General features: G+C 44.0%; 1 protein-coding gene across 3 annotated transcripts; it reads left to right on the top strand.

Moving 5' to 3' along the window:
• The first annotated feature begins 28,276 nt into the window (after positions 1-28,276).
• DVL3 (dishevelled segment polarity protein 3) lies at positions 28,277-141,252 on the top strand. 3 transcript variants are annotated; one of them, XM_069726978.1, is made up of 16 exons: positions 28,277-28,770; positions 63,926-63,995; positions 64,967-65,088; positions 93,522-93,628; positions 115,711-115,846; positions 122,499-122,592; positions 123,195-123,264; positions 123,363-123,502; positions 123,617-123,693; positions 126,813-126,880; positions 133,947-134,096; positions 134,396-134,527; positions 134,705-134,872; positions 135,821-136,033; positions 139,364-139,759; positions 140,158-141,252. In XM_069726978.1, the coding sequence occupies exons 1-16, from the start codon at positions 28,610-28,612 to the stop codon at positions 140,187-140,189; spliced, it is 2,136 nt and encodes a 711-aa protein (XP_069583079.1). In that variant the 5' UTR covers positions 28,277-28,609; the 3' UTR covers positions 140,190-141,252. The 3 variants fall into 3 exon arrangements, with proteins under 3 accessions (XP_069583079.1, XP_069583080.1, XP_069583081.1); XM_069726979.1 differs by lacking the exon at positions 140,158-141,252 and having other exon boundaries at positions 139,364-139,934; XM_069726980.1 differs by lacking the exons at positions 28,277-28,770; positions 63,926-63,995; positions 64,967-65,088; positions 93,522-93,628 and adding an exon at positions 107,160-107,444.
• The last annotated feature ends 2,927 nt before the right edge of the window (positions 141,253-144,179 follow it).

Below are 144,179 nucleotides of genomic sequence, written 5' to 3'. Positions count from 1 at the left end.
TTCATAGATGTGGGCGATCCGATACCCTTTTTCTATAGCCATCTCGAGCTCTATAGTGCACCAGGTGCCTGTCAGCGCCCGTTCTTCATCACTGTGGGCACAAATATCTGCCTGGGAATTTGCAGTGCATGTGTAGCAAAGGGGAAACATTAATTTTTTGTTGAGTTTTACCGGTAGAACTGGAAAAAATAAATCTCTCGGTGGATAGACCTTGACTCTAGCAATGCCAAAGTATTTTTTAATGAATCCAAAATTGTCGTAGATGATGTCTGGATGACCTACAGGGTATGTTTTAGTTTTGTTTACAAAGGGGTACAGACTGGTGAAATCGTAGTAATGTAAAGTCTCCCCTTCTCCCAGATGGTGATAGAGCTTAATGGCGTTAGTTCGCCCGCCATAAAGCGCATCACGGGGGTCTAAAGGAACGGGGAATTCCATCTGGCGGAGAAATGCTTGAAGATTAGAATCATTTTCAACCATTTCATTCCACTCATGCTCCCACATCAGTCTTACTGTGTACCCGCAGCACTGTAAGTAACGCTTTTTAGCTAAAAAGGTGTAATATAACTGGCCGTAGGACGTACTTGTGACCTTATTCGTGTCATTCTCATTATAGCACACGGGACACCCGTGGTAAAAACAACCCTGAAATTCAAAGGCTATGTGCTGGCCGCTAACATAGGCATAACCATCTAGAAAATACTTCCCGACCTGTTTTTCACCGCCTCTCAAAGCGTGCTGTATGTCGATGTTCTCGGAGTGGGCTACATACATGAGCCACTGTATAGCAGGTGTCGAGTAGCGCTTTTTTGCCTTGTGATAATTATCACCAGGTAAAATGGCGATTGTCTTTTTTGGAAGAAATTTAAACCGGTACATTGTCATACACACCGAGGCCAGGGTGATGAGCTGAAAAGGATCAACACATCTGCTCACTACAATCCTCTGCTTTTGTCGCTTACAGTATTTTTAACATTTTTCTGCGTCATCTGCATAATACGCTCTCTATAGATCTCGCAGGCGTGTCTCAAAATTTCAACATCTTGTTTGCAATAAGATTTTAGCTCGGCCTTGAAGTCAAAAGTTGTATTTACCTGGGCCTCATACCACTCCAGGAACTCTACCTTCTCACCAGGTGACATGTACTCCACCCCATAATATTTTACATCAGGTATGGGGCCTACATAATTTTGGTTTTCTCTTGTATTGAAAAAGTGTGGAAAATGCCCTTTGCCGCCTGAAAAGCCCATGGCCTGTGGTAATTTACTGAGCTTCATGGGGATAAAATTTAGAGAGTCTATGAACCTTATAGACAAATCGGGTAGCGACACACACAAGAGACGGCCACCTTGGGTTATCAACTGTACTTGTAGTTTTTCAGAAATCAGTTCCTTAACAATAAAGTATGCGTCGTATCTTCCACCATTGTGGGCAATAAATGTATGATCTGAAAATTTACCGCTTGTAAAGAACTGTACAAAGTCATGTGTACAGGTATCACCCTCAAACTCCCAGGAGGGATGGCCATACAGCGTTGTAGCATAAATGTAATTTGGGACGTGTGTGCCTGTCTCCTGCATACATTCAAAATCATAAAAGATATAACAATCTGTCTCATCCTGTGCTACATACTTCCGCATGTAACAAAGATGGGCATCGAATTTATTTATATGGCTGCGACATACAGGACACCGCAAACCATTACATTTATGCTCTGTTTCGCTATTTCTGGGAACAAAAAGGTTGCATTTATCACAAAATGTTTTAAGTCTGCAGAATGCCGGGTCGCCTAATCAAAATTGTTTGTGATAATCTAAGCACACGCTCGAGCGGCAATAAACTCGGCAAACAGGACATCTGGGTTGGTGGTCGGCCCTGCTTTCTACGCAATTCTCTCTCTGACAGGCTTTACAAAAATACTGGCAGGAGTGTTTGTTTTTGTGGTGAAACACTGAATTGCAGAGCTCACAAAAGTAATTAGCCCCGATAAAACCCTTCATATTTTTGATACCGTAGTAGTGATTATCATGGAACAATATGAATACTGTTTTGCCATTAGGTGTATAACCGCTCTGAAAGTAACGCCAATCGCCCTGACTATAGTACAGTACTTTAATGGTGACCCCCAAATATTTTTCAAATGCAGGGATGTCGCTAAAACTCACTAATTGATCATCAGGGATGCCCAGTGCTGTGTGTATGTTTTTAGAGCGGCTCAGTAAAACACCATCAGTGACATCCGTGTCGTCCATCAGGGCGCACACACTAGCAGCCAAACACAGATTTGTCGTGTAATTGTTAAAATCATACAGCCATTGTCTCTTTTGTTTAATGATCTGACTGCAAGCTATAGATTTCAAGCGTCTTTTTACACCACCGCGTCGGTTTTTAATGATGGTGATGACTAGCTTTAGCGAATTGGTTGTTATGCATTCATTGTTACTTTGAAGTGCGCTGGCAACAGCATTTAAAAAAGATTCGGAATTAAAATCTTCACGGGTTTGTTTTGTAGTGAAAATAGGGTCTAAAGTATCGCCGGCATCAAACCTTAACTGTACAAAGTCGCCAGGTTCAATGTCCCTGATGATTCTATCCAGTAATGCCTGAATACCTTCATGAACAATATTCAAGCCCTCTTCAAATGATCGTACACGCTCCAAATTTACAAATCTAAAATGATCTGTATGTATATGGCCGTTGAAATTGCGGAGGGCCCTTTCATGATGATGGATGTGTTGCAAAAATACTGTATGATCGGGGCGCCGCACATTACCAGCAGCGGCAGCGTCTGAGGCTTGTGAATTTTGTGTAGATGCATGTGCGGCATCTGCAGAGCTGCCTGGGCTATGTGAGTGCTGTTCTGGCTCTTGTGACGACGGCAGGGGTGTCTGTAGAGGCACTGCAGGACACATGCCACCACGACGCCTCCTAGAGCATAGCGCCCGTCTAGCGCTGACCAACAATTTTAGAGCCCTCTTTATAACTCTAGCCCTATTATACCTGGGTAGTGTTAGTTTAGGTGGTTTATGCATGCCGTCGCCGACCATATTTAGTCATAATGGGGTCGCTGTAGTTGTTATCTCGCCATCCAGTAGCAGGCTCCAGAGTGCGTATAGTTTGGACTTATTAGCCTGTGTTGGGCTTTGTGTTGATAATAATTTTTCAAAAGTATCACAAAAAAACATTATTTTGGGGACCCATAGTTTGTAGCGTAAGTAGCGGACGAAGTGTTCCTGAAACACAAGCATTTCAGCGGGGCCCCAGCTGCGGGATTCATGCGGCAGATCTGTAGCTGGCACATGAATCCTTGGCTTTTTACACACCTTAAGCTCTTTACACACCTTAACATCCACCGGTAGCGCCCTCTTTGGCCGTTTCTTAACATTAACAGAGTTAGATACACAGACATGAGATGGGCCGCCCAAATTAGAGGCTCCTGAGGGACCGGGCCCAGAGGCATTAGTAGGTACAGTTAGACATGTCGCTTTCGGTTGCATAGTGTGGGGCATACTTATAATGAGCGGTTCTACGGATGATTGCTTACCATCAGCGAGCTGATCAATCTCGCGATCATGCTCTTTATGAGTCATCGTGGCTGTGGCACCCACGGCGCATGATGTGGTTGGTGGCTCTGTAATATGCTTTGTTTTTCGCTTATGTTTTCGGGGTGCCTCGACCACTTCTGGATATAGTAGCGCGGGGTCATTCACACGGTTGGTCGATGGCTGTTCGGTACTTGAATGGAGTATTTCACGATGGTACGCCGGTACAGTGTTTCCTGCGTCCTGCACCACGCAGATCGGTGATAGCGGAGATGTTCTAACAGCTCCATTAGCCGTCTGTATTGCCGTCCACACTGGTGCTGCGCCATTCTCGGTGATCTGTAGCGGCTGTAGAGGTGCTGGAGGTGTTTTTCTCATGACTTTGCGTTTAGCTGCAGGAAAGATTATACATGTGTCAGATATGTGCGAGACCACCGCAGGTCGCTGCGCGTAGCTGCATGAAAGATTATACATGTGTCAGATATGTGTGGGCCCTGGATCTCAATGGTGAAGCACGTGTATCATTGATTGTACAGAGACTGTGCATGTATACCAAAATATACACTTACGGACTAGCGATGTGTGGTGAATGATTGCCGTGGCGTCTTCTGTAGCTTCTGCGAGGCTCTCCATTAGCTGCGGTATATTCTCTTTTGTGAAAATTCTTCTAGGCTTCAGTTTACAAGCTATAAATAAAGATATAGGACTTAGTAGAGGCGTGGTGGATTTTCTCAGAGCGGTTGTGCGAAAACACGTTTTCATATGATTCTTACCTTTTCCTTTCTTGCCCGCCGGTCCGAGCTGTTTTTTAGGGGCTCTAGAAACAGGGCTGTTTCTCGGTGTGGGGGTCTGGTACATCAGTTCCTCAACAGTCATCTGATTGTGTTCCGAGGTGGTTGGTTCTGGAAACATGTCGACATCTGTAAAGAATTAATATATATATTTACACGTCTAAATACTTAAAAGCTATATACACACACACACACACACACACATACACGCAGACACACAACGCACCTATGATGTCCTGAGTCAAATCCCACACAGCAGCGTCACCTGCATTAGTGTTACTACACTCAGCTCCAGGTGTATCACACTCCAGAGTACGCACGCTGAAGCTGTTTAAAAACTCATCGGGAATGTTCCTGATAAAGTCATCTACATCATCGGTAATGTTCCTGGTAAATTCATCTACATTATCGGGGATGTTCCTGATAAATTCATCTTAAACAAGAAAGAATAAACAATATAAAGATAATATATAAAAACAGTCCTTACTTAGAATGGGACACTAGCAGATACATGTATATAAATCTTGAAACATACCTATTACCGAATCCTCAGCTTGGCTGGAAAAAGCCGAAAAATTTTGGGATTCCATCTAAAATAAATTATCTGTGTAAATTTTTTGTGCAATCTATATTAACCACACAACACCACTCATCAAACTCATTTATATACCCCAACAAATAAAACTGTGTCCCGTGTATAAATATGCTTATACTAAGCAAATCATGGGTAATACGGCTAAGTCTTTCTATATTAATTATGCGCCACAAATATGGTTTATGCAGTAAAACTATATTATACAGCGCCACTAAATATGCCGCTACTGTATAAATATGACTATAAATATGTCTATGTTAAACAAAACACAGGTAGTAAGTAAGCGCTGCATACGCTAGTTAGGGCGTATTAACAGTTATTAACTACTGTATTACATAAATTATGTTATAATAGCGGCCCGCGGATAAGTCTTTCTATATTAATTATGGCCCACAAATATGGTTTATGCAGTAAAACTAAATATGCATCTAGCCTCCAGTATAACACTAACTTATTAAACAAATAACATCCTTAATTATGGTTTTAGAGATGCATAGTTAAATATAATTAAGCATTTGCGAATAATAAGACAACTGTCTTATATGCTTACATTTAGAATAGCTCTGCTTTTTAGTCTAGTCTGGCTTCTGGTGGCTGTCTGTTGTACTTAGTGGTACATCCAGCTGTATTTATCCTGAGTGTCAGAAAATAACTCACCTGTTAACACCCAGAAACACACCCAGTTACGCCCCATCACACGCCTTCTGTTAACACCCAGAACACAACCATACATGCAATTAATGCATGCATTAACTCACGCATGATATAGCCGGATTAAAACAGGAATTTTTATACATCTGAATTTCTGAAAGAAACAGGCTGTTGATTAACGAGCCACAATCATTTTAATCAATCATGACGTCTAAATCGTATGATGCCATATTAGAAAAACAATATTTTACAAGCAAGGCTCCCGGATCATTCTCTGGTATTGACAAATTATTTAGAGCTGCAAGAGAGCGCGGGATAAAGAAATCTGATGTGATTGCTTGGTTGAATAAGCAAGACACCTACACGCTACACAAGCCTGCTAGAAAACGCTTTTTGACAAATAAAATTTACGTCTCGGCCATTGATGCGCAGTGGCAGGCGGATCTCGTAAGTTTAATTGACTATTCAAGGGAAAATGATAATGTCAAATACATCCTGACGGTGATTGATGTTCTATCGAGATACGCATGGTGCGTGGCCTTGACAAACAAGACAGGCGCTAGTGTCGCCAGATCGTTCGAATTAATATTTCAAAATGATAAGCGCATACCGAAGAAACTGCAGACGGATCGCGGCAAAGAATTTATAAATTCATCACTCAAGCAACTATGTAATACGCATAATATTCATCACTTTTTTTTACAAACAATGATGTAAAAGCCGCTATGGTCGAGCGTTTTAATCGCTCATTAAAAACCCGTACGTGGCGCTATCTTACGCATCATAATACCTTTAGGTATATTGATATTTTACCGGATTTGCTGCATAGCTACAACCATACGTACCACTCAATGATCCGCTGTAGTCCCGCGTCTGTGTCAGAGAGAAACGTCATGCAAATCTGGCGCAATATTTACAGTTCTACTATTACTAATAAACCGATTAAACCGTCTTTAACGGTTGGCTCTCATGTCAGAATATCACGCTATAAGGGGCCGTTCTGTAAGGGCTATGAGAAGACGTACAGCGAAGAGATTTTTTTAATTACCGCCGTCTCCAATAAATTTCATAAGCCCCTTTATAAAATCAGTGATTTAGCCGGGGAGGCTGTAGAGGGGTCATTTTATAAGGAAGAGCTGCAAAAAATACCTATGGATGAGGATCATGTCTACAGAGTAGAAAAAATTTTGAGAAAAAAACGTGTCAGGGGTGTGAGTCACTGCTTTGTCAAATGGCTGGGCTACCCCGAAAAATTCAATAGTTGGATCCCGGCCTCGGAGTTGGCAGATATATAACCATGGAAGCGGGCTCGTTTTTCGTGACATTACCCAGTAATTCGTCAATTAAAATCTACCCTGAAAACACAATATCGGAGTACAATACCAAGTTAGCGCGGGCCGTTCATCTTTCAGCAGATTATGAGGTGGCGTTAACGGAAATACAGTACCCCCATACGTGGAACACGTTTGATGCTTTTGAAGGGAGCTTCTACGCGGCTAAACACGGCGAACCGTTAGTACAGTATCACATAAAATCAGGATTTTACTCGTCCATTTCTAAGCTAGTTGGCGCGGTCAATGCCCGAATAGAAGCGCTGTATTTATCTACGCCTGCCTACAGAATACGGTATGATGAGCTACGCCGCGAGGTGATCCTGCCCGACCCAGCCCCTATACAGTTTGCTCTGGGTACTAAGCTAAAATTTATTTTCGGACTGCAGACCGTCGATGACTACCCCGTTGCTTTAATGCCGTGGAATCGCCGCTTTTACCCCGATTCAAAGGCTGGTTTTTATTCGCTTTTTGTATACACTGATATAATTCAACATCAACTTGTAGGTGACAGTTACGTTCAACTGCTACGAACCGTAGAAGTTAGCGGCGATGATAATGATATTGTCACGGTGCGCTATTCACGACCCGATTACATACCGCTGTGCAAGCAACACTTTGACTCCATAAACATTACAGTCATGTCGGATCAGGGCACGCCGGTTAAATTCAGATACGGCAAGTGTATAGTGTGATTACATTTTAGACCTCGCCAGCATTGACACGATAAAATGCTGTCTCAAAGGGTGTATGGAGATCCTGCTGTTTATGCCCGCTACTATACTGCACAGTCGGGGCACGGGCTAGAGGGATTCCGCGGGAGCGAGTACATGTATGGCTCTGGCCTGGCAGGGCTATTTAAAGGCTTATTTCGTCGCGCCGTGCCGCTTTTCAGAAAATGCTTAGAATTAGTAAAACCACACGTTCGGACGGCTGCCCGGAACATCGCTGCAGATGCCGTGACATCAGCATCGACTGCCCTTATGAAAAGGATAAATACACCAACCCAGCAAGACGGCTCTGGGATAATCTATGTCGCTAAAAAAGCCCAAAAAAGAAAGAGGCGCGTTTGCCCTCCTTTACCGCCGATGCTCATGAATAAAACTACATCCAAGAGACGACCCCGCCAGAAACGAGTTACACGCTCTGCGGACGACATCTTCTAATCAGTTATCATGGCTTTCCTGCATGACGCTTCTGTAGAGTGCGCAAAATCTGAACTGGATATTTTTGCCGTACCACCGACTCAAACAAGTATCGAGAAATCTCTATTTTCAGAAGTACAGCCGGTTGCTGCTCTATCAGACAATGGACCGTTGGAGTTTTACATATCTGGTAGCGGCGATTATTATTATGATCTGAACAACACGCTGCTGTACATAAGCTGTCGCATCGTGAAGCAGGATAATACGGCCATCGCCGATGGTGCGCGTGTGGCGCTCATAAACTACCCTCTAGCCACTCTTTTTAACCAGGTCGAAATTACTCTGGGAGACCGACTTATCTCACAATCGGACAATCTCTACAGCTATAGAGCGTACATAGAGACCCTTTTAAATTACAGTTCACAGACGCTGGCATCACAATTTACAGCCGGTTTGTTCTATAAAGACACTGCGGGGCATCATAATGACAGGCGCCTGGATGGCGCAAATGCGGGATTTATCAAAAGAGCCAGTGCTGCTTCTCGCTCAAAACCCATCGACCTTTTGGGACCCATTTTTGGGGATATATTTAACCAGCCAAAGTTAATATTGAACGGCCTTGACCTTAAGGTTAAGCTGTCAAGAAATAAGGATACTTTCTGCCTCATGTCCGCAGAAGCCGAGCCGCTGAAGGTGCAAATCTCGCAGGCGGCTCTCTATGTGAAAAGAGTGCAGGTATCTCCGGCTGTCCGAATCGGCCACAGCCAGGCCCTCCTAGCCGCAACAGCCAAGTACGCTGTTGACCGAACATGCCTGAAAGTGTACAGCATCGCCGCATGGACCCCGATCACGAACCACGAGAACCTCTTCCTAGGACAGATACCAAAAACTGTTATATTGGGGTTTGTAGATAATGAGGCCTTCAGCGGTTCTTATACAAAAAAACCCCTGGACTTTCACCACTACCACGTCAACCACGCGGCATTATATCTGGATGGTCAGCAGATACCCGCGAGGCCTTATAATCCTAATTTTAATGCTGATTTAGCCATCAGAGAATATATGGCGCTTGCCCATATATCGGGCAAGCAAAAGGCTGATTGTGCCATGGCGATAGATCGTGAAGAATTTATGGCTGGCTTCACGCTATTTGCTTTTGATTTATCGCCTGATCAAGAGCCTGGAGGCCATTTCTCGCTCATTAAAACAGGTAATCTGCGTGCTGAAGTCCGCTTTGCGCTAGCAACACCCCACACGATAAATATGATTGTCTTTGCAGTCAACCACACCATTCTGGAAATTAATAACAGGCGAGAGATCTTGTACGATTTTAATTAAGCAACGATGGACAGTCTGCAGCTTACAGTTGTAGCGCGGTCCGATAATTATACAGACCGCATATTCGCCGGTGTGTTTCCGTGTGATTTGCTTCCGGAAGAAAGAGTGACTCAGAGACCTGCGGCATATATTGTGAATACAGACCCGGCGAAACAAGCTGGTCGCCACTGGATATTAATCGTACTCTGCGACGATAAGACGGGCATATTTTTTGACAGTTACGGCTTCCGTGCGGACAATATTATCTTTCCACGTGCTTTTGTGACATTCCTGAACAAGAATTGTTATTCTTATTGTTATCAGAGCGCGCAAATTCAGGATTTGTATAGCCGTGTATGCGGTCATTATTGCATATATGTATTATACCATTTAGCGCGAGGCTTTCCATTTAAGAAGGTTTTACAACATTTCACGTCTGACTTGCAGAATAATGATCGAATCGTATCAGATTTTGTGACATCAAGATTTTCAGGCTCATCCCTTTGTTCAGCGCGTTGTTATCAGATTCCGCAAAGATGCATTTGTCAGCATCATGCTGTTAGTTAACTTAAAATTTGAGATGCTGTTTTATTGTGAGAAATAAAATCTTTTTACATTTTTTACAATATCGTGTCTTTTGTTTTATATTCGTATAAAACACACCGCTTCTTACTTGCTTGTGTTGTAACATTGGGGCATATTATATATATATATATATATATATATATATATATATATATATATATATATAGGCACAAAAGAGAAAATCTGGTACACTGTGAATAAACACAGCTTACAGAACAAAAACAAATGACCTAGGTGTTATAAACCACTGACCCGCAGATAACCCTACATAACCCTACAGGTACAAAAGAGAAAATCTGTCTTTTCTGTTTGTGAAAATAAGGTGACCGTCATTTAGTTAATGCTCAGTAGAGACACAAATAACTTTTCTACTTGTGTAAATAAGGGGACCAGCATTTAGTTAATGGTCAGTAGAGACACAAATAACTTTTCTGTTTGTGTAAATAAGGGGACCAGCATTTAGTTAATGGTCAGTAGAGACACAAATAACTTTTCTGTTTGTGTAAATAAGGGGACCAGCATTTAGTTAATGGTCAGTAGAGACACAAATAACTTTTCTGTTTGTGTAAATAAGGGGACTAGCATTTAGTTAATGGTCAGTAGAGACACAAATAAACAGCTTGGTGTGTTATAAAGCAAAAGTTCTGCACTATATGTGTAAAGCATATTATATATATATATATATATATATATAAAGGACCCCTCACAAATAAACAGCTTGGTGTGTTATAAAACAAAAGTTCTGCACTATATGTGTACACTGTGAATAAAACACAGCTTACAGAATCAAGCTCGAACATCTAATATAAAACAAATACGGGGAATAATATCAAACTGCAACAAATTAAAATATATCAAACTATATCAAAAGGGGAAATCAAACAAGGAGGGACAGCTGGATACCAGCCGTCAGACAAGGGGAGGGGAGGGGTTACACACTTTGATACACTTTGATAGGGGCGGGGCACCTGTCAGATTGAGTTTGACGAATCATCTGGATTATACACTACTGAGGTATACAGGAATATATAATATATCAAAACAACAAAATAAATAAATCTCCCAAAGTGACACCAACAAGTTGCTCACAGTATAATATACTGACAAGATAAGTATGATAAAATGGAATTTACCCTATTCTTTGGCCAAGCTACACCTAAATTTCAGAATAGTCTTAAAATGAGTAAACTAAGCAAAATAAAGGTAAGTATAGTCATGGCAACCATCCCAATAAAATGAGTAGTCCATAACAGCAATACATAAGTGCTCATAGAAGAATAGACCATGAGTAAAGAGTGACTACCTGTATGAATGATGCCAGGAAAGCAAAAGAGGTCAGGCTGGATAAGAATATTGTCCCCCACCCCAACGCACCTTTTACCTTTTGATTATTTAGAGGGTGTCTGACCTGACATTCTGCAATTATCAAAATGTCTGATAAATGCACTTCAGTTGTAGTAATGAATGAAGGTGATGTTTTTTTCCATTAATCAAATTCTCTCTGATACCAATACATATATCCCACTTAAGTGTGATCCGACCACCTGTTATGTCAATAATAATTGGTGAGGGTTATGGGGTGCTGGGAATAACTCTATATCTATAGTACGAATTATCCTTTCTATCTAATATATAAAGCTGAAGGTGTATATGTGTGTGTATGTCCGGGATTGGCATCTGAACCGTCGCAGCTACAGCCACAAAATTTTGCACAGTCACACGTCTGGACCCCGAGAGCGTCATAGGCTATGTTGTGAGGTGAAATTTTAACCCCGCGCTTTCCAATTCACCAAATAATTTTGCCCCTATCTACATAATGGGGAAAAAGTGAAATGAAAAGTGTTGGAGGCAAATTGACAGCTGCCAGATGTGAACAAGGGGGACTTAAAGAATGAGAGCGATGGTGCCAAAGAGTGTATACCGTACAGTTGCTAAGGTGGGGCCCCGACATGGGATACTCACCACACACGGGGATATGAACACACACACAAAATGCGCCACACACTACCACGTGCTTGAACACATATACCACCCTCAGCACACATTTCACCACACATACACCAACCTCGCCACATAAAAGTCGAAACACAAAAGTCGCCGCTCAAAACTCGCCACGCGCAAAACTCGCCACATGCAAAACTAGGCTCACGCAAAACTTGCACCCGTGGAAAAATTGCCACATGCACAAAAGTTGCATTACATGCAAAAGTTGCCTCAAACAAAACTTGCACATACTCAAAAGGCACCACACATAAAACTCGCCACGCGCAAAACTCGCCATGCACAAAACTTGCTGCACACAACTTGCTACACTAACCTGTCACATGCAACTCGACACACAAAAAGTTGCTACACGCATGTCGCCACACAAAACTCATCTCACAAAAGTCGTCACATGCATGTCGCCACACGCAACTCAACACACACAACTTGACAAACGAAACTCGCCCTAAAACACACACAAGTCTGGTATTATCCTTCAAAAATAAAAATCTGATTAATAAGCAGACAAACTACAAGAGCAACAAATGTACCATATAGGAAACACGCCAGCTGTCAGTCACATGACCTGTCTATTATGTGTATGTGTGAGCTAATATATATTGCCAGGGGGAGGGCTTCCTGTTGGCTGGGGATTTATCAGGCTGCCAATTTAGCTTACAAATACTGAGGTAAAAATACTGACCAAATAATGTGTGAACGAGGTCTAATACAGGAGGAGATGACATACAGATATATACTATGAACAGGGGAGATAACACACAGGTATATACTATATACAGGAGAGATGACACACAGGTATATACTATATAGAGGAGGAGATGACATACAGGTACATACTATATACAGGAGGAGATGACATACAGGTATATACTATATACAAGAGGAGATGACACACAGGTATATACTATATACAGGAGCAGATGACCTACAGGTATATACTATATACAGATGACCTACAGGTATATACTATATACAGGAGGAGATGACCTACAGGTATATTCTATATATAGGAGGAGATGACATACAGGTATATACAGGAGGAGATGACACACAGATATATACTATATACAGGGGAGATGACATACAGGTATATACTAGATATAGGAGGAGATGACATACAGGTATATACTATATACAGGGGAGATGAGACACAGCAGGTATATACTATATACAGGGGAGATGACATACAGTGTTATGCTGTGCTATCAGGCAACACAGTGTGCAGAAATCAGCGCACATACAGTGATATGGCAATAACCCAAAAACAATAGAACAAGCTCTGAGACGTGGAATCTCTGCAGACTGCAATACCTGAACCTATCCTCACACAACTAAAAGCAGCAGTGGATTGCGCCTAACACTACCTATGCAACTCGGCACTGCCTGAGGAGCTGACTAGCCTGAAGATAGAAATACAAGCCTGACTTGCCTCAGAGAAATACCCCAAAGGAATAGGCAGCCCCCCACATATAATGACTGTTAGCAAGATGAAAAGACAAAACGTAGGAATGAAATAGATTCAGCAAAGTGAGGCCCGATATTCTAGACAGAGCGAGGATAGCAAAGAGAACTATGCAGTCTACAAAAAACCCTAAAGCAAAACCACGCAAAGGGGGGCAAAAAGACCCACCGTGCCGAACTAACGGCACGGCGGTGCACCCTTTGCGTCTCAGAGCTTCCAGCAAAAGAGAATAGCACAGCTGGACAGAAAAAACGGAAACAAAAACAAAGTAACACTTATCTAGCAGAGCAGCAGGCCACAGGAAAGATGCAGTAGCTCAGATCCAACACTGGAACATTGACAAGGAGCAAGGAAGACAGACTCAGGTGGAGTTAAATAGCAAGGCAGCCAACGAGCTCACCAAAACACCTGAGGGAGGAAGCCCAGAGGCTGCAATACCACTTGTGACCACAGGAGTGAATTCAGCCACAGAATTCACAACAGTACCCCCCCCTTGAGGAGGGGTCACCGAACCCTCACCAGAACCTTCAGGCCGACCAGGATGAGCCACATGAAAGGCACGAACAAGATCTGGGGCATGGACATCAGAGGCAAAAACCCAGGAATTATCCTCCTGAGCATAACCCTTCCATTTGACCAGATACTGGAGTTTCCGTCTAGAGACACGAGAATCCAAAATTTTCTCCACAATATACTCCAATTCCCCCTCCACCAAAACAGGGGCAGGAGGCTCCACAGATGGAACCATAGGTGCCACGTATCTTCTCAACAACGACCTATGGAATACATTATGTATGGAAAAGGAGTCTGGGAGGGTCAGACGAAAAGACACCGGATTGAGAATCTCAGAAATCCTATACGGACCAATAAAACGAGGTTTAAATTTAGGAGAGGAAACCTTCATAGGAATATGACGAGAAGATAACCAAACCAGATCCCCAACACGAAGTCGGGGACCCACACGGCGTTTACGATTAGCGAAAAGCTAAGCCTTCTCCTGGGACAAGGTCAAATTGTCCACTACCTGAGTCCAGATCTGCTGCAACCTGTCCACCACAGAATCCACACCAGGACAGTCCGAAGACTCAACCTGTCCTGAAGAGAAACGAGGATGGAACCCAGAATTGCAGAAAAATGGAGAGACCAAGGTAGCCGAGCTGGCCCGATTATTAAGGGCGATCTCAGCCAACGGCAAAAATGACACCCAATCATCCTGGTCAGCAGAAACAAAACATCTCAGATATGTTTCCAAGGTCTGATTGGTTCGTTCGGTCTGGCCATTAGTCTGAGGATGGAAGGCCGAGGAAAAAGATAGGTCAATGCCCATCCTACCACAAAAGGCTCGCCAGAACCTCGAGACAAACTGGGAACCTCTGTCAGAAACAATATTCTCAGGAATGCCATGCAAACGAACCACATGCTGGAAGAACAAAGGCACCAAATCAGAGGAGGAAGGCAATTTAACCAAGGGCACCAGATGGACCATTTTAGAAAAGCGATCACAGACCACCCAAATGACCGACATCTTTTGAGAAACGGGAAGGTCAGAAATGAAATCCATCGAAATATGTGTCCAAGGCCTCTTCGGGACCGGCAAGGGCAAAAGCAACCCACTGGCACGTGAACAACAGGGCTTAGCCCTAGCACAAATCCCACAGGACTGCACAAAAGCACGCACATCCCGTGACAGAGATGGCCACCAGAAGGATCTAGCCACTAACTCTCTGGTACCAAAGATTCCTGGATGACCAGCCAGCACCGAACAATGAAGTTCAGAGATAACTTTACTAGTCCACCTATCAGGGACGAACAGTTTCTCGGCCGGACAACGATCAGGTTTATTAGCCTGAAATTTCTGCAACACTCTCCGCAAATCAGGAGAGATGGCAGACACAATGACTCCTTCCTTGAGGATACTCGCCGGCTCAGATAACCCCGGAGAGTCGGCCACAAAACTCCTAGACAGAGCATCCGCCTTCACATTTTTAGAGCCCGGAAGGTACGAAATCACAAAATCAAAACGAGCAAAAAATAACGACCAACGGGCCTGTCTAGGATTCAAGCGCTTGGCAGACTCGAGATAAGTAAGATTCTTATGATCAGTCAATACCACCATGCGATGCTTAGCTCCCTCAAGCCAATGACGCCACTCCTCGAATGCCCACTTCATGGCCAGCAACTCTCGGTTGCCCACATCATAATTACGCTCAGCAGCAGAAAATTTCCTGGAAAAGAAAGCACATGGTTTCAACACTGAGCAACCAGAACCTATCTGTGACAAAACCGCCCCTGCTCCAATCTCAGAAGCATCAACCTCGACCTGGAACGGAAGAGAAACATCTGGTTGACACAACACAGGGGCACAGCAAAAACGACGCTTCAACTCCTGAAAAGCTTCCACGGCAGCAGAAGACCAATTAACCAAATCAGCACCCTTCTTGGTCAAATCGGTCAATGGTCTGGCAATGCTAGAAAAATTACAGATGAAGCGACGATAAAAATTAGCAAAGCCCAGGAATTTCTGCAGACTTTTCAGAGATGTCCGCTGAGTCCAATCCTGGATGGCCTGGACCTTAACCGGATCCATCTCGATAGTAGAAGGGGAAAAGATGAACCCCAAAAATGAAACTTTCTGCACACCGAAGAGGCACTTTGATCCCTTCACGAACAAGGAATTAGCACGCAGTACCTGGAAAACCATTCTGACTTGCTTCACATGAGACTCCCAATCATCAGAGAAGATCAAAATGTCATCCAAGTAAACAATCAGGAATTTATCCAGATACTCACGGAAAATGTCATGCACAAAAGACTGAAAAACAGATGGAGCATTGGCAAGTCCGAACGGCATCACCAGATACTCAAAATGACCCTCGGGCGTATTAAATGCCGTTTTCCATTCATCTCCCTGCCTGATTCTCACCAGATTATACGCACCACGAAGATCAATCTTAGTAAACCAACTAGCCCCCTTAATCCGAGCAAACAAGTCAGATATCAATGGCAAGGGATACTGAAACTTAACAGTGATCTTATTAAGAAGGCGGTAATCAATACACGGTCTTAGCGAACCATCCTTTTTGGCTACAAAAAAGAACCCTGCTCCCAATGGTGATGACGATGGGCGAATATGTCCCTTCTCCAGGGATTCTTTCACATAACTGCGCATAGCGGTGTGTTCAGGCACGGACAAATTAAATAAACGACCCTTAGGGAATTTACTACCAGGAATCAAATTGATAGCACAATCACAATTCCTATGCGGAGGTAGGGCATCAGACTTGGGCTCTTCAAATACATCCTGAAAGTCAGACAAGAACTCTGGGATGTCAGAAGGAATGGATGACGAAATAGACAAAAATGGAACATCACCATGTACTCCCTGACAACCCCAGCTGGTTACCGACATAGAGTTCCAATCTAATACTGGATTATGGGTTTGTAGCCATGGCAACCCCAACACGACCACATCATGCAGATTATGTAGCACCAGAAAGCGAATAACTTCCTGATGTGCAGGAGCCATGCACATGGTCAGCTGGGTCCAGTACTGAGGCTTATTCTTGGCCAAAGGTGTAGCATCAATTCCTCTCAACGGAATAGGACACCGCAAAGGCTCCAAGAAAAACCCACAACGTTTAGCATAATCCAAATCCATCAGATTCAGGGCAGCGCCTGAATCCACAAACGCCATGACAGAATACGATGACAAAGAGCATATCAAGGTAATGGACAGAAGGAATTTGGACTGTACAGTACCAATGACGGCAGAGCTATCGAACCGCCTAGTGCGCTTAGGACAATTAGAAATAGCATGAGTGGAATCACCACAGTAGAAACACAGCCTGTTCAGACGTCTGTGTTCTAGCCGTTCAACTTTAGTCATAGTCCTGTCGCACTGCATAGGCTCAGGTTTACTCTCAGACAATACCGCCAGATGGTGCACAGATTTACGCTCGCGCAAGCGACGACCGATCTGAATGGCCAAGGACATAGACTCATTCAAACCAGCAGGCATAGGAAATCCCACCATGACATCCTTAAGAGCTTCAGAGAGACCCTTTCTGAACCAAGCCGCCAGTGCAGATTCATTCCACAGAGTGAGTACTGACCACTTCCTAAATTTCTGACAATATACTTCTACATCATCCTGACCCTGGCATAAAGCCAGCAAATTTTTCTCAGCCTGATCCACTGAATTAGGCTCATCGTAAAGCAATCCAAGCGCCTGGAAAAACGCATCAACATTACTCAATGCAGGGTCTCCTGGCGCAAGAGAAAACGCCCAGTCCTGTGGGTCGCCGCGCAAAAAAGAAATAATAATCAAAACCTGTTGAATAGGATTACCAGAAGAATGAGGTTTCAAGGCCAGAAATAGCTTACAATTATTTTTGAAGCTCAGGAACTTAGTTCTGTCACCAAAAAACAAATCAGGAATAGGAATTCTTGGTTCTAGCATAGATTTCTGATCAATAGTATCTTGAATCTTTTGTACATTTATAACGAGATTATCCATTGAGGAGCACAGAGCCTGAATATCCATGTCCACAGCTGTGTCCTGAAGCACTCTAATGTCTAGGGGAAAAAAAAAAAAACTGAAGACAGAGCTGAGGGAAAAAAAAAAAAAATGATGTCAGGACTTCTTTTTTCCCTCTATTGAGAATCATTGGTATGGCTCCTTGTACTGTTATGCTGTGCTATCAGGCAGCACAGTGTGCAGAAATCAGCGCACATACAGTGATATGGCAATAACCCAAAAACAATAGAACAAGCTCTGAGACGTGGAATCTCTGCAGACTGCAATACCTGAACCTATCCTCACACAACTAAAAGCAGCAGTGGATTGCGCCTAACACTACCTATGCAACTCGGCACTGCCTGAGGAGCTGACTAGCCTGAAGATAGAAATACAAGCCTGACTTGCCTCAGAGAAATACCCCAAAGGAATAGGCAGCCCCCCACATATAATGACTGTTAGCAAGATGAAAAGACAAAACGTAGGAATGAAATAGATTCAGCAAAGTGAGGCCCGATATTCTAGACAGAGCGAGGATAGCAAAGAGAACTATGCAGTCTACAAAAAACCCTAAAGCAAAACCACGCAAAGGGGGGCAAAAAGACCCACCGTGCCGAACTAACGGCACGGCGGTGCACCCTTTGCGTCTCAGAGCTTCCAGCAAAAGAGAATAGCACAGCTGGACAGAAAAAACGGAAACAAAAACAAAGTAACACTTATCTAGCAGAGCAGCAGGCCACAGGAAAGATGCAGTAGCTCAGATCCAACACTGGAACATTGACAAGGAGCAAGGAAGACAGACTCAGGTGGAGTTAAATAGCAAGGCAGCCAACGAGCTCACCAAAACACCTGAGGGAGGAAGCCCAGAGGCTGCAATACCACTTGTGACCACAGGAGTGAATTCAGCCACAGAATTCACAACAATACAGGTATATACTATATACAGGGGAGACAACACAGCAGGTATATACTATATACAGGGGAGATGACATACAGGTATAAACTATATACAGGAGATGACATACAGGTGTATACTATATATAAGGGAGATGACAAACATGTATATACTGAGGTGAAAATGAGAGGTGTGAGGTGAAAATGAAAAGGTGTGAGTGCAAAATGAGAGGACTAAGGGAAAATAGTGGAGTGATCGGAAAATGACAGATGTGAGGTCGAAATGACAAGTGTTAGGGGGAATGAGAGGTGTGAGGGAGAAAATGAGAGATGTGATGGGGAAAATGAGAGATGTGATGGGGAAAATGAGAGCCGTGATGGGAAAATAAGAGAAGTGAGGTGCTATAACTAAACACAGATATTTACTATGCCCAGGCAACGCCGGGCTCTTCAGCTAGTAAATCAATAAAATGGTACACAAGATATATAGATGATATACTTCTAGCATGTAATGATCAGGTTTCCAATATATCCCTCTTCCTAGATTATTTGAACATCAATAACTCTAAATTTCGATTCACAACTTTCTTCAATCATGAGTCTATGTTTTTGGACCTGACAGGCAAGCCTGGTTTTTCAATTACCAGCAGCACCTACAGGAAGAAAACTGCAGCAAACACCATGCTGCCCGCTCAAAATATTCCATACCCCACACACAACAAAATCTATTTTGATTCTTGAGATTATCAGAGCTAAAATAAATTGTAGTGTTTCGGGGGTTTTCCATGAAGAATCATATGCTATTCAACAGCAGCTAAAAAATAGAAATTATCCCATGTGGTACTTAAGACGAGCAAAAAACAAACTAAATTCTAAAACTCGACAAGAACTGATGGTTTCATCCTCCACAAATCCAACCAGTTCAAATATAGTCAACCGCAATTTGCATATTATCAGAGATGCTATTTTTAGGGATTCCATACTACAAGATTGTGTAAGTATTAATTCACCATGAGATACTCTATATGTAAATAAGAGTCCCAGACCTAGATACTTTTGAGAGATAAAACTATATTGTTTTATTGATGCAAAACATTAAAACATGATACAAAAAAGGTGCTAGATTGAACCAAATGAGGGAGTGTGGTGTCCTGAGGAAACCTACAAACTACACCACACATGTAAAATAGCCAAATATGTAGTAATAATAAGTTCAAGAGACATGCATACTAACAATAAGCATACTAAGAGATAGGGTATTGCTCTAGATACATTTTCTTGGCCGCCAAAAAGCAGTGCACTCTAATCTGTATACAAAGACAATGCCACAGTTGTGTCTCAATTAGTCCTGCACATATAAACAAAGGTACAAAGATGTGATGTATTCCTAAATAATAATATTGGCTAGTACATACCAATAGGTGGATAAGTGAGGATACCCGGACGTCCCTCTGCTCCGACTTGCGTTTCGCTCTGCTTCTACGGGAGGCGTGTCAGGGCAGGGGGGAAGCCAGTTTAAATAGTGCAACGGAGAATTCCTTTGGATAAGTAATTAAGACAAAACCAAATAATGGCGGCATAGCTGTGTCACAGGTCCTATGCCTATGATCTACCAAAAAAGCGTAGCTGCGCATGCGTAGTAGGAAGGTCCTGCATAAGATGATATACATCCTAGAACCACGCATGCGCCCATAATAGAAATAGCTATGCACCTAGAAGCTCTAAAGTCATGTGACCGCCGAGAGCTTACTGCGCATGTACAATTGGAAGGTCCTGGGTAGAGATGAACTGAATAAAACAGCGCATGCGCCCAGAAATCGGAAACACTGCGCAGATGTTAAAGATCCTCAACCTATTAAAACGGATCACATGATCGGCATATATACGCTATGTATAGGTACATGTTAATAATAGGGAGCATATTATGACGCATGCGTCCGCCAGTATAGACCTGCATAATGAAACGAGAGGGACCGCAAGCGGTCATGTGCGCTGACACATCAGGGCAATATGACCCAATATATCAACAACACATTCGACCACCATTGATCCCTCTGGCAAGTCTAAGGCTTACACATGCGCACTACTCCTGGGGAAGGGAAGGATGAATATCTAACTAAGTGGAATGTGTTGATAACTATTAACATATGCATGACTTACTCAGAGATACTAAGTCATGACTCAAAAAAGTGTAAAAAAGAACCTAATAACTAAAGAAAGTGTCACCCACATAAATATAAAGTGTTATAAATGGGGATCCCGTGCCACCTAATACTACAGCTGTTAGACCATTACTAACAAAAATCGATATATAATAAAAAGTGACAAATTGTTCACTAGTTTAAATAAAGTGCATTAGTGCTTGCATAATACATAATACTACCCACCAGGCTCATATGTGGGTGCAATGAACCAATACAAAAATATAAAATACAAAAATATATCCCTAAAAAATTTTTTTCACAAATATAATTTAATGACATGTATATAAACAATAAATAAATAATCACACCTAAAATATGTAATAAACATAGCAGGAAACAAAACCACCCCAGCATAGTCCCCCTAAAAACTGCCATAACCCAATATGGTTACAAAAAAGGGGGAATGTTTCAGCCAATAAGGCCCCTTCTAATCCATTATTTTGTCTTCTCCAATTGTGGAATGGAACTCTGCGTATTCTGAATCCAGTCCTGAATTAGGCACCATGAAGAAAATAAGGAAGTTAGAGATAAATACACTAAAATACAAAGAAGAAAGAGAAAATTAATAAAACCAGCACAATGGTATGTATATTAAATATAAAATTTTTGGTAGATCATAGGTATAGGACCTGCGACACAGCTATGCCGCCATTATTTGGTTTTGTCTTAATTACTTATCCAATGGAATTCTCCGTTGCACTATTTAAACCAGCTTCCCCCCTGCCCTGACACGCCTCCCGTAGAAGCAGAGCGAAACGCGCGTCGGGGCAGAGGGACATCCGGGTACCCTCACCTATCCACCTATTGGTATGTACTAGCCAATGTTATTACTTAGGAATACATCTTTGTATGATGACCTAATGTTATCAAATACTTTGTAGCACCTTTGGATTCAAAATCATTACTATACCCCTGGATAAAATCGTTGAGGGGTGTAGTTTTCCAAAATAGGGTCAGTTGTGGGGGGTTTCTGCTGTTTGGGACCCTGCAAATGTGACATGTCGCCCGCAATCTTTTTCAGCCAATTTGTGTTCCAAAATTCAAGTATTGCTCCTTCTGTTCCGAACCCGGCCGTTTGTCCAAACAGAACTTTTTGACTACATGTGGGGTATCGCCATGCTCATAAATTGGGTAACAAACTGGGGGTCCACTTTTTGGTGTTATCTCTTACAAAAGTGAGAAATTTGAGGCTAAAGCAAGATTTTTGTTAAATCTTGCCTTGCGCAGGCGTGTACTATGGAGGACAGAGAATGAACTTCAATCCAATATTGCAGCCAGCATGCAGCCAGCGGGTAAGGAAAGGGTGAATCAAACACCCAAAACCCCCGCCTCCATGGCTGAAGATTGTTCCCTTCAAATTCAGGTGACAGTGTCCCTTTAACTAATTTTAAAAGCAGAAACCTGCTAATGCAGCTGTGCTCCTGCCTGTAAAACCCCGTGGAATGAATGGAATGTAGGTCAATGACCTGTAGTTACCTTCAGCCGCGGTGATGCGCCCTCTGCTGGATGTCCTCATATGAACTCAAGCCTGGGAACTTTTCAGAATATTTTCCCACGCTCGAGTTCATATGAGGACATCCAGCAGAGGGCGCATCACCGCAACTGAAGGTAACTACAGGTCATTGACCTACATTCCATTCATTTATCAGGGTTTTACAGCCAGGAGCACAGCTGCATTAGCAGAGCTCCTGGGTGTAAAATTAGTCAACCCCTTCAGATGGATTTACAGCGTGGGACGAGACTGATCGCCGGAAGGTATGGGATATTGTTGTTTTTTTTTATTTTACCTTTTTTACAGAACGAGGGTCTTCAGGTGGATTACCAGGATAATAAAATATTACAACAACCTGTGTCTTTATTTCATTAAAAGACTTTGTAATAATGTGTGTGTGTTTTATTAACCATTTCCTACTATTGGATTAATAATGGATAGGTGTCATAATTGACGCCTCTCCATTATTTATCTGGCTTAATGTCACCTTACAATCGCAAGGTGACATTAACCGTTCATTACCCCACATCCCACCACTACACGGGAATGGGAAGAGAGTGGCCAAGTGCCAGAATAGGCGCATCTTCCAGATGTGCCTTTTCTTGGGTGGCTGGGGGCAGATGTTTTAAGCCGGGGGGGGGGGAGCAATAACCATGGACCCTCTCCAGGCTATTAATATCTGCCCTCAGTCACTGGCTTTACCACTATGGCGGAGAAAATTGCGCGGGAGCCCACGTCAATTTTTTTTCCGTGATTTAACCCTTAAAGTTAATAGCTAGAGCGCCCAAATTTTGCACATACACACTACTAACATTAGTAGTGTGGAATATGCAAAAAAAAGGGGATATGAGATGGTTTACTATATGTAAACTATGTCTCATATCATGTCGGGTTTGGGAAGGAGATAGCAAAAGCCGGCAATTGAATTACTGGCTTTTAAGCCATCTAGCGCTGTATTAAATAAAAAAAAAATATATATATATATAGGTGTCTCCCTGACATATATATATATACAGTCCATAGATGAGAAGAAATAAGGGCACTCACCAATCTTCACAGGATTCGATACTTTATTGACAAAATCTTCACATAAAAATCATGGCCGGAACCTACAGCGGTACAGCTTGTGTGAGCAGGGGAGCGTCTGGACGACGGCCGTTTCGCGCTGTGCCTGCGCTTCTACGGGTCCCTTTTTTTTTATTTATTTATTTATTTTTTTTACCTGCTCACACTCCAAGAAATAGCTGTCCACATCTTCACGGCCTGCTTGTAATCCCACTAAGGGCAGTGAAGCTGCTGTGTCCATATGTTCCATTTATTTTACAGATCGTATTATGCACAGTCTATAGGTAAATGCCTCAAGCGTGCTCACCTCGTGAAAAAACCATACAAATAAGTCCAAATAAAGAAAAATTACGGGTGGCACAGCTTGTCCACAGCATAGAGTCTCCACCGATATAGACAGCGTGCTGATCAGACACAAAGAACCACAGCTATCGACCTCCTGACTCGGGTGCTCCTTTTACAAGAAAACCATATAGTCCATAGATGACCGGGACCCGTAGAAGCGCAGGCACAGCGCGAAACGGCCGTCGTCCAGACGCTCCCCTGCTCACACAAGCTGTACCGCTGTAGGTTCCGGCCATGATTTTTATGTGAAGATTTTGTCAATAAAGTATCGAATCCTGTGAAGATTGGTGAGTGCCCTTATTTCTTCTCATCTATGGACTATATGGTTTTCTTGTAAAAGGAGCACCCGAGTCAGGAGGTCGATAGCTGTGGTTCTTTGTGTCTGATCAGCACGCTGTCTATATCGGTGGAGACTCTATGCTGTGGACAAGCTGTGCCACCCGTAATTTTTCTTTATTTGGACTTATATATATATATACAGTGGGGCAAAAAAGTATTTAGTCAGTCAGCAATAGTGCAAGTTCCACCACTTAAAAAGATGAGAGGCGTCTGTAATTTACATCATAGGTAGACCTCAACTATGGGAGACAAACTGAGAAAAAAAAATCCAGAAAATCACATTGTCTGTTTTTTTATCATTTTTTTGCATATTATGGTGGAAAATAAGTATTTGGTCAGAAACAAACAATCAAGATTTCTGGCTCTCACAGACCTGTAACTTCTCCTATAAGAGTCTCCTCTTTCCTCCACTCATTACCTGTAGTAATGGCACCTGTTTAAACTTGTTATCAGTATAAAAAGACACCTGTGCACACCCTCAAACAGTCTGACTCCAAACTCCACTATGGTGAAGACCAAAGAGCTGTCAAAGGACACCAGAAACAAAATTGTAGCCCTGCACCAGGCTGGGAAGACTGAATCTGCAATAGCCAACCAGCTTGGAGTGAAGAAATCAACAGTGGGAGCAATAATTAGAAAATGGAAGACATACAAGACCACTGATAATCTCCCTCGATCTGGGGCTCCACGCAAAATCCCACCCCGTGGGGTCAGAATGATCACAAAAATGGTGAGCAAAAATCCCAGAACCACGCGGGGGGACCTAGTGAATGAACTGCAGAGAGCTGGGACCAATGTAACAAGGCCTACCATAAGTAACACACTACGCCACCATGGACTCAGATCCTGCAGTGCCAGACATGTCCCACTGCTTAAGCCAGTACATGTCCGGGCCCGTCTGAAGTTTGCTAGAGAGCATTTGGATGATCCAGAGGAGTTTTGGGAGAATGTCCTATGGTCTGATGAAACCAAACTGGAACTGTTTGGTAGAAACACAACTTGTCGTGTTTGGAGGAAAAAGAATACTGAGTTGCATCCATCAAACACCATACCTACTGTAAAGCATGGTGGTGGAAACATCATGCTTTGGGGCTGTTTCTCTGCAAATGGGCCAGGACGACTGATCCGGGTACATGAAAGAATGAATGGGGCCATGTATCGTGAGATTTTGATTGCAAACCTCCTTCCATCAGCAAGGGCATTGAAAATGAAACGTGGCTGGGTCTTTCAACATGACAATGATCCAAAGCACACCACCAGGTCAACGAAGGAGTGGCTTCGTAAGAAGCATTTCAAGGTCCTGGAGTGGCCTAGCCAGTCTCCAGATCTCAACCCTATAGAAAACCTTTGGAGGGAGTTGAAAGTCCGTGTTGCCCAGCGACAGACCCAAAACATCACTGCTCTAGAGGAGATCTGCATGGAGCAATGGGCCAACATACCAACAACAGTGTGTGGCAACCTTGTGAAGACTTACAGAAAACGTTTGACCTCTGTCATTGCCAACAAAGGATATATTACAAAGTATTGAGATGAAATTTTGTTTCTGACCAAATACTTATTTTCCACCATAATATGCAAATAAAATGTTAAAAAAAAACAGACAATGTGATTTTCTGGATTTTTTTTTCTCAGTTTGTTTCCCATAGTTGAGGTCTACCTATGATGTAAATTACAGACGCCTCTCATCTTTTTAAGTGGTGGAACTTGCACTATTGCTGACTGACTAAATACTTTTTTGCTCCACTGTATATATACCTATTCTATGTGTACAGTATATATCTGCTCTAATCTAACCTGTCAGTGTGATTTTAGTGTACACCGCGCTGAATTGCTGGCTTTTCAAAGGACACCGGTGCATAAAAATCGGACAGCACTCGCATGGTGCGAGTGCTGTGCATTTTTCTCTCGCACCCATTGACTTGCATTGGTGAGTCTCGTCCGAGAATCGCAGCAATACGCAGCCTGCTGCGATTTTTTTTCTCAGTCCGATTTTGGAGAAAAAAATCGCAAATGGAATGTCACCTATTGAATAACATTGGTCCGAGTGCAATCCGATTTTTTATCGGATTGCACTCGTCCGTTTTCCTCACAAGTGGAAAAGAGGCCTTAGATAAAATACTTGAGGGTGTAGTTTCCAAAATGGGGTCAGTTGTGGAAGGTTTCTGCTGTTTAGGCACTGTAGGAACCCTGCATATGCAACAGCTTTCAGCTAAATTTGTGTTCCAAAATTTAAATATTGCTCCTTCAGCTCCTGCCTGGGATTCAGAGGGCTCTGCTGACGACACGTCAACAGAGCAGAGGCGCTTTTCCGCTCCACACACTGGGTAGGACTTCTGAGGTCATTCTGATTGAGATCTGGATACCCGCTACCTAACTGGGGGAGCCGGCTGTCACGCAGAATGACCTCAGAAGTCCCGACGGGTCAGCGGAGGCAGTGGAATCCCCGGCAGGAGCAGTCTGTGACCTCTCTGTGTCGGGGAAGAACGGCAGCGGACACAACAGACCGGTAAGTTATTATTATTATTATACATTTTTACAGCGCCATTTATTCCATGGCGCTTTACATGTGACTACGGGGCAAATATAGACAAATACATTAAACATTAAAGTTGACTTAAGTAGACTTCTTATGTCTACCGAGCTGTAAGAAAGTGTCAGTTTACAATGGATGAAACTTGGATGGATCTCTGGCGTCCAATGTTTGTCTTCCATTTTTTAGTTTTATACAGATCCTCATATACTTTAATGGCCTACGGTTGAGGATAGGAAATGCTCGGAGACACGGACCCGTTTTTTAAAACTGATGTGTGTGTGAGGGTATGTGCACACGCTGCGATTTTGCTGCGGATCCAGTTTCCCATGCGTTTACAGTATAATGTAAACCTATTGGAAACTAAATCTGCAGTCCACCTGCTCCAATAGAAAACTGCAGGTGTAAACCCGCAGCGGAATCCGCAGTAGAAACTGCGCTACATCCGCAGCCCTCACAGATACGGGTGCACATACCCTCTGGGTTCACACAAGCATAGAAAAAAAATCAGGTTCATCCAGAAAAGTAGGACGATCTTTTTCTCACTCCTCATCTGTCATTATATCCACTTTTTCAGCAGCAGATATTAACAATTTACAGAAACATTTAGTTTCCAGTGTTCTAGAGCTGCACTGTATCTGTACTAATCGCATGCTAGGCTGCGGTTCCGCACTGCACTCACTGAATGGGCGATTCTTAGGCTATGTTCACACTTTGCGGATTTTGCTGCGGATCCGCAGCAGTTTCCCATGAGTTTACATTACAATGTAAACATATGGGAAACAAAAAACGCAGTGCACATGCTGCAGAAAAAAACGTGCGGAAACGCTGCGGATTACATTCCGCAGCATGTCACTTCTTTTCTGCGGATTTTCACCTGCTCCAATAGGAAACTGCAGATGAAAATCCGCAGAAGAAACCGCAGTAAAAACCGCGATAAATCCGCAGTAAAAACCACGACGGGTTTTCACTGCGGATTTTGGAATTCTGCTGCGGAAAAATCCGCAGTGGAATCCGCAAAGTGTGAACATAGCCTAATATGATAATGCTGCGATTCTTCTCACGCACATTTTTTGTCCATCAAAAAAATTGCTTATCTGCACTACCCCATTGAATAACATGCTCGCACCAAAACTATGGCTGTGTAGAGCGCATGTGTGCCCGCAGCCCTAGTGGCAGAATGCTACACGCCCACTCTGCAGTTACTACACTGTCTGCATAGGTTGTGCCGCACAGGAATAGGACAGCGCCTCGGCCATGACCGGCTGAACACCCCGCTGTACATTACGAAGCCATTGCAACAACAACCGCCAAGCGGCCAAAGACTAGACTAATGAAGTAATCTGTCCGCGGACGGATATCCGGCGCTACATCAGGTCACATGATAAGGGGCGTGACCGGCGTCTTCAGATGGCACCTCAGCGCATGCGCACGAAGCAGCTGGCTCCGGACTCTTCCACGCATGCTCAGTGTTCCAGAGACGGACACCGAGTGACAGAAACACACCGATAACCCGGCCGGGAACTGGTACCGAGCGACTAAACAGCGGCCGGTGTGCTCGCACTGGGAGCGGCGGAGTCCTCGGAGTGTGGCGGCCGTGTGCTGTAGTGGGACTGCTCGGTGTGGGGCAGGGGCTGACAGGCCACACACTAAAGTGTTTCTTAGTGCCCCCACCCCGCTCCGCTGTGTCCCTGCTCCCCCGACATCTCCCCCTATGGCCCCCCGTGTATGACAGCCCCTGGGGCCGGGCCCCGGACCGCGTCCTCCGCTCCTGAGCTCCTGTCTCCCCGGCCGGATCACCATGGGGGAGACCAAGGTTATTTACCATCTGGACGAGCAGGAGACGCCGTATTTGGTGAAGCTGCCGGTGCCGTCTGACCGGGTGACGCTCGGAGACTTCAAGGGGGTGCTGAACAAGCCCAACTACAAGTTCTTCTTCAAGTCTATGGACGATGATTTCGGGTGAGTGTGAGGACTACTGCGCCCATCGTCCTCATGGTGGGGATTGTTCTCCCCTGTACCCGGGCCTGTAGGGCGGTGATTATTGCTCTTCACTGCAATTAGGAGAGGAGAATGTGCCCCGTTCACACGGTCAGTATATCAGGAGAGGAGCAATCAGAGGCAATAGACCCCCATCACCACCTCTGTATTCATCACCCACTCCTGGTATTGGCTTACACACACTGACCCCCCCAGAAGACCATCTATTAGAGCATCCCACCCACTTATCCCGACCAGAAAAACTAAAACGACGTCTCCCTACACCTGCGCCTGAGACGTCCCGGGGGCACGGCATCTTGAGCCGGCATGAGAACCAGTCCAAACAGAGGAGCCATCAGCGCTCCGTCCTCCTAGAATCATACTTCATTGGAAATCCGTACAAAAGTGACGGTAAGATCTCCAAAGCATCTGATGCGTCTCGGAATACGATTCCTTCCTGGTAGAAGTCACCTGTGACTAAGGAGTTGTGTTCCGAAACGCGTCGGATGGTTTGATGATCTCGCCGTGATTTTTGCACATGGAATTCCATTAAAGTATGGATTGTAGGAGGACGGAGCGCCAACGTTTCTTCTGTTGCATCACACACTATTTTTACTAACCGTTTTCTTTAAGACTACTATCCACCCTCCCCCCAAGCTATCAATTCCAAACCCAATTTTTGGGTGGTTATCCCCAATGGGGTTTCCTATGTGTGATCTTGGTGATATCTACATCACACCTGGTATTTTCCATTTTACTCTCATTGAGCCTATTAATCGGCCTTTGTCCTCCCTTAGAACTGCCGTTCTTTGGGTTCCTTTTTCGATATTTGGTAATGTCCATGGGCATTTATAATATTGCGATGCTTTTGTTATTTGAAGTCTTCTCCTCTGGGGAGCCAGTGATATGTAGGACAAGACAAAAAAAGAATGCAGCCCCTCTTGTTGCTGGCTGGAGTCATTGTCCTGGAGGATTAGGGAATGATAACATGGCAGGGCAGACATGGTGTCTGATGTTCTACACTCATGGTAGGCGCTGTGGACCCGGCTTCCCTGTATACAATGGCTCAGCTCTAGGGCTATTTGCCTCTTCCGTGCCTCCTTGAAGCTCTGCCCAGACCTTTTGTCTGCCAGAGAGAGAACAGAGCTACAGAAGCGAGTGCTGCGGTGACAGCAGAGTTTAGGGAAAGTAACCAGATGTAAACAGTGGTAATAGATGGGCAGTATAATAAGAGGCTGGCCGGAGGGGCAGGATACTGTATCGAGTCAGTCCTCGCTGGCAGCCTGGATCATAACTGGAACAATAATCGGTGCATTCTGCTGTTCACCCTGATCTGTTGTCAGATCACCCTGGGAAGTGACGCTCGCCTTGTGTTATATTTCATAGCACTTTTGGATCAAGTTTCCAGCACTCCTTACTTTGCATTAGTAAACGAATGATTTTTCATTTGTAATTTTTTTTTTTTTTTCCGTGAAACTCCCTCCCTCCAGGATTATATTACCCAGCAATGTGTTTTTACTGGTTTGGGTTTGTAGTGAAGTTCAAAAGCAGCAGTCTGTCCTCGTCCTGTAATTCCCAGGTGCTCGGAGCGTGTCCGGAGCTGCAGGTAGCTCTCGGTACTTGTTTGAGGATTAAAGCGTTACTAGTACATGATGCTGTTACTTAGCAAGTCTACAATGCCCTACAATAGGAGTCGGAAAATTAGTCATTAACGGTGGTTTTAATTTGACATGATGACTTTAATGATGCATGTTTATAGTGACCAGTTTTGCTAAAATATCTAAGTGTTAGGCTATGTGCACACGTTCAGGATTTTTCACGTTTTTGCCGCTATTTAATGCATTGGGAAGCTCTGGAGAAAAACGCATGCGGATTTCTTGCAGAAAATGTCTGGTTTTATTCAGGAACTTTCTGCAAGAAATCCTGACGTGTGCACATAGCCTTATAATTTATATTGTCTGCTCAGAAAAGGGCCTCAAGAGCCATAGAAAATGTGTGTATTGCATACAGTGGCTTTTGAAAGTATTCACCTCCCTTGGCATTTTTCATGTTTTCATGTCCTGGAATTTCAGGGTTTTTTATTTATTTTTTTTTCGAGGGTTTGCATGAGTTCATGTGAAGAACATGCCTATAACTGCGAACATTTGGCCTTCTTTTTATTGTGAAGCAAACAATAGGACAAAATAACTGAAAACTGCAGTGTACAAAAGTATTCACCCCCCCCCCCCCCCAAACCTGTACTTTGTAGAGCCTCCTTTTGTGTCATTTACAGCTGCAAGCTTTGGATAAGTCGCCATGAGCTTTCCACATCTTGCCACAGGGATTTTTGTCCATTCCTAAAGGCAAAACTACTCCAGCTCCATCACGTTAGATGGTTTCCTCTGGTGAACAGCAGTCTTCAAGTTTGGTCACAGATTCTCCATTGGATTAAGGTCTGGGCTTTGACTAGGCCACTCCATAAAATTTACATGTTTCCCCTTAAACCACTTGTGTTGCTTTACGGTATGCTCTGGGTTATTGTCTTGTTGGAAGGTGAACCTTTGTCCCTGTCTGAAATCACTGGCAAACAGGTTTTGTGCACAAATTTCCTTGTATTTTGCACCATCCTTTTTCCCTTCGACTTGGACCATTTTCCCTGTCCCTGCTGCCCCACAGCATGATGATGCTGCCACCTCCATATTTCACTGTGGGGATGGTGTTCTTGGGGTGATGAGCCATGTTGGTTTGGTGCCAGACATAACATTTACCTTGGACTCTATGGAGTGTACGGCTTAGGGCAGAGACAGACTGCCGTATAACTCGTGCGACGATCGCATTGCACTGCATGGACTGGCCTGGCACCTCTCATGACCTGAGCAAGACAGTGTGACGTATCTCTATGCAGATGTCAATCTCAGGTCAGGAGAGCCGACAGCCAGTACCAGGTTCACGATGCGATTCTCCCACGAGAAATACGGCAGTCAGTCTCTGCCCTAATGTGATCATATGTACTGATACTCCAGTCTCTGCTTTTGAACTCTGCAGCTACTTCAGGGTTACCTTTTGGTCTCTGTGCTGCCTCTCTGATATTAATGCCCTCCTTGCCTGAGCTGAGCGTTTTAGTGGGCGGCCCTCTTGTCAGGTTTGTTGTAGTGCCATAAACAAAAACCCACTGGTGTTTGTTACTAAAATTGAGTTTTAGCACTTGTTTGGTTGTCAACTACCACCTGTTATCAAAAGATATTAACCTCTTAATGACCGCCAATACGCCTTTTAAGGGCGGCAGTTTAGGGTTTTTAAACTACAGTGCAACTGTTTAACGGCGCTGAGGTTTAAATATATAGCGCTGCCCCCCCGCCTCAGAGTCGGAACTTCTACGGGGTCTCGGCTACCTGGGGTAGCGGAGACCACAGAGAACATGAGTCTGATCAGTTTTTACCGACCCCAGGGTTACAATCGCTGTTATTAGCAGTATAATGGCGAACACAAAAAAAAAAGTCAGATGTGATCACACATCAGAGGAAAGAAAAATAGGTTTTCCCGATCACCCCCATGGTACCTCTGGTGTCCAGGCATCCCCCTATGAAGTCCCCTGGGCCACCGCTGGCGGCGTCTTCTTCTGGGAGGAAATGGCGGGCGCATGCGTAATGCGCCCGCTGAAAACTGCCGGACGGCACCTGGCAACAATAGGAAATTTTTCCTATTGGTTCATTTTGATCATCAAAATAAAAGAATATATAGTAAATAAAACACCCCTTTATCACCCCTTAGTCAGGGAACAATAATAAAAATAAAAATAAAATTTCCATTTTTCCATTCGGGTTAGAGTTGGGTTAAAGTTGGTGGTTTGGGGTTAGGATGGAGTTAGAATTGAGGGGTTTCCAATGTTTAGGCACATCAGGGGGTCTTCAAATGTGACATGGCGCCACCATTGATTCCAGCCAATTTTGCGTTCAAAAAGTCAAATGGCGCTCCTTCCCTTCTGAGCTCTGCCATGCACCCAAACAGGGGTTTACCCCCACATATGGGGTATCTGTGTACTCGGGACAAATTGCACAACAACTTTTTTGGGTCTAATTTCTCATGTTACCCTTCTGAAAATAAAAATTTGAGGGTGAAAATATCATTTTTGTGGAAAAAATGATTTATTTTAACAGCTCTACGTTATAAACTTCTGTGAAGCACTTTGGGGGTTCAAAGTGCTCATCACACATCTAGATAAGTTCCTTGGGGGGTCTAGTTTCCATCTCAAGGAGAATCACAAGGAAATGGACAGCATGTGACTTAAATAGCAGTGTCGGAGCAAAGGGTCTGAATACTTATGACCATGTGATATTTCAGTTTTTCTTTTTTAATAAATTTGCAAAAAATACATTTGTTTTTTTTTTCAGTCAAGATGGTGTGCAGAGTGTACATTAATGAGGAAAAAAAAGAACTTTTTTGAATTTACCAAGTGGCTGCAATGAAACAGAGTGAAAAATTTAAAGGGGTTGAATACTTTCCGTACCCACTGTATATACGGTAACTAAATCTTTATCACATCAGCACTGGATTTGTGATGCCAGAAGAGACAAAAAAGCCACTATTAACCCCTTTCAGATATCCGACGTACTATCCTGTCCATGTGCGCTGGACCCGTATGACCATGGACGGGATAGTACGTCGAGGCCGAAAGGCCGTGCACACTGGTGGTGGGGCCGGATGTGATCGCGTTGTTCTGAGGTTCTCCTTGCCCGCATACCCCTGGATCCAATTCCTGCAGGGAGGTGGCTTGTCAGCGCCTCCTGAGAAGCCTCCTACACTGCCTGTCAGATCACTGATCCTACACAGTGCTGTGCAAAGTGTCAGATCAGCGATCTGACTTAATACAGTGGTGTCCCACCTTGGGACAATGTAAAAAAAAGTTTAAAAAAAAAATTATACTATGTACAAATATTTTTTTAATTCCTAAATAAAGAAAAAAAATGTTCCAATAAATACATTTATTTAAGTAAATAAATAAAAACAATAAAAGTACACATGTATAGTATCGCCGCGTCCGTAACGACCCGACCTATAAAACTGTCCCACTAGTTAACCCCTTCAGTGAAAAAATAAATAAAAAAACAAGGCAAAAAACAACGCTTTATCATACCGCCGAACAAAAAGTGGAATAACACGCGATCAAAAAGACAGATATAAATAACCATGATACCGCTGAAAACGTCATATTGTCCCGCAAAAAACGAGCCGCCATACAGCATCATCAGCGAAAAAATAAAAAAGTTATAGTCCTGAGAATAAAGCGATGCAAAAATAATGTTTTTCTATAAAATAGTTTATATCGTATAAAAGCACCAAAACATAAAAAAATGATATAAATGAGGTATCGCTGTAATCGTATTGACCCGAAGAATAAAACTGTTTTATCAATTTTACCAAACGAGGAACGGTATAAACGCCTCCCCCAAAAGAAATTCATGAATAGCTGGTTTTTGGTCATTCTGCCTCACAAAAATCGTAATAAAAAGCGATCAAAAAATGTCACGTGCCCGAAAATGTTACCAATAAAAACGTCAACTCGTCCCGCAAAAAACAAGACCTCACATGACTCTGTGGACCAAAATATGGAAAAATTATAGCTCTCAAAATGTGGTAACGCAAAAAATATTTTTTTGCAATAAAAAGCGTCTTTCAGTGTGTGACGGCTGCCAATCATAAAAATCCGCTAAAAAACCCGCTATAAAAGTAAATCAAACCCCCCTTCATCACCCCCTTAGTTAGGGAAAAATTAAAAAAAATGTATTTATTTCCATTTTCCCATTAGGGTTGGGGCTAAAGTTAGGGTTGGGGCTAAAGTTAGGGTTGGGGCTAAAGTTACGGTTAAGGTTTAGATTACATTTACAGTTGGGGTTAGGGTTAGGGGTGTGTCAGGGTTAGAGGTGTGGTTAGGGTTACCATTGGGATTAGGGTTAGGGGTGTGTTTGGATTAGGGTTTCAGTTATAATTGGGGGGGTTTACACTGTTTAGGCACATCAGGGGCTCTCCAAACACGACATGGCGTCCGATCTCAATTCCAGCAAATTCTGCGTTGAAAAAGTAAAACAGTGCTCCTTCCCTTCAGAGCTCTCCCGTGTGCCCAAACAGGGTTTACCCCAACATATGGGGTATCGGCATACTGAGGACAAATAGGACAACTTTTCGGGTCCAATTTCTCCTGTTACCCTTGGGAAAATACAAAACTGGGGGCTAAAAAATAATTTTTGTGGGAAAAAAAAGGATTTTTTATTTTCACGGCTCTGCGTTATAAACTGTAGTGAAACACTTGGGGGTTAAAAGCTCACAACACATCTAGATGAGTTCCTTAGGGGGTCTAGTTTCCAAAATGGTGTCACTTGTGGGGAGTTTCTACTGTTTAGGTACACTAGGGGCTCTGCAAACGCAATGTGACACCTGCAGACCATTCCATCTAAGTCTGCATTCCAAATGGAGCTCCTTCCCTTCCGAGCCCTCCCATGCGCCCAAACAGTGGTTCCTCCCCACATATGGGGTATCAGCGCACTCAGGACAAATTGGACAACAAATTTTGGGGTCCAATTTCTCCTGTTACCCTCGGGAAAATACAAAACTGGGGGCTAAAAAATAATTTTTGTGGGAAAAAAATGTTGTTTTATTTTTACGGCTCTGCATTATAAACTTCTGTGAAGCCCTTGGTGGGTCAAAGCGCTCAAAACACATCTAGATAAATTCCTTAGAGGGTCTACTTTCCAAAATGGTGTCACTTGTGGGGGGTTTCAATGTTTAGGCACATCAGTGGCTCTCCAAACGCAACATGGCGTCCCATCTCAATTCCTGTCAATTTTGCATTGAAAAGTCAAACGGCGCTCCTTCCCTTCCGAGCTCTCCCATGCGCCCAAACAGTGGTTTACCCCCACATATGGGGTATCAGCGTACTCAGGACAAATTGTACAACAACTTTTGGGGTCCATTTTCTCCTGTTACCCTTGGTAAAATAAAACAAATTGGAGCTGAAGTAAATTTTTTGTGAAAAAGTTAAATGTTCATTTTTATTTAAACATTCCAAAAATTCCTGTGAAGCACCAGAAGGGTTAATAAACTTCTTGAATATGGTTTTGAGCACCTCAAGGGGTGCAGTTTTTAGAATGGTGTCACACTTGGGTATTTTCTATCATATAGACCCCTCAAAATGACTTCAAATGAGATGTGGTCCCTAAAAAAAAAAAAAAAATGGTGTTGTAAAAATGAGAAATTGCTGGTCAACTTTTAACCCTTATAACTCCCTAACAAAAAAAAATTTTTGGTTCCAAAATTGTGCTGATGTAAAGTAAACATGTGGGAAATGTTACTTAAGTATTTTGTGTGACATATCTCTGTGATTTAATTACATAAAAATTCAAAGTTGGAAAATTGCGAAATTTTCATAATTTTCGCCAAATTTCCGTTTTTTTCACATACAAACGCAGGTACTATCAAAGAATTTTTACCACTATCATGAAGTACAATATGTCCAGAGAAAACAATCTCAGAATCACTGGGATCCGTTGAAGCGTTCCAGAGTTATAACCTCATAAAGGGACAGTGGTCAGAATTGTAAAAATTGGCCCGGTCATTAACTAGCAAACCACCCTTGGGGGTAAAGGGGTTAAGGGCAGAAAAATTCAAAGTTGGAAAATTGCGAAATTATCAAAATTTTTGCTAAATTTCCATTTTTTTTTTTTTTTTTTTTTAAACAAATAAACGCAAGTCATATGAAAGAAATTTTACCACGATCATTAAGTACAATATGTCATGAGAAAACGGTCAGAATCGCCGGGATCCATGGAATCGCTCCAGAGTTATTACCTCATAAAGGGACAGTGGTCAGAATTTTACAAATTGCTCCGGTCATTAACGTGCAAACCACCCTTTGGGGTTAAAGGAGTTGACCAGGACTATTTGATGACCAATCTTCAGGCTAGGTCCTCTATATCATGGTGCCAGGGGTCTGGCACACCCATAATCTGCTTTTACTAGGTCCTGTGGCCGCTTGATGTACACTAAAACTGTCCATTGTGAAGTGTCTGCTGTTAGTACCGGAGTTCAGGTCTTATTCACTTGGATTAGAGATGAGCTGCAGTAACTAATTATGGCTGCTGTACAATGAACGGAGCTTCATACACATCAATTTCCTAGGGGCCGCCTGCTGATTGGTGGGGCTGCTGGAGGCTCAACAATCTGACATTGACGAATGCTAAGGGTAGGTCATCAGTATCTCAGTTCTGGGAATCCTTTAAATCTAAAGTTATAGTCTTCATGCACCTTATTGATGAGCAATGAATCCTCCGTACTACATTAACATGAACTGTTTTGATTAGCGGCACCTAGGAGTTTCATTTGGGGTCAAAAAGAAATGATTTACATGAAAGCTTCTTTTGATCGACCCCCTGTGACATAACTTCCGTCAGTGAAGCAAAGAGCTGCTGGGGCATGGTAGTCTAGTGAGATTTGGGTATTTTAAGGGGTTTTTACACATATAACTTTTTTGCCTATTTGCTTCTTGTAGGTGAATATGGTGACCTGAGTTGTTACTCACCCTCCTCTACTCCAGCTGTGCCAATCCACCAATGGTCCTGACTTTTTGTTTGTTTTTTAAACCTCAGCAGTGACTTCACAACTACAGGTTATAAGACCTCTGGGTTCAGCTGTGATGCTTAGGTAAGACAGGGATTGTGAGTAAACGGCCCATGCACAAACACCTTAGTAAATAAATAAATTAAAAAAACGCAAGCAAGTGTTTTTAATGCAGTTTCAAATTTTTTTTATTTTTTTTTTTTGCCAGAAACTCCATTTTAAAAATTTCTGAATGAGACCCTACTGGACCTCTCTGCTGCAGGAGAAATGACTTCTCCGGCTTCCCCTTGGCATGTACATACTGTAAGATTGGACTGTGGTTGCCCAAAAAAAGCAGATGCCCCTTTTGCTGGTGTTTTTTATATAGTAGTATAGGGCAAAACATTTTATAAACCGCATCAGACCTGACTGGATTTCATAAAGTCCTGTAGATAGCTTTTTATTTTTTTTTTCCGTTCCATATAGGTCAAATTTAAATTGCATTTCTATGAACCAGTATGTGAATTAGTTCCTAAAAACGGGGCCTAATTGGGACCTCAGTTTATTAGCAAGAGTGTGGGGGCATCTACAAAAAACAAAGGGCTCATATAGCTCACTAAAATATTACATATGTCGCTAAATGATGTTTGTTTGTTTTTTTGCCCTATGTGCAATTTGCCCTGAAGTAGCCAATGTTTTTAAAATAATATTTCTTTACCCATTGAGTACTCAAAGGTTCTGAAGTGATTGACAACACTGGTCAAAATGTCGTAACCACATTATTTGCAGGAAGGGACTGTTGGACTGCTGAACAGTTTTGTAAAATCTTGAAAACCTCTTTAAATATGATCAGCATGTAGGAGGTGGTATTTTAAGAGTTATCAAAATTGAGGTGACTGGAGATAAAGAATGACAATTGAAATACTTCACAGTGCTGCATACTGGCTGTATAAAAATAAAATTGTTACATCTTGAGGAAATCCTACGTATGGTAAGTGACCTATCCTTTCACTTCTGGTTATCAAGAAGTAAAAATATTTTTCTTTTATTTTTTTCATAGTTTGTTACTGTTATTTCCATACATACATTATATCAATAGACGTGTTCATGGTATGCAAATGGTAAAAAAAAAAATGGAAACAATTTTCAACACTTTATTCATTGTAGAGTATAAGCACCATGTGCAGAAATACACACACTTGCATGTTTTGGTAGCTATTAGTGAAGGTATTAATGGTGTCTGAGAAATATTCTGTCTTAGCTGAATGCATTTGGAAACACAAATCATCAAGATCCTTTGCTGGCAGCTCCTTTTGAGGGTATGTGCAGATGATCAGTAAACGCTTGCGGGTTGGGCGCTGCGTACTTGTGCGGCGTTCAACCTGCAACATCCAGCTGTTGCAGTATCGTGGATGGGATTTCAATAAATCCCATGTCCACTAAGTGTCCAGAAACGCCTGCTGCACACCTGCAGAGACTGACGTGCGGCGCGTCTCTCCATACCTCATCATGTCAATTTCTCTTGTGGGGATGCAAGAGAAATTTCACCCATACAGTCTATTGGACATGGCGAATCCGCACGGTTCAGTGAACACATGCAGATTCACCCGCGTTCAATAAATGGCTTAAATTTACCAACCACTGATGTTCCAAATTTGGTTAATGTGGAGAAGTGGGGGGAGGGAAGGGGGGGGAAGAAAAGCTCTTGATGTGTCAGGCAAATCTCAGGCTATGGATGCTGCTTACCTAAGGTAGTTGTGCTGGGCAGGTACAACGCTCGGAGGAGGCTGCTGCATCTACCGCTGGTTTACAAATGTCTAACGTGGAACTGAGAAGTGAGCTAGACAGAAGTTGCAGTGTTGTCAGAGCGCTGCTGTAGATGGAGACTAGCAGAGTCAAGGTTAGAGGGACGTTTTATTGGATTACGTGTTTCAGAGATCTGTCCCCTTCATCAGATATCCGAAACATGTTGTCCAATAAAACTTTCCTCCTGCCTTCACTTTGCGTGTCTCCATGTACAGCAGCGCCTGGACGACTCCGCAACTTTACTGCCTGGCTCAGATGTGCTTCAAGGGAATTTGCCACCAGGTTTTAGTAAACTAATATGAGAGCAGCATGTTGTACGGGCAGAGACCCTGATTGTAGTGATGTCACTGGACTGCTTGCTATAACTTTGAAAAAATCAGTTTTAAGAGCAGGAGGTTATCACAAGAGGACTAGGGCTGTGTGCCCACATTGTGTTTTTTTTTTTTTTTTTTTATGCGTTTCTGCCACGTTTTTTGCCGCAGCGGAAACGCTAAAAAACTCTTAAACGCATTCCATTACAATCCTATGGGATTCCACAGTTGCTGTGCCCATGCTGCGGATTTTCCTGCTGTGGAATCGCATAGCGGTAAAATCCGCAGCATGTTCATTATTTCTGCAGAATCACAGTGATTGCATTGAAACGCTCACTTTACGCATGTGGTTATGCCCACCATGCGTAAAGTGAGCGCTTCATGTGCGGATGGTACCCGGGTCTGGAGGAGCGGAGACACTCTCTCAGGCCCTGGGTACCATGTTCCTGTATAATAAAAAAAAAAAAAAGATATGCTTACCTTCTGATGGCCCCCGGAGTCCTCCCGACTCTCAGCGGTGCACACGGCGGCTTCCGTTCCCAGTGACGCATTGCACAAATCACCTGAGATGATGTCGCGGTCACGCGACGTCACAAAGGTCCTTCGTGCAAAGCATCCCTGGGAACGGAACGTACCGGGAACGCCGCTGAGGAGATCGGGGGCCGTCGGAAGGTGAGAATAACCATATTTTTTATTTTTAACATTCTATCTTTTACTTTTGATTCTGCATAGGCATCAATAGTAAAGCGTTGGTCACACTTGTCAAGCACTATGCTTGACAAGTGTGACCAAGCTGTCAATCGCTTTTCTAAGCGACGCTTCAAATTGCTTGGAAAATGCTAGCATTCTGCAAGCTAAAAACGCTTGCAAAACGCTTGTTTTGTGGGAAAACGCATGAGAATTCCACATTCGTTTTACCCGCGGTAGGGAGTTGCGGAAATGCTGCAGACATTTCCGCAGCGTTTCTGCGACTTGGGCACATAGCCTTATACACCAGTTGCCATGCAGTCCTCCATATTCATGAGCTCTCTATAACCCCGCCCCCACCACTGATTGGCAGCTTTCTGTGTACACCGTGCCAATCAGAAAGTTGCCAATTGGTGGTGTGGGCGGGGTTATACACAAATCAGCATTCAGAGAATCTGTAGATCTGCAGCAGATAAAAGTGATTTTATGAAAACAGCAGTGAGCAGCCAGTGAGTGACACCGCAGGAATCATAATTTCTGCCCCTATATCATGCTGCTCTCATGGGATTGTGAAAACCTGCTGACACATCCCCTCTAATGGAAGATGTTGCAAGCCATGGTATCACGTTTATGCTTAAGCTCAACAAGTCCAAGTGTTCCACTTTCCCCAGCGGCAGATGTTTCATCGTGTCCAATATTTCAACATGTCCGATCATTTTTGGTTTCGGGGAGGGGGGATATGCCTTCTCCAGTTGTCCATCCGCAGCTTTCTCCCTGCTGCTACCAGTCAAGGGCTGATGTGTGGTCTGAATAGCGCTGCCGTCACATGGGACATGCAGTCATTGCAGGAAGCAGGCTGCTGGTATTTCCACAGGAAGATCTTTACCAAAATCCCCATGATTATTTGCAGATTTTGTGCTGTGAAGATTTTTTTTGCAGCAAATCCTCTACGTATGAAGAAGCCATTTTTGTTTTTACTCCAAAACCTTTAGAACCAAATCAAGTCATTTGTAAAGGTTTTTTTTCTGTTGTCATCTGCCACCAGTATTACCAAAGTAATAGTTGCAAAGCAGAATAAAAAGCCTTTTTTTCCTAAATTTCATCTTGTTGCAGAGATTTTGGCAAAGTATTTGGCACCTGATTGGTTAACATTTAAGTCCAAGTGGGGGTTATCAAATAGCAACTCCTATGAGAAGTACACACCTTCAGTGAAAACTGTCTAATGCACACTCAATTTTTGTAAACTCATTAAGTGGGAAAAAGTTATATTATGCTGAGCAGCCAATATTACATCATGTGTCCAGCTAAACAAGAAAGATGTGAAAGATCCAAGAGGTTTATGTATAGCATTCCGTAAGGCTATGTAACATATCTTTTTACTATTGATACTGCATAGGCAGCATCAATAATAAAAAGTTGGTCACACTTTTCAAACACTATGTTTGACAAGTGTGACCAACCTGTCAATAATTTTTCCAAGCGATGCTACAGATTGTTTGGAAAACTCTAGCATTCTGCAAGCTAATTACGCCAGTTCCGCATGCGCATTTCCCGCATCAGGGAGTTGTGGAATTGTCGCTGAAATTTCCACGGCAATTCCACAACGTGTGCACATAGCCTTAATGTTATGTGGTGGTTGCTCTTCTGTATGTGTAGCACAACCTTCCCAACATGGTGTTTCCTTAAGTGATTGCACTTATCATCATTGTAAAATAGACGGACAACTCACTGATATATGTCCGTACCTCAATAACAATATAATGTAAATATACAAGACTCTAGTCTTACATCCTTATGACTGCTAACCTTGATGTGCAGAGTTATAAAACCATGGAAGCAGTTTTCCAGTTTCAGCAGTGACAAGTTGGCAGGAATTTGAGGCTAGCTCCTGGTCTTCTACCAGGCCCCCCACCCCTCCCTGCGAGCTTTGCCAGACCATTTGTAGGTTTCAGGCAGAGTGCATGGCTGCAGATGTGAGACCGAAAGGGGGAGGACACAAGGAATCCTTTGCATTTCATGCAACCAATTTGTGACCATTAGAAGGGGACATAGGAAATGAAAATTGCCATTTCTTGTGAAAATATTTAGTTTCAATTATAGACGCTTAAGTCCCTTTTACACCAGATAATGATGGCCTGATGTAAGATGTAAATGGTGTATGGAGTGGAACATCGCAGCTGATGGGTGAGGGCGCCGGACCTCCACTGATCTGATATTGATGACCCATCCTTCTAAAGATCTTTATTTGGTTTTCCATACAGGGTAATAAAGGAATATAGTGACACAGAAGCATTGTCTATATCATGTAACAGAGAAGCACATTGCTAAGGAGAGTAAAACTAATCCCAAACTGTTCTTCAACTATATCAATAGTAAAAGAATAAAAACTGAAAATGTAGGCCCCTTAAAAAATAGTGAGGAAAGAATGGTTGTAGATGACGAGGAAAAAGCTAACATATTAACCCCTTCATGACCAGGGGATTTTTCGTTTTTCCGTGTTCGTTTTTCGCTCCCCTCCTTCCCAGAGCCATAACTTTTTTATTTTTCCGTCAATTTGGCCATGTGAGGGCTTATTTTTTGCGGGACGAGTTGTACTTTTGAACGACATCATTGGTTTTAGCATGTCGTGTACTAGAAAACGGGAAAAAAATTCCAAGTGCGGTGAAATTGCAAAAAAAGTGCAATCCCACATTGGTTTTTTGTTTGGCTTTTTTGCTAGGTTCACTAAATGCTAAAAATGACCTGCCATTATGATTCTCCAGGTCATTACGAGTTCATAGACCCCAAACATGACTAGGTTATTTTTTATCTAAGTGGTGAAAAAAAATTCCAAACTTTGCTAAAAAAAAAAAAAAATTGCGCCATTTTCCGATACTCGTAGCGTCTCCATTTTTCGTGATCTGGGGTCGGTTGAGGGCTTATTTTTTGCGTGCCGAGATGACGTTTTTAATGATAGCATTTCGGTGCAGATACGTTCTTTTGATCGCCCGTTATTGCATTTTAATGCAATGTCGCGGCGACCAAAAAAACGTAATTCTGGCGTTTCGAGTTTTTTTCCCGCTACGCTGTTTAGCGATCAGGTTAATACTTTTTTTTTATTTGATAGATCGGGCAATTCTGAGCGCGGCGATACCAAATATGCGTAGATTTGATATTTTTTTTTTTATTGATTTATTTTGATTGGGGCGAAAGGGGGGTGATTTAAACTTTTATGTTTTTTTTATTTTTTTCACATTTTTTTTAAACTTTTTTTTTAAACTTTTGCCATGCTTCAATAGCCTCCATGGGAGGCTAGAAGCAGGGACAGCACGATCGGCTCTGCTACATAGCAGCGATCTGCTGATCGCTGCTATGTAGCAGAATTGCACGTGTGCTGTGAGCGCCGACCACAGGGTGGCGCTCACAGCGACGGGCAATCAGTAACCATAGAGGTCTCAAGGACCTCTATGGCTACAATGGAGACGCATCGCCGACCCCCGGACATGTGACGGGGGTCGGCGATGACGTCATTTCCGGCCGCCCGGCCGGAAGCGGTAGTTAAATGCCGCTGTCTGCGTTTGACAGCGGCATTTAACTAGTTAATAGGTGCGGGCAGATCGCGATTCTGCCCGCGCCTATTACGGGCACATGTCAGCTGTTCAAAACAGCTGACATGTCCCGGCTTTGGTGCGGGCTCACCGCGGAGCCCTGCATCAAAGCAGGGGAGCCGGCATCGGACGGTATAGTACGTCCGATGCCGGTAAGGGGTTAAACACCTTCTTCTCCACGGTATTCACGGTGGAAAATGAAATGCTAGGTGAAATCCCAAGAAACAATGAAAACCCTATATTAAGGGTCACCAATCTAACCCAAGAAGAGGTGCGAAACCGGCTAAATAAGATTAAAATAGATAAATCTCCGGGTCCGGATGGCATACACCCATGAGTACTAAGAGAACTAAGTAATGTAATAGATAAACCATTATTTCTTATTTTTAGGGACTCTATAGCGACAGGGTCTGTTCCGCAGGATTGGCGCATAGCAAATGTGGTGCCAATATTCAAAAAGGGCTCTAAAAGTGAACCTGGAAATTATAGGCCAGTAAGTCTATTGTTGGTAAAATATTTGAAGGGTTTCTGAGGGATGTTATTCTGGATTATCTCAATGAGAATAACTGTTTAACTCCATATCAGCATGGGTTTATGAGATATCGCTCCTGTCAAACCAATCTAATCAGTTTTTATGAAGAGGTAAGCTATAGGCGGGACCACGGTGAGTCATTGGACGTGGTATATCTCGATTTTTTCCAAAGCGTTTGATACCGTGCCGCACAAGAGGTTGGTACACAAAATGAGAATGCTTGGTCTGGGGGAAAATGTGTGTAAATGGGTTAGTAACTGGCTTAGTGATAGAAAGCAGAGGGTGGTTATAAATGGTATAGTCTCTAACTGGGTCGCTGTGACCAGTGGGGTACCGCAGGGGTCAGTATTGGGACCTGTTCTCTTCAACATATTCATTAATGATCTGGTAGAAGGTTTACACAGTAAAATATCGATATTTGCAGATGATACAAAACTATGTAAAGCAGTTAATACAAGAGAAGATAGTATTCTGCTACAGATGGATCTGGATAAGTTGGAAACTTGGGCTGAAAGGTGGCAGATGAGGTTTAACAATGATAAATGTAAGGTTATACACATGGGAAGAGGGAATCAATATCACCATTACACACTGAATGAGAAACCACTGGGTAAATCTGACAGGGAGAAGGACTTGGGGATCCTAGTTAATGATAAACTTACCTGGAGCAGCCAGTGCCAGGCAGCAGCTGCCAAGGCAAACAGGATCATGGGGTGCATTAAAAGAGGTCTGGATACACATGATGAGAGCATTATACTGCCTCTGTACAAATCCCTAGTTAGACCGCACATGGAGTACTGTGTCCAGTTTTGGGCACCGGTGCTCAGGAAGGATATAATGGAACTAGAGAGAGTACAAAGGAGGGCAACAAAATTAATAAAGGGGATGGGAGAACTACAATACCCAGATAGATTAGCGAAATTAGGATTATTTAGTCTAGAAAAAAGACGATTGAGGGGCGATCTAATAACCATGTATAAGTATATAAGGGGACAATACAAATATCTCGCTGAGGATCTGTTTATACCAAGGAAGGTGACGGGCACAAGGGGGCATTCTTTGCGTCTGGAGGAGAGAAGGTTTTTCCACCAACATAGAAGAGGATTCTTTACTGTTAGGGCAGTGAGAATCTGGAATTGCTTGCCTGAGGAGGTGGTGATGGCGAACTCAGTCGAGGGGTTCAAGAGAGGCCTGGATGTCTTCCTGGAGCAGAACAATATTGTATCATACAATTATTAGGTTCTGTAGAAGGACGTAGATCTGGGGATTTATTATGATGGAATTTAGGCTGAACTGGATGGACAAATGTCTTTTTTCGGCCTTACTAACTATGTTACTATGTTATGTTACTATGTATGCCTGGAAGTTTTAGGTCCTGCGGCAACACTTTATTCCAATATGCAGGATTCAATGGTTACTTAAAGAACAGCAGCATTATACATCACATATGTATAAGATGGGAAGAACCATTGCATTATACACAAGTGATGACCTGAATGGAAAAAGTACCATAACAAAAAGAAACGCCTCTCAAACCTGCCTGCGTAAGATCTCTGGTGGGGGAGACTGATGACTGGTCAGTCACTGATGGGAGGCAGGCGGTGATGGGGAAATGGGGAGAAAAGCTGGAGTACTGGATATGCAGGGCCAACCCTGGTGCACTTACAGTTCATTTACATAAAAAGTTACCAGTTAGGATTTCTAAAACAAAGATATGGATTTGATCAGCATTACAATGACTTTATATAGATGACATTAGTTTGGGGTATAAACACCTGCTGTAGTGAAAAGGAAAATTGGAACCAGCTCACCGCGTGCTGCGTTATGTAGTCCAGTATGCACTGTATGGTGCTCTGACCAAAACGTGAAGTAGAGACAAGTAGAAGAAATTCCAGCTTCTGGCAACAATCCATAAAAATATGAAAATCATTTTAATATTAAAAAAATTCTATTGCAGGGGCCAGGGAACAGCATGGCGATGCGTTTCGAATGCAAACGGTGTTCTTCCTCAAGGCCTGCCGTTCGTGAAACGCTTCGCCACATTCCCTGACCCCCGCAATGTGCCATGGGATTTTTGCAATTTTAAAGTGTCTTTAATAAAGGATTTTTATGGATTGTTGCCAGAAGCTTGAATTTCTTCTACTTGCCCCCATAAAAACCTGCTGATAGGTTCCCTTTTAACTCATTTAATTTTCTTTTGCAATTTGCCTCAATTTTTTTAATCCTCAATCTGGAAGTAGTAAAATTGGTGAATTTTCTACATAAACTTTTTGTTTTTGGCTAAAAAAAAAATAGAAAATTCCATTGAATTCCAAAGACTTGATTGTGCTACATGCCAACAGTGTGGTGGTGCTGACCTCTGCCCTTTTATGCCTTGAAGAGCATGTTGTGTGATCTGCAGGTAGGATGTTAGAGCAGGAGGATCGGATCAGATTGATAAACATTTATGTGAGGAACATTGTAGTAAAAATTGCAATTTCTTAATTGGAAACCCTGCTCTTTGCATGTAGAAGTCCAGTGGGTGGTCCTACTGTGATTAATACTCTTCCCGGTATGATTGTGTGCATGTAGAGGTAGTTGTCAAACTGAGCAGGCCGGCCACTGGACTAGTCTATAATCGCCAGAGATGTCAAGGAATACAATTACACTGGAAAAGAAAAATATATGTCTGTCTCTATACCAAGCTCTGTCCGTCTTCTCTATACCAAGCTCTGTCCGTCTTCTCTATACAAAGCTCTGTCCATCTTCTCTATACCAAGCTGTCCATCTTCTCTATACCAAGCTCTGTCCATCTTCTCTATACCAAGCTCTGTCCATCTTCTCTATACCAAGCTGTCCATCTTCTCTATACCAAGCTCTGTCCGTCTTCTCTATACCAAGCTCTGTCCGTCTTCTCTATACCAAGCTCTGTCCATCTTCTCTATACCAAGCTGTCCATCTTCTCTATACCAAGCTCTGTCCATCTTCTCTATACCAAGCTCTGTCCATCTTCTCTATACCAAGCTGTCCAGACTGCATGGGCAACTTGACATTCCAAAAGAGGAAAGAGCTGCAGTCATTCCTGTAGCTCTTGTTCAGCTCAAAATAGCCTGGCTTATAGCTTAAGAAGACCCAATGATTGCTCCTTGTAGTTCCTGAACAAACTGACCCCGCATTTGCCAGTAAATACCATGGTGTGCCTCTGTTCCTACCAGCATGGAGTTGCTTCATCCTGAGAGGAACTTTGTATTTGGGTCATTTGCAGTAGCATCTTGCACTTTTCAGTCTCTCGGAAGCATGATGGTGGGTGCGAGCGAGATTGGACTTTTCAGTGTCATAAGTTACCAGTAACTGTGAAGCTAAGCATCATTGTCTGTAACCACTATGGGACGTGCCTAGGGTAACATTTCTGGATATTGATGGTATCTTTCCACCGCTGTTGCGTTTGCTCCAGGACAGAGGCCTTCATTCTTACATGAAGGTCATTAACCTATTAATCTGGAGCATATAGGGTCTATTCTAGCCATGGTGACATGGTTCATCCTCCACACTGAATATGAAAACACTTCTACAATGTAAGGGTAAAGTATAAATTAACTTTTATCTGTATTTACTGCATTTACTCTTACTTGCTACCTACCACTTTATAAATCCTCGCCCGTAATGTCCTCGTATATATACGTGCCGTATACAGATGCACATGCTGTGTTTTGGAGCTCGGTGGTAGAATATTTCTTCTATTAGCAGCTGCTGTCCCACAGCGTAGTTTCCAGAGTTTCCTGAGGAATGGTGTTTACAGTCGGCAGGTCACAATTGTGGTGTAAATTCCTGGCGGGAGCTTTTGGCACCCCTTACACTTGCAGTGGTGGTTTCTGTCAGCTGCGGACCCTCACTTGCCGATCTGCCTGCCTGCGGATTGCATGCCTTGACCAGCTGCAGATGGTTCTGTTCTCCTGCTGAGATAAACACTTTTTTTTTTATAATATAAAGAGCTTGGTTACCCTGCTTTACAAGCACTTTTTGTGTGATTTTGGCAGTCAAGCCGTATTCTGGGAATTTGGGATTCTGTACAGTATTACCTTCATACAGTTCTAGAAGTGCATATATTTCCTAGATAAACAAGGCGCAGAATCTTTATAATTCTTGAGTGTATTTTTTTTATAAGTTTTCTTTATTGTGAATTAATATAATATAATTTAATCAATCTGTTGTCTTATTTTACCCCCTCTAGGGTATGTGCACAGGATGCGGAAAACGCTGTGGATCTGCAGTAGTTTCCCATGAGTTTACATTACAATGTAAACCTATGGGAAACAAAAAACGCTGTGACCATGCTGCGGAAAAAAACGCGCGGAAACGCAGGGGTTTACATTCCGCAGCATGTCACTTCTTTCTGCGGATTCCACAGCGGTTTTACAGCTGCTCCTATAGAAAACCGCAGTTGTAAAACCGCAGTGAAATCCGCAGAAAACCGCGGTAAATCCGTGACAAATCTGCAGCAAAAACGCAGCGTTTTTGTCCAGCGGATTTATCAAATCCGCTGCAGAAAAATCTGCAGTGGACCAATATACGTGTGCACATAGCCTTATAGTGCCATTAATTTTCACAGCTTTTTACATACATGATCACTGTGCCCATTGAGACTCGCGATCTTAGTTAGAAGTTAGTGTTTTGGAGTGTGGGAGGAAACCCATGCAAAGAGAGGGAGAACATAACTCCTTGCGGATACTGTCCTTAGATTTGCACCCAGGACTCCAGCGCTGCAAGGGTTCTGGGTTCAAATCTGAGCCATCGTGTTGCCCTGTAACGTGTGCTGACTGCATTTATGCCTTTAAACCCCTCTTTAAAGCTAGCAGTGGTGATTTCCATTCTGAGATGTATGTTCTATTCATCAGGCAGTTCTCTTCTGATAGATGGCGTAAATGCCTCTTTATATGTCCTGTACTTGGGTGAACAAGTGTTTATAAGAGTGCAGGTTCCCAATCATTGGCCTGTGTGAACATGGAAGCAAACAACCTTCCTTGTAATACAAAGTGAGCTTGTGTGGTTTGCAAACTATGGTGCACGGTCTGTGATGGCCACATGCCCTATTAAGACACCAAGCTAGTAATTGGTTCACAAGCCACGAAGATATCAAACCAAAGAAAGGAAAAAAAACTACTGTAGTGCATAGAATAACTGTGTATTTGTGAGAGCTGATGGTATCTGTGGGGATGACGGGAGATTCTATACTGCCACGTTCAAATCTCAAAAATTGGCTTGGCACCCATGAGTTGATGGTGTATATGTGCCAAGTGAATGTGTGCAGCCAGATGGGCCCATTCTTAGTCCAGGGGAAGGGTTCTGTAATCGCTTGCATCTGTCACAGGTCTTATGAATGCAGGAGCCATGGCTGTTGTAGCAGAATCTCGGGTGATTATATTTTACGTGGTAAATTTGATGGTACACACAGTCAAAGCAAGAGTGTGCATTGGAGGGGTAATATGTAATGAAGCAAAAAGCCAGGTACTGGTATAGCAAGCAAAGACGTAAAAGTTGATGACGGGTGATAATTTATGTGAAGTTAAATCAGACCATAATAACAGATAAAAACCTAAAAAATGTCAGCATGTGAATTCTAGTCCTATGCATGGAGGGGTTGATGCAGCAGGGCAGCCGGACGGTACTTTGAACTGCTTGGATCTATGGAGCTGGATAAGCAGAGGACGCAGGTGGATCAGCGGAGCCGAGTGGAGAGTTGGTGACCTTATTACAGCAGTGTGGGTAGCACGCAGACCGCAGAGACATGCCAGCTGTAATGTAACTTGACTGCCAAGTTGAGGGTGTGCACGGTGCCTGAGATGAGACTAGCAGGTTGGTAGGTACCTTGATGCAGTAGACCGCAGTAGGAGCAGCTGAGGAGATAATCTGGCACCTGACCGGACAGAGCCAAGTGGGAAGTGTGGCTTCACTCCAGAAAGCATATGGTGGCAGAGTGAACTATACCTGATTATTCTTGTGGAGCGCTGCCGGCCTTGAGTGATCACATCAAAGGTGCTTGCTGTGTTGCCATGGTAACCCGGCACAGATGATCACCAAGAGCTCCCAGAAGCTGGTGCTGGAGACCGCATAGATGAGTTGATTTCCAGGGGCAATAAGAGAGGGACCGCCCAATACACAGTTCTATGGAAAGTTGCTGCTGAATTATTTTATGGAGAATTCAAGTAGTTGCTAAAATAACCACATAGGGAGAGCAGACAGATCTCAGGGATTGTATGTAGATTTGTTTCCAGCTGCCATTTCCCTTTATGCATATGTTTAGGGACCAATTAATCATTTGCATGTTTTATTTTTATATCATCAAAGTGGCGCACACCATTCATGAATTTTTTGCCAAGTCAAAAATGGTCTTTAACTTTTTTGCTCTAAAATGTCACAAATGGTTAAAACCCAAAACTACACTTTTATAGATGATTCAAAAATTGCTCAAAAATCCCTGCTGTACTTGCATGTGTAAGGGGTAACCTTTCTTCTTGTGGAGAGTGACATATCCGCTCTGGCATGCCAAGCTTTTGTCCAAAGTCACACTTCAAGACTTCTTAAAGGGTCAATAGTGACTTGTAGGATTCCTGCTTCCAACAGGTGGCGCTATAGAGTTCAAGTCCTCTTCCTCTCTGATTTGCATCCTGTAAATAAAATCACTCTAAGAGGGAAAACTGAGTACATCTGCAACATATTTTGTGACTTTTTGAAAATTTGCAAAGTAAAAAAATGGATAAAAATAGTCACACTTATAAAATAAGCTTAAAATAGGCACATATGGAAAGAATTCAGTGCATACAATAAATAAAACCCAAACACTTGACAAAAACAAGCACAATAAAGAATTGCAGTGTCTGTCTGTCATATAAATTGTACGGTCATATACAATTTTACTGAAGTTTCTTTTCCCAGTGATATTAGCCTTCTTAATGACCACACAGGACAGGTGTCTTGCTCTGTAGTTGTCACTACATTGACAGCTGTCTTGTCCCCGAAGCTGCTACAGTCTCCAGAACACCTATTGTTGTTCATCCCTTCATAGTCATTGGGGGAGGGGAGAGCTTTATTGATATAGCGGCTGTATTGGCTATTTCTCCCTGTTGGGAGAGCATACATTCTGCTGCCCAAGGAAACCTAGTAAGACCTTGTTTAGACAGTGCTATTGATGCACATGTCTTGTGGTTCGTATGAGATCTCGTCCCACCAGGTGTGACCGATTTTTGGAAATCTGAATGTCTTTTATGGTCTCTCTTTAAAGGGAACTTGTCAGCAGGATTGTGCACAGTAAACCTACACACAGTGTCAGGTCGGAGCTGTCATACTGAATAAATGATACCGGAGTGGTGAAATCTGCCATGTGGTTGTTATTTAATCTTTATTTGTAGTTTTGAGTTAATAATGCTTGTTCTCCAGGGTCTTCATGTGGTGCTCTGCTTACATATTCATCTGTATGGCTTCTGGCAGGTCACTGATCCCTCACTGACCTGACCCCTAGTTTACATACTGCATAGAATGTTTAACCCCTTTCTGACATCGGACGTACTATCCCGTCGAGGTGGGGTGGGCCCCTATGACCACCGACTGGATAGTACGTCATACGCAATCGGCTGCGCTCACGGGGGGATCGCGGCCGGGTGTCAGCTGCCTATCGCAGCTGACATCCGGCACTATGTGCCAGGAGCGGTCACGGACCGCTCCCGGCACATTAACCCCCGGCACACCGCGATCAAACATGATCGCGATGTGACGGCGGTACGGGGAAGCATCGCGCAGGGAGGGGGCTCCCTGCGGGCTTCCCTGAGCCCCCCGCAGCAACGCGATGTGATCGCGTTGCTGCGAGGGTCTGCCTACCTCCCTCCCTGCTCCAGGCCCGGATCCAAGATGGCCGCGGCATCCGGGTTCTGCAGGGAGGGAGGTGGCTTCACAGAACCTGCTCAGAGCAGGCACTGTGAAGCCTGCAGTGCTGTAAGTCAGATCGGTGATCTGACAGAGTGCTGTGCAAACATATATATCTCTATCTAAATAAATATATATTGAGAGAGAGAGAGATATATCTCTATCTATCTATCAGTTTGTAAGCTTGCGAGCAGGGCCCTCACTCCTCCTGGTATCTGTTTTGAACTGTATTTCTGTTATGCTGTAATGTCTATTGTCTGTACAAGTCCCCTCTATAATTTGTAAAGCGCTGCGGAATATGTTGGCGCTATATAAATAAAAATTATTATTATTATTATTATTATTATCTATCTAAATGAAAAAAAAGTATTATTCCCATAAATACATTTCTTAATCTAAATTTAAAAAAAAAACAACAAAAGTACACATATTTAGTATCGCCGCGTCCGTAACAGCCCGACCTATAAAACTGGCCCACTAGTTAACCCCTTCAGTAAACACCGTAAGAAGAAAAAAAAAAACGGGGCAAAAAATAACGCTTTATTATCATACCGCCGAACACAAAGTGGAATAACACGCGCTCAAAAAGACAGATATAAATAACCATGGTACCGCTGAAAACGTCATCTTGTCACGCAAAAAACGAGCCGCCATACAGCATCATCAGCAAAAAAATAAAGTTATAGTCCTGAGAATAAAGCGATGCAAAAATAATTATTTTTTCTATAAAATAGTTTTTATCGTATAAAAGCGCCAAAACATTAAAAAAAAATATAAATGGTGTCGCTGTAATCGTACTGACCCGAAGAATAAAACTGTTTTATCAATTTTACCAAACGCGGAACGGCATAAACGCCTCCCCCAAAAGAAATTTATGAATAGCTGGTTTTTGGTCATTTTGCCTCACAAAAATCAGAATTAAAAGCGATCAAAAAATGTCACGTGCCCGATAATGTTACCAATAAAAACGTCAACTCGTCCCGCAAAAAACAAGACCTCACATGACTCTGTGGACCAAAATATGGAAAAATTATAGCTCTCAAAATGTGGTAACGCAAAAAATATTTTTTGGAATAAAATGCGTCTTTCAGTGTGTGACAGCTGCCAATCATAAAAATCCACTAAAACCCGCTATAAATAGTAAATCAAATACCCCTTCATCACCCCCTTAGTTAGGGAAAAATTTAAAAAATGTATTTCCATTTTCCCACTAGGGTTGGGGCTACAGTTAGGATTGGGGCTACAGTTAGGGTTGGGGCTACAGTTAGGGTTGGGGCTACAGTTAGGGTTGGGGCTACAGTTAGGGTTGGGGCTAAAGTTACGGTTAGGGTTTAGATTACATTTACAGTTGGGATTAGGGTTAGGGGTGTGTCAGGGTTAGAGGTGTGGTTAGGGTTACTATTGGGATTAGGGTTAGAGGTGTGTTTGGATTAGGGTTTGCTATAATTGGGGGGGTTTCCACTGTTTAGGCACATCAGGGGCTCTCCAAACGCGACATGGCGTCCGATCTCAATTCCAGCCAATTCTGCGTTGAAAAAGTAAAACAGTGCTCCTTACCTTCCGAGCTCTCCCGTGCGCCCAAACAGGGGTTTACCCCAACATATGCAGTATCAGCGTACTCAGGACAAATAGGACAACAACTTTTGGGGTCCAATTTCTCCTGTTACCCTTGGGAAAATACAAAACTGGGGGCTAAAAAATAATTTTTTATTTTCACGGCTCTGCGTTACAAACTGTAGTGAAACACTTGGGGGTTCAAAGCTCTCACAACACATCTAGATGAGTTCCTTAGGGGGGTCTAGTTTCCAAAATGGTGTCACTTGTGAGGGGTTTCTACTGTTTAGGTACATTAGGGGCTCTGCAAACGCAATGTGACACCTGCAGACCAGTCCATCTAAGTCTGCATTCCAAATGGAGCTCCTTCCCTTCCGAGCCCTCCCATGCGCCCAAACAGTGGTTCCCCCCCCCCACATACGGGGTATCAGCGCACTCAGGATAAATTGGACAACAAATTTTGGGGTCCAATTTCTCCTGTTACCCTCGGGAAAATACAAAACTGGGGGCTAAAAAAATAATTTTTGTGGGAAAAAATGTTTGTTTTATTTTTACGGCTCTGCATTATAATCTTCTGTGAAGCCCTTGGTGGGTCAAAGCGCTCAAAACACATCTAGATAAGTTCCTTGGGGGTCTACTTTCCAAAATGGTGTCACTTGTGGGGGGTTTCAATGTTTAGGCACATCAGGGGCTCTCCAAACGCAACATGGTGTCCCATCTCGATTCCAGTCAATTTTGCATTGAAAAGTCAAATGGCGCTCCTTCGCTTCCGAGCTCCGTCATGCGCCCAAACAGTGGTTCCCCCCCACATATGGGGTATCAGCGCACTCAGGACAAATTGTACAACAACTTTTGCGGTCCACTTTCTCCTGTTACCCTTGGTAAAATAAAACAAATTGGAGCTGAAGTAAATTTTTGTGAAAAAAAGTTAAATGTTCATTTTTATTTAAACATTCCAAAAATTCCTGTGAAGCACCAGAAGGGTTAATAAACGTCTTGAATGTGGTTTTGAGCACCTTGAGGGGTGAAATTTTTAGAATGGTGTCACACTTGGGTATTTTCTATCATATAGACCCCTCAAAATGACTTCAAATGAGATGTGGTCCCCAAAAAAAAAAAAAAAAAATGGTGTTGTAAAAATGAGAAATTGCTGGTCAATTTTTAACCCTTAACTCCCTAACAAAAAAAATTTTTGGCTCAAATTGTGCTGATGTAAAGTAGACATGTGGGAAATGTTACTTATTAAGTATTTTGTGTGACAAATCTCTGTGATTTAATTGCATAAAAAATCAAAGTTGGAAAATTGTGAAATTTTCATAATTTTCGCCAAATTTACGTTTTTTTTCACAAATAAACGCAGGTAATATCAAAGAATTTGTACCACTATCATGAAGTACAATATGTCACGAGAAAACAATGTCAGAATCATTGAAGCGTTTCAGAGTTATAACCTCATAAAGGGACAGTGGTCAGAATTGTAAAAATTGGCCTGGTCATTAACGTGCAAACCACCCTTGGGGGTTAAGGGGTTAAAAAATCATCAGGCAGGTGGCGACAGCAGTGCTGTAGCGTATGGGAGAGAATATGCATATTTTTGTTTTATTTACACATACGGTAGTCTTGTTTTAGAAAAAAAAAATTGTTTTCAAACAAAATGACGCAGCCTGCGCAGTAGCATCACATTCCGAGAGATGCTACGACGCAGGCGCCTCTGACACATCTAAATGTTTTTCTACCAGAATGGCGGCTCCTGCGCAGTTACATCAGATTGTGATAGATGCTACTGCGCAAGCGTTGCCGCCATTTTGTTTAAAAGAAAAAATATTTCCTAAACAAAACTGCGCGTAAATAAGACAAAAATATATTATCCCTGGTATCATGCTACAGCGCAGACGCCTGCCTGATGGATGAGTTTATTATTTAAACAATGTTATCTCCACATAAAGCCCGCCCCAGAGCACAAGAATCTCATTAATACAGATTAAACAGCCAGAAGACGGATTTCATCACTCGGGTATAATTATCAGTATAACAGCGCCAACCTGACACTGTAGGTTACTGTGCACAGTCCTGCTGACAGGCTAAAATCAGCTCCGTTACAATGAATACATATGGGGAACACTGCTGTTGCAGGTAGGCTTTCAGACTGACCTCAGTAAAGGTACCGTCACATTAAGCGACGCTGCAGCGATCTAGACAACGATGTTGGTCGCTATTTGGTCGCTCGAGAGCTGTCACACAGACAGCTCTCCAGTGACCAACGATGCCGAGGTCCCTGGGTAACCAGGGCCGCGCTTAGTAACCCGATGTTTACCCTGGTTACCATTGTAAAAGTAAAGAAAAAAAAAACACTACATACTTACATTCCGGTGTCTGGTCACGTCCCTCGCCTTCAGCTTCCCGCACAGACTGAGCGCCGGCCGTAAAGCACAGTGGTGACGTCACAGCTGTGCTTTGCTTTACGCCCGGCCGGCGCTCAGTCAGTGCGGGAAGCTGAAGGCGAGGGACGTGACCAGACACCGGAATGTAAGTATGTAGTGTTTTTTTTTTTTATATGGCTGAAAATACCCAAAAGTGACACCATTCTAAAAACTGCACCCCTCAAGGTACTCAAAACCACATTCAAGAAGTTTATTAACCCTTCAGGTGCTTCACAGCAGCAGAAGCGACATGGAAGGAAAAAATGAACATTTAACTTTTTAGTCACAAAAATTATCTTTTAGCAACAATTTTTTTATTTTCCCAATGGTAAAAGGAGAAACTGAACCATGAAAGTTGTTGTGCAATTTGTCCTGAGTACGCTGATACCTCATATGTGGGGGGGAACCACTGTTTGGGCGCACGGCAGGGCTTGGAAGGGAAGGAGCGCCATTTGACTTTTTGAATGAAAAATTGGCTCCACTCTTTAGCGGACACCATGTCACGTTTGGAGAGCCCCCGTGTGCCTAAAAATTGGAGCTCCCCCACAAGTGACCCCATTTTGGAAACTAGACCCCCAAAGGAACTTATCTAGATATGTGGTGAGCACTTTGAACCCCCAAGTGCTTCACAGACGTTTACAACGCAGAGCCGTGAAAATAAAAAATCATTTTTCTTTCCCCAAAAATGATGTTTTAGCAAGCATTTTTTTTATTTTCACAAGGGTAACAGTAGAAATTGGACCCCAGTAATTGTTACGCAGTTTATCCTGAGTATGCTGGTACCCCATATGTGGGGGTAAACCACTGTTTGGGTACACGTCGGGGCTCGGAATTGAGGGAGCACCATTTGACTTTTTGAATACGAGATTGGCTGGAATCAATGGTGGCGCCATGTTGCGTTTGGAGACCCCTGATGTGCCTAAGCAGTGGTAACCCCTCAATTCTACCTCCAACACTAAACCCAACACACCCCTAACTCTAATCCCAACTGTACCCATAACCCTAATCATAACCCTAACCACAACCCTAATTCCAACCCTAACCCTAAGGCTATGTGCCCACATTGCGGATTCGTGTGAGATTTTTCAGCATCATTTTAGAAAAATCCGCGGGTAAAAGGCACTGCGGATTTCCAGTGTTTTTTGTGCGGATTTCACCTGCGGATTCCTATTGAGGAACAGGTGTAAAACGCTGCGGAATCCGCACAAAGAATTGACATGCTGCGGAAAATACAACGCAGCGTTTCCGCGCTGTATTTTCCGCACCATGGGCACAGCGGATTTGGTTTTCCATAGGTTTACATGGTACTGTAAACCTGATGGAACACTGCTGCGAATCCGCAGCGGCCAATCCGCTGCAGATCCGCAGCCAAATTGCCTAATTCTAAAGGTATGTGCACACGCTGCGGAAAACGCTGCGGATCCGCAGCAGTTTCCCATGAGTTTACAGTTCAATGGGAAACAAAAATCGCTGTACACACGCTGCGGAAAAACTGCACGGAAACGCAGCGGTTTACATTCCGCAGCATGTCGGTTTTACAACTGCTCCAATAGAAAATCGCAGTTGTAAAACCGCAGTGAAATGCGCAGAAAAAACGCGGTAAATCCGCCATAAATCTGCAGCGGTTTAGCACTGCGGATTTATCAAATCCGCAGAGGACCAGAATACGTGTGCACATACCGAAGCCCTAACCCTAGCCCTAACTCTAGCCCTAACCCTAGTCCTAACCCTAACCTAACATTCGTGGGGAAAAAAAAAATCCTTTATTTTTTTTATTGTCCCTACCTATGGGGGTGACAAAGGGGGGGGGGGGGGGTGTGATAGATTATATCTCAGTGATCAAAATGCACTTTGGAACAAATCTGCCGGCCGGCAGATTCGGCGGGCGCACTGCGCATGCGCCCTGCCATTTTGGAAGATGGCGGCGCCCAGGGAGAAGACTGACGGACCCCGGCAGGATCGGTAAGTATGAAACCCAAACACTACATACTTACATTCCGGTGTCTGTCCCCCGGCGCTGTGCTTCTCTGCACTGACTGTGAGTGCCAGCCGGAAAGCACAGCGGTGACGTCACCGCTGTAAACTGCTTTCCGGCTGGCGCTTACACAGTGCAGAGAAGCACAGCGCCGGGGGACAGACACCGGAATGTAAGTATGTAGTGTTTGGTTTTTTTTTTTTACGTTTACGCTGGTAACCAGGGTAAACATCGGGTTACTAAGCCCGGCCCTGCGCTTAGTAACCCGATGTTTACCCTGGTTACCAGTGAAGACATCGCTGGATCGGCGTCACACACGCCGATTCAGCGATGTCTGCGGGAGTCCAGCGACGAAATAAAGTTCTGGACTTTCTGCTCCGACCAACGATGGCACAGCAGGATCCAGATCGCTGCTGCGTGTCAAACTCAACGATATCGCTAGCCAGGACGCTGCAACGTCACGGATCGCTAGCGATATCGTTCAGTGTGACGGCACCTTAAGGGTAAGATCACTGTAGGTGTTTTTTCCCCCGCATTCTTTTTTTTTTTTCTGCAGTGAAACCTGATCTCTTGGCAGGAAAAAAGCTGCAGAAAGAAAGCACATTTTCCTTTTGCTTTTTTTTGTGTTTGTGTGACTTTTGCTGCGGTTTTGGTATGCTTGATTTGTCTCTTGTTCACGCTGATAGTTGTGTTTAAAAAATCCTATTCTATAGAATCATGTTTTGGCACAAAAAACACAGCAAACCCTGATGCCTGCGTTTTTTTCACCACCCATTCATTTCAAGGGGTGAAAGATGCTGAAGGAAATGACATGCTATTCTCCATTGTGCAAAAAATGCAAAGCACAAAATTCTGATTACAAAACCCAATCGGTGTGCGTGAGTTTTCTGAAATCTCAGACTTTGCTGGTACTATAAAACGCAGCTGAAAATTTGCATTAAAAAAAAGCTGCAAAAACGCCCAGTGTGAACTTAGCCTAACTTTTGCAGTTTTATACTAATGTAATGACTGATTATGCTTCTAGTGATTTTATTGAAGACTGTTGAAATCTGTGTATTAATCTGCCATATGATTCTTATAATCTGGCATCTATGGGGGCTTGTTCAGCGCTGGCACATTTTCTGGCTTATTGTGTATTACAAGAACTCCCACCAAACCCTGACAAGACTAGATTCCCAGTGCTTAGTTAGCTATTGTATATTTTAATAGTTTTAACACTTTTCCACTGCTTTTTCTTTGTGCAAACTGGAATAGATCCCAGAGAAGGGGAAGGAGAAAAGAAACTGTACATGGAGCCATTTGGAGTACATAAGGCTGGGGAGTGACAGATTGTGTTGGCTTTCACTGCTTGGTGACGACAGCTTGCCACAATATGCAAGGCTTTCTCTAGATCATTGAACAAAACACAATATACGGAATTTTATTATTGTACATTTTACTGTACAGTGTGATAGTGTGACTGGTGACATACACATTTACTCTTGTATATAGTGCTATTAAGTTGATGAGTTTGTTAGCAGATGCTTCTTCAGATGCTCCAGAGTAGAGTTGAGCGACCCCCGAAGTTACAAATTCAGGAGTTCTTACTGGACATTGAGATCCGAACACAGATCTTCGGAGATCCTGGTGAAGTCTGGGAGGACTGGGAGAGAAAGTTTCCCAGCTCCAAAGTTTGGGTTCTCATTGATTTCAATGCGGTACAGGTCGGGTGCCGACTAAATTTGGAACTTCCACAGGTCCGCTCACCCCTACTACGGAGACCCTTTTGAACACGTCCATTGAATTTTATGGACCTGATTTTCTTAACATGGATATTTATGGTGACGTATGGCTTATAGTAGCTTGTGTCTGGGAGATTTTCCTAATTTACCTTAAAAGAAAGTGAATACTAGATGTGACCAGAACCTAAGTGGTAGGTGGGTGTTTCTAGTGTCGAATTTAAGATTAAAGAGTAGGCTAGGGTCACATTGCGTTGTGAACCCGTTTAACGGACTAAGTTACACCGTGGCATAACGCGGTGTAACGTAGTCCGTTAACGCCGCCATTGTTTGTAATGGCGAACGCATCGCTAGCGACGTGCCGTCATTCGAGTGACGGACCGCGAACGCTGCTAGCGCAGATCGGCAAACGCTATCCCTTTTGGGACATTGCGTTAGCGCAGTCCGTAGCGCTATGTGCTAAGCGGACTGCCCTAATAACGCAATGTGACCCTAGCCTAAAAATCCAACCTGTAAACCCTAGCTCCCCCTGAGGGTATGTGTGCACTGGTGTTGTAGACATTAGGAAGATGCTGGCAGTGTTTTACCTGGAAGCGTCTTTTCTGACATTTTGGAAATCCTTGGCGGCGGCTTTGCCACAGGGATTGTTTTTTACATTCTATAAACTAGTGGTGGCCTCCAAGAATGGATCGGTCACTTATTTTTAGCTGCTTCGTGGTTTTTGAAGGCTGAAGCTGTTAAAGAAGTGACTAAAGACGGAACATATGATATCTGTAATTTTGACACTGCTGTGCACATGTTCACTTTTTTTTTTTCTTTAGTCGAAAACCAGGTAAAATTTGTGTGCAAAAAGACGTTGGAGGACCGTTATTTCTCATACACATCTGCATGACTCTGATTACCGTTTGCTAATGTGTTAAGGGTATGTTCACATCTTTCCTTTACTGGGGTTTTCTGTTAAAAAAGCAATGTAAAAAAACAAAAAAAAAATTTTGGCTCATTATTTGGCAATTTTATTGATGTCACTTTTGTGTGTGGAGCTTTTTTTTTTTCCCTTGCAGAAATTCCCCGAGAGCTTACACATTGCCTCTGTTGCCACATAGAAGAACAGCACCGTGTTTTCTTTAGGTGGACAGCTTCTTCAGAGTTTTTTTTTTTTCCTTTACATGTGATATTTGGAGCAGAACTCGCTCCCAAATGCACGTAAGAGAAAACTGAACATTCCCTTAGAGTACAGTTGCTTCCTAGCTACTTTTACACTTCCAAATGTAAATGATGGTGAATTTTGAAATCCTTAACTTGTGTAAACTTGCCTATGGTTCAGCATCATATAATATCTGTCATAAATAAAATGGCAGACTGGTTTTCTTACAGGCCTGACAATAAGTACTCCTGCACAGGAATCCAGAACCACCCAGACACGGAGAACAGCTGCATTTGTCTGTAGTTATTGGCCTTTGGGCGATGTTATAGATGGTGTGAAGCGTCGGCCGTGTAGCATCCGGTTCCATGCATAGGTTGGTTATTCCGCCATGCCTAGAATACATCAGTCTGCACTGTGTGTGGGCTGCAGGGACAGCAGGTGGAAGTGCAACACTGTGCAGTCGTTACACCCATATATTCTGCATTTCTCTGCGGCTTGTGCTATTGTATGTTCCACATAGACAGTATTTTCCTAACCAGGTTAATGGTTCCTGGCAGTCGCATTCATTCTTGTATCTCTGAGAGCGCTAACCACCCAGTTACTATGTCTGCTCCTCTGCCACGTAGGTTTGTCCAGCTGTGCTTCCAGCTCCACTGTGGAAGCGTCCACCCTTACCAGCAGGAATCCCTATACTTATGTCTGCTTTTATTGTGTTTGGGTATCCCTGGTGCGGACTTTATTCCGAAGGTTTCTGTTATTGGGAGTGTCTGCTGCTGCTTTGCCTCTACAGACATCTGTTACCGTCCCGAGGGACTGTAATTGGGTGTGCAAGTCCCAGTGATGCCTGCTATATGTTTGCAGCGACATTAAAGGTCAGCGCTTGAAGGGCATCCGAATCCTATCCCCTTTAATATGCCATTTGGTTTTGTTTATAGCGCTGATTCCTCACTTATTTTCTGCTGCTGACTGGGCTGATGTGAAACACATTGCTTGAGATTTTATCCTCCATATATCCGCAGTGCGCTACTGCTGGAAGACGCTTGTCTTGTGTGTGCATTCATTTATTTAGTTTATTGTTGTTAGGCATTTCTTCTAAAAGACTTTCATGAAAGGGGTGGTCTGGCACCTAAAATATATCTTCTAAATATCTATCCTATATAATTTGCTTTCTTACACAAGACCATACACTTTTCCCTATCTAGCTAATCCCTAAATGTATGTGGGGGGAGGGGGGTTTCTGCATGTGATGTTTTGTTTGAAAGGAGTGTCAAACGTGATGTCACTCCCCACATCGTCCATTGCCCGTCCTAGAACAGAACATCAAGGGGCAGCGCTGCAGTTACTCTCTAGTTTCTTGCATCGCCGCCCTCTAACGTTCTGGATCCTGGCTGATGGACGCTGTGGGAGAGGTGAGTGCAGCACCGGCACTCAGCATCTAACTGAAAGATGATGTCTTCAGAGGCCGGAAATAGATGCAGTAAGTGACACCAGCACCTCCCTAAAATCATCATGAGGTGGCGGCTCTGGTGTCGCTGCTGTTATCACTGCCCCCTGCTGGCGATTCACTTGTGGGCAGTGCTAGAAGCTGGGGTACGACATTGCTGAAAGATCTGCTGCAAATACTCAGCGTTTGCACATACCCTTAAAAGGGTTGTTCAGGCTTACCATGTGACTGCAGACTTGTGAGTCTTCTGCTCACATCATGCGCTGTCAGGAGTCTCTGGAGCCGATAGCGAGACGGAGTAGTCATGTGACCGCAAGTATAAGATATGCATACTCCTGTCCACATTCCGACTAGGCCTCACTGAGTTCACTTCCATTGATTGAAACTGCACTCCTCTACACATCCTGACAGTGTGCCATGTGAGGATTCACAAGTCTGCAGTTAAAATAACCCTAGACAACCCCTTTAAGCGGCCAAGCAATTCAGTAGCATATTGGCTTTGTGTCTCATCAAATTATTGTGGGCGTTGGAACTCCTTAAACGGATTGTTCACTATTAGGACCCCTTCTCATACCCCACACTTGGCCCTGCTAAAATACAAAAGCCTATACTCTCCTCCCGTGCCAGAGCCGTTACTGCTCTCCCCGGGGATCTCGTGCGATGTTATGACACGTGACTCTGGCATCCCTCTCCGCCGTCAGACAAATGGAGCAGGAAGAGGCAGCCCGAGATCAGCTGCAGCACAGACTTCCTCTTCATGTGCCATTTGTCTGAAGGCAGAGACAGTGACGCCAGCGCTGATCGGGCCCCGGGGTCACGTGACACAACGGCACAGGAGCCAAGGGGAGTATGATTGCCGACACAGGAGGGGGGGGGAGAGAGATAAGCTTCTATTTATTTATTTATTTATTTTATTTATTTATTTTACCAGGGCCAATCGTGGGGTATGACAAGGAGTTGTCCAAGTTGTGGACAGCTTCTTTAATGAGAATCTGTCTATTCACCTGCCATGTCTGAATTAGTAAATGTCTTCCAAATTAAATACCAATTTTGGGTCATATTTTAGTATTCCTCTTTGTTTTGTTGCTTGATTAATCCTCCTGAAAATGTGGCATATGGGCATTCCACTGGCGAATAGAAGGTGTGCGCTCATTGTCCAAATGATGATTTTGTAGGGCGTTGTCGTTTTGTCACTTGATTGCGCCCCCTCTCTAATTCCTCCTAGAAAAGTGTCACTAGGGCTGTCCTCGCACTATCCACACAATACTGGAAGTGTGAGATTGCACATGCCCTATTAATGAAAGTATTGGCCCACTTACCTGTATATCCTAACGTTTCCAGAAGGAATTACCGAGGAATGGCATTCTACAGAGAAGGAGATGTAGCAAGTGCCAGAGGCACAGTTTGCGGTGTCCCATACTACTAAGCACAACTATTTAATTTTCCACATAAATCTTTCTCTTCACGTTCTGAATTCTTCATCTGTTCCTTGTAGGGTGGTGAAAGAAGAAATTTCTGATGATAATGCAAAGCTGCCATGTTTTAACGGAAGAGTTGTATGCTGGGTAAGTGATTCAACCCACTTTCCTGCTTCAGTACTTACATGTTCCTCACAGGCAGGCATTCCAGCATACAGATGGTATACAATACCCGCAGGATGGGTGATGGCTCCAATCCTGGCCTTTTCTGCAGTATAATCAATGTTGACTTCTTGCTGCTCATAATTGGAGGCGGCTCCTTTTTTCTGCCCCTGTCTGGAAAGTAGAATTAAACAAAAATTCTGCAAAAAAAAAAAAAAAAAATAGAAAGAAATTGGGTGACACATTCCCCTTAAAACTCTTGTACTCTTCCAAATCCACAAAAGCTCCCTTGACGCTGGTGTGCCTATCCGGGCCTTCTGTTATTGTCTCCCATTGATTCCGTAGCTCCATGCCTTTCTTTCCCTTACTTGGCTGTCTTCTTCCTATCTGCATACTTGTGCCGTGAGTCACGGCGTGCACCAGGTCTTTCTACTTTCAGAGAATGGCCGACCACAGGCTCCTCTATCATTTTGGTCTGTAGGACAGATGAGGTAATAGGATTTCCACATCTATGGGACTTTAACCTGTAATTCTAGAAATACACTGGACCTTTCTAGGGGAAGTAGCGGCCCACCAGAGTCTCCTATCTGGGTACTGTGTGTTCTTAGGTGTAGATACCATGTTTGTGTGTTAGTCTTATATATACACTTCTTGATTTAATGGTTTGCTGATATTAACTATAGAAAATAATACAAACGACACTTTTTTTTTTTTTTATATGAAAATTATTCCCAGATTTGAAGAACTGAGACGAGTGTGTGTGTGATAAAACCCGGTATGGTAAACTCCAGCAGCCGGCTATCTGCCTTCCATCAGGCATCCCACCGCCCTAGTCCTATGTTTGGGTGTGTCTTTCATCACACGGTGGCAGTAGATGCTGTTACAGCACAGACGGCTGTCAGGTTTGCAAACACTGTTTGTGTGGTCACTGCTAACACTTCTCCCTGTCTCTACAGCTGGTGTCTGCAGACGGTTCGCAGTCGGACGCAGGCTCAGTGTGCGCTGACAGCCATTCTGATTTGCCGCCACCAATCGAGCGGACAGGGGGCATTGGAGATTCACGACCACCATCTTTTCAGTGAGTATATAAGTTTTGTTCATAACGGTGGCATCTTGATTTTATAAGGCTTTTGCCAACCAAGTAGCACAGACAGCCCTATGGCCTTGTGTGTAACCTGTAGCACCCAGTTATCCCGTTCACTACCTGATTCTTAAGAGTTTAACGCGAAATGATGTACACAGGTTATGGCTGTGTATTACAGCCAGGACCTGCCCCTAACAATAGCAGGTAGAGTTGTGCTCTGCCCACGATTAACTGTTAAATGCCGTTGTCAATCCTTGACAGCGCCATCCAACATGTGCGTGTGTCACGAAGTCCTCCCATGAGTGCGCCCGTGACGTGATCACGCATCACCGTTTGGTTGTCATAACAGCCGTGGGTCAGCTGATGACCCCGAGCCTGTCATTACCGAGCGCCTTTGAAATCCTGCCTGTGGCCGGGCGGCAAAGGAGACTGATTTCTGCTATATGCAGAACTCCAAAATTGTTTTTTTTTTTGGTCTCCGCATTTCCCCCAAAAATTCTGTAAAAAGCGATCAAGAAGTCACATAACAAAAACGTAATGGCGCCCCGCAAAATTAAAGCGTCATCACACCGCTTCATCAGCTGGAAAATAAAAGGGCGTCACAACTCCCCAATTGTTTTTTTTTTTTTTTTTTTTTTTACCAGCTTCTGTTATTATTTTATTGTTGCGGGGAGACTGGACATGGTTGGTATTGCCGTAAGTGTGCTGATGAGGAGAGTCATGTTGCATGGTCATTTTTACCACAAAATGTACACTGTGAAAAGTATTTCCAAAAAAGTCAGAATTGTTTTATTTTAAAGCACTTGGAATTTTTTTTCCCCATCCCATTTTCCAGTACACTATGTGGTAGAATGAATGGTTTCATTCAAAAGTACAACTCGTCTCACAAAACGACAAGCCTTCATATGTCTATGTGAACAGAAAAATAAGCGCTATAGCTCTGGGCAGAAAGGAAGAAAAAAACGGAAATGCAAAGACAAATTGGCTGCGAGGGAAGGGGTTAAAAGCTGACATCTCTCCATATGCTTGCAACATCGGCTAACAGCAGAGGCCAGAGATGGGCAATTTAACCATTTAAATGCCCATCATCACCCACCTGCTATGCACTGATGGATTGCAATGGCAGCCAGGGCCCCACTGAAGTAACTTGTAGCTGCCATCTTGGTATGTCTGTGCTGCTCAGCCAGACTTGGCTTCAAATGACACAGCATTTTTCTCTATATTCTGGAATACTATGGTATTGCAGTATATTGTGTAAGCCATCAGGCAATCACAGGTTCATGTCATGGAAACTAAAACCTAATGAAAAAAAAAGTGGTGTTAAAAAAAATTAACTCCTCTCCATTTAAAAAAAAAAAAAAAAAAATAGGAATAGCAAATGTTGTTTTCTCTGTCCCCCATGACGGCACCACGGAGAAAGGGGATCCGCCCACCAAGGACAGGAAACCTACGGATAAAAAGGCGGTACCACTCTCCTGCATCAGTTGGTTTCCTGTCCTTGATGGGAGACCTACGGACTTACCAGATCGACGTTGGCATTCCGGGGCCAACCAGTCCTACTCAGGCAGCTGGGGTCCCTCTGCCTCGGCTGGGGTGGTGACCCGAAGTGCCACCGCTGGGGGCTAATGGGCCTACAGGGTGTGCGGGGGAGGTGACAAGGAGTTTGCAGTCACCTCCCCAGGTAAGATGCAGCAGCGGCAACATCCAGGGGGGTCCCTCTGTGGTTGCGGAAGGTGCAGCGCGACCCTCCCTAAAACAAGCGTCAGTCTGCACGCTGCACCGCCATCGGGCGTGCAGAACCGCGCGCTAGGGACTGCATAGGACCGGGGGCGCCGGTCATCAGCGCCATATCTGCACTCCGGGCGCCATCTTGAAAGTTCGGCGCATGCCCGGGAACTGGGCTGGTCTCGCGAGGCGGCTGGAGCTTCTGCGCAGGCGCCGGCGGGGTTTCCGCTCGGGCGCATAGTGCGGTCTGCGCAAGCGCCGGCGGGGTTGCCGCTCGGGCGCATAGTGCGACTGCGCAGGCGCCAGCGTTCGGCGCTCCTCGCCGTCGGGCGGGCGCTACTGCGCAAAAAAAAAAAAGAGGAAGAGCAGCGGGAAGGCTTAAATGGGAGAAACTACATCCTCTCAGTGGCTCTGCAATATTAGGCAGGAGCCTCAAGAGCTAAGTCGCCGCAGCGCCAGCGCAGCACGCGTAATTAAGGCAGCAACCGCAGACCAGCAGCAGTATGAGCGACCCGGCATCACCCTTGCCAGAATCGCCTCCACCTATAGCGTCGCCGCAGCAGCAGCAAAAAAGGCGACAGCAGAAAGGACACCAGCAAAGAACGCCAAAGGTCCCAACACAGTAAGGAGTCCAGTACGGCGTCGGGGGGGAAAAAGCCAGAGGCAGAGAATCCCCAATCGGTATTTATGGGTCCTGGAGGTGGTAAGTGGATCTTCGTGAAAGTCAGAGACAGTAAGATTATTATTTGTCTCTTTTAGGGGAGGAAAAGCGTAGGTAAAACCAAGCACAAAATTTGTGCCATCTGTAGAGGATCTTCCACCCGCCTGGGAGAAGAGACTATGCAATGCTTGCATACAGCAGACTGTATCTGAAAGCCTTCCTGGGTTTGCAACCGACCTAAAAAACCTGATTAAGGAGCAAGTGGAAGACACCTTTAGATCACTAAAAAGTGGGAAAAAACGGAGAAAGACCAGACACAGGTCCCCGTCCCCAGTCTCAAAATCTGACAGCGATAGTGAGAGTTCAGTGTCCTCCAACTCCTCCTCCTCATCATCCACTTCTTCCTCGGGGGGGGGGCATAACTGTTTCCCACTAGAGGACACCGATGGCCTCATAAAGGCAGTGAGAAGTACTATGGGGTTAGTAGACTCCCACCCTAAAAAATCGGTACAAGACATCATGTTTGGGGGCCTGGAACAAAAAAAGAGAAGAGCTTTTCCGCTTAATGACGCAATTGCAGCTTTAATTAAAAAAGAATGGAGAAAACCCATAAAAAAGACTCTAACTCCAAAAAGGAAATACCCCTTCGAGGATGAATCCTGCTCCTTTTGGGAGAAGGCCCCCAAATTAGACGTAGCAATAGCTAAAGCTTCAAAAAAAATTCGCTCTCCCGTTTGAGGACATGGGGGTCCTAAAAGACCCTATGGACAAGAAGGCGGACGCCTTTCTCAAAGGCTCTTAGTAGGCAGCGGGAGGAGGCCTAAAACCGGCAGTAGCAGCGGCATGTACTTCACGCTCCTTAATGATTTGGTTGACCCAACTAGAGGGTCAATTAAAGGGAAAAACTTCCCGGGACTCAATGCTGAATACATTACCAGTAATGAGGGGGGCCGCGGCTTTCCTGGCTGATGCCTCGGCCGACTCCATCAGACTAGCCGCCAGGTCAGCAGTATTTGCTAATGCGGCCAGGCGTGCCCTCTGGCTTAAGAACTGGCCAGGCGACCTGCAAACAAAAACAAAACTGTGTACCATCCCCTGCGAAGGAGAATTTTTGTTCGGTTCTACCTTAGACGACATCTTGGAAAAAGCAGGGGACAAGAAAAAGTCCTTTCCCTCTCTGGGTCTCCCCTCTTATAGGAAGCCCTTTCGGAACAAGAGGTTTTTCCGTAAGAACCCAGGGAGAGGCCAGGGGAAATGGGAGATGAGAGGAACAAAAATAAGGGGTTTATCTTCAACAAAAACCACAAAGATAACAAGAAACCTTCACAATGAAGGTTCGCCCCAGGTGGGAGGGAGACTATCTCTTTCTCCCAGCCTGGGAAAAGATTACCTCCAGTCAATGGATACTAAACATCATAGAATCAGGACTGAGGTTAACATTCAAGAGATGCCCTCATCCCTCTTTCACGATAACATCAACAAGATCTTCGTCAGAAGAGCAGTTGGCGCTAGAAAACGAGGTCGTCGGGTTAGTAAAAAAGGGAGTACTCCTGGAGGTTCCCCCTCAAGAAAGAGGGCAAGGGTACTATTCCCCTCTATTCCTGAGGAAGAAACCAGATGGTTCCTTCAGGACCATTATCAATCTGAAAAACCTGAACAATCATCTAGAGGTTCAAGCATTCAAGATGGAAACGATAGTCATCTATCAAAATGCTGTTTCGTCAATGCTTCATGGTGGTCCTAGACCTGAAGGACGCATATTATCACGTCCCAATACACAAGGATCACCAAAGATTCCTCAGAATGGCGGTTCACATCAGGGGAGTCCTAAGTCACTTCCAGTTCTCAGCTCTACCATTTGGCCTAGCAATAGCCCCGAGGGTTTTTACAAAGCTGGTCGCGGAGGTAATGGCTCACCTCAGGGAAGAAAACACGATGATCGTACCATATCTGGACGATTTCCTGGTGATAGGCTCCTCCCCGCAACATTGCGAGAATCAACTAGCATTAGTGATTCATTCCCTAAAGGAATTGGGTTGGCTAATAAACCTAGAAAAATCCAGACTGATGCCTTCTCAGGTTCAGGAGTACCTAGGTCTCACTCTAGACTCCAAAAAAATGGAATGTCGGCTCCCGGAGAACAAAATACAAAAACTAAAAAGTTTAGTATTAAGAGTGCAATCTCTCCCCTCCATAACACTCCGTCAGGGTATGTCCCTTTTAGGCTCTATGACCTCTTGCATCCCCGCGGTCCAGTGGGCCCAACTACATTCAAGAGATCTCCAATGGCAGCTATTGTCAGAGCAAATCCTTCTAGGAGGGCATTTAGACGGGCGGTTAACTCTATCTCCTCGCACCAATCACTCTCTGACTTGGTGGACGTTGCAGGAAAATCTTTCCCAGGGAGTCCCATGGGTAATCCCGATCTCGAAGGTCCTAACTACGGACGCAAGCCCCTCAGGGTGGGGGGCTCATCTGGGCGATCTAGTAGCCCAGGGCATCTGGTCTCCGTCACTAGCAAACAAATCCTCCAATATGAAGGAACTCCTTGCGGTCAAATTCGCCCTTCAGGAATTCTTGGGGGTTCTTCACTCTCACCATGTAAGAGTAATGTCGGACAACCGGGTGGTGGTATCTTATCTAAATCACCAAGGAGGCACCCAGTCCAAAGATCTGATGGAATTGACCAGGTCAATCCTACAATTAGCCGAGAGCAACCTCCTATCCCTAACAAGCCTACACATAAAAGGAGTAGACAATTACAAAGCAGACTTCCTCAGCCGGTCCAGCCTAAAACAGGGAGAATGGGAACTAAACCAGGAGATATTTACCCTGATCACAGAAAAATGGGGGGTTCCCAAAATAGATCTCTTTGCGAATCATCTAAACAAAAAGGTAGCCTCCTTTTGCTCCCTATCTCCCCTGGGGAACCCAGTAGTAGTGGATGCATTCCTGATGTCTTGGGGTCACCAACTGGTTTATGCCTTCCCTCCTCTTATTCTGATTCCAGCAGTGCTGAGGAAGATTCGGGAGGACGGCCTCCACTCCGGAGAGTAGACAGGGGCTCTTGGGATCCCGGGGAGCGCGTGCATGCGGCAACGTGCGCTCCTGAAGGTAGACAAAGATAGCCGCAGCTCCGGAAGTAGAACGGAGCCTCCAGGTTCCCGAGGCACACGCATGCGCAGTGAGACTCTCCCCTACTGATGTGGAGCAGGAGGAGGGGCGGGACCGGAAGAGAACGCTGGATGTGCAGCAGTCTCAAAAAGAGGGGGGAGTTCCGACATCCTTGCTGCACCACAGTCCCCCGTGCACCATGGAGGACAGCGATAACCAGCGAGACCTGGATCAGCAGCCTAGGCAGCAGCGCCATCACAAGCAACAGTCGGATGTTCCAAAAGACAAGCGAAGTCGGTCCAGTAGCCACTCTACACAGCGCAGCAGATCTGTTGCAGTGAGCAAGTCGCCATCCCTGAATCTTCCTCCACAGCACCCTATTCCCCCTCTAGAACCGGTACCTGCGACCGCATCTAAATGGTGAGTGATCGTCGAGAAAGTTCACCATTGTAATAGGGTACTTTCTCCTTCGCCTCATTCGGGGACACAGACCGTGGGTGTATGCTGCTGCCAATAGGAGGCTGACACTAGGTGATACAAAAAAAGTTAGCTCCTCCCCTGCAGTATACACCCCCCTGCTGGCTCTCAGCTAACCAGTTCTTGCTTAGTGTCTGTAGGAGGCACATGGGTCTGTTTCAGACCCCAACGTTTTTATTTTATTGTTTACTTTTCTGTAAATTTTTATTTTTTAATTAACGGAGTGAAGGGGGCGACGATTCCTCTCAAGGTTCTGATCTCCCCCCTAACCATCAACAGGCGAGCACGGCGAGTGTCGCCTCCCCGTACCCTCTCCTGCGACGTGGGAAGCCATGCCTGAGCTCACTTCAGGGGCGACAGTTCCTTTCATGGTCCCGATCTCCTCACACCAGCAGCAGGCGACCACATGGAGTGTCGCCTCCATGTATCCTCTCCTGAAGCCAGGCCTAATGCCGGACAACTGGCCCTGTCCACCCGGACTGAACTCCGTGGATGTACAGAGGCCCCTCTCTATGGCGTCCGAGCAGCCCCCACTGTCCCAACACTGTGAAAGCGGATGGCACAAGGAGGCGGACGGGTCCTCTCCACCTCCCTAACAAAGAGATGATGGATTGAGGCTTATCCCTGCACCGTCCACGCTGCTCAGAACAGCGCTGAAACCCACATCTGCGGCAGCTCCATGCCGGGACGCGCACCAATGGTGAGTGGATCCATCTTCAGAGGGATATCCACATGCTGACAGGCAGCCTCAGCCACTTCCCTGTGGCCCACCTCTCTGAGGTAACGCTCTAGATGGCTGCAAAAATTTAGTCCCCGGCTTCGGCTGATTTGTAGGCCGCATCCTGGAAGTCTTGCCTGGAACGCCCCGCTGGTGACGTCCGCCGGCTACAGAAATTTAGGCCCCGGCTTAGGCCTATTCAACATCGTGTCTGTGGCTCCGCCCCCCAAATTGGCGCTTCTCGCTCTCTGCGAGATTTTATCAACTCTGCAGCTCCCGGTGGCCATCTTGGTCCACCCGGCCAGCTCACACTGGGGTGACAGTATTTTTGCATTAAAGGGGCACATCGACTCTACATCAGTACCCGGGTAAGGAAGTACCTGGTCTTAAAGGCACATGACCAGTATTTCCTGGTCTTAAAAGCAGATGACCAGTATTCCCTGGTCGTAAAGGCATATGGCCAGTATTCCCAGTCTTAAAGGCGCATGACCAGTATTCCCTGGTCTTAAAGATGCATGACCAGTATTCTCTGGTCTTAAAGGTGCATGACCAGTATTCCCTGGTCTTAAAGGTGCATGACCAGTATTCTCTGGTCTTAAAGGTGCATGACCAGTATTCCCTGGTCTTAAAGGTGCATGACCAGTATTCTCTGGTCTTAAAGGTGCATGACCAGTATTCCCTGGTCTTAAAGGTGCATGACCAGTATTCTCTGGTCTTAAAGGTGCATGACCAGTATTCTCTGGTCTTAAAGGCGTATGACCAGTATTCCCTGGTCTTAAAGGCGTATGACTAGTATTCCCTGGTCTTAAAGGTGCATGACCAGTATTCCCTGGTCTTAAAGGTGCATGACCAGTATTCCCTGGTCTTAAAGGCGTATGACCAGTATTCCCTGGTCTTAAAGGCGTATGACTAGTATTCCCTGGTCTTAAAGGTGCATGACCAGTATTCCCTGGTCTTAAAGGTGCATGACCAGTATTCCCCGATCTTAAAGGCGTATGACCAGTATTCCCTGGTCTTAAAGGCGTATGACTAGTATTCCCTGGTCTTAAAGGTGCATGACCAGTATTCCCTGGTCTTAAAGGCGCTTGATCAGTCCGAGGAGCCCTCCGCCGCCGACCCCAGCTTTATCCTTTAGTTCCCCTCAGTGGACTTCTTCACTGACCAATCCATGGTTCTCTGACCAAGAGATTGAATCCCTCTGTGTACCCTCTGTGTTTGGAGTGCTCGCAGGACCAATATACATGGTCCCTATCCTACATGGGAGCCGTCGGCTAGTAGGGGCCGCAAGTATTCTAGAAACGTGCAGGCGTCTAGAAACATACAGGCATCTAGAAAACGGAAGTTTTTCGTTTCCTGCTCCCTCACCAATGATTTGATGACAACAAGGCTCTGAATATGGATTGGATATTGCCTGAGCTTGCCAGAGCTTCAGAGACTAAACTCCCTCGAGAGCATTTGCCATTCAATTCGAATAAGCGATTCACTGGACAGAAGCCTCTACGTGGGATGCCATGCCTGGCCTGTTTTTTAGGGCGACGGGTCCTTTAAAGGGCACCGATCTCCCCACACCATCAACAGACGAGCACACGGAGTGTCGTCTCCATGTTTCCTCTTCTGCATCCAGGCCTAACGCCAGACAACCTGTCCTGTCCACCTGGAGACCTGAACTCTGTGGACATATAGAGGCACCCTTTTTGGCGTACGAGCTCCCCCCTCTGCATCACCACTATTTAGTGGATGATGCAAGAAGGCAGACAGTTCCTCTCCACTTCCCTGTTAGGAGGTTGATGGATCGAGGGTTCCTAATTTTTATCTCTGCACTGTGAAAAGAGGAGATGGCAAGAGACTATGACCTGCTGGATGCAGCCACTCATTCTGCCATGGGGCAGATTAACCGGGTAGAATCTCCTGTGGTATACCTACCAGTATCCCTACCTGATGGGTCATCAATTAAAAATACCACGGACTGTCAGATAGCAAATCTGTTTCGTTCCGTCTTGCGGCTTTGGGTCCAGCGCTCTAACCTCCCTAGCGGCCGCATGGATTGTTAGAGCAATGGTCTCCTGGCCGGGAGACCTTAACTACCTTGATTCACACCAGCAACAACTGGCGAATCAAATCCTTTGAACGGGAGACTGACAAAGGATTGTATAAGGATTGTCCAGCACAGTCTAGATCTAAGGGATCTTGGTTCCAAACAGGGGAACGAAAAGTAAGATCGACCCTGGACCTCAAACTTCTAACAGCCTTTGACATGGTCCTCCTTCTTTGGATGGAGTTCCTCCGCTCAGCCATTACTTCAACAGAAAAAGGTGCAGTTTCCGGCATCCATCGACATTCGGGTTGCTTGCCCTCTGCAAAAATTCCTTCGCCTTTCCATTCGTCAACAGCATTTTCAAGTCACAACCTTGTCCTTCGGCCTTGCTTCCGCACCCAGAGTGTTCGCTCGGGTCATGGCGGATGTCATGTTTCTCTTGCACTCTAGAGGCGTGCTCGTCCTGCCCTGTTTGGTCTGTCTAGCCGCCCTTCCAGGACTACGCTGAGTCGTCTAGATCTCTTGCGATACCTTCTCTCCTGGGCTGGCAGCTACACTTAGACAAGTTCTCCTCATTTCCAGCCCAGCAGATATCCTTTTTGAGGATGATCCTGCACACTTCTAGAAGGATGGTAATTTTTCCTCGAGACAAGGTCATGGCCCTTCAACAGGGAGCTCGCGCAAGGAGAGTTCTGAAGACTTGATTACTCAACCCCTCATTTCATTCGATTTGCTAAGAGAGTTCTGAGGAAAAATGGTGACGACTATGGAAGCAAGTCAAACAGACTTTCAGACAATAGTCTCTGAGCTCCTTCTTCATCCAGGGCCTTTCTCCCGGTTCAATGGTTATTAGTAACTACCAATGCCAGTCTTCTTCTCCGCATCATTGTTCTGGAGATCCGAACGGTAGTCTTAAATCAGGTCCACTGCCTTCTGGCGGGTCTCCCTATCCGAATTCAATTGGATAATGCCACGGGCGGTGACTTACGTCAGTCATCTAGCAGGTACCCTGGGTCAGGCGCCATGACCGAGGTACCTCACTTTCTCTGATGGGCCGAAGTCTATTATTCGGTGATCTCGGCAGTATATATCCCAGAAGTAGAACTCTGAACGGCAAACAAATTCAGCCGTCAGGGTTCCGCCTCAAGTCAGTGGGAACTTCACCCCGAAGTCTTCCATCAGATCTGTCCTTACTGGAGTTCTCCAGTTGTAGGTGGGATGACATCCAGACTGAAGGCCAATGTACTCGAGTTCGTGGTTCGGCCTCGAGATCCAGGAGCCATTGCTCTCCATGCTCTGGTTCTGCCGTGGTACCAGTTTCCATGTCTCCCCTTCCACTGCTTCTGAAAGCCTTTCGGAAGCAGAAAGGGGCCCCAGTGATCCTCAGAGATCCGCACTGACCACGTCCGTTTTTTGTTTGCGGAGCTAGTATCTTCTCGCCTTATCGCAGCACAACTGCAAGTAGGGACTTTCTCACAGGGAGTTTTTCACACGTAGTTCTTCCCTATCGCATACCGTTAGATCATTGGGACCTTATTATTCCTAGGAGCGTTACAGTAGGCTCCTTTTTCATTCGGGCAGACTTTACTATCAGGGAAAGTCGTCCCGTTCTCCTCTGCGATATTCTCACTCTGACGGGTCTTCGGAGCTAGCTTCTCTGCTCCTTCAGACTGTTTTCCCTTATTACCTTCGAGGCAAGGTTGTCCTCAGGCCATCTCCATCCCTTGTTACCAAGGTGGTACTGTATTACCACTGTTATGAGGGCATAGTTCTTCCCTCATCTCTATTGGCTCCAGTCCACAAAATGGAATAAGATCCCCCATATTCTGGACGAAATGAGTGCTCTGAGTAGGTACGTCTTGAGGACGGCGTCCTTCTGAAGGTTGGACATTTTATTTGGGCTTCCTGACGGTAGAGGAAGGCTTCCTGACATTTTCAGGAAGAGTTTAGCCGTTTCATCGACCATGATAACATGGTTAATTCTTTTCACCATCCAGGAGTCCTTCCGTGCTAGATGTCAGCCTATCTCCCTGTCTATCAAAGGTTCTAGGCACCAGGCGTCAGCAAGGCACGCCTGCAAGCTTGCGGATTCGTCCAGTCCGCATGCATTCTTGAAGCACTATAATTCCCACACTTCCACAGATGTGAGTCTGGGCAGGCGGACTCTGCAGGCCGCGGTGGCGCACTTGTAAGTAGCGGTTACACAGGGCCTGATCTATTGTTGTCCCCACCCAGGGACTGCTTTGGGACGTCCCACGGTCTGTGTCCCCCAATGAGGCGAAGGAGAAATAGGGATTTTTGTGTACTCACCGTAAAATCCTTTTCTCCGAGCCATTCATTGGGGGGGGGGACAGCTCCCACCCTGTTATTAGCTTATGCTTGTTTTTTTTAGAATATGACATGCTATGCGCTCATATATTGTTACTGATCTCCTACTGCTTTTTCACCAAACTGGTTAGCTGAGAGCCAGCAGGAGGATGTATACGGCAGGGGAGGAGCTAACTTTTTTTTGTATCACTTAGTGTCAGCCTCCTATTGGCAGCAGCATACACCCACGGTCTGTGTCCCCCCAATGAATGGCTCGGAGAAAAGGATTTTACGGTGAGTACACAAAAATCCCTATTTCTCTTCCCTTACTAAGGAAAGAAGATATCGGAGAAAATTAAAAACAGGTGCTGTCCCACCTGTAACAAAGCTTTACCGGAGTCCTGGAACAAAAAGCTTTGTAATTCCTGTATACAACAACTGTTATGTGAGGAAACCCCAGATTTTGCCTCTGAACTAAAATCTGTAATCATCAGAAGTCCAGAGTGCTTTTGCATCCTTTAGTAAGGAGTAAAAATTAAGAAAAATTAGACTGAGACTGCAGTATACTCCCAATCTGACCCCTCTACTTCGGGAGACGCTGACTGAGACAGATCAGACTTCTCCTCCTCTTCCTCGGACGAAGAAACGGGGTTGCCACGGCTTTCCCTTAGATGAAGTAGATGCCCTAGTGAAAGCCCGTGAGATCTACTATGGGGGTAGCAGACCCTCGTCATGATAGAACTGCTCAGGATATAATGTTTGGGGGATTGGGACAGAAAAAACGGAGAGCATTTCCCTTAAACCTGAATGTCCAAACCCTAATTAAGAAGGAATGGGACAAACCAGACAGGAAAAACTCCTCAGTACCCTCCCTCAAAAGGAAATATCCTTTCGAAGAGGAAGCATCTACATCCTGGGACAAAGCCCCTAAGCTTAATGTTGCTGTGGCCAAAGCCTCAAAGTTCGCCCTCCCCTTTGAGGACATGGGTACACTTAAAGATCCCTTTGACACCTTTCTTAAGGGTGCATGGGAATCAGCAGGAGGGAACCTGAGGCCGGCTATAGCAGCCACATGTACCTCCAGATCCCTAATGGTATGGGTAGATCAGCTGGATGGAAAAAACAGCTAAAGGAAGGCATGCCCAGAAACAAAATCTTAGAATCCATTCCTTTGATAAGAGGCGCAGTGGCTTTTCTAGCAGACTCCTTGACGGATTCTGTCCGCTTGGCATCTAAAACCGCAGCCCTCTCAAAAGCGGCCAGGAGAACCTTATGGCTTAAAAGCTGGCCAGAGGATTTACAAACTAAGCTTAAACTATGCTCGATTTCCTATGAGGGCAAATTCCGGTTTGCAGAAACTCTGGATGACATACTACAGAAAGCGGGGGATAAGAAGGGATTCCCGAACTTAGGACCAATGCCATTTAAATGGTCCTTTCGGAGCAGGATATATTTCCGTAGAAAATCCCAGGGAGCAAAACAGATGGAAAGAGGGAAGAAGGAGAGATAGACGATTCCTCTTTGGTAACTGTTCCCGAGACAAAAAACCCTCCCAAGTGACAAGTGACGGTCGGTCTCCTGGGGGCAAGACTCTTCTCCCTTCGACCTGGGAAAAAATATCAAATGGCTCATTTTTTACCCCCCCAAAAAAAACTACGTGGTAACCTGCCTAAGATCTTGAGCAACAGAACAAGAAGCTTTAGGCTGTGTGCACACGTTGCGTTTTTTTCTCGGTTTTTCCCGATAACGCTATAAAACCGCAAAAAAAGCATACAATAAGCATCCCATCATTTAGAATGAATTCCGCATGTTTTGTGCACATGATGCGTTTTTTTCCCACGAAAAAAACGCATCGCGGTTAAAACGGCAGCATGTTCATTAATTTTGCGGGGTTTTTTGGCGGATTTCCCACTACAAAATACATTGGGAAGTGTCTGGAAAAAAACGCGTCAAAACCGCATGCAGATTTCTTGCGGATTTCTTGCAGAAAATGTCCGGTTTTTCTCAGGAATTTTCTGCGAGAAATCCTGAACGTGTGCACATAGCCTTAGAAGGCGAAATTCTAACTTGGGAATTAAGAACCTCCTCAAACCATAATGAAATCTGGGCCGTGGGTCAAGCTCTCTCAAAATTTCTACCTTGCATACAAGGACATCATGTCAGCATATTTTTGGACAACAAAGTAACAGTGGCTTATATAAACTATCGGGGGAGCCAGGTCCCGAACTCTAGTGGACACCACCTCCTCCAGAATCCTCAGCTTAGCAGAGGAAAACCTTTTATCTCTGCACTACATATTTGTGGGTCAGAAAACCAGATGGCAGACTATCTGAGCCTCACTCAACTAAAACAAGGCGAGTGGATTCTAAATCGTTCCATTTTCTCCAGTCACCTTCCACGACAGCGGTACTGGAGGATGTCTCCCCGCCCTAATGGGGGACAGGAAACACAGCGGTTAAATACCCTCCCCTTCCTGCCACCTCCAGTGTTTTTCCTGTCCCCTATGGGGCATGAAGAGGTCCTGCGGTAGTGCTGCCGTGGCCGGCGATTGGAGCACTCGAGATCTTACCTAGCCGGGCAGCCTGGGTCGGGATGTTCCTCCTCCCTGCGGCGCTGCTCCCGTCTCCCCACTTGGTGTGGACTCGGGACCCTTCCTCCGCTCCTCCCGCGCTCCTTCGGGAGTAAAGCGGAGCGGTATGGTGCGGCCGGGGTCCCCAAGCGGCTCCACGGCATTCCTCCTCTCCTGCATGGCCGGAAACGGTGGACGCGCGAACCGGAAGTACCCGAACTTCCGGTTCACGGCATGTGCGTTCCAGCGGTGGAACGCACGCGCGTCGGAAAGCAATTCTGATGGGACATGGCGGTTCTCTCCCCTATGCCTGGGACCGGGAGGAGGAGCACACGATTGGACGCAGCTTCCACGGTTTTTAACCCTGGAAGTCACCTCCAGGTAAGGCCCCCTGTCTGACTGACTGGACTTCAGTACTGACTGACCATGGAAGGTGACAGACCTATCTCTGCTTCTGCCGAGCCCTGCGTCCTCCCTCCTACCGTGAGTAGCGGGTTAAGGTCCCTTTATCCCTGTATTCCTTAGGGTGCTATATACTTAGTCCTCCTTCTCTCTCTTTTAGGGAGACAAGGCCTCTGCCCCTAGGAAGGACAGATCTTCCAAGACAAAATCGGAAGATCGGAAATGTGGTGTTTGTGCATCAAGGCTTCCTTCTTCTTACAAGAAGAAACTGTGCCAGCCCTGCACTGATGAAATTTTACGCTCAGAACAGCCATCCTTGTTTGAGAGCATTAAATCCCTCATTAAACAGGAAGTTCAGTCCTCAGTATCGGCCCTTTCCCAGTCTCTGTTACCTCCGCCACCTCCCCCTAAAAAAAGGAAGATGGCTACGGTTACGTCTGATTCAGATTCTGGTGAAATTCGTTCCTCCGGTTCGGAGGATTTGTGGGAGAATGAGGGCTCCACTTCCACCCCCAAAGAGGAGAGTAAGAAATACTATTTTTCCTCGGAAGACATACATGAGTTAATTAGTATGGTCAGGGGGACAATGGGCGTTGAGGAGGAGGAGTAGAAGCCATCAGTGCAGGATGAGATGTTCGGTGGGTTAAAGCCAAAGAAATTAAAGGGGTTCCCTATACACGAGAATGTAGAGTCTCATTCTTCATAAATGGGAATCGCCCGAAAAGGGACTTACTGTTCCCTCTGAGCTAAAGAATCGTTTCTCTCTCGATGGAGACGTCTCTCTGTGGGATACCCCTAAGGTAGATGTGCAGGTCTCTAGAGTCTCAAAAAAGACAACCTTTCCCTTCGAGGATGCTTCCCAATTCAGAGACCCTATGGATCGCAAGATGGAGAGCTTGCTAAGAAAATCCTGGGAGACTTCCACCAATCTCCTTAAAACAAATATTGCGTCCACCTGCATGGCTAGATCCCTATTTCGTTGGCTCCGCACACTTGAAGACCACCTTACCCAGGGAACATCTAGGGAAGTAATCTTAGATTCCCTCCCGCTTCTCCAGAAAGCTACAGGCTTCCTAGCCGATGCTTCGGCAGAGTCCGTTAGAGTAGCTGCCAAATCTGCAGTTCTCTCTAATTCAGCCAGAAGAGCTCTATGGCTAAAGTCTTGGAGTGGGGACATAATGTCCAAAACAAAGCTCTGTGCCATTCCCTTTCAGGGCCGCTATCTGTTCGGGCAGGCCCTAGACGATATTCTGGAAAAAGCAACGGACAAGAAGAAAGCGCTTCCGGAACAGAGGAATCCGAAGAAACGTTTTTTTCGTCCCTCAGAAGAACAACCCTTCCAGCGAGAGTTCAAAGGGAAGGGCAAATCAGGACGCTGGAGCTATCCTAAAGGGGGGAAAGGTAGGAACATCCTGGTTCCCCAGTCCCAGCAGACCCCGGATAAGCAGTGACTACGCCCAGGGCGTTAGGGGTCGTCTCTCGAGCTTCATCAACCAGTGGAGTTCCATTTCGTCGAACCAATGGGTACTCGACACTATTCAGAATGGACTAAAATTAGAGTTCGAGAGCCCTCCCCCTCATCACATAAGGATAACCTCATTGCAGAGTCTCAGCCCTCAGGGCGCATTCCTTTGCGGACTTCAAGAGTTACTCCAGGAAGGAGTAATTTCCCCAGTACCTCAACAAGAAAGAGGCAGAGGACACTATTCCCACCTGTTTCTGATCAAGAAACCTTCGGGAAAACACCGAATAATAATCAACTTGAAACCCCTGAATCGAGTAATAACCTACAGGAGGTTCAAGATGGAGTCGGTCAAAACAGCGATCCCTCTGATAGGACAGGACTGGGCAATGGCTACAGTGGATCTGAGGGACGCTTATTACCACGTCCCAATCCACCCAGAATTCCGGAAGTACCTAAGATTCGCAATATCTCAGGAGCAAGGGATAGTACACTACCAGTTCAACTCCCTTCCCTTCGGAATCGCCTCAGCTCCCAGGGTCTTTACAAAGATCATGACAGAAGCTATTATATTCATCCGTCTTCAGGGGATCTGCATAGTACCCTATCTAGACGATCTACTCATTGTCGCTCCTTCAGTTTCCCGCCTCAGGGCGGACTTATCAAAATCTCTAGAAATACTAAAGTCGTTGGTGTGGATCCCGAATCTAGAGAAATCGGACCTACTTCCCTCCAGGAGGAAGAAGTTCCTAGGGGTCCTTCTGGACTCGGAGTTGAGGAAATCCTTTCTGCCCAGAGAACGTCAACTCGATCTGGTACAGAAGATAACAGCATTCAGAACCCTGAAGACTCCAACTCTACGACAATCCATGTCTATTCTGGGATCTCTAACATCTTGTATCCAGATGGTATCTTGGGCCCAAGCCCACACGAGAGTCCTCCAAACCCATGTCCTATCATCTTGGGACGGACAGCAGAGTTCTCTTTCCAAAAGGATTTCCCTCCCCAATCATGTCAGGACATCCCTGACATGGTGGCTACGGCTGCGGAACCTCCAACGGGGGGTCAGTTGGGACCAGATCCCGCTAAAGACACTCACTTCGGACGCCAGTCAAAGGGGATGGGGTGCTATAGTCGATGGAACCCATTTCCAGGGCACCTGGGCTCCAGACATCAGAGCAAGCTTTTCGAACTTCAGAGAACTGAAGGCAGTGGAAGACGCGTTAAAAGCCGCATCCTTTATTGTTCAGGGACACCATGTCAGGATATATTCCGACAATATGACCACGGTAGCATACCTTCGTCATCAGGGAGGGACAAGATTCAAGAAATTAAAAACCTTAGCCTCAAACATTTTTTTCTGGGCAGAGGCACCTCCTCTCTATTTCGGCAGTTCACCTGAAAGGGTCAGCCAATACCCAGGCGGATTTCCTGAGCAGAAAGGATGTACATCCAGGGGAATGGTGTCTGGACCAAGAGGTCTTCCTCTCCCTGATTTCCAGATGGGGGATTCCGGAAGTGGACCTTTTTGCCAACAGTCAGAATGCCAAGCTGCAAACTTATTTCTCCCTGAATATGGCAGACAGAGCACTGGGCATGGATGCGTTCTCTCACCCGTGGAGGTTCAACCTCGTCTATGCTTTTCCTCCGATTCCATTGCTGTCAAAAACTCTACAGAAGATTCGATCGGAGCGAGTTACGGCGATTCTAATCGCACCAACATGGCCGGGGAGAAGTTGGTACAGCGCCATGTTAGACATGGGTCAAGAAGGTCCAGTATATCTACCCCAGAAGGAGAATCTTCTTCATCAAGGACCTTTGCTGCATCCAAACCTTCACAGGTTAAGTCTTTCAGCATGGCTTCTGAGGCCGAAATACTAAAGGCAAGAGGCCTCTCGGATGAAGTAATTCATACTCTCCAAAGCAGTAGAAAACCCGTGACGAATGCCATTTATGCCAAGATATGGAAGAAGTTTTCCTCATGGTATCTTCCAGATATTCCAGACCCATTTCATCCTAATATTGCCAAGATTCTGGACTTCTTGCAAAAAGGTCTAGAGTTGGGTCTTAGGCCCAATACCTTGAAAGTACAAATTTCAGCACTTAGTTCAAATTTTGACCAAGAACTAGCCAAACATCGGTGGATCAGGCGTTTTATAACTTCAGCAAGTAGAATCCGTCCCAGAGTTCTCAACAATACTCCTCCTTGGGACCTTAATTTGGTCCTTAATAGTCTAACTCGGGACCCTTTCGAACCTTTATCTCAATCTTCATTAAAGGTTCTTACCCTGAAAACGGTCTTTTTAGTGGCTATTACCTCTGCCAGACGGATAGGAGAACTACATGCCCTATCCATACAAGAACCTTACTTGAGGGTAACATCGGATAGTATAATCCTTCGTCTAGACCCTACCTTCTTACCTAAAGTAACATCAGACTTTCATAGAGGTCAGGACATAGTGTTGCCCTCATTCTACCCGGATCCTTCTAATGTGAGAGAAGAGTCCTTCCACACTCTGGATGTCCGCAGAGTGGTTCTATATTATCTTTCACAAACAGAGAGTTGGAGGATTGATCAAAATCTCTTCATTCAACTCTCCGGAAAGAACAAAGGAAGAAAGGCGACAAAAAATACTATCGCCAACTGGATTAAACAAGCCATATCTCTGGCATACTCATCCCAGAATCTAACACCTCCTCCATCGCTAAAGGCCCATTCTACACGGTCGGTGTCAACATCATGGGCAGAGAGAGGTGATGCTTCTACGGAGCAGATTTGCAGAGCTGCCACCTGGTCATCAGTACATACGTTCACCAGGCACTACAGGCTTGATTTCAACCGGGATTTAACTTTTGGCAGAACAGTTCTGCAGGCGGTTGTCCCCCCCTAGAAATAATTTGTTGATACTACTCCAGTACCGCTGTCGTGGAAGGTGACTGGAGAAAATAGAATTATTCTTACCATTAATTCGGTTTCTAGGAACCTTCCACGACAGCACTAATTTCCCTCCCTATCTGATAATTTTATTGGATGATTCCTGCACTTAAGTGGTAACTATACATACTACTGTGTCCAGAAAAAACACTGGAGGTGGCAGGAAGGGGAGGGTATTTAACCTCTTTGTGTTTCCTGTCCCCCATTAGGGCGGGGAGACATCCTCCAGTACCGCTGTCGTGGAAGGTTCCTAGAAACCGAATTAACGGTAAGAATAATTCTATTTTCAACCAAATCGCAAAAATGTGGGGGACTCCGGAAATAGATTAATTTGCCGACTTAAAAAATGGAAAAGTAATAGCATTCTGCTCCCTAAACCCCAAGGTGAACCCTTAGGCCGGCTTCACACTCAGCGTATGAAAATACGGTCCGTAAATTACGGCCGTAATACGCTGAAATGTCCCGAAAATAGTGGTCCGTAGCTCCTCCGTAGGCAGGGTGTGTCAGCGTTTTTTGCGCATGGCATCCTCCGTATGTAATCCGTATGGCATCCGTACTGCGTGGTTTTCTCGCAGGCTTGCAAAACCAACATACCGCTATAGAAATGATCCATGTGTCCCAAAAAGAAAAAAATATATATATGTTGTGTATATATGTATATGTATGTGTGTGTATATATGTGTGTGTATATATATAAATATCTATCATTAGACACATATATGTATATATATTAATATTTTTTCCAGCGCTATACAGCTTGAAAGCCGGTAATTCAATTACCGGCTTTTTCTTTCTCCTTCCTAAAACCCGACATGATTTGAGACATGGTTTACATACAGTAAACCATGTCTTCTCTCCATTTTTTTGGCAGATTCCACACTACTAATGTCAGTAGTGTGTATCTGCAAAATTTGGCCGTTCTAGCTCTTAAAATAAAGGGTTAAAGGGAACCTGTCACCCCGAAAATCGGGGGTGAGGTAATCCCACCGGCATCAGGGGCTTATCTGCAGCATTCTATAATGCTGTAGATAAGCCCCCGATGTTACCTGAAAAAGGAGAAAAAGACGTTAGATTATACTCACCCAGGGGCGGTCCCGCTGCTGGTCTGGTCAGATGGGCGTCTCCGGTCCGCTGCATCGCCTCCCATCTTCTTTCCATGACGTCCTCTTCTGATCTTCAGCCACGGCTCCGGCGCAGGCGTACTTTGCTCTGCCCTGTTGAGGGCAGAGGATAGTACAGCAGTGCGCAGGCGCCGGAAAGGTCAGAGGCTCGGCGCCTGCGCACTGCAGTACTTTGTCTGCCCTCAACAGGGCAGAGCAAAGTACGCCTGCGCCGGAGCCGTGGCCGAAGATCAGAAGAGGACGTCATGGAAAGAAGATAGGAGGCGCCGCAGCGGACCGGAGACGCCCATCTGACCAGACCAGCAGCGGGACCGCCCCTGGGTGAGTATAATCTAACGTCTTTTTCTCCTTTTTCAGGTAACATCGGGGGCTTATCTACAGCATTATAGAATGCTGCAGATAAGCCCCTGATGCCGGTGGGATTACCTCACCCCCGATTTTCGGGGTGACAGGTTCCCTTTAAATGGCGGAAAAAATTGTCGTGGGCTCCCGCGCAATTTTCTCCGCCAGAGTAGTAAAGCCAGTGACTGAGGGCAGATATTAATAGCCTGGAGAGGGTCCACGGTTATTGGCCCCCCCCTGGCTAAAAATATCTGCCCCCAGCCACCCCAGAACAGGCACATCTGGAAGATGCGCCTATTCTGGCACTTGGCCACTCTCTTCCCATTCCCGTGTAGCGGTGGGATATGGGGTAATGAAGGGTTAATGCCACCTTGCTATTGTAAGGTGACATTAAGCCTAATTAATAATGGAGAGGCGTCAATTATGACACCTATCCATTATTAATCCAATTGAATGAAAGGGTTAAATAAAACACAAACACATTATTTAAAATTATTTTAATGAAATAAAAACAATGGTTGTTGGAGTATTTTATTCTACGCCCAATCCAGTCACTGAAGACCCTCGTTCTGTGAAAGAAAAAACATAATAAACCAACAATATACTTACCCTCCGCAGATCTGTAACGTCCATCGATGTAAATCCTTCTGAAGGGGTTAAAACATTTTGCAGCAAGGAGCTTTGCTAATGCAGGCTGCTCCTCGCTGCAAAACCCCGGGGAATGAGTCTAAATATAGATCAATGAGCTATATTTAGCTTCATTTGCGGTGAGGCGCCCTCTGCTGGATGTTCATAGATCGTGGGAAATTTCCTAGAAAGCTCCCGATAACCTTGGTATCGGCATGATTGTACTGACGCGGGGAATTCCTGTCGGGTCATTTTTACCACTCAGTGAGCATTCTGAAAACAAAACCCATTAAAGCCATGTCAGAATTTTGTTTTTTTTTTTTTTTTTTTTTTTTTTTTAATATACAGTTTTTCAGTACATTTATAATGTAAAATACAGTGTCATTTAAAACTACAATTCGTCCTGCAAAAAAACAGAACCTCCTTTGCTATGTCAACTGAAGGGAAGGTAAGAATGAAAATTGACTGTAGAGACAAAGGGTTAAAGCCTTCTCATCCAGGTGGATTTTTGTATTTGATTTTTTTTTTTGTTTCCTCCGCTAGTCTTCCAAGATCCATAACTTTTTACTTAAAAATTTTCCATTGACATGAGCATATGTGGACTTGTTATTTTTGTGAGACGAGTTGTAGTTTTGAATGAAATTATTAATTTTACCATAGTGTACTGAGAAGGAAGAAAAACTTGTGTCGTACGATGTGTGAATATGTACACACTAACACACAATTTAGATTTAAAAAAATATCAGATCTTTGCAGAAAATATATATCAAACATTATTTTTCTTTTACAGCCTCATTGTTTCATTGCACAGTCAACTTGAATGCTTTATTGACTATAGGTTGCATCAGATAGAGGTACTCAGACTATAAAAATTAAAGCTCCCTGTCAGGCCGTCATAGTGGGCTGACTGACAGATTCTCAGTTTGCTCATTCTGTAGGCTGCAATCAACAGTGAAGCACAGGAGGCTATTGCAGGCAAACGATACAAAATTTTAAATGAAACCCAATTGAAAAAATGATTTTTAGCCCCAAATACAAGAAGAAAAAGAAACTGTCCCAAAGGTGAATAACCCCTTTCATAGAGGTTCTCTCCCTATTATCTATTAGCATGGAGAGAAGCTACAGTGTCTTGCTCTGATAGATGTCATTTTCTTGCATTATGCAGACTATTGTTAATCAGTCAGCACTGTGTGATTCTGTATTTCTCCTGTACTGCACGGGTCTGCTCACAAATCTTACACCTCGCTGACGAGGGACACATCTAGCAAAATTGATTATCCTATATGGGCAATCCCTTTATTTTATTGTGGCTTGCTGTGAAATCATCTTTTCACAAGACCACATGCACACATCAAGTGTTTTGTTTTTGTTTTTTTGTTTTTTGTTTTTAAATCAATATTTGTAAGCCGAAATCAGGAGTGGAACAATCAGAGGAAAAATATAAGGGTATGTTCACACTGGGCTTTTTGTTGCGTTTTTTTTTTTTTTTTTTTTTCCCCCCCCTGCAGCAAAACCTGATTTCTTGGCAGGAAAGAAGCTGCAGCAAAAACGCATGTTTTGGTATGGTTTTTTTTCATGCGTTTTTTGAGGCTGACTTGTCTCTTTGTGCATGCTAATAAAGTTGTGTGCCCCCAGAGGAAAAAAAACTTCCCGTAGAACCATACCTCTAAATCCTCTGAAAAGCCGGCAATTCAGCAGCTGCATACAGTAAAATCACAGCTTGATGGGTTAGAATAGAAAAGTTATATACACACAGAATATATAGATATAAAGATGTCAGTGACATATATAATTAGTGCAATGTGCTAACTGTACATGTATTTCATGAATAAGATTATTTTTCCTGAAACAAATGGCATGGGCTCCCACATAATTTTCTTAACCAGCAGAGGGAAAGCTGGGGGCAGGTGTTTATAGCCTGGGAAGGGGTGGTAATGCCCCACAGCTGTATACATGGCCATTAAAATGGGAGATCCCCAAAAAAATTATGTAGGGTCCCCCTATAATTAATAACCAGCAAAGGCTATGCAGACCGCTGCAGTCTGATATTAATATCCTAGGAAGGGGCCATGGATACTGCCCCCCAGGCTAATAACATCAGCTCTCTGCCTCCTTAGAAAAGGCGCATTTATAAGATGTGTCAATTGTGGCATTTAGCTTCGCTCTTCCCACTTGCCCTGTAGCGGTGGCAAGTTGGATAATAGTGTGTGTGTGTGTGGGGGGGTTGATGTCACCTTTGTATTGTCAGGTAACATCAAGCCCAGAGGTGAGTAATGGAGAGATTTCTATAAGACGCCCCCATTACTAACCCCAGAGTCATATTGTATAAAAACACACATGATCGGGCGTCAGCGATGTGTCTGCATAACAATCAGAGGTCTCATTGAGACCTCTATGGTTGTGTGCCGCTCCTCTATGGTGGTTGTGTTCATCGCTCCTATGTAGCAGAGCCGATCGCGTTGTTCTCATGGAGGCTACTGAAGCATGGCAAAATTTAAAAAAATAATTAAATTTTAAAATATATGAAAAAAATATAAAAGTTTAAATCGCCCCATTCAAAATAAAACAATAAAAAAATCAAACCTACACATTTGGTATCGCCGCGTTCAGAATCGCCTGATCTATCAATTTAAAAAAAAAAAAAATTAACCTAAACGGGGTAGCGAGAAAAATATTCAAAACGATGAAGAATTAAGTTTTTTTGTTTGCCGTGACATTGCGTTAAAATGCCATTTCGGGTAATGAAAAGATTGTATCTGCACCAAAATGGTATCATTAACCCCTTCCCGACCTTTGATGCCACGCAGGCGTCATGAAAGTCGGTGCCAATCCGACCTGTGGCGTCATGGAAAGATCGCGTCCCCGCAGATCGGGTGAAAGGGTTGACTCCAATTTCACCCGATCTGCAGGGACAGTGGGAGTGGTACTTTAGCTCAGGGGGGGTGGTTTCACCCTTACCCCCCCCCCCCCCCCCCCCGTGGCTACGATCGCTCTGATTGGCTGTTGAAAGTGAAACTGCCAATCAAAGTGATTTGCAATGTTACACCTAAAAAACTGGTGAAATATTACAATCCAGCCATGGCCGGTGCTGCAATATCATCGGACATGGCTGGAAACACTGATGTTTCCAGCCACCGATCTCCTCCCCGGTCCTCCGTCCGGTGCTCCGCTCCCCTCTGTCGTCCTGTCTGCTCCCCCGTCCTCCTGCCCGCTCCCCCCGTGCTGAGATGCCACCCCCCCGTTCTCCAATCCACCCCCCATGCTCAGATCCCCCCCCCCCCCCCCATACTTACCGGGCCTCCCGGTGTCTGTCCGTCTTCTCCATGGGCGCCGCCTTTTTCCAAAATGGCAGGCGCATGCGCAGTGCGCCCGCCGAATCGGCCGGCTGATTCGTTCCAGGTATATTTTGATTACTGCGATAGGTTATATCACAGTGATCAAAATAAAAAAAATAGTAAATGATCACCCCCATAGGTAGGGAAAATAATAAGATAAAGAGAATATTATTTTTTTTCTTTTTCCACTAGGGTTAGGGCTACGGTTAGGGTATGTGCACACAGTGCGGATTTGGCTGCGGATCCGCAGTGGATTGGCTGCTGCGAATTCGTAGCAGTTTTCCATCAGGTTTACAGTACCATGTAAACCTATGGAAAACCAAATCCGCTGTGCCCATGGTGCGGAAAATACCATGCGGAAACGCTGCGTTGTATTTTCCGCAGCATGTCAATTTTGTGCGGATTCCGCAGCGTTTTAACCTGTTCCTCAATAGGAATCCGCAGGTGAAATCCACACAAAAAAACACTGGAAGTCCTCTGTAAATCCGCAGGTAAAACGCAGTGCCTTTTACCTGCGGATTTTTCAAAAATCGTGCGGAAAGATCTCACACGAATCCGCAACGTGGGCACATAGCCTTAGGGTTGGAATTAGGGCTAGGGTTGGAAATAGGGTTAAGATTAGGCTTGTGGTTAGGGTTATGGTTAGGGGTGTGTTGGGGTTAAAGTTGGGGTTGGGGTTAGGGTTGGGATTAGGGTTAGGATTAGGGTTGGTATTAGGGTTACCGGTGTGTTTGGGTTAGGGCTGTGGTTAGGGTTATGGCTACAGATGGGATAAGGGTTAGGGGTGTGTTGGGGTTAGTGTTGAAGTTAAAATTGAGAGGTTTCCACTGTTTAGGCACATCAGGGGTCTCCAAACGCAACATGGCTCCACCATTGATTCCAGCCAATCTTGCACTGAAAAAGTCAAATAGTGCTCCCTCCCTTCCGAGCCCCGACGTGCGCCCAAACAGTGGTTTACCCCCACATATGGGGTACCAGCGTACTCAGGACAAACTGGACAACAACTTTTGGGGTCCAATTTCTCCTGTTACCCTTGCGAAAATAAAAAATTGCTTGCTAAAACATCTTTTTTGAGGAAAGAGAAATTATTTTTATTTTCACGGCTCTGCGTTATAGACTTCTATGAAGCACTTGGGGGTTTAAAGTGGTCAGCGCACATCTAGATAAGTTCCTTGGGGGGTCTAGTTTCCAAAATGGGGTCACATGTGGGGGAGCTCCAATGTACAGGGGCTCTCCAAACGCGACATGGTGTCCGCTAACGATTGGAGCTAATTTTTCATTCAAAAGTCAAATGGCGCTCCTTCACTTCCGAGCCCTGCTGCGTGCCCAAACAGTGGTTTACCCCCACATATGAGGTATTGGTGTACTCAGGAGAAATTGCCCAATAAATTTTAGGAGCCATTTTATCCTGTTGCCCATGTGAAAATGAAAAAATTAAGGCTAAAATATTTTTTTTGTGGAAAATAAAGTACTTTTTCATTTTTACGGATCAATTTGTGAAGCACCTGGGGGTTCATAGTGCTCACTATGCATCTAGATAAGCTCCTTGGGAGGGGTCTAGTTTCCAAAATGGGGTCATTTGTGGGGAAGCTCCAATGTTTAGGCACACAGGGGCTCTCCAAACGCGACATTGTGTCAGCTAAAGATTGGAGCCAATTTTTCATTGAAAAAGTCAAATGGCGCTCCTTCCCTTCCGAGCCCTGTTGTGCGCCCAGACAGTGATTCCCCCCCACCTATGAGGTATCTGCGTACTCTGAACCCCAAACGTTATTGTACAATTCGTCCTGTTTCTTTTTACCCTTGGGAAAATAAAAAAATTGTTGCTAAAACATAATTTTTGTGATTAAAAAATTAAATGTTCATTTTTTTTCCTTCCATGTTGCTTCTGTGAAGTACCTTAAGGGTTAATAAACTTCTTGAATGTGGTTTTGAGTATCTTGAGGGGTGCAGTTTTTAGAATGGTGTCAGTTTTGGGTATTTTCAGCCATACAGACCCCTCAAACTGACTTCAAATGTGAGGTGGTCCCTAAAAAAAAAATGGTGTTGTAAAAATGAGAAATCGCTGGTCAAATTTTAACCCTTATAACTTCCTAGCAAAAAAAAATTTTGTTTACAAAATTGTGCTGATGTAAAGTAAACGTGGGAAATGTTATTTATTAACTACTTTGTGTCACATAACTCTCGTTTAACAGAATAAAAATTCAAAATTTGAAAATTGCGAAATTTTCAAAATTTTAGCCAAATTTCCATTTTTTTCACAAATAAATGCAAAAATTATTGACCTAAATTTACCACTAACATGAAGCCCAATATGTCACGAAAAAACAATCTCAGAACCGATACGATTGAAGCGTTCCTGAGTTATTACCTTATAAAGGGACACTGGTCAGAATTGCAAAAAACGGCCAGGTCATTAAGGTCAAAATAGGCTGGGTCATGAAGGGGTTAAAAACGTCAGCTTGGCACGCAAAAAATAAGCCCTCACCCAACCCGAGATAACGAAAAATGGAGACGCTTCGGGTATCGGAAAATTGTGCAATTACTTTATTTTTTTTTTTAGCAAAGTTTGCAAATTTTTTTTACCACTTAGATAAAAAATAACCTAGACATGGTTGGTGTCTGTGAACTCTTAATGACCTGGAGAATCATAATGGCAGGTCAATTTTAGCATTTAATGAACCTGGCAAAAAAGCCAAACAAAAAATGTGTGGGATTGCACCTTTTGCAGTTTCACCGCACTTGGAATTTTTTTCCCGTTTTCTAGTACACGACATGCTAAAACCAATGATGTCATTTGAAAGTAGAACTCTTCCTGCAAAAAATAAGCCCTCACATGGCCATATTGACAGAAAAATAAGTTATGGGGAGGAGGGAAGCGAAAAACAAAAACGCAAAACCGAAAAAAGCTGGGGTTAGGAAGGGGTTAATTTTTTTAAATAAAATATGTGGGGACCACTCTATTTATAACAAGCCTTGCCACGCCTTTTTTTTTTTTTTTTATCTACAGCGCAGAAGTCAGTAGATGAATACTCCCATCAGCCGCTCCTGCTCTCACTGTTATTAGCAGCAGCAGCAGCAGGTGTTAGATGATGGGAGCGGTAGTCCCATCAGCTGACTCTAGTGACTAGAGGTAAACTTTATTCCTGTGATCACAGCTGCTGGCTCACGCTGTCTTTTCACCACCGATCAGAAGCGGTGTTTGCCGCGCTGTCATGTATATGACAGCGTGTCAGACAGTGTTGTCGGGCCCCCATTCAAGTGAATGTGGCTTGGGTCCGCTGCTCAGTGTCTCTGCTGGATGACAGGCTGTATGGAGGCATCGTACAGACTGCCATCTAGATGTAGCTGAGCTGACTATGAGGTCACATCCTGCTTTCCTTGACTTTTCTGCAAAACATACACTGTAAAAAAAAGTCAACCTGCGTATTTGCAACGTTTTTTTTTCACTATCCATTCAAGTCAGTGGGTAAAAAACGCTGCAAAAAAGAAAGTGACATGCTCTATGTAAAAAATATAAATAAAATGCAGCAAATCACAAAATCCTGATGACAAAAAAATCAATGTGTGTGCATGAGATTTCTGATTTCTCATAGGCTTTGCTGGTACTGTAATAATAATTTTTATAATTTTTATTTATATAGCGCCAACATATTCCGCAGCACTTTACAATTACTGTAAGGCTATGTGCACACGTTCAGGATTTCTCGCAGAAAATTCCTGAGAATTCCGGACATTTTCTGCAAGAAAACCGCATGCGTTTTTGCCACGGTTTTGACGCGTTTTTGCCGCGGTTTTTTCCGGACACTTCCCAATGCATTTTGGAGTGGGAAATCCGCAAAAAAAACGGAAAATTAATGAACATGCTGCGTTTTTTGCCGCGATGCGTTTTATCGCGGAAAAAAAACGCATCATGTGCACAAAACATGTGGAATTCATTCTAAATGATGGGATGCTTATTGTATGCGTTTTTTTTGCGGTTTTATAGCGTTTTTATCGGAAAAAAACCGCAAAAAAAACGCAACGTGTGCACACAGCCTAAGGCTATGTGCACACGTTGCAGATTATTTGCAGTTTTTAAGCGTTTTTGCGCTATAAAACGCTATAAAACCGCAAATAATCTGCATACATTTAGCATCCCATCATTTATAATGGAATCCGCAATTTCTGTGCACATGATGTGCGTTTTTCCGCGTGAAAAACGCATTGCGGAAAAATAATGAACCTGCTCATTAATTTTGCGGGGTTTTTTTTGCGGATTTCCCACTGTCTAATGCACTGGGAAATGTCTGGGAAAAACCGTGTCAAAACCGTGCAAAAAACGCATGCGGATTTCGTGCGGAAATCTGGCAGAAATGTCCGGATTTTCACAGGAATTTTCTGCATGAATTCCTGAACGTGTGCACATAGCCTAAAAAGCAGCCCAGTGTGAACTTACCCTAATAGAAACACGTCATCACTTTTGTATTTATCGCACACTCCTGGTTTTGGCATACAAATACTGATGTAAAATACTGACCGTGTAAATGTGGTCTAATGCTGCAAACTGTAAAGTTAGAGTTGTGAAATGTCCTTCTTTTTTTCTTCTTCTTCTTTACAGTCCAAACACTCGAGGAAGCCAAGAAAACTTGGACAATGAGACTGAGACGGATTCTGTCGTTTCAGCACAACGAGAGAGGCCAAGGAGAAAGGAGACATCAGAACACGGTAATTTTACATATTTAACCCCTTTCATGCATAGAAAGGTTACTTTTTTTATATATATATATATATATATATATACTGTGTTCTTGTGTTGCTTCCCGAGATCACAAAGGCCAGCACTATGGTATGGGATTCTATAAAAACTGGTTCACCTGGTGAGCTTGAATATATTGGTTTCCTGGACATGCCTAACTTCAGTGTGGAAAGTCATGCTAGCAAGAAACCCCATTCTAGAATTGTTACTTTTCCAATACTATGGCCATAATCAGTGAGACTAAGGCTACTTTCACACTAGCGTCGTGCACTGCATGTCGCAATGCGTCAAAAAAACGCATCCTGCAAAATTGCTTGCAGGATGCGTTTTTTTCTCCATTGACTAACATTAGCGACGCATTGCAACGCATTGACACACGTCGCAACCGTCGTGCGGTGGTTGCGTCGTGTTGTGGCGGACCGTCGGCACCAAAAAAGTTACATGTAACGTTTTTGCTGCGTTGTGTCCGCAATTTCCGACCGCGCATGCGCGGCTGGGACTCCGCCCCCACCTCCCCGCAACTCACAATGGGGCAGCGGATGCGCTGAAAAAATGCATCCGCTGCCCCCATTGTGCGGAGCTTGCACAGTATGCATCGGTATGTCAGGCCGACGCAGCGCGACTGCCCCGTACCGACGCTAATGTGAAAGTAGCCTAATGTAATAAACACGTGTTTCTTTATAGGTAGGGCATGTGTCCTACCTTCATGTTATTTTTCAGCTTCATGTATGGGTTAATAGTTTGTCCAGCAGGATACTTAACCGGCACCTCTACATTTGTGGTGATCGGGACTTTTAATATGGATCAATAAAAATTGTTGATCCTTTTATCCTTCAATTGTTTGTAGATTTAATTATCTGCAATTTGGCTACATAACAACCACTTCTCCTGGTGTACTGGCCTGTCTCCTGGTAGCGCCTCCAGCCTCTTGGCACTACGCTGACAGACACCACAAACCTCCTTGCCACAGCTCACATTGATATACCATCCTGGATGAGCTGCTGTACCTGACCCACTTGTGTGGGTTGTAGCGTCAGTCTCATGCTACCACGCATGTGAAAGCACAACCAAAATTCAAGTGACCAAAACATCAGCCAGATGGCATTGGAACTAAGATGTGGTCTGTGGTCCCCATCTGCAGAACCACTCCTTTATTGAGTGTATCTTGATAATTGCCAATAATTTCCATCTGTTGTCCATTCCATTTGCACAACATCATGTGAAATTGATTGTCAATCAGTGTTGCTTCCTAAGTGGACAGTTTGATTTCACAGAAGTTTGATTTAAGGTACCTTCACACTAAGCGACGCTGCAGCGATACCGACAACGATGTTGATCGCTGCAGCGTCGCTGTTTGGTCGCTGGAGAGCTGTCACACAGACAGCTTTCCAGCGACCAACGATGCCGGTAACCAGGGTAAACATCGGGTTACTAAGCGCAGGGCCGCACTTAGTAACCCGATGTTTACCCTGGTTACCATCGTAAAAGTAAAAAAACAAACACTACATACTTACCTTCCGCTGTCTGTCCCCGGCGCTGTGCTTCTCTGTACTGACTGTGAGCACAGCGGCCGGAAAGCAGAGCGGTGACGTCACCGCTGTGCTTTCCGGCTGGCCGGCGCTCAGTCAGTGCAGGAAAGCACAGCGCTGGGGACAGACAGCTGAAGGTAAGTATGTAGTGTTTGTTTTTTTTAACTTTTACGCTGGTAACCAGGGTAAACATCGGGTTACTAAGCGCGGCCCTACGCTTAGTAACCCGAGGTTTACCCTGGTTACCAGTGAAGACATCGCTGAAGCGGCGTCACACACGCCGATTCAGCGATGTCTGCAGGGAGTCCAGCAACGAAATAAAGTGCTGGACTTTCTGCAGCGACCAACGACATCACAGCAGGATCCTGATCGCTGCTGCCTGTCAAACTGAACGATATCGCTAGCCAGGATGCTGCAATGTCACGGATCGCTAGCGATATCGTTCAGTGTGACGGTACCTTAAGGCTACGTTCACACTAGCGTTGTGCACCGCTGCGTTGGCGACGCGACGCACAACGCACCGAAAAACGCGTGCAAACGCACACAAAAACGCTGCGTTTTTCGACGCGTGCGTCTTTTTTTGACGAAAATCGGACGCAAGAAAAATGCAACTTGTTGCGTTTTTTCTTGGTCCGACGTTAGCGTCAAAAAAGACGCACGTGTCGGAAAACGCAACAAGCAAAAACGCATGCGTCCCCCATGTTAAACATAGGGGCGCATGACGCGTGCGTCGCCCCTGCGTCGCCCGACGCTAGCGCGACGCACACTAGCCGAACGCTAGTGTGAACGTAGCCTTACTTGGAGTTATATTCTGTTTGTGTTCCCTTTATTTTTGAGCAGTGTATTTGTCATCCGAAGCTATTTGCATATTCACTAGCTCAATAGCTACCCTATGTTTTCCTATCGCCACGACAGCACCCCTACGAGAGAGGGGATCCGCCCACCTTCCGGACAGGAACCTACAGGATTTAAAGGGGTGGTCCCCCTCATCACTCCAGTTTGGGTTCCTGTCCGGACGGCGGGAGCCTGCAGCAGCAGTCTTACCCGGGCCTCCATGCCTCCGCGCGGTATCTTTAAAGAACGGCAGAATCGGGGGCTCGGAAGCAGCGTCGGGGGTGTCCTGCGCGCAGACCCCCCCCTCGTCTGGCCATGTGGAGCGCGTCCCAGGAGTCGGGCAGTGCCGTCCTGGTCCGCAGTTGAGCGCGGTGTGCAGCGTCCACACCGGCGCTGGTGAACCCGGAAGTAGTTAGTACACTTCCGGGGTAAGCCGGGGGAGGAGCGCTGCAGCGCTGTAAAAGAGCGACGCCTATGCAATGAGGTGTGCAGCCATGTCCTCAGTAGGGGACGCCGAGCACCCTCATGGAGAGGGAACATAGCAGCGCAGTAAGAGCGGTAGCGGCCGCTCAAGGAGAAGCAGCAGCAGCAGCGTGGTAAGGGGGCAGCAGCGTGCGAGCGCCCCAGCGTCACATTTGGATCCCACTCCTCCAGAACCGGTATTCAGAGTCAGCCTTAATGGTGAGTGTTAACTAAACACCTGGTGCTGATATGGTCTGTTATTTGTGCTTTGTTTTAGGGGAAAAAAACAGCTAAATCTAAGCACAAGCAATGTGCTCTATGCAAGACTCCAATGCCTGACAGTTATACCAAGAGGCTTTGTCAGGCTTGCATCTGTCAGACCTTAGAAGAGGAAGCTCCCCTTCGGTCATCAGACCTTAGAGCGGTCATCAGGGAGGAAATAAGTTATTCCCTTAGCGGCAGCCGCCAGGAAAGGTCGGGCAGGGACTTATCTCCAGGATCTAGTCTGTCCCTGCAAGAAGGGGAATGTTCCCGCTCCTCATCTCCATCCTCCTCAGATGAAGAGGGAAGGCCTTGTTTCTCGGTGGAAAACATGGACATGTTAGTTAAAGGAGTCCGAGCTACCATGGCTGTTGCAGAGAGCAAGGAACCAAGGTCCGCACAGGACATAATGTTTGCGGGCTTGTGCCAGAGGAGTCGTAAAGCATTTCCGGTTGTGGATACAGTTAAGTCCCTTTTATAAGACTCTTCTAAAAAGAGAATGGGATAAGCAGGATAAGGGTTTCCTTCCGTCATCAGCTAAAAGAAGGTATCCCTTTGAAGATAATGAGCTGGCAGAGTGGATGAAAGTCCCGAAAGTGGATGCAGCGGTGGCTTCTACGTCTAAAGCCCGTGCTTTGCCGCTGGGGGACGTGGGCCTTCTGAAAGATCCGTCAGATAGGAAGGCAGATATGTATTTGAAAAAAGTATGGGAGTCATCTGCAGGGGCGTTCAAACCTGCCATCTCTAGCACGTGTACGGCTAGATCCGTCATGGTGTGGATATCTCAGCTGGAGGAACAGCTAAAATCCAAGGTGCCCAGAGACCAGATGCTGAACTCCCTTTCGCAAATACGGGAAGGGGTGGCGTATTTAGCGGATGCATTGGTGGATTCTTTAAAATTAGCGGCAAGATCAGCAGGCCTCTCAAACGCTGCTCGCCGAGCCTTATGGCTTAAGACCTGGAAAGGAGATGCCCAGGCGAGAGCTAAACTGTGTACAATACCGTGTAGGGGTGAGTACCTGTTTGGCCCGGTATTGGTTTTCCTAAAGCTTTCAATCCTACCTTTAGGAATACCTTCAGGAGACGCTTCCAATACCGAAGACCTTACCACAACCGAGACTGGGAACCAACAGACCCCCCCCAAAAAAAGGTTCGGACTTTAATGCTTCATCATCTTCCTCAAGAAGAAGAAATTATCGCTAGTAAAGATCTTCCAGTAGGGGGCAGGTTAAAATATTTCTATGCGCAGTGGGCTAAAATAACTGCGAGTAATTGGGTTTTAGGTATAATTGATTCAGGGTTAAAATTAGAGTTTCGGGAAAAACCTTCTGATTTTTGTTTCTTGACTGCCCCTGATTCCTTAGACCAACAAAAGGCCCTTGAAAAAGAGGTCCATATGTTAAGACGGAAGGAAGTTATAGTGGAGGTTCCGAAACATCAGCAGGGGAAAGGGTTCTGTTTCCCTTTATTTTTAATCTCCAAGCCAGATGGATCCTTTCGAACCATCATAAATTTACGGAGATTGAACAAACATCTAGAGTATCATGCCTTTAAGATGAAATCTATTAAAACGGCGACTAAACTTCTTTTTCCCAGATGTTATGACAGTCCTGGATTTAAAAGATGTGTATTACCATCTGCCCATTCACCAGGATCATCAACAATTCCTCAGAATGGCGGTGCGCTTAAACGACCAGGTCAGACACTTTGTTTACTGCAATGCCATTTGGTCTATCTATGGCACCGAGGTTGTTTACTAAAGTCATGGCGGAAGTAATGGCCTATGTCAGAGAACAGGATACATTAATTGTACCCTACTTGGATGACTTCCTGGTAGTGGGAAATTCGTTTTTTCAGTGTAGTACTCGCCTAAATCATGTAATATCTTCCTTACAGGACTTGGGGTGGATAGTCAATATGGAAAAATCAAGATTGGAACCATTAAAAACTCAGACCTTCCTGGGTAGTCTGCTAGATTCGGAAGAGCAACAATGTTTCCTTCCGGAAGAAAAAAAGCAGAGGATTGTGCACAAAGTCAGTACGGTAACAAGGAGGCCAGATCTGACTTTGAGAGACGCTATGTCCCTTCTGGGATCCCCAACGTCTTGCATACCAGCCGTCCAGTGGGCTCAATTCCACACTCGGGTGTTGCAGGCCCAAGTCTTGGATGCAGAGAGGAGTCTTCAAGGGCAATTAGGCGGAAGACTCAGGCTATCCACCGCCACTCTATACAGTCTGAGATGGTGGTTAAACAGGAGACATTTAGGAAAAGGAGTACGCTGGAGTATAGTACCAGACAACACGGTCACAACCGATGCCAGTCCAATAGGATGGGGAGCTCACATAGGAGATGTTTGGACTCAAGGGCAATGGTCTCTCTTAGAGGCTCAAGAGTCCTCAAATTGGAAAGAGCTCACGGCAGTAAAGAAGGCCTTACTCAGGTTGCTTCCATCTCTGCAGGATTCACATGTAAGAGTCCAGACAGACAACACAACAGTAGTGGCGTATCTCAACCATCAAGGGGGTACAAGGTCAAGATCCCTAATGAACACCGCCACAGACATACTCGAAATAGCCGAAGCCCACTTTCGCTCTCTATAAGCCGTTCACATTCGGGGAGAGCTCAACACAGAGGCAGATTACCTCAGCCGTCATTCTCTACGTCAGGGAGAATGGGTTCTGAATCGTCGGGTGTTCAAACAGATAGTAGACCTATGGGGGTTGCCCGTTATCGATCTATTTGCAACGAGAGAGAACAGACAGACCAGGAAGTTCGCTTCTCTTCAGGTGGCGGACAAGCCCTGTATAATAGACTCCCTTCAAATACACTGGGATTTCCCTCTGGTTTATGCGTTCCCCCCCCCCATGTGTCTGATCCCTATAGTACTCAGGAAGATCAGGGAGGAGAGGGCGAGAGTGATCCTGATTGCCCCCTTTTGGCCCAGGAGGGCATGGTTCTCGTTACTCAGGGCAATGTCTGTGTCCGACCCCTGGGTACTGCCGACCAGCCCGGAGCTTATTTCTCAGGGTCCATTCCTTTACCCCAATGTGGAATCCCTGCATCTGACGGCGTGGAATTTGAGAGGGAGTTGTTGAGGAGAAGAGGGTTTTCAGAGGCTCTCATATCTACCCTTTTAAATAGCCGGAAAGAGGTTACTACCAAGATCTATGCTAAAACTTGGAAAAAGTTCCTTGCCTTCTACCAAAATCCCTTTTCAGGCAAGGTTCCAATTCCGGCTATTCTGGAGTTTTTACAGAAGGGCCGAGAATTGGGCTTGGCGGTAAATACCCTTAGAGTCCAAGTATCAGCTTTGGGGGCGTTATATAACAGCGATGTGGCGGGAAATAGATGGGTTTCCCGATTTATTAGGGCCACTGAACGTAGTAACCCAGTGTTTATCCCTAGATTACCACCATGGGATTTAAATTTGGTTTTAGACGCCTTAACAGAACCCCCCTTTGAGCCATTAGATTCTGTCTCCATAAAAAATTTAACCTTAAAAACAGCCTTCCTAGTAGCCCTGACCTCTGCTAGGAGAGTGAGTGATTTACAAGCTTTGTCGATAGATCCTCCTTATTTAATGGTCTTTCAGGATAGGGTAGTATTAAAACCAGACCCAGCATACCTACCAAAAGTAGCTTCCAAATTTCATAGGAGTCAAGAAATAATTTTACCATCTTTCTGTGACAATCCGAATTCAGCTGACGAGCAGAAATATCACAAGTTAGATGTTAGAAGAGCTCTATTAGAGTACCTACATAGAACAGAACCATGGAGGCAGAGTAGGGCTCTGTTTGTTTCCTTTCAGAATCCAAGGAAAGAGACGCTTTTGTTACACTCGCCCATCGCCAGATGGATAAGAGATGCCATATATCTTGCTTATACTGCTAAAGGCCAGACACCACCAGATGGCATCAGGGCCCACTCTACTCGAGCCATGGCCTCATCCTGGGCGGAAAGAGCGGACGTCTCCATAGACGTAATATGTAAGGCGGCAACGTGGTCATCTCTTTCCACCTTTTATAGACATTATCGTCTTGATTTATCTTCAGAGGCCAATTTAGTTTTTGGCTGTACAGTACTTAGTGCTGTAGTCCCTCCCAGGTGATTGATCTTTGAAAATCTCTCGTAGGGGTGCTGTCGTGGCGATAGGAAAACCGGTTTTTACGTACCGGTAATAGGTAGTTGTTCACTGGTTTCTGCACCCTTTGGGGAAAATGTGCTTGTTAAAAAATCACTCTTTAGAAGGTGATGCTATTTAGTAATGTTTAAGTCTATATGTTTATGTACTAACTCAATGGCGGTGTCCCTTATACTCTGAAACACAAACTGGAGTGGTGAGGGGGACCGCCCCTTTAAATCCTGTAGGTTCCTGTCCGGAAGGTGGGCGGATCCCCTCTCTCGTAGGGGTGCTGTCGTGGCTCCGTAAATCCTATTACCGGTACGTAAAAACCGGTATTTTTAATCCCTATACTTTCAAATTACCACATTGTATTCTAAGCTAAGTTTTCTTAGTATAAATCTTTGAGTGATTTTATTCTCCATTTATTTTATTTTTTTACTTTTATATTTTTCCATTTCTAAACTTAACTTATTCTACTTCCTCAACCAGCATACATTTCATACAGTTTAAGGCCTCTTTCACACTTGCGTCTTTCTTTTTCCATCACAATGCGTCGGTTTTGTAAAAAAAACTGATCCAGCAAATGTTTCTGCTGAATCCTTTTTTTTTTCTCAGACTTGTATTAGCAACTGATTGTGATGGATGGCCATCCGTTGTGCACTGGATCCATCATAAAATCCCCCTCTCCCCCAGTAATGCATTGCAAGAATGACCTTGCAATTATTATTTGTATGCATTTTTACTTGCATTTTTGTTCTATTCATTTGAATTGGTAAAAAAATTGACATACTGCAGATTTTAAACTGCTTTAGATTTACTGTAATCTGCAAGGAAAAAAATAAGCAGTGTGCATGAGATTTCAGAAATCTCATTCACTTTGCTGGTACTGTAAAATGCTGCCTTTTTTCTGCAGGTGGAAAAAAAAAAATCTTCAGCCTCGTGAACAAGCACTAACTTTTTTTTTTTTTTTTCCTCCATTATTTCAGAGTGGATAGTTGACTATAGGTGACAGAGGCCAAAGTTGGAATTTTTATTTTGTAAGGTGATTGTAATATATAAAACAAACTGAGGCCATTAACCTGTTGTGAACAGGGCCTTAGCCAACTATCTTATGTATGCCAGCTTCTTGACAAAGCTGTAGTTGTAGTTCTCTCGCCTAACCCAAAACTGTTGATACTCCACACCTCCTTTTTTTTTTTTTTTTTTTAATAGTTTGCTACATACAAATGGTACAAACTCTCTAGGATCCCAATGCCCAAGTGTTCACGGATGTCCTACTTAGTCACATAGTGATTATGTACGCAGCTGCTCATCTTGTTTTTTGGCATAAACAACGCCTCCCTAAATATGGGATAACACACGTCAACTTTAAAGAGTTAGAAACACACTGGAAATACCAGAAAATTTGGGGAGTAATGGGTTAAACAAATAGACCAGAATTATCACTTAGATTTATTTAAAGGGAATTGGTCAGCGGGGTTTTGCTATGTAATCTGAGAGCAGTATTATGTAGGGGCAGAAAACCTGATTACAGGGATGTATCACTTTCTGATCTGCTTGGTGAGGTTTTGATACAACTCCTGTTTCCCTGCTGTAGATGTAGCAGTGGTCAGAATTTTTGAGCTCTGCATGACCCCGCCCACACCTAGGATTGGCAAACTGCCAATCAGAGGTGGGGGCGGGGTTACACAGATAAGACTGACTGCCAGGTGTATGAGACCTAGTCCTGCAGTGATAATCTCCTGCTGATAAAACACTGATTGTACCTAAACTACAGCACATAGTCCAGTAGGTGACACATTCCTGAAATCTGCCCTTTTTTCTGCTACTCTCAGACTAAATAGCAAAAACTTGCTGATCGTTTAAGTATTTAAAAACGCTGAAGAAATAGTTTTGTGAAGGACTTTTAGGGGAAGTTAGGATGTGGACATTTGTGTATAATGTCGCTAGTACACACACACTACTTTCTCCTGAAAGCAATAAACATTGAGAAGAGCTGCATTTTACAGAAGTTCATTTTAAATTATCGAAACGCTTGTTCTATTTTTTTTCCATTTAAGAAGAGTCAGATATACCGTTCATCTCTATGGACTATGTAGAACATGGGTGCACATGGAAAGAAAAATCCAGCTCCAGGAATAAAAAGTGTAAAAAAAATTATTTAAACATATTAAAATTCATGCTGAAGTCTAAGAGCGCCGTTTGTATTAGAAACGTGTGCAGCGACTACATGGTAGCTTCCGTCCAAATGATGTAATTTTTCGCTTTTCAGCATTTTTCCAAATTTTAATATGTTCAAATACATTTTTGATACTTTTTATTCCTGGAGCTGGATCTTTCTTTCCATATGCACAAGTTTCAACGTCAGACAAAGATGTTTTTTCCTTGCTCGGACACTGTGGACTACAGACGAATGTTTCTACTGGGTGAGCTGAACATGGGTGCACAGCCTGATGCCTTGGGGCCACACGTGGTTTGTGATGTCACGTTTTATGGTCCCCAGCCATCTCCGGTCATTCTCATCAACAACAACTCGCTAAATAGGGGAGCAGAGAATTGTTGTTGTCTACAAATTTGGAAGTTCCACAAATGGAGCCTCAATGTATTAGATTATGGTGTCTATTTATACAGTACTGTACAAATATAGATCAGAATGCCCCTTCAAATTTTTGAGGCCCTTAGGAATGGTGCAATCACAAAATTGGTGGCTTGGAACAAAGGTTGTGCACCCCTGATGTTGATTAACATTGTGACATCCATTTAAGAGGGTGGCACTAGTACACCACATTGTAGAGGCAGAGTTATCTTTTAGTCTGCGTCCTCCCCAGAGCCTAGAACAGGTAACTCAGTGATAAAAGATGACTTATCAGCAACAACATATCTGATATGTGGCAAAGAGGGATCACTCTCCTCAGCAGTCTCTAGCCTGTATGCCCATATTAATAATTTAGATGGGTCAAGTGTGCTGACATAACTTTTAATGGCTCTCATTTGGCATGTACACCAGGAAAAACTCTAACTCTAATCCTCCGTATGTGAATAAAAAAACAAATTAGAAGCGGTGTTTCTTGCCCATAAGGTGCGTGTGTGCCCGTGCGTGTCCAGATGGAGTCCCGACACGCGTTTCGTGTTGGCTTCCTTGGGGGGGGGGGGGGGGGGGAGGGGGTTGGATGTGGAAACACAGACACTAAACTGAAGCCATTAAAACAAGTGGTCATCTACAGCGTTTTATTTAAATTGCCCGTTTTTTGAAGGGGTTATTCATTGACTTGGTGAGCAATTCCGATAATATTCCGACCTTTACACCTGCCGAGACTCCTGGACTTATAACTGTGTTTCATTAAGAATTTTGCACCCTTTTCGTTTTCTACCCTCATAGTTTCACTGTCTATTACTGGCTCATGTAACTGACAATCCGTCATTGAGCAGTTCTGATGATTTTTATAAATCCTATCTTGTTCTAACCTCCTCACAGCTGATTTGCGAGCACAGGAAAGTTGAGCTGAACTTTAGGGTAGATCCATAAAATCCAATGGTGGTACAGCTTCTGCCGTAAATTGGCACGACCATCTCGCTGACTGATTTTCAGTTACTGGTAAATCATTCCACAGCCAGCAATAGATAGTGCAAAGCTTAAAAAAAATTACCGGTACTTTCACTGTACCCTTGGTCCCGGCATGGATATTTAAGAAATGTAAAAAAAAATGAAACCTATTCTAAATTTTTTAATTTATTTTTTTTTTTAATGGCGTTTATCATATACGGTAGGTTAACTTATTTAAAAAAAAATAAAAAAAATTCTCCTCACCTTTCCTCTCCCGAAACGGAAAAAAAATTAAATAGGTGATCAAAATTTCGAATGTATCTTAAAAAAAAAAAAATCCCAATAAAAACTACAGCTCGGAACACAAAATAAAATCGTCTTTATCAACAGGAAAATAGAAAAAAAAATTATAGGTCTCTGAAAATGGCAATACAGAAGTTCACTTTTTTCCCATTCTTCTTCTGTTAACCACTAAAATGTGATTGGTGTCGCTGTAATTGTACTTACATGAAAAAAAAAAACGTTTGAGGTGATTTGTACTGCTAATGAGTGATATATTCTTCATTGCACTCAACTTTTTTTAATTTTTTTTCTAATTTTTCAGTACATTATATGATAAACTGAATAGTATAATTCAAAACTACAACTTAAGAAAAATATCATTAAAAAAAAAGCCTTCATGTGGCTATCGCAACAGAACATAAGATGGTGTGACAGGGTCACTGGCACAGTGTATGAAGAGGGAGATGTCACTGTGCATATTGGCATCAGTAATGTAAGACCAGGATATATTTCCTCCAGTTATATATGGGTTGGTTTTATGTGAGCACCCGTAGAATAGGAGGAAGGGTGCTCACCATATCTCCTCCTGCAGAGCCAACATCGGCATGTGAATAAACAGGACCTGCAGTGATGTCACGGTCATGTGATCATCACATGGTTTTGTTAAATACATGGACATCTGGGCTGTGTCTTGGGAGAGGTGGAACTCCCATGTGGCTCCAGGAGGAGCTGAGGATGCTGTGTGCTACCTGCGGTGAAGCATGCAGGAAAAAGACTCTGATGGATATTTTTTCTTGTTCTACCGTTATGCCAGAAAGGCTTTGTTTATTTTTCTGAACCCTGCTAGCTAAGGTTTTATGCTGTCCTTAGTAAACCAACAGGTGATCTATTACCAGAACCGTTCCTGTGTCTACCTTGTGAAGCAGCGGAGTCAACCCCGCAATGATTATGGTTTTTAAAAAGGATGGGGGAGTGGGTTAGGCAGGATGGTGTTTATGTGAACTGCGCATGGCCATACCCAAGGCTGTGGTGTGGTGCTACCTACATGCCTTTGTTGTGGTCACAAGCTTTCAGCAGAGTCTGGCCCTTTTTTTTTCCCGCATGGGATCTTCTTGGACAGCAGACACACATTTGCCTTCTACTGTATGCATAACATTGTTTGCATTTTACTAGCATTCAGAAACTGGTTTGTCTGTACTGCATTGCTGGTTCTCAGGATTTTTATTCCAGCCCTGCATTCGCTTACAATGCGGATTGTGTATGGAGGGTGGGGTAAAGCAACACATGTCCACTGGAGATAACATTTCCATGGATGTTTTCAGAAAACTATTAGTTTGTGAATACTAAATAGTAACTACAACCTGGGTTTGTATGGGGGAGGGGAAGCTATCTGTTGTGACAAAAAAAACAAGCAGCAGATTTTTGCGGAAACGCCTGACAAGGAAATATTTGATCAATCCTGTATACTGCAACAGTCAACCCAACTTTTCCAGGATCCTGCCTTTTTATACAGTGACTTGGAGGCATGCATCACTCTATACTGTGTTTTGGAAAAGTCATATATTTGTTCTAAAGGTTCTCTATTAAGGAGTGGAGCAGTACTTTTATATTGCTGATACGTCTTTGGATAGGCGTTAATATCTGATCTGTGGGTGTATGATATTCTGGACACCGCCGATCCGGTGTTGGCCGGATGTGCCAAACTGCAGAGTTGCACATCAGTAGCGGTGGATGTGAATTCCCATCCTGAGGCCACGATGTAGTTAACCTAGCTGTGTAGTTGTGCCCTGTAACAGAGTACATCCGTCCGACATCGGGAACTGGCGGGTGTGCCAAGTGTCGCAATCCCACCGATCAGATATTGATGACCTGTCCTAAGGAAAAGGTCTTTGACAACCTCCACTACTGACTTGCCTGACATGTGTTTTTCTCCAAACTGCCCCCAAAGCGCTTTCTAATTTCACCATCATTTCTACTGTATATGATGAACCTATTGGCTGTTTGGGAACAGTGTCATTGGTCGTACAGTTTGTACTAATGTGACACCGTTCAGATAACTTGTAATCAGGGGCTGCCCCATACGAATATCGGTCTTTGCTGTTTTCGCTGTGTTGATGGTGAATAATTCAGTCTGTTCTGTAAGCTCCAGTGGCACCAGGTGTATTCATAGCCTACAATGGATAGGGACTATTGTTACCTTGTACCATTCTGTCACAAAGCCTTTGCTGCACATATAAGTAGATGAAGGCCAGCCTACACCCTGCAGGTAACTATATTGTTTGACTTAGTTGCTGAGAGACATGCTACCCACCCCTCCGCAAGGTAAAAGCGTGGGAGAGGAGGAAGAGGAGGAGGCGCCTGATCAACAAGGCATGAACTCCTGCAAGAGGACATAAGCTAGAAAGCCACATCTGACAGAGCAGAACTGCATGACGTGCCATAAGAAGAGTATAGATGGGAGCTATTTCGTGGAGATGGATTTTGGCTGGTTCTGAACAAGACCACGTATGCAGAGCAAAGATGGATGTGTCTGCAGCCGGCACCTCTTGGCGGTTTAATGAAGTGTAGGCTATATCTGCTCAATGAGTGGTATTGGATTTGCCATCTATAGCCAGAATGGTCCTGGTTCTCTGCTTTGGAAATAAGGAGAGGAGTCGTTCGACATCCAGAGCTCGGTCAACCTCCCATCACCCCCTCGATGTGCACCCAGATTTCTGGTACCCCGGTCCCGATCAGCGAAGCCTGCAATGTGAGTGTCTTTAGCTGTGATCCGCTGTCTTGTGTGGTGGGGCTTAGCTCTGATATGGCTGTGTTTTATAGTTGCAGAGTTTATATTGGACCCTTTTTGATCATCTTTGAATCTATAATATTTTTTTTTACAATGCCTTAGTATGCTATTTACATTACACAGATCATGCATATTTTTTTTTCCTTTGTGATCAGGCTATAGGTTGCCTTGAGCGCCCCCCCCAATCCTGTCTCTACTGGCAGTCCTTTTATTTCTCAGCAAAACATGTCATGTTGTAAGCAGTCCAACATGCCAGCCTCCAGACACCTGAATGTGATGGCTACATTTTCACCTTCCGCTGCCTCTGAGCTCACATTTATGGTCTAAGCTGGACGTTTGAAAACCCAAGCTATGAGCATAAAGCAGTCGTCCCAGTGTTCCTTGTATATTCGCTCAGTACTGCCCGGATCTCTGCATTCTTTCTGCGGCTTTGTTAGCGCTCTGTTTGTTTGGCTAAACCGGTTATTTTGGTTGTTGGAGGCGTCAGACGTCACATATCAGGTATCAGTGTAAAATCTGTCTCTGCTGTATTTGCTCTTCATGCCTGCATGTTTTGTCTGCCGTTCATGTTCTGCTTGAACTTGATGAAAAACTTTTTATGGATTTCTTATTACTGTCTCTTACAAAGCTAAAATGTTGTAACATGTTACTTACTATCTCAATTTTCTGAAAGACCAGAGTTCCCTTAATTCCAACTTTAAAGTGAATATACAGGCTTTAGGAATGGTCGGCCCTGTTTTCTTCCAAGCTGGCACATAAGTAATTGTATACGGTATAGCTATACCCATATTAGTTTGGCAGGAAAAAAGCAGCTGCAAAAAAAGCGAGTTTTATTTATGCGTATTTGCCCGGTGCTTTTGACTGATTTGAGTGAAGTCAATGGTGAAAAACACTGTCAAAAATTCACAGTAAATGGATGTGTTGCAGATTATTTTCTGCACCAAATCTGCAAGTCTCAAATAAGCAACGTGTGCATGACGCATCAGGTTTCTCATTCACTTTGCTGGCATCAGGATTGCTTCAGGTTTTGCTAACAAATCTGCATGGCAAAAAACACACCGAAACTGCAACAAGTGCACAAGCCCTTATTCAACCTTACTCAACTGTGTGCAGGTTTTACCGTGCAGTTTTAAATACTGCTTCAGGCTATGTTAACACTTTGTGTTTTTGCTGCGTTTTTTTTTTTCTCTACAGGCAAAACCTGCTCTTCTCTTGCGCATGCTGATAAAGTTTATTGCCCCCCCCCCAATTTTGTCACAAAAAAACTGGGAAAACTTAATGACTCGAGTATAAGCCTAGGGTGGAAAATGCAGCAGCTACCAGTAAATGTCAAAAATAAAACTAGATACCAATAAAGGTAAAATTTAATTGAGACATTAGTAAGTTACGTGTTTTTGAATATCCATATTGAATCAGGAGCCTCATATAATGCTCCATACAGTTCATGATGGGCCCCTTATAATGTTCCATACAAAATACGCCCCATATAATACTCCATACAGTTTGATGGGCTCCATAAGATGCCCCATATTAAAATATGCCCCATATTATGCTCCACAAATGCGTATTATGGCCCCATAAGGTGCTCCATGCAGATAATTGCCCCATATAATGCTGCACATGGCCCCATAAGATGCTCCATACAGATATTTGCCCCATATGCTGTTGCTGCGATTAAAAAAGTTAAAAATCACATACTCCCCTCTTGGGCCCCCGGCACTTGCTATATTGCTAATCGCGTCACCGCGCCCTCTGACCTGCACGTCACTGCAGAGGACGGGGAAGACACAGCGGCGCCGACGGTGGAATGGTGAGCAGGTGAATATCGCGCACTACGTTAAACTCACCTGCTCCTGGCGCGGTCCCTGCACGTCTGTTCTCCGGCGCCGGCAGCTTCTTCCTGTATTGAGCAGTCACATGGTACTGCTCATTACAGTAATGAATATGCCGCTCCACCCCTATGGGAGTCCATATTCATTACTGTAATGAGCGGTACCATGTGACCGCTCACTACAGGAAGAAGCTGCCGGTGCAGGGACCTCGCCCGGAGACTGTGAGTATAGTTACCCAGCTCCGCTCCCCCTCCCCTGCCGACCCCCGGGTATGACTCGAGTATAAGCCGAGAGGGTTACTTTCAGCCCAAAAATGTTGGCTGAAAATTTCGGCTTATACTCGAGTATATACGGTATATATGTAATTCAACTTTTTCTCCAAAAACATAGCAAAACCTGATAACTGCGTTTTTTTTATGCGTTTTTGCACTTACTCCTTGCTTTCCATAGGTGAAAAAAGTGACATGCAGTTTTCCAATTCAGTCAGGAAAAAATCAGTGTGAGTGAAATTTCAGAAATCTCATAGCTTAAAATTTGCATTAAAAAAATGCAACGTGTGAACATAGAATTAATCTTGGTCTAATCTGAGCCTGAGTTTAGCGGAATATTTCTTATAATGGGGTATAGTAACAATTGGTGACTTGCTTTAGGCCTCTAACGTCATGTTACAAAAACCATTGTTTAACCTATACAGTACTGTTCAAAAGATATAGGCAGGTGTGATTGGAATTTTTTAAAATATAAATTTTAATAGTTTTATCAATTAACATAAATGAGAAATATAAATCGATTCAATATTTGGTGTGCTCACTCTTTGCCTTGTAAACCGCGTCAATTCTTGGTACATTTGCACATAGTTTTTGAAATAGCTTAGTAACAAGGTTTTTCCTAACATCTTGGAGAACCAACCGCAGATCTTTTGTGGATGTTGGCTTGTGTACAACCTTCTGTCTCTATGTAATCCCAAACAAGGCTCTATGATGAGATCTTTTTTTTTTTTTTTTATGCCGCAGATAGTTCTTAGTGACTTTGGCTGCATTCTTGAGGTCATTGTCTTCCTGCAGAATAAATTTGGATCCAGACACCTTCCTGATGTTGAAGATGCCTAATTATCTGTATTTCTCAACATTTAGTACAGCATTAATCTTGACGAAACTCCATTTAATGAAACGCAGCTCTAAATTTGCCATGAACCTTCACCATGCTTCACTTTTGTCTGGAGGCACTCATCACTGTACACTTGAAAAGAGAGCTGTAAACGATACTTGAATAATACGCTAATTTATTAGAAAATATACAAACTGCACCAAGCAGAAAACATCCCCATCGGTCAGGTGGGGAACATGAGCTTTCTCAAGGGGCTTTCAGTTCACAAGAAACTGCATTGGCCAATGGGTTTGTCCTCTGCCCTCTAGTTTGCATATGTTCCAGTAAATTATCTCATCATTCCAATATCAAGTACCTTTATATCTCTATGTTTATGTGCACTGGATGCCTTATCTGGGAACGTCTGGTGGATTTCGTTGTTGCTGCTGTCCTGTGTAATTGCCTGCACAATGAATCTTGCATTGCTGGTGAGAATATACCTTTTTAGTTGCTCATTACTGTACCATTGTAAGGCAGCCCAGCTATCTTCTGTTACAGATAGACATTTCATTTTTTTTAACGACACTGTCAAGAACGCCTGCTGCCACTTTTCTGCACCCCAATTCCATTGTTTTCTTACATAGTTGAGTTACTTGGCCTTTGTTCCATGTAGAATATATGGTTTTTGGCTGCAATTCTTCTATGAAGACCACTTCTGGCCAAACTTCTCTGAACAGTAGATGGATGTAGCTGGGTTCCACTGGTTGCTACCAGTTATGAGCTGAGGCCATTGCTAGAAAGCTTACAATTTTGAAGAGGAGAAAGCCTGTCGGGTCTTTCGTCTGCTGCATTCTTTGGCTGACAACACTGTCTATATTTTGGTGACCTCAATTCTGAGCAGTATAGGCAGGTAGTTATCCACCGTGCTATAGCAACAGGGGGGCATTTGATTGGATCCAGATTTATTCTGCAACAGGACAATGACCCCGACATATGTAATAAAGGACATAAAGGACTAGGAGTCCTGGCAAGTGATGATCTGACCTCCTTGGATGTTTGAGGTCGTTGTCATCCTGCACAATAAATTTGGAGTCAGACACCTAACTGATGTCGATGACTATGCATATGCCTGTATTTCTCAGCATTCAGTACATGATTAATATTGACCAAATGTCAAACTCCATTTGATACAAAGAACCGCTATAGGACAAGAAAGGCGCAAATAGGGTCTTATCCGATGGTTATTTGAAATTCCAAATCAGTTTGCACTCACCTGATATTTCTTGATATTGTGGTATATAGGCTCATCAGAGTTGACAGCTGCTGCAGATACACAAGTAAAACCGATGACCAAATTATAATGTTACAATGGAAGAATTTGTGGATACCATCTACGCTGCTGCGCAATTAAGAGTCCAGATGTTTAATAGATGAAAACATTCTGTATTCTCTCAAGGCGATTCAAAGTCACTGGGACATCTTCCTCAGGAGATGCATCTTCTTCGAAATGTGTTGAGAGAATAAATACCCCATTTTTTCATCAATTATGCATCTGGACCGTAAGGCTATGTGCACACGTTGCAGATTGGTGTGCGGATTTTTCCACACTGTTTTTGCAAAATTCTCAGGTAAACCGCACTGCAGATTACCTGCAGATTTACCGTGGTTTTTTGTACGGATTCCACCTGCGGTTTTACACCTGCGGATTCCTTTTGAGGAGCAGGTATTAGGCTATGTGCACACGTTGCGGATTAGCCTTAGGAATTTCTGGTGCGGATTCTGCCTCTCCTGACAGAAAACGCCTCCGCGGATTTGTCACGTTTTTTGTGCAGATCCGCAGCGTTTTTTGTGCGGATTTGCTGTGTTTTTTTACCCCTGCGGATTTCTATAATGGAATGGGTACAAAAACACTGCAGATTCTCAAAAAAGAAGTGACATGCTACTTCTTTTAAACCGCAGCGTTTCCGCAGTGGATTTTCCGCAACATGTGCACAGCTTTTTTTTCTCTCATTGATTTACATTGTAGTGTAAATCAATTGCAGATCTGCAGCGTTTCTGCACTGCAAAATACGCTGCAAATCCGCAACGTGTGCACATAGCCTAAACCACTGCGGAATCTGCACAAAGAATTGACATGCTGCGGAAAAAACGCTGCTTTTCCACGCATTTTTTTCCGCAGCATGTGCGCTGCGGATTTTGTTTTCCATACGTTTACATGGTACTGTACAATGCATGGAAAACAGCTGCAGATCCGCAGAGTCAAATCCGCAGCAAAATCCGCAACGTGTGCACATAGCCTTACTTGTACAGCAGCGCAGATGGTATCCACAAATTTTTCCTTTGAAACTCCATTTGATTAAACACAGCTGCCAGAAACCTTCACTGCTGCTTGCCAACACTCATGGACCCTGACCTCAACATCAGCAGGTCTATGTAGCATTAAATTAAGAGACCGAAGGATTTGCCCCAGCCTACATCCATAAAATATCTTTGGTTAGTTTTCCAAGATGTTTGGAACAACCTCCCTGCCGAGTTCCATCAAAACTGTGAATGTTTATCTAGATAAATTGCTGCTTTTATGCTGTTTAGAAGGCAGATGGTGGTCACACCAAATATTGATTTTTATATTGATTTTTTTTCCCTTTAATTTTGCATTTAATTGATCAAAATAAACTATTAGAACTTATATTTTTTTTCAAGCAATATACGGTAAATTATTTTCTGAGAAAAGCACTCTTCTTCATATGTTTATTTGAGGCCATGATGACCCCAGTGGTGAAAGTGATGGCATATCTTGGCGACATCCAACAATAAAGGGATAGGAAAATTGCTTTTCAGAAAACTTACTGTGGTTGTGTTTTTTGTTTTTTTTCTTTACCCTTCTTGTTGAGGTCAGTGCAGTATCTTCACTTGGAGTGTTTATATGGTGAACATCCATATTGTAATTGTGGCAGATTCTGTGGTAGAAGCGCATGCTTGACCCTTTGGTTTCTTCTGCAGATTTGTAGTTTTAATTTACTTGTTTGTGCATGTTGAGCAGTCCAATGCAATGGGGCAAGTGTAGCAAACAGCCTTGGTTCCAAGTGGAATCCCAAACTGCTTCAATAAATGAAGTGGTTTTGAGACTAAATAGAAGGATCTTCTATTTACAACAATGGCAGGTGGCTTGTTGGCACCTCTCAAACTGATTTTGATGTGCAATGCTCCCAGAAATCTGTTTCATATTACAAAAATGCACTTTTGGGGGACAATTCCAGCGCTTGGTCAGCATGGACAGATCATTGTTCAGGTGCCGAAATCTAAACCTTGCATGTTTAGGCGACCTGTTTTATTTCAGTGTTTTGTGATTGATTGATTTAGTAGTGTGCACATATGGACTCAAATGTCTAGGCTGCTATGTACCAATCTGGTAAGTTAATGTTTTCGATATATTCACAACATCAAAGTGAATGTGTCTCCAAAGCATGTTGAAAACCAGAATAGATCCAGAATGTGAAGTTTGCATTCTTGACTAGAGCTTTACACAAGCATTGCAATTCTTCCATGATTTCTTATTCAAGCTAGTGTAGTAAACAGGGCTGTGGAGTCAGTTGGATTCGGTGTCCATTTGGTGGAATCGGAGTTGATAAGAAATGGACAGACTCCTAAAATATGATTTGGGTACAGTACTATGCAGGATGTGCTGTGTTTTCATAATTTGGGAAAGTAATGAAATGTCCTGTAAATATACAACAGATGGACATTATTGGCAATTATCAAGACACACTCAATAAAGGAGTGGTTCTGCAGGTAGGGACCACAGACCACATCTCGGTACCAATGCTTTCTGGCAGATGTTTTGGTCACTTTTGAATGTTGATTGTGCTTTCACACTCATGATAGCATGAGACCATGAGAAGGACACTACAACCCACACAAGTGGCTCAGGTAGTGCAGCTCATCCAGGATGGCACATCAATGCGAGCTGTGACAAGGTTTGCTGTGTTTGTCAGCGTAGTGTCCAGAGGCTGGAGGCACTACCAGGAGACAGGCCAGTACACCAGGAGACGTGGAGGGGGCAACAACCCAGCAGCAGGACCGCTACCTCAGCTTTTGTGCAAGCAGGAACAGGAGAAGCCCTGCCAGAGCCTTGCAAAATGACCTCTAGCAGGCCACAAATGTGCATGTGTCCATGAGGATGGTCTGAGTGCCCGACGTCCACAGATGGGGGTTATGCTCATCCCAACACCATGCAGGATGCTTGGCATTTGCCACAGAACACCAGGTTTGGCAAACTTGCCACTGGCGCCCTGTGCTCTTGTCAGATGAAAGCCGGTTCACACTGAGCACATGTGACAATCTGGAGACACTGTGGAGAGCGATCTGCCTGCAACATCCTTCAGCATGACCGGTTTGGCAGTGGGTCAGTAATGGTGTGGGGTGGCATTTCTTTGGAGGGCCGCACAGCCCTCCATGTGCTTGCCAGAGGTAGCCTGACTGCCATTAGGTACCGAGATGAGATCCTCAGACCCCTCGTGAGCCCAAATGCTGGTGCGGGTGGCTCTGGGTTCCTCCTAATGCAGGACAATACCAGACCTCGTGTGGCTGAAGTGTCAGCATTTCCTGCAAGATGAAGGCATTGCAGCTATGAACTGGCCGGCCCGTTCCCCAGACCTGAATCCGATTGAAGAAATCTGGGACATCATGTCTCTCACCATCCACCAACGTCACGTTGCACCACAGACTGTCCAGGAGTTGGCGGATGCTTTAGTCCAGGTCTGGGAGGAGATCCCTCAGGAGACCATCCTCCGCGTCATCAGGTGCATGCCCAGGCATTGTAGGGAGGTCATACAGGCACGTTGAGGCCACACACACTACTGAGCATCATTTCCTTGTCTTGAGGCATTTCCACTGAAGTTGGAGCAGCCTGTAATTTCATTTTCCACTTTGATTTTGAGCATCATTCCAACTCCAGACCTCCGTGGGATATTAGTTGTGATTTACGTTGATCATTTTTAGGTTTTATTGTTCTCAACACATTCCACTATGTAATGAATAAAGATTTACAACTGGAATATTTCATTCAGTGATACCTAGGATGTGGGATTTTAGTGTTCCCTTTATTTTTTTGAGCAGTGTAGTTCGCCTACGTGTCAGGAAAAAAAATTGTATAATAAACATTCAATATTGAATGTAAATAGCAATTACTGTATACATCTAGAAATAATATGTCTAATTACTTGAGAGAACCTACGCTTTGTGGGTTACTTTTAAACAAAAAGTTCCTTTATTTTATTCTTTTACAAATTTTATTTATTTTTTTATGTCAGCTCCTAGACTCAATGGCACATCCAAGATGGAGAGACGCAGGGACACAGGAGGATACGAGAGCTCGTCCACCCTAATGAGCAGTGAGCTGGACTCCACTAGCTTCTTTGATTCTGACGAGGATGATTCTACAAGCAGGTATGTAGAAATTCAGGACTGCGCGGAATATGCCAGAAATGATGTCTGATAGAACGGCAGACTATAACGCTACTGGTTTTTCATTCCTAAGTCATTTTTTTTTTCACCTACATAGGAATGGAAGTGATAGGAAACTGTCTTTGCATTTGAATATATTTGGTCATATTGATGGGAACCAGAGCAGATATCAGTCCTGCAACCTGAGGACGTTGTGGGGCCAGGGCGACCCAGTCAGTAAATACGGTGTCGTTTCTGAAACAGAAATCCAGTGCATTCTCCGTTTTGAAAGTTATCCCCTGTCATTTGGCTAAAATTTTAATTTCCTGATTGCTGAGGGTCTGACCACTCTGGCCACTGCCAATCCAAAAACGGAACTCTGAAGAACCATGGCGGAATCATTTTTCTGTATGGTTGAGGAACAACCTTAACCCCTTGGCGATGGCTGTCATAAATGTGCAGCTGTGCACCATTACAATATGGAGAGGGTTCGGGAGCCCATAGAGCACAGGTGTGTTATACAACAAGCACCAAAGAGAAGCCGGTGTGATCAGAACGAAGTGTAAACTGTAAGCATCACTGTGATTGCTATATGCTGCCATCTTTGGAAACGCTATGGAAATTGTAAATGCATAGCAACTTTTATAAAACTAAACAGACCTTCTTTCTGACTTTTAAGTCAACCATTTTAAAACTGATACTTAAGTGTGCAAAAAAGAGATATAAAGGGCCTTAACCCTTTTCCAATGTATGACTTACTATGTCCTATGTCAAATCGGCTTGTATGGAGCAAGCAGAAGCTGAGCTGACATCTGCCTGTAAGGCTACGTGCACACGTCAGGATATCTTGCAGAAATTTCCTGAACAAAACCGGACATTTTCTGCAAGAAATCCGCCTGCGTTTTTTTTTTTGCGCGTTTTTCTTGCGTTTTTTTTTTGTACCTTTTTTGCAGATTTTTCCAGAGGTTCCAAATGCAATAATATAGTGGGTAATCCGCAAAATAATGAACATGCTGCGTTTTTTTACCGCGATGTGTTTTTTTTTTTTGTTTGCGGGAAAAAAACGCAACATATGCACAAAAATTGCGGAATGCGTTCTAAATGATGGGATGCATATGTATGCGGTTTTTATGCGTTTTTTTAGCGAAAAAAAAACGCAACGTGTGCAGTGTCTCAGCAGCTTGAGCTTTCTTCAATCGCTACTATTTTAAAGTGAACCTGTCAGTAACCTACAGCAGGGGTGTCAAACTGCATTCCTCGAGGGCTGCAAACAGGTCATGTTTTCAGGATTTCCTTGTACTGCACAGGTGATAATTTAATCACCAACTCATTATTTGTGTAGGTGATTAAATTATCACCTGTGCAGTACAAGGAAATCCTGAAAACATGACCTGTTTGCAGCCCTCGAGGAATGCAGTTTGACACCCCTGGCCTACAGTGTCAAGTTGGCATCGTTATACTGATTACAATGATACCCGAATAATTAAATCCGTTGTTTGTTTAATCTTTATTTGTAGTTTTCAGTGAATGAGATTCTTGTGCAACAGGGCTGCCTGTGGTGCGGGCTTTGTGGTGCTCTGTTAACAAATTCATTAGTGATGAGCCAGTGTACTCATTGCTCGGGTGGTCTCCGAGTATTTATGACTGCTCAGCAGCATGATTTACAGCTATTAGCCTGCTTGATTACATGTGGAGATTCCCTAGCAACCAGGCAACCCCCACATGTAATCAAGCAGGCTAATAGCTGTAAATCATTCAGCTTCATTGATGAAAACTATATCTCCGAACACTAACAAATGCTTGGAGACCACTCGAGCGTACTGGGGAAATCCCGAGCAACGATTATACCTGCTCATTACTAATATTCTTCCTTGTGGCTTATGACAGGTCACTGATGCTTCAGTGACCTGCCTCAAATTTTAAATAATGCATATAATATTGTTGGCTTAGAAAAAAAAACAACTTGACGTCAGCAAAATTGCTGCAGCCAAAATGTTTTTTTTTTTCATAAAGCAAAATGGCGGCGCAGTAGCAGCGATTAGCGAGCGATAGATGCTACTGCACCTGGTCTGCCACTGGTGCCATTTTGCTGGAGGTAAAAAAATGATTTGTATCAAAATGGTGCCAGCAATTCTTGCTCATTAGCATCTATCGGCAAGCCATAGATACTATTGTGCATTCGCCGGTGCCATTTTGCTTAAGGTAAGTTGTTTTTGTTTGTTTTTTTCTGTAAGCCAACAATATTTGATGCATTATGCGATAGATGCTACAACCCATGGGCCTCCGCTGGCACCATTTAGCTGGAGTGAAATGTTCTTTTTTTTCTGAGCCAACAATTTTATATGCACTATGTAAAATAGGGAGCGGGTCAGTGAAGGATCAGTGATCTAGAAGTCCATATAGATGCATATGTAAGCAGAGCACCACATAGACACCCCTCCCCTCCACATTAATCTTTACTTCTAGTTTTGAGTTAAACAACAACCACAAGACAGATTTCATCAACCCAGGTATCATTTTTTTTCTGTATAATGGCGCCGACCTGACACTGTAGGTTAGTGAGCACAATCCCGCTGACAGGTTCCCTTTAACAATTTAAATGTTGATTCTCTAACTGACAGAAGCATTTACCGTAAATGGCATGACTGCTGGTAAACACATGCCTGATTGCAGGGCTATCGTGGTAAGGAGTCGGGGGGATGACTGCCAAATTAGTCCTCTTGTGTAGAATGTAATTTTTACTATATACGGCTGTACAATACGGTACAGTAGCAGTCTGCAGTGTATAGAATAAACCATCCAATGATTGCAGGGTCAAGTTCCCTGACTGTACTAAAAAATAAAGTTTTTCAAAAATTGACAATCCCTGTCCTTTTCCCCCTTTCAAACCCTTCACAACATACGACATACATTTACCTAATATGTTGTGTCCCCAGCTTTGATGCGGGCTCCGGCGCTGAGCCTTCCTATTTTCCTGCTCCTGGCAGCTGATTTAATTATCTGTCATGTGCCTTATAAAAGCTGCAGAAGTCTTAGATAACCAATTATAGCCCGCTGTCAGTTTCTGGACATTAGGATTTAACACTCGCCACCTGGAAGCGTGTCACCAATTCTGCCCATTTGCTCCCCTGTCACGTGATTGGGGGGCACCGATAGGTTGTCATAACAGCTGGGAAACAGCAGAAGACCCCCGTGTCTGTTATTGTGAATCTCCTGTGAACGCCAGCTCGTGGCTGGCATTCATAGGAGATGATTTCTGCTATACATAAGTGCTAAAGACCTGCTATGTGTAGCACAGTTCAAATTGCCCCCTTTATGAGTCATTAAAAATAAAACAAATTTGGTATTGCTTCTCTCAAATTTCTTATCTTTTAAATTATAAAGCAAGTCGATTACATCGGTATTTTGTTATCTGCCTACTCATACTGACCTGGAGAATCAGTGGAAGATCAGTTTTACTATATTGTGAACATGGTAAAACAGTTGTGAAACTGCACATTTTTTTTTTTTTTTACGATTTCACCGCTCTTGAAATTGTTTTCTCATTTTCCAGTACTCTATATAGTAAAATAAATGGTGTAATTCAAAAATACAATTCGTCCTGCAAAGAAACAAGCCCTCATATGTCTATATTGACGTAAAAATAAAAAAAGTTATGGCTCTTGAAAGATGGGTAGGAAAAATCAAAAATGGCCTTGGCCTGAAGGGCTTAAAAATAAATATTAAAAAATCAAAGGCAAATTTGGTATGTCCACATACATAAAAGTTGGATCTTTCGAAAACATAAAATGAGTTTACCTGTACAATCTATCTTCAAGTCTGACCACAGATTCCCAATTGGATTAAGGTCTGGGCTTTGGCTAGGCCACTCCAAAACATTTACACGTTTCCCCATAAACCATTTGGGTGTTGCTTTAGCAGTAGGCTTTAGGCCATTGTTTTGTTGGATGGTGTACCGCCGTCCCAGTCTCAAATCCCTGACAGACTGAAACAAGTTTTGCTCAAGAATATCCCTGCATTTCGCACCATCCATCTTCTCTTTGGCTCGGACCATTTTCCCTGTTCCTGCTGCCACCACCATGTTTCACTGTGAGGATGATGTTCTTGGGTGATGACACTGTGTTTACCTTTATGGCTATAAAGTTCAATTTTGGTCTCATCTGATCTCAGCACCTTCCTCCATACATTTGGGGAGTCTCCCAAATGTCTTTTGGCAAACTCAAAATGAGCCTTACAATTTTTGCGTGCAAATAAATACTTTTTTTCTGCCCGCTCTTCCATAAAGGCCACTTCTATGGAGTGCACGGCTTGTTGTCGTATATATACTGATATTCCAGTCCCATCCTGGGAACTTTGCAGTTTCTTTAGTGTTACCTTTGGTCTCTGTGCTGTCTTTCTAATTAATGCCCTCCTTGCCCAGGCTTAGAGTTTTGGTCAGCAGCCTTCTCTTGGCAGTTTTTTGTGGTACCATGTTATTTCCATTTGATAATGATGGATTTGGTGCTCCGAGGGATCATCAGAGATTGGGATGTTTTTTATAGCACAACCCTGACTTGTACTTCTCAGAACGTGTGTGTGTGTGTGTATACTGACAGACCATGTGACACTTGGGGTGTGTGCACACGTTGCGGATTTGGCTGCGGATATGCAGCAGATTTGGCCCTGCGGATCCGCAGCTGTTTTCCATGCTTTGTACAGTAGCATGTAAACCTATGGAAAACCAATTCCGCAGTGCCCTTGCTGTGGAAAATTCCGCACGGAAACGTTGCTGTTTATTTTCCGCAGCATGTCAATTCTTTGTGCAGATTACGCAGCGTTTTACACCTGTTCCATAATTGGTGTAAAAACGCAGGCGAAATCCACACAAAATCTGCGGTTACTCCGCAGGTAAAACGCAACTCTTCCATTTTGCCACTCTACCCCTCCGGCCAGACGTATGAAGAATATGTTGGCTTCTTTTCACATGCAGTACTTTTAAGAAATTCCCACAGCTCCTTTAATGTTGCTGTAGGCCTTTTGGTAAATTTCTTGTGTTTTCATCGATTTATGAGGGACCTCCAGTTCTAGGTAATGTATGGAGCGAGGCCACGGCCACTAAACTACTTCTGCCTGGGAGTATTCATGGATTCATATCGCATACATCTCCGTCTTTTCCGGCTTAGAAATCAGAAAATCCTTGCTGTGCATAGTGCGTGCGCTGTGGGATGGGGGGGGGGGGGGCGGGCTTCAAAAGCCATACAGAGTGACTGCAGACTTAAGGTACCTTCACACATAACGATTTTGTTAACTATATCGTTGCAACGTCACGCTTTTTGTGACGTAGCAACGATCCCGCTAACGATATCTTTGTGTGACATCGACCAACGATCAGGCCCCTGCTGGGAAATTGTTGGTCGTGGGGAGTGATCGGGACCTTTTTTTTTGGTCGCTGATCACCCGCTGTCATCGCTGGATCGCCGATCTAGCGATGTGTTCACCTGTAACCAGTGTAAACATCGGGTTACTAAGTGCAGGGCCGCGCTTAGTAACCCGATATTTACCCTGGTTACCACTGTAAAAAAAAAAAAAAAAAAACACTACATACTTACATTCCGATGTCTGTCACGTCCCCCGGCGTCAGCTTCCCTGCACTGTCCGCGCCGGCCATAAAGCAGAGCACAGCGGTGATGTCACCACTCTGCTTTACGGCTGGCGCTTACACAGAGCAGGGAAGCTGACGCCGGGGGAAGTGACAGACATCGGAATGTAAATGTGTAGTGTGTGTTTTTTTTTTTTTTTTTTTTTTACAATGGTAACCAGGATAAATATCGGGTTACTAAGCGCGGCCCTGCACTTAGTAACCCGATGTTTACCCTGGTTACCCGGGGACTTCGGCATCGTTGAAGACCGTTTCAACGATGCCGAAGTTGTTCCCCTGATCGTTGGTCGCTGGAGAGAGCTGTCTGTGACAGCTCCCCAGCGACCACACAACAACTTACCAACGATCACGGCCAGGTCGTATCGCTGGTCGTGATCGTTGGTAAATCGTTTAGTGTAACGGTACCTTTACCGTTTTAGACGGGACAACAGTTTTCTAGTGTTCCATGGTCAATCATATGAAAGATTTTTATGTAGCCTTCTACTGACTGGTAACTTTGAACAATGAGATCCCTTTGCTGTGTTGTAAGCTGTTCAAACCATGGCTTTTGCTGTAGAATATATCTAAGAAAATGTCCTAAAATTCCTACTAGAACAGCTAAACTTTATATGGGGGTTAATCAGAATTACTATAAATGATGGAGCGCTGTACCGATTACGGTTTAACATGAATTTACGGTAAATACCATTGGTTAATTCTGGACGCAACCACATCCCCAGTTATAAGAGGGTGTTCACACTTATGCAGCCAAAGTATTTTAGTGCAATTTTATTTTCTTTTTCCAAATGTGTATCAATTAATTTGTACAGATTATGGGTGACAGAGGTGGAAAAAGGACTAAAACAATTGTTCTTGTAGGTTTTTCTTTTTGTGACTAAAACCTGCCTTTTAACAGGGGTGTGTAGACTTTTTATATCCACCATATTAACGGGTAGCTTTGTTATATAGTTAAATAAACTGTTATATACTCCAGATATATGTTCCAGATGCTTTTGATATTTTTTGTCCTCATTGCAGATTCAGCAATTCCACAGAGCAGAGCAGCGCATCTCGTCTAATGAGGAGACATAAGAGACGCCGAAGAAAACCAAAAGCCCCTCGCGTTGAGCGGGTAAGGAGAGAATGGTCCATGGTTTCGTGCCATAATCTGACCAATATACCTCTTGTGCAGTGTTTTGAATGTACTGTTCTGATGCCCATTTGCACATTGTGACAGTCTAAGTGCTTGCTTCACATAGGCTTATACCATCAGTTGTCTGCATTTTTGCTTGATATCTCCTGAATTTTATAAGCTTTGACTGATGTGGCCCTGTGTGCCAAGACCCATCTATAACCAAAATATAGGTGCAGAAGAGCTCTGCTGACTGTCGTGATCGGATCAGTCTGATTTTGCCCTGTGAGGCAAACGTATCACTAAATGGGCTTATAGATAGTCTATAACCCCTGTATTTCCCTGGACCAGCTAAAGTAAGCCAATTGGTGGTACAGTGCTCAGCGTTCGCTGTGAAGTCACTGGTTCCAGCTTTGGTGTGTCCTCCACCATGCTTCACCCAGTGATTGGTTTCTTTGATCATGGCACTGCAGTGACACCCGGGGCCCCATACCATGGAACATTGAGTTGCATTATTTTTAAGGCTGAGGGGGGATGTCCTAAAACCCTTTAGAAAATGTCTGTGGCTTTCCCTAAAATGCAATACTTTTTTTATTTTTCAGTCCTCTTCATTCAGCAGCATAACAGACTCCACCATGTCTCTGAATATAATCACCGTCACCCTAAACATGGGTGAGTACGTCCAAGCCAACCATCCTGAAAGCGTGTCTCACTTTTCCTCGAAGATCTGTTCTAATCACATTCAACTGTATCTTCATTTGTTGCATTAGAAAAATACAACTTCCTGGGCATCAGCATTGTTGGACAGAGTAACGAGCGCGGGGACGGGGGAATATACATTGGGTCCATCATGAAAGGAGGAGCAGTGGCTGCTGACGGCAGAATTGAGCCAGGCGATATGTTACTGCAGGTGCTTGCCTAGATCTGGGAAAGGTTTTGTAGGGGCACCGATGTTGCAGATACGGGCACATGATGCAGTTTGCCCATAATGTTTCACATGTTTGTTAAATATTACATTTTGCAGGTCAATGACATAAATTTTGAGAACATGAGCAACGATGATGCCGTGAGAGTCCTTAGGGAAATTGTGCACAAGCCAGGGTAAGCCCGTCTTATCAAGCACTTTAGTCCTGCGTCACAGTATGACGGTCTTGTTACCTGTGCTTTATGTGAAATACACCTCTATAGTGTAACGGGGGCTTATCTGCACAAAATCTTGTCACTTGGCATTTCTTCAGGTATCTATGACCCTTTAACCACAGTGTTAACCAGGTAAGGGAGTTTAATTAAGGAGTAACAGGCGTTTTAATTGTTGTTTCCAAAAATCAGAAGCGCACATGAAAGTAAGCAACTTTGTAATATGTTAGATAAATCTGATTCTTTATCATCCTCCGACTGATTTTTCACCTTGAATTCTCGGGTACAATCTTTATTCAGTAAAGACAGATGTTCAGAGTACCGTACTGAGAGATGACAGTTGGCGCTTGTAAAATTCTATAGAGGGGGAAGCGGCAGCTAGAGGCACACAATCTCCATAGAAGTTTATGAGCACCAGCTGTCATTTACCTCAATCAATAATGTGTCTTCACTCAAAACAGGTTTTACCTGTGAATATTAAGAATGATCAGTCCATAGAAAACTCATCTTTCTGGTAAGATACATTACAAAGGTTCTGATTTTCAAATGTACTATTTTCTGAAAAAAGAAAAAAAAATTAAAACGATGGTTACTTCTAAAGTAAAAGCATTATCACTCCGTGGTTCGACAGTTTGTTTGCAGCATATCCTTTCCCATGGGAATCCGGTCATTTTTTTGTTTTTTTTTGTGGGGGGGTATGATATGAGTTACTAGACACACATGCCAGAGTGATGGCTTTGCATATTTGTATACTTATTTTAATATGTCTTTGGGCATTCATAAGTATGGCAATAAATACATCATTCTGGTGTAACTCCCATCAATCTCCATTTTGGTTCAAAGGTTATAAAATCAACTTCTTGTTGACAGGGCCTGAAAAAGCCTTAAAGGGGTTGTCCACTACTCGTGGCAACCGCTTCCCAATCCATGTAAAATAGTTTGTCCTCTCCTCTGACTTTCCCTGCTTTCGTGTGACGTTATGTCACATGAGCCCCGCAGCCATTAAGTGGCCGCTAATGAGCCACGTCACTCCCACCTTCCATGGATGAAACTGACGTCCAGAAAAAGTGAGAGCTGATGCTGCTGTCTGACTTACCGTGCTCTGGATCTCGGTTACGGCTGAAAGAAGCCACAGTGAAGTGTTTCATTAACAGACTCTGGCTGCAGGGCTCATGTGACATAACGTCATGGCAGACCAGCACCGGTGTCATTGGAATGGCACCACCAGTGAGTACAGGCTATTTTACAGAATAATATTGGGAAAGGGTTATCTGAGTGATGGACGACCCTTTAATGACTGGTTCGTTGTTTTTTGTTTAGTTTTACATTCAAGTGACAATATGGTTCCTTCATTAATGTGGGACAAATTGTAATGTTTTAGGGCTGTTTTGTTGTCCATATAAACTACTATGTAAATAATATATAATTTTTCTTTGATATGCAAATATAGAAAAAAATATATTTTTTTGTTTTATATTGATTACTGTTGAAATTTCCCCACCAAATGTCCCGTAAAATAAATTCTCTAGGTCATTACGGTCACATGGATCTCTAACGTGTTTTTTTTGTTATTTATGTAATGAAATGTTCTATATATGACATTTTTTTTTACCTTTTTTTTTTTTTTTCCCCTCATATGTTTCATTCATGTTTTATTTTTTACACAATTTGTCTCCAAAGAGATCATAAATCTCTGGGGAACATTTTTTGTTTTTTATCCATAAGGTCTTCAGTTACAGGGGAAATCAGCCCCCTGCTGTGCTGGGCTTCACTGGCAGAAGTGATCTGCTATGCTTTGGTGACACTTGGCGATCGTGTGATCATCACTAGATTCTAGAATCCTCTGTTCCCTGCATGTCACTTGCTGAGTGCTGTGTAGCCAGCAAAAGAGAAACCGCTGCTCTCTTCTTCTCAGAGTCCCTGGTAGAGATGAAGGATTTGATGCAAATTAAATAAAATTAGCAGGTGCTGGCAAATTTGAACAATTTGATTTGCGGAAATCTCAAAAAAAAAAAGAAAAGCCCTCCAGCTTTTTATACATTGCAGAGACAAATGAATGCAGGGGTAAAGTAGAATTATAATATAATCCCTTTTGGTAGCAGTGATGTCTGTGTGTGTGTGTGTGTATATATAATAATTGTAGTAACATACTTGCATTTGCGGTCTTCTGCAGTCTTCAGCTGCGCTTCCATCTATTCCGACACCGTGAGACTGCATTGTAACCTGCCGGATCACAGTGTATTCTGTGTGGAGTTGGAGGGTACGGTCTCTGTGCAAGCCTGAGACTGTGAACTCCATTTGTATTAAGAAAATGTAAAACGTGACCTCCGCTCCACACAGCAGATGCTTTGTATGATGCGGCAGGTCAGTAACCACAGAAGATGGCGACCATAGAGTATATTGCTGCTAACAAAGCGAGGGGAAAAAAATCACCGGAGTGCTCCTTTAAATGGATTTTCCTCCTAAGTAAATCCTGAATTTATTTCCTTAATAAAGAGGATGAAAGTGAGGGTACCGTCACACAGTGTCATTTTGATCGCTACGATGGCACGATCCGTGACGCTCCAGCATCGTAACAATATCGCTCCAGCGTCGTAGACTGCTGTCACACTTTGCAATGTACAACGCTGGAGCGATAATTTCATGACGTATGTGCGATGTAGAAGCCGTTGGTTACTATGCGCACATCGTATACAATATCGTGCACACCTTTGTTACACCATGCGATCATGCCGCTACAGCGGGACACTAGACGACGAAAGAAAGTTTCAAACGATCCGCTACGACGTACGATTCTCAGCGGGGTCCCTGATCGCAGGAGCGTGTCAGACACAGCGAGATCGCTGGAACGTCACGGATATATTGCTGGAACGTCACAAATCGTGCCGTCGTAGCGATCAAAATGCCACTGTGTGACGGTACCCTGAGGAAACGTTATTACCCCTTTAAATAAAGAGCTCTTGAGAAATTCAGGATTGGAGGTGCCCTTTTAAAGACTTGGAGACCACTTTTAAAAACCCTTTTAGTTTGATACGCTGAAATTTTCCTAGTATAATAAGTATCCTTACATTTTTCTCTTGCAGGCCCATTACTCTTACTGTTGCTAAGTGTTGGGATCCCTCTCCTCGCGGTTGCTTTACATTGCCAAGAAGTAAGTTCCAGCCAATCCATATCTCTCATGTAATGGGTTCAAAATTCTATTCTGAGTGATCCTTTTGTGCATCTTTAATGACCCCCTCTAAGGCACTACACTCCGACTTCTTGCAGCCACCATAGAGGTAGATTACTGCATAATGTCTTACCATTGTGTGGAGTGCATCGAAAGTACCAATCATCAGATTAATTAAGTAAATTAAATATATGCATTTGTGTGTGTATGTATACAATATATATAATAATGTGTGTGATTATTTATATATATATATATATATATATATATATATATATATATATATATATATATATATATATATATATATATATATATATATTAGATTTTTTTTAAATTCCTAAAAAATGCAATTTTTGTGTTTAACAAGTCATTTGGGGAAATAATTTACATACAATGCAAATTGCAGACTTTCTGCTGAAAGTAGCAGCCAGACTAGGATTTCCCAGGATGCCTGGCGGTGCTATGTCACTCCCCAGCACTGTATGCGATTTCTCTCTCATAAATGGCATTTTCTTGCAAGTTATTGCAAGATCTTGCTTAATAGGGCAGAGAGATCATGTTCTGGATAGGGGAATGAAGGAAAATCTCCATGCTACTGTTGGCACCATAGCTTTACTTTATTAATGTCGGTGCCAGTGACCCTCGGCTGCGCTTTACCCTCCATGCCTACCATGCTTCGAAACACTGCTCTATGCTGTGATCCCATTGAGAGCTCACCTTAGAATATTACTTGAAGCGGAGCATTAATTACACCTGCATTAATAAACTGTAACCCGCCACAGTAGCACAATGATTCTTTCTCAGTCGCCCATGACGGCACTACCAGAGAGAGAGGGGATCCGCCCTTCAGGGACAGGAAACCTACAGGATAAAAGGGCGGTACCTCTCCCCTGCATCAGTTTGGTTTCCTGTCCCTGACGGGGAACCTTCTCGGACGGTACCTGGCATGGACGACCGGAAGACTAACCTGGCGAAGATCCGGAACCGGCCAGTCCGAGTTCTGGCGGCGGGGAGGCCCCTGCCACGGCTGGTCCGGTATCCGAGGCCGCCACGACTTCGACCGAGGGGTCCGGAAGCGTGAGCGGGGGGAAGCGCCGCCGCCACTCCGGATAGGAGTTGGAGCGCTCTAGCACACTGCCGCAGGACGCCAGGATCCAAGATGGCGCCGCACCGGAAGTAGTGGAGGAACTTCCGGTTCGGGGGCAGTGAGGTAAATGGCTACACCAAGATGGCGCTGCCCCGGAACCGGAATCCTTCATTTCCGGGTCGTCTGGCTGCGCGCGCATGCGCAGTGTCTAGAAACGAAAAAAAAAAAACCGCTTCCCCCAAACAGAGCAGCCACAGGGGGAGGGGACCAAGCGCCACCCTTTAAAAAGAAGGTGCACTTGACAGACCCTTGCTGCATGCTGTTCCAAGATGGAAGACAGCGATCAGCAGCTCCAGCCACCGCCGCCACCGCAGCAGCGCCATCGTCAGCGCCAGAAACCAGATGCCCAGGGGAAGAGAACTTCTGCAAGCAACCGAAGTTCCCGATCCAGTAGCCATTCCACACCATGTAGTTCCAGTGCGGTAAACCTGCGGCCGGCCACGGATCATACGCCTCAGGATCCTACCCCTCCTCCAGAACCGGTACCTGTGGCTGCGTCAGATTGGTGAGTGATCTTCGTGAAAGCTCATTTTTTGTAATTGGGGTTCCCCTTCTCCCTTATCTTAGGCAAGGAAGAGAACGGGAAAGATGAAAAATAGAACATGCCCCTTATGTGAGAAAGCATTACCACAGTCCTGGGAGAAGAAATTATGCGACTCCTGTATTGAGCGAATCCTCTGTGAGGAGACCCCGAACTTCGCCTCTGAGTTACGCTCTGTAATTAAAGCGGAGGTTGAGACGGTGTTTAACTCCCTTAAAAGCGACAGGAGATCTACTAAGAAATCAGCTCCTGATGGAAATTCCGACTCTTCTAGCTCCGAGAGTAAAAACTCGGATACGCAAGATTCATCCCTCTCCTCTTCAGACAGTGAAAGTGGGGGTCGTCATTGCTTCCCCCTAGATGAGGTTGACGGCCTAGTAAAGGCTGTAAGATCGACGATGGGGGTGTTAGATCCTCGTCCTGATAAAACGGTACAGGACATTATGTTTGGTGGTCTTTCCCAAAAAAAGCGTAAGGTATTTCCCCTTAATGAAAATATTCAAACGTTAATTAAGAAGGAGTGGGAGAAACCTGAGAGAAAAAATGCATCGGTTCCCTCTATTAAAAGGAAATACCCCTTTGAAGAAGAAGCTTCGGTTTCGTGGGATAAAGCCCCCAAACTCGATGTTGCGGTAGCTAAGGCCTCGAAAAAGTTCGCATTACCATTCGAGGATATGGGAACCTTGAAAGACCCTCTTGACAAAAGAGCAGATACCTTTCTTAAAGGGGCCTGGGAGTCAGCCGGAGGATGCTTAAGGCCAACTATAGCAGCGGCATGTACGTCACGTTCCTTAATGATTTGGGTCGACAACTTAGAGAAACAGATTAGAGATGGGGTCCCTAGGAATAAAATTTTAGACTCCATCCCTATGATTAGAGGAGCCGCGGCATTCTTGGCAGACTCTTCAGCTGACTCCATCAAATTAACATCTAAATCAGCAGCTCTCTCAAATGCGGCACGTAGAACCCTATGGTTAAAAAGCTGGCCGGGGGATTTACAAACTAAACACAAACTGTGTTCAATCCCCTGTGAAGGTAAATTCCTCTTTGGAGAGACTTTGGACGACATCCTGCAAAAAGCAGGTGATAAAAAGAAAGGTTTTCCCATCCTGGCCCCAACATATAATAAACGGCCCTTTCGGAACAGAAATTTTTTTTAGGAGGAGACCACCTAGGGAGCAAAACCGATGGGATGACGGAAGGAGGAAAGACAGAGGTTTCCTCTTTGGTAACTCCCCTCGAGATAGAAACCCCCCCCCAAGTGACGTCTTCCCCAGGGTGGGAGGGAGATTGACTCAATTCCTCCCGGCCTGGGAGAAAATTTCGACCAGCCCTTGGATATTAAAATTAATAGGAGAAGGGCTTCGCATAGAATTTTTATCCCTACCCCCACGGAATTATGTGGTAACACCGCTGAGATCATCTCAACAACAAGAAGCTCTAGAACTAGAAATTGTAAAACTAGTAAACAAAGCTGTCATCCAAGAAGTCCCCCCTCTGGAGAGAGGGAAGGGATTCTACTCTCCATTGTTCCTGGTTCCCAAACCGGACGGAACCTTCCGAACTATAATAAACTTACGGAAGTTGAATACCTATGTAAAAAACTACAGATTCAAAATGGAGTCAATAAAATCAACGATAAAAAAATCTGTTTCCCAACTGTTTTATGATAGTTCTAGATCTCAGCGACGCATATTATCACGTCCCCATCCACAAGACCTCTCAGAAATTCCTCAGACTGGCAGTAGTCATAAAAGGACAGACCAGGGAATACCAATACAGGGCTCTTCCCTTTGGCATATCAATTGCTCCCCGCATCTTCACAAAGTTGATAGCGGAGATGATGGCACATCTGAGAGGAAGACGTCTTGATTATTCCATATCTAGACGATTTTCTGATTGTGAGCAACTCGGCCGAACTCTGCCGTCAACAATGCGACAGAGTCATAGACACCTTAACAAAATTAGGCTGGCTGGTGAACCTCCAAAAATCAAAACTGGAACCAACCAAGGTTCAAGAATTCTTGGGTCTCATCCTGGACTCAAGTTCTCAGGTTTGTTACCTACCAGACAAGAAAAAACAAAACATAATCCACCTAGTGTCACAAGCGCGTTTAAACCCTACCATGACTCTAAGGAAGGCAATGTCATTACTGGGGTCCCTCTCGGCCTGTCTCCCAGCGGTTCAGTGGGCACAGCTCCACACAAGGACACTTCAGTGGGATATTTTAAGGAACCAAAAAATACTAGGAGGACGGTTAGAAAATCGAATGACTCTAAGTTTACCCACTATTCATTCCCTGGGCTGGTGGCTGAATCCCAACAACTTATCAAAAGGGATTCCCTGGGTAACAGAGGCATCTCAGATAGTTACCACAGACGCAAGTCCCACAGGGTGGGGGCTCACCTAGACGACAGAGTCACTCAGGGGATATGGACAATTCAGGAGCTCAGATCTTCCTCAAATCAAAAAGAGTTGAGGGCTGTGAACCACGCACTACTGTACTTCCTAGACCAACTGCAAGGCCATCATGTCCGAGTATTCTCGGACAACAAAGTAGTAGCTTACTTAAACCACCAGGGGGGTACCAGGTCTCAATCATTAATGGAAACCACCTTCGAAATTTTCAGCCTGGTACAAAACAACTTCCTGTCCCTATCAGCCCTACATATAAAGGGGGTGGAAAACCAAAAAGCGGACTTTCTGAGTCGTACCCTACTAAAGCAGGGGGAGTGGTCTCTAAATCAGGGCATATTCAACAAAATCACAGATCTATGGGGGATCCCTGTAATAGACCTCTTTGCCAATATGCACAACAAGAAAGTGGAAACTTTCTGTTCCCTAGATCCCAGGGGGAATCCTCAGGCTGTGGATGCATTCACAATACCCTGGACACAGACCCTAACATATGCATTTTCCCCTACTATTCTCATTCCAGCAGTTCTGAGAAAGATCAGGCAGGACAAATCCAGACTCATCTTGATAGCCCCCTTCTGGCCCAAGAGAGCCTGGTTTTCATGGCTGAGGATGTTATCAATCACCGATCCCTGGGTGCTTCCGGATCTTCCGGACCTCCTGTCTCAGGGACCGGTGTTCCACCCTCAATCAGAAAATCTCCATCTGACAGCGTGGCTTTTGAGAGGTCACTATTGAGGGAAAGAGGGTTTTCTGACAAGCTAGTGTCTACACTAATGAAAAGTAGAAAACCTGTGACCACAAAAATATACGGCAAAACATGGAAAAAAATGTTGTCCTCCTCTGGGGTAAAATTGCAAGATGGTGTTCCAGTATCTGAAATACTAGAATTTCTACAGAAGGGCTTAGACTTAGGCCTTTCGGTAAGTACCTTAAAGGTACAGATAGCAGCTCTAGGAGCTTTATACTGTGAGAACATAGCAGCCAACCCTTGGGTTATACGGTTTATCAGAGCAGCCGCAAGGTCTAAACCGCTAACTATAAGTAGGTTACCAACCTGGGATCTGAACTTAGTTCTGTCAGCCTTAACAGACTTCCCGTTTGAGCCCATAGAATCGGTACCCCTTAAAATTCTTTCTCTTAAAATGGCCCTCCTAATAGCCCTGACCTCGGCCCGTAGGATGTGACCTCCAAGCCCTGTCCGTAAACCCTCCATTTACACAAATTCTGGATGATAAAGTTATATTAAAAACAGACCCTTCCTATCTACCGAAAGTTGCATCAACATTCCATAGATCCCAAGAAATAATCCTTCCTTCTTTCTGTCAAAACCCTAAAAATAAGAAGGAAGAGAAATTCCATACACTAGACGTTAAAAGGTGCCTGGTCCAATACATAAAAATCACCCAGCAGTATAGAAAGGAAGGGTCTCTTTTTATCTGCTTCCAGGGACCCAGGAAAGGACTCAAAGCTTCTAAGGGCACTATAGCTCGATGGGTCACAGACTCAATAGCTTTGGCGTACTCATCCTCCGGGAACGCCATTCCGCAAGGACTGAAGGCACATTCTACAAGGGCTATGGCGACCTCCTGGGCCGAAAGGTCAGAGGTACCATTAGATCAGATCTGTAAGGCGGCCACCTGGTCATCACCTTCAACCTTCTTCAGACACTACCGCTTAGACCTAGCCTCTTCGTCTGACCTAACCTTCGGGAGAAGGGTTCTGCAGGCTGTGGTCCCTCCCTAAGCAATGATCTCTGTAATTCTCTCTGGTAGTGCTGTCATGGGCGACTGAGAAAAGTGTAGTTACTCACCGATAACGGTGTTTCTCAGAGCCCATGACAGCACCTGCTTATTCCCCCCCTCATCACGTGTGCGGTGAGCACATTATTTGTGTGAAGTGGTTTTTACATATAGACACGGTGTTCACTGTTAAGCATTATGATTAAATTGCATATTTTTTGTGGTGTTGTGACTAACCTGGAGGACCTCCGATGCTCTGTAAACAAAACTGATGCAGGGGAGAGGTACCGCCCTTTTATCCTGTAGGTTTCCTGTCCCTGAAGGGCGGATCCCCTCTCTCTCTGGTAGTGCTGTCATGGGCTCTGAGAAACACCGTTATCGGTGAGTAACTACACTTTTCATTCCCCCATTTTTTTTTTTTTTACCTGAACTGCGTAATCTTGCTTATCACAAGATCACTGTTTAGAAGATATAGAGCAGTATTTAGAAGAGAGAACCAGACCACATATAGATTGGAGTGCTGCGTGCAGCAAAAGGAGCCATAAAAAGCCATGCCAACCACAAGATGGCGACGGTCTTTTGAAGAAAACAGGTGATCTTCTAACGTTGCATTGGAAATCCATTTTCTTCTCAGTAAATGAGAAATCTCTCTCTCTCTCTCTCTCTCTCTCTCTCTCTCTCTCTCTCTCTCTCTCTCTCTCTCTCTCTCTCTCTTCTCTTCTCTTCTCTTCTCTTCTCTTCTCTCTCTCTCTTCTCTCTCTCTCTCTCTCTCTCTCTCTCTCTCTCTCTCTCTCTCTCTCTCTCTCTCTCTCTCCCTCCCTCCCTCCCTCCCTCCCTCCCTCCCTCCCTCCCTCCCTCCCTCCCTCCCTCCCTCCCTCCCTCCCTCCCTCCCTCTCTCTCCTTCTGTTATCGGTGCTGCAGCCTGTGCTAGACAGTGGGGGTATTGGCGTAGACTCACGCTAGACAGTGGGGGTATTGGCGTAGACTCACCGCTGGACCCAGGGAAGTATAGCACAATTAAGACTTTTTTTTCTTTTATTGTTTTGTTGTTGTTGTTTTTTTAACACCAAAGACAAGTGTTAGCCTACAGGGGACAACTGCTTTCACTTTGTTTTGTATATACCCCATTGCTCCCTTTATAAACTTTAGTCCTCTTTTTTTTTTTTTACCTCAATTATTACGCCATTTTTCCCCATTAGGTGAACCAATTAGGCCTATTGACCCAGCAGCTTGGGTTTCTCATACAGCAGCAATGACCGGTACCTACCCAGCCTATGGAATGAGTCCATCTATGAGCACAATAACTTCAACCAGCTCCTCCATTACCAGCTCTATACCTGAAACTGAGCGTAAGTGTAATACGTTTATTACTTCTAGTCCACAGACACTGATATCAGGTCTTACTTTTTGGCTCTGTTCACATTAACTCTATGGGATGGATTCCAGAGTGCAATGTCAGACCAGTGAACGGTTGACCCCCATCGATTTATAATGGAGTCTGGCAGGTTCCACTTTGTATGCCACATATAAGATAAAAAAAGTGTTATGGCCATCAAATCGCTAATTTTTATCTAGAGACCAAACAAACTTTTGCCAAAGAAATGTGAAGCAGCCATTACATCTCAATCATCTGTTTGTCTTCTCTAAGGCTTTGATGACTTTCAGCTGTCCATACATAGCGACATGGTGACAATTGTGAAAGCAATGAGCTCACCAGAATCTGGTTTGGAGGTGCGGGATAGGATGTGGCTAAAAATTACCATCCCCAATGCTTTCATCGGTGAGTAAGGAGTATCTACAATAATGGTGACTATTTATCATGTAGTAAGTGTTTTCTTTGTCCATCATCCCATGCTGATCTTGGTCAGTTTTTCATATATTTAATTAACCACAGTGAGATGGGGAAACAAACAATGGTAATTCATCATAATTCCATTGCTGACCTTTCTGCTTTCAGGTTCTGACGTAGTAGACTGGCTGTATAATCATGTAGAGGGCTTCACAGATCGCCGGGAAGCAAGGAAATATGCAAGCAATCTTCTGAAAGCTGGATATATCCGCCATACAGTCAATAAAATTACGTTCTCTGAGCAGTGTTACTACATTTTTGGAGATCTTTGTGGCAGTATGTACCGATCCATTATCCCACCAAAGCTCATGTGTATTGCATTACATAAGTATATTCTTCATAATTCTCTTCTAACAGGATGTGTTCTTTTGTTCATTGGTACTTAAAAAGGGCATTTTGTATTTAGGTGATAAATATGGGGTCTGGAGGGGCCACTCTTCCCATTTGTTCTCACCGCACCTCCACTGTATGGAAGATTTTGATGGAGATGTGGTCAATCTTGTACATTGTCTTTTGAAAACTGATAGCTACGTTCTATACTGCGCTACCTTCATCCGTCTTAGACAATGAAAAGAGAAGTAAAGTGTAAGCTCAACCACCGCTCCATATAAATAAGAGATTTATTTTTTTCATCACTGGGTGCTTGAAGAATATGTTTGAGTCCCCGCAGCTGCATATTTCGTGGCTGTTTGATAGCCACATCCTGCATGTGTTGCAGCTGTCAAACAGCCACGAGACATGGAGCCGTGGGGACTCAAACATATTTTTTGAGCACGCCGAAGTCGCTCAGCACCCGATCATGCTCGGATTACACCTTACCAAGGACATTTACTCATCAATACTTCTAAGTAGTGTTGGGGCAAACCTTAAATAGAATTTATATACAAAACTTCAACACTTTGAGTCTTTAGAGCCAGTTCTGAATTGTGACCAGAGGGGAAAATACAATTAATCTGTGACATACAGTACTAATAGGAGCTCATATTCTGCTTGTTGTAGATTTGGAATCCTTACACTGTATTGATTTATTCTACAAAACTGAGCATGATGGGAATCAATAATAGAAACTGAAAGCTTTTTAAAAAGCACATGTCATTAAACACCTAATCCTGATGTGATGAAACATGGTCTTCCCTATGGCGCTGGTTCAGCTGGTATTTTATCTTCTCTGTGAACCACATATATGCTAATGTCAGAGTTAAAATGTTTCTCTCTATTCATTAGATATGGCAAATCTTTCCCTAAATGATCATGACGGTTCCAGTGGGACATCTGATCAGGACACACTGGCTCCACTTCCACATCCTGGAGCGGCTCCCTGGCCCATGGCGTTTCAGTATCAGTACCCATTGCCTCATCCTTATAGCCCACACCCAGGATTTCCAGAACCTGGATATAGCTATGGAGGTGGTAGTGCTGGCAGTCAGCACAGTGAAGGTAACGCTTTATTAAAGCCTTTTTAAACATGCTATATAACGCGATTCTCAAATGTCTTTAAGTATTGTTATCCTTGTAGCATTATTTTGCATGAAATTCCTCCAACCTTAAAAGGGTTGTCTGGGACTTCACACATTAAGCATTGATGGCCTATCCTTGGGGTATGTGCACACGTTGCAGATTTGCCCGTGGAAGTTTCTGCTCGATTCTGCATCTTCTGGCAGAAAATGTGTTTTTGATGCGGATTTTCATGCGTTTTTTTCATGCGGATTTGTATGCGTTTTTGGAAGCTAACTAAAGATCTATGATTGAACAGAAAAAAGTTGTGATGTCATTTCTTATCCAACCACTTCCTTTACATACTCCATTGAAAAATGTTTACACACACAGAAAGATAGATCTATAAATAGATCTATAGAGAGATGATGAATAGAGAGATTTATAGATAGATGGATAGATAAATACCAAGCCCAATGTTTAGTAATAAACATAATAAAATGGTACATAAAGAGGGTAAATAAAGAGAGAGACACACACACACACACACACACACACACACACACACACACAATCTGCATTAGCTGGGGTCACACTTGCGAGAAACTCAAGAGTCTCGCACCTCAATACCCGACACTGCTGCCCGCACTCGGGATCGGAGCGCTCAGCTACATAAAAATACATGCAGCTGCACGCTCCAGTCTCCATTGTCGGCGGCAGTGCTGGGTATTGAGGTGCGAGACTCGTGCGAGCTTCTCAAGTGTTACCCCGGCTTTAAACGCAATATCTGTTTCTTATTAAAAAAAAATGCCGCAATTTTCAGCGCCACAGAGGGAAAACCAGTGACTGGGAACCGATTTTTATAGCCTGGGAAGTGGTTAATATATCAGCCCGCAGCTGTATATTTAGCCTTTACTTGCTGTTAATATAGGGGGACAACCCCCCTAAAAAAATAGATAAAAATGACGTGGGGCCCCCCCTATAATTAATAGCCAGAAAAGGCTATGCAGACAGCTGCGGGCTGATATTTATAGCCTAGAGAGGGACCATGGTTATTGCCCCCCCCACCCCGGCTAGAAACACCAGCACAGAGCCGACCCAGAAATGGCGCATCTGTAAGATGCGCCAATTCCGGCACTTAGCCTCTCTCTTCCCACTGCCCTGTAGCGGTGGCATATGGGGTAATAGTTGGGGTTGATGCTACCTTTGAATTGTAAGGTGACATCAAGCCGGCTTAGTAATGGACAGGCTTCAATAAGAAAAAAAATAAACACACACACACACACATGCAAAATAAAGTATTTTAATGGAATAAAATACCACACAGTTTTGCCATCTTTATTGTTCGGCCAATCTATGCTAATAAAATAATAAACCAACACAATTACTCCCTGTCAGACGCAGTCCATAAAATATTGAGTGTCCAACGACGATCTCCCCTATAGAGCAGTCACATCAGGAGATGTGACTGCTCTGTACGTCCTCCAGTGACACACTGACATAAGACAGTGGCTCCTGCAGTGTTATCACTGAGGGTTCAATGGTATTCTAACTTTACGACACTGCTGTGTGAGAATTTTCCAACGTAGCGGTGCCGCAAGTGACCGTATGAACTATACTGTAGAAAAGCCTTTTACTAGGCACTGCTCCTAATAGCCAGTTTCCTACTCCACACTGATGAGGGGCAAATACCCCGAAACAGCTGTCTGTGGATGGATACCATGTTTTGGCATAGGCGGTTTTCCTTTTTGGATGCTGCCCTTCCTGTGGTTGTTCCTTCCCGGTGAAAGACCTGGCTATTTATTGCTTGCGCTGAGAAACACGTGATGGTGTCTTCGCGACTTTTCTACATGCATTTGCATATTTCTCATAAGGGATGGGGGCAGTGTTCTAGATCACTGCGTTGAGAAACACATGATGGTGTCTCTGCGGTGTTGGATGTTTTGATCTCCCTGAGGTAATTCATCCTTATGTTTATTGAACTATACTGTACTCACAGCGGCATAGGGATACAGTGCGGAAGGATACATTACGTCATTCTATCCTGGAGCCCCTGGAGCTCTCAACGGGAGCTGGTCATGGGACACTTGTTATTAAATAGATTAAATCAGATCAGGGAGTACATTGTTGGTTTTTTTATTTTATTTTTTTTCCAGGTGATTGAGGGCTTTGGGGACTAGGTGATTGGGGAGTATGTGCTGCAAGTTGTATGTACTGTATGTCTACATGTGTGTATGTTGTTTTTTTTACACTTTAATACAGTAGCCGGATGATGGGACTACTACTGTCCAATCATCCGGCTAGCTGTCACTGTAGCATGCGTAGCCGGATGGGACTAGTAGTCCCATCTGACGATGAGTGTCTACACGCACCCGCTGACACGCACTCTTCCCCCTACCGATCTGCAGCGTTTCTTGCCGGCGCATCCTCAGCAAAACCTCAGATCTTTTTTAAACCTGCGGTTTTGCTGCGGATTGGCCCGACACAATGGAAGTCAATGGGTACAGAAACGCTGCAGATCAGCAAAAAGAATTGACATGTTGCGGAAAATAACACGCTGCGATTCCGTCCTTTTTCCCGCAGCATGTGCACACCAAATGTCAATTTCACATAGATTAACATTGGTTGTGCACTACAATGCAGATTTGATGCAATTCTGCGCATCCAAAAAACGCCGCGGATCCGCATCAAAATCTGCAACGTGTGCACTTACCCTTATAGTTGGTGGTGCAACACCCGACCTGACACTAATCTGCTGTTCCCGGTGCTGACAACGGAAGAAATTGCTCAATTGTGGAGCTGCACAGCTCCGTGAACTGCATAGTCGCCACTGCCAAGTACTGCACATCCACCCCCTATTGGGATGAGTGGGGGTCAGCTGTGCAGTACCAATCCACACCCACTATGCAGTTGATAGAGCTGTGCAGCTCCACAACTGAGCAGTTCCATCAGCAGCCTGCATGGGATACAGCTGATCAGTGGGGGTGTTGGATGTAGCACTCCCAATGATGACACATAAATGTTAATTTTTCAGAAATCTCCTTTAAACCCACTTTCCGTCATAGCATGAGAGGTGCAGAAGGCTGGTCAATTATAATTTATCTGTAGCGATGAACATATCCGTGAGGCTCCATTGTTAACGTATATTCTATTTCTAAATATTTTTTGACCATGTCTACTTTTAAGGGTTTGCTTCTAATTACAACTTACTGCTTCCTGTTCTACAGGGTTTCATTCCTAACCCTCTGAAAAATTGAAAAGCATAGACTGATTAGGTGCAATTTCTTTCCCTTGGAGTCTAAAATATCTTGTTTTTCTGTTTGTCTATTGCAGGTAGTAGAAGTAGTGGCTCCAACCGCAGTAGTACCGAAAAGAGGAAAGACCCTAAAACTGGTGACTCTAAATCTGGAGGGAGTGGAAGTGAGTCGGACCACACTACACGTAGCAGTCTACGAAGAGACCGAGCAGCAAGTGAGCGCTCGGTACCAGCAAGTGAGCACAGCCACAGGAGCCACCACTCCATAGCACACAGCATAAGGAGCCACCATACACACCAGTCATATGGTCCTCCTGGAATTCCTCCTCTTTATGGCCCCCCAATGATGATGATGCCGGCTCCACCCCAAATCTTGGGCCCTCCAGGAGCCCCACCAGGCCGTGATTTAGCCTCCATCCCACCTGAACTCACCGCTAGTAGACAGTCTTTCCGCATGGCTATGGGCAATCCCAGTGAGTTCTTTGTGGATGTTATGTGAGCAAAATTTCCATCATCGGCCCTGTTTTTAGCAAGTTTTGTTTTCTGAAAATGTTCTAACTATTATTTACATCCTGATACTAAGTACAGAAATGGAAAGGCCAGCACGATTCCGCTAAGATGTATGTGTGATGTTCGCACGGACCCTCACACTAGCCACTAATCATGCACCTAATCTATGAGACCCCGCTCCAGACTGTATGTTTGTGCAGATGGAAGAGGCTGGCCACGTTCTTGCCTGGTTGCTTGGCTTTTGTAACAGATTGATTTTAACAAATTAATATTGCATCTGTTTAAAAAGAAACGCCAGTAATGGAATGGATTTACTTTAGTTTTTTTCCCCCTTTACAACTGTGTTTCTTTTATTAAGCAGCCAAGAATTCGGGGGTCTTTGACTTTCTCTGAGCAAGTTGCCAGTGAAAGTGTATGATCCTCAGTCGGAGGGTATCCCTTCCTTGAACATATCATGGCGTCATTGTATAGATGAAGAGAATCCATTACCACGGGAAGATTTTGGTCTAAGTAGAAGATGACCGATTGGAGTGAAGCACCACAAGCCTTACATATTCATAAGTTGCAAAGAACATGACTATCTTGCCTTTGGAGTGCCATGATTTTTCTGATTCCATATATAAATTGATGTGCATCAAACCTCATACTCTGATATCTACTCTTTCAAAGAATTCAGCCCTTGTAGCTCCTTTTCTAAAGGTACCTGTTTTTGAAGAGCATTAGGATCATCTAATTTTTGGCTGAACTCCTTTCCTGTCAGGAAAACCTGTGATTTTTATCATTTGTCCCCCCCCCCCTTGTATTTTATGTTTGTGTTGCATTATATTGCACATCATACAGGCAGCAAAGAACGAATACCTCTCTTCAGCAACTTGAGGTTGCCATGTAGATGTTTAACGCATCTTTTACTTGTTTTTTTTTTTTTTTTTTCCTAAGTATTCTCCTGTCACCTGGAGAACAATGCCCATGAATAACGGTGCTAATGCAATATGAAAACTATATATTTCTCTTTTTTTTATTTTTATTTTTTTATTCCAAACACCATAATCCTTTTAATCTTTACAAGCCCACCCCTCCCCCCTCCTGGTAGCACTAAATAAAGGCACAATTGGGGCTAGTGGCAAACAGATTGTACACTTCCAGTGACTTTTTAGCTTTTTCAGAGTTTGTATACAAACTGACAGGACAGCGCAGAATGGCACAATTGTAGAAAATTGATGATTTGCCTTAGCATCTACCCAAAGGGAGACTTGTGTTGTGCACAAGATCTGCTCCCGCTTTCTAGGCTCTCTAGTGGACTGATGCATTGCTGCAATTTGGGTGTCTGGGAGCGACACACCTGAAGCAGAACTGTGAGCAAGAGCCTGTGTTTTTCATTTGTTTTTGTTTTGGTTTTTTTTTCCATTGCTTTGTTGCACTGAAATGTTTCTGCTGCAATAAATCTACACACATTTTATGTTGTGTCCTTTTATCTTGTGGGGAGAGTTTCTAAAAGTTTTGGGGTGTGTTCGAAGAATTCTACTTTAAATAGGTTGTCCAGTCTTGGGGTACAAGTCACTCTCCCTGCAGACTTGTGAATCCTCACAGCACACACTATTCTCTGGCACCAGGAGCGGGCTGTCATGTGAGCAGCTATGCTATTTGTTTATTTGTGACCACATCCCGACTAGACGTGTCTAACCTTGCTCAATACACTTGTATTGAGCAAGTCCATGCACGTCTAGTCTGCACATGACTGCAATGTATGCAAATCATATACTTGCGGTCATGTACCCGCCTGCTTCCCGTTAACAGAAAATCCTCACAGCATGCACACTGTCATAGTGACTGGAGACTACCTGCAGTCATACAATGACGGCACAGTTTTACCCTAAGGCTGGACAATCCTTTTAATTATGCTTTTGGTTTTTTTGCTTTATTAGATCTTTTCATTAAACAGAATAATGAAACGTAAAACAAAAGGCAGTAGTTTTTAATAAAAAAAGATGGCGATTGAGCTATAATAAAGAAAGGTGATGTCCGCAAGTGGAAGACCTTGAAACTAGCAGATAAGCAATATCATTGATGTACTGAATCTCAAGATGACCTCCAAACATATGTAGGTTATCAAGTGGAATTGTCATCTAAATGGTCCCACAAACAAATGTAGTAATGCTAAGAGTCATGTATAAAGAGATACAAGAATCATCATTGGATGAAAAGCTTCTATCCATTTAATATTGAGATGATACAAAAAGAAGTAAAATTAGTAATAGAAAATATGAAGTAAAAGGGAGAATGAGAAGGAAAAGAATGGAAAGCACGGAGAAAAAACAGGTGGTGGTCTACCAGATACCAGTAAAATGGAGTATTGTATCCATAAGAGTTCTTCAGCAGCTCTGTCTGTCACGTAGCTGAAATAAGATGGGGTTAGAAATATATTACTGCCACCTAGAAATGTCTGGGACACACCATGTTTTCCATAAAGTATCATGTTTGTCATTCTTTTTTGCCACATTCCATTAGCTCCTGTTGATTCATTTCTGTAACCCATTCTTGAACTGTGGGAGGTTACTTGGGTTTTCCATTGTCTGGATGCTAAAGTTCGTGAAGAAGTCAAGAAATTCTGTAGAAGAGCTTCATTAATTACAAGTCCTATATCAGTTATAGCAGAGAGCATCCTAGGCGTACCAATCGATGAGCACAAAAATATGTTCAGAAAAATCACAAATTGCATCAGTGAAGAGCCATGTCATGGAGCAGCACCATTAAATGTATGGCATGGCTCCTGATTCAGATCCACAGCTCCAAAAGATGTGCAGAACTATAGGTATGTTAGTGTTTCTCCTATGCAGGACAAATTATACTCGTCTTGCATTTTATCCCCAATCACCTTCATTGAATATCATGACAATCTTTCTCTAAAAACCTAGAAAAATATATTAATGGTATAAGACACAGCATTGCCTCAGGAACACAATTTTAACATAAGATATTCCCCAAGATGGCTGAGGGAAGAGAAAATTTGTGTATATACACAGTGTAAGGCCATGTTCAATATTTGGTTAGTATTTTATATCCTTATCGTACCAACGGGAGAAGAAAAAATCGAGCCGCACAGCCCATGTTGGAACCCGGTCTGCAGTTGGCCACTAGAACTGACGTACTCAGGAGGTGCTCGCGTTAGAAAACAGTACATGAAATATATCATAGAAAGAGAAACACGCGGCAACACTCACCGAGCTTGTGGTAGGAATTCGACTTTATTGAAGCATCTTTGTAACAATCTTCACGGCACGGGGGAGTAGGGAAAGAAGAGGTGTGGGCAGGGAAGGAACGACGGCCGTTTCACGCCAAAGCCGGCGCTTCTATGGGTTCAAGCTGAGAGGTTGTGACACCCGGGGAGGTAAGTGTGAAGCCACCACCCCCTCAGTGTCAGTACCAATCAGACTTGCAGAGTGACAGGTGCAAAATAAAACAACAATTAGACATGTTAAAAACAATGGAACCAACATTTCAACTTGATATCAAAAATACTAAATATACTAAAAAATAGTCGCAGATTTATAAGATCAATTATGAAGTTTCAAGATCTAAAATCGATCTAATGAAAAAAGTCGATCTAATGGAAAAAAAAAAAACTCCTTTCCTTATTATATCTCACATGGATGGGTGACTATTGGGCTGGAGTCACACTCGGCGTAAGACAATACGGTCCGTATACTACGGCCGTAATACGCTGAAAAGTCCCCAAAATAGTGGTCCGTAGCTCCTCCGTAGGCAGGGTGTTTCAGCGTTTTTTGCGCATGGCATCCTCCGTATGTAATCCGTATGGCATCCGTACTGCGTGTTTTTCTCGCAGGCTTGCAAAACAAACATATATATACAAGGGATCCATGTGTAAAAAAAAAAAATATATATATATACTGTGTGCGTGTGTGTGTGTGTATATATATATATATATATATATATAATCTTCGTGAACACCCTTGGAGCGGTAGTGAGACCGAATGGCAGGGCGGCGAACTGAAAATGTTCCCGGAGCACTGCAAAGTGCAGGAATTGGTGATGTCCGGGAAATATCGGGACATGGAGGTAGGCGTCCTGGATGTCTATTGAGCACAGAAATTCCTGAGCCTCCATGGAAGCAATTACTGAACGAAGGGATTCCATCCTGAAGTGTCTCAGGCGAACTCTCCTGCTTAGCAATTTGAGGTCCAGAATGGGGTGAACCTTGCCGGCATGACTCTCAGCAAGACTCCAGCCCAACTCCCAGGTTGGGCGGCCGTCTTCTCTTTTTCAGGGATGTCTGTATTTCCGCAGTAGAGGACGCATGGGTCAGGGAAGTTGTATCCTCGGGATACAAGATAGAGTTCATTTCACGACCTCGGGATCGTTTCTTCG

This window comes from Ranitomeya imitator, chromosome 5, assembly GCF_032444005.1.
Source record: "Ranitomeya imitator isolate aRanImi1 chromosome 5, aRanImi1.pri, whole genome shotgun sequence".
Classification (NCBI taxonomy): Eukaryota; Metazoa; Chordata; class Amphibia; order Anura; family Dendrobatidae; genus Ranitomeya; species Ranitomeya imitator.
Note: the sequence above shows the minus strand (reverse complement) of the source record. Positions and strands in the feature narration are given on the sequence as shown.

Bases quoted from the DNA above. Each gene is read 5' to 3' on its own strand.
- DVL3 (XM_069726978.1), top strand. From the start codon at position 28,610: ATGGGGGAGACCAAGGTTATTTACCATCTGGACGAGCAGGAGACGCCG. The intron at 93,629-115,710 runs GTAATTTTACAT...TTTTTATGTCAG, and splicing joins AAAGGAGACATCAGAACACG to CTCCTAGACTCAATGGCACA. The intron at 136,034-139,363 runs GTAACGCTTTAT...TGTCTATTGCAG, and splicing joins TGGCAGTCAGCACAGTGAAG to GTAGTAGAAGTAGTGGCTCC.